General features: G+C 33.6%; 4 protein-coding genes across 6 annotated transcripts in view; 3 read left to right on the top strand and 1 right to left on the bottom strand.

The window, feature by feature from the left end:
- LOC129810427 (UNC93-like protein) overlaps positions 1–2,109 on the bottom strand; it is a 5,082-nt gene extending 2,973 nt beyond the window's left edge. Inside the window, exon 1 of the mRNA XM_055860898.1 lies at positions 749–2,109. Coding sequence (XP_055716873.1) covers positions 749–1,456 — 708 coding nt within the window. The 5' untranslated portion in view covers positions 1,457–2,109. The remainder of the gene's footprint in view (positions 1–748) is intronic.
- A 7,438-nt stretch (positions 2,110–9,547) lies between these two features.
- On the top strand, positions 9,548–11,614 carry LOC129810418 (uncharacterized). Its single transcript, XM_055860886.1, has 2 exons — positions 9,548–9,796; positions 9,945–11,614. Exon 2 carries the CDS (start codon positions 10,596–10,598, stop codon positions 11,232–11,234), a length of 639 nt encoding a protein of 212 aa, XP_055716861.1. The 5' UTR covers positions 9,548–9,796; positions 9,945–10,595; the 3' UTR covers positions 11,235–11,614.
- Positions 11,615–69,569: 57,955 nt separating this feature from the next.
- On the top strand, positions 69,570–75,179 carry LOC129803502 (luciferin sulfotransferase-like). The gene is made up of 4 exons (XM_055850149.1): positions 69,570–69,901; positions 70,344–70,720; positions 74,656–74,820; positions 75,145–75,179. Exons 1-4 carry the CDS (start codon positions 69,570–69,572, stop codon positions 75,177–75,179), a joined length of 909 nt encoding a protein of 302 aa, XP_055706124.1.
- Positions 75,180–86,488: 11,309 nt separating this feature from the next.
- Positions 86,489–140,905, top strand: LOC129810402 (neurogenic locus protein delta). 3 transcript variants are annotated; one of them, XM_055860872.1, is made up of 7 exons: positions 86,489–87,137; positions 100,422–100,727; positions 107,426–107,489; positions 116,045–116,293; positions 129,476–129,536; positions 137,251–138,938; positions 139,923–140,905. In XM_055860872.1, exons 1-6 carry the CDS (start codon positions 87,078–87,080, stop codon positions 138,914–138,916), a joined length of 2,406 nt encoding a protein of 801 aa, XP_055716847.1. In that variant the 5' UTR covers positions 86,489–87,077; the 3' UTR covers positions 138,917–138,938; positions 139,923–140,905. The 3 variants fall into 3 exon arrangements, with proteins under 3 accessions (XP_055716847.1, XP_055716840.1, XP_055716834.1); XM_055860865.1 differs by having other exon boundaries at positions 139,920–140,905; XM_055860859.1 differs by lacking the exon at positions 139,923–140,905 and having other exon boundaries at positions 137,251–139,404.
- Positions 140,906–144,179: the final 3,274 nt, after the last annotated feature.

Here is a 144,179-nt window from a genome sequence, read left to right as displayed (position 1 = left end):
TAGTAAGGACTTTAAGTGTTTAATTTATTCTCGACATGCAAGAAATAAAGATTGGGATCATATTTTTGAGATAAACAAAGCTTTGGTGTTATCACACTTAAACCATAAAAATTGATAGGATTTACATTAATTGTCGCTAAATAACCACCCAAATGTGTAATTTGTGTTTATGAATCATTTAAATTTTAGAATTTTGTTTATTGACAAGTTGGTTCAAATCTTAAATTGGTTTATAGATTTTATACGAAAATTTAACACGATTTTCACATTACTTTTTTGAGGCCTAATAAAATTTTTAACTTTAAAATAAAAAGCCTTTATCAAAAAATGCGAACCAACTTTTATTAAAGTTATTGCGTAAGTTAGGTTTATTTACTCAAACATCTAGTTTTTTACCTGATAATTTTTTGTATTTTTTACGAATTGTTTTATTCATTTTACTTATCAAAAATATGTTTTTTCGAAAAGCTTTTATATCATAATATGACGAATATGACTAGTTAAGCTTTACACTGCATCTGACGTAATTTGGCTGTCTCTTTTTAGTCTCTCTAAACATTAAATTAGTTAAGTATATAATTATTCTAGTTTTCTGGAAAGGTTAATTAAAAGTATATTTCCATTTTTCTCGTTCGATACTAATTTTAATAAAAATAATTTGTCTGCGTGAAATTTAATTATAATAGATCGATTAGATTTTCCTTTTTAATTTCATCTTTAAAAAATAAGTCTTTTGAATAGTCCTTACTTGAGTTAGGTCTGCAGCAAAGTTAGCCTGTTCCATCCCTATGAACATTGTTAGAGGAACCAGAAGCAGTTGATTGAACTTTTTGAGTTGTCTGAAAGTGGCCATAACTAGCTGTCCAACGTTTGTTTCCTCGCCCTTTTGCTCCCCATACATGGTCAGGGGGTCAAGGAATAAACTGGTGATGGCAATAGCCAGGAAGATGCAAGATAAGTAGATTCCCATTATGGTGAAGATTTCCTTATCTGGAGGTCTCTGAAGATTGGCAATATCTTTGGATGTTGAGGCACAGAAATTGGCTCCACAGAGGGAGTAGTCGAGGGTTGAGTTGGGCAGGATTTCTGGTGGTGAAAGGACCAGGCCAGAAATGAGATTGCCCCAGAGTTCAGCTGATTGCCAGCAGAGGTAGAAGATCCCGAAGAAGCGTACGATGATGGCTTCGATAGACTGTTGGGTGATGTTGGCATAAATGTAGGCTACTTGAGTGAGATAGGTGGATTGAGCAGCCCACAGAGGAGCTGCTCCGAGGCCCAGAAGACATCCAGCAGGGATTAGGGTGTAAAATCTCGGGTAGAATTGAGCCAGGATGAAGGGAACGTAGCAGAACATGCTGAGGCAGAGTGTCCATTTAGCGGTTAGTTTTCTTATTGCAAGGGTTGGAATAAATGCACAGGAAACGATAATTGCCCCAAATACTGAACTAAGGGCCATTGTGCCCAATCAATCTTCAGCATTAACTGAGGACTGAAGGCTTCCGGTTCCCTGAAATGCTGTAAATTGCAGCAGAAATGCAATGGAAATGATGGCAATATTCTTGAGAATTCGCCACTTTCCCACATCATTCCCAACGGAATGATCCAAAAGGGGATTTTCAACCACATTTCCGGCACTCGTCATTTTGTTCCCGCAGCTCTCTGATCGCGTCCCTCTGTTGCACACAATTCAAGCGACACGAAAAACACTTTCGAATCACCTATCGCCGAATGATTTATGATCGGTCAGGTGCAAAAGGTGTTGAAATGCAAATGCGACGTTTGTAGATCACTTGGTTAATTTTTCTTCGTTTTTTTTTACCTCAGCTTTTACGACCTTGTTGGAATTGCATTTAGATTCCCATCAAATACTGTGGCTCAGCATCTAAGTATAAGGGATCTCCTGAAGTTCACTCTAGGGCTCAATGATCATGAAATATTTGCTCGATCTTGCACAAAAGTATCTGTCCTCAGGAAAAGCCTTTCGCGATCACAATTACGTAAGAACCGCAAGAACTCCATCAGCAGCTAAAAGACGCCAGTTGCGACGAAAATCTCTCGGGAAAAATTAAAACTGAAACACTCTCGACAATCGCACAAGTCGGAATGATGGTAAAACGTGTTGCATTTGGAGAATATATAGCACAAACTGAGGCGACAAATCTTGTGAATTGATACAAATTGACTTGATAAATAATTACTGATTTTTTGTCGCTCTTCCCCATTGAGTGTCTGTCTCTAGGGAACAATGGGTTATATCTTTCATGAATATAATTTATAACACGATAGTGTTAGTTACAACAACAAATAAGAACGATTTGCGATGAAATCTTCCAGAATTTTATAATTTTTCTTTTCATTTCTATTAGTGAAGGTTTGATAATAAATTAACTAAATTTTGGTAAAGCTTAGGGGGAGGTGAGGCTACTTTGAGATGTGGGGTTGGATTGTTATACGCCTTTTTCGCCTATTTCTAAATAAGCTGGTTCTTACGATTATTTTATTTAAATCCATAATTGTTTTGTCCATCCAAATTACATCATGTTAAAACCCAGTTTTCATTATAAATATGCGAAAAAATCGTATAACAATGTAGCCCCACAGCTCAAAGTAGCCCCACCTCCCCCTACAGTTGCTGTGAGTTACGGAGCTATTACATTAAAACAAAATTCTTGAAAAATGTTGGTATGACCGTTCTTAGTATGAATTGGAACTTCCCATAAGAACAAGGGTTTTGTTGAGAAAATCCAAGATCTATGACAACGCTAGTCCATTGAATATTCTACTTAGGTCAAGAGAGAACATAATCTAAAAACCACAAAGCTATCTAAATCATTCTTGAAATATCAAAATGGCTATTAAGTTCTCATTTTTTTTTTCAAACAAAATCCTTTACAAAGTTTTGCACAATAAACATATGATATCTCTTTTACTAAATTTACTAAAATACCGACTAAAATTGTGTACAAAGAAAAACAACTGTTTCGTAGAATTATTCGTAAATGTTTGTAAATTCTCACTCGGGATCGGGACTTCCGAAATGCTCGTAAATCGTATATCACACTAAAGTTCGTAAAAATTTGTAAGGCGAAGTGGGCCACTTTGATAGTAGAGCACCATTGAAATTAGGATTTTTGTCCAAGTTTTAAGTGGAACTGAACCATATCATATTGTAATTTAGCTTCTGAGTTTCTTTTGTGCAGCTAAAAGCTAAAATCTAAAAACTAAAAACTAAAACTTTCAAAGGTGCTCCACTTCCTTCTACTTTTTTGACAAATATTGTTCGTAACAGGGACAGTAAAACACGATAATGACCTCTAACTCTGAATTATTAAATAAAATCTAATTATTAACAATAAATTATTATTTTCTAAATTGTTTGTAATATTATCTTTTGACGAGTATATTCTGTTCTTTTACAAACATTTGTCTGTAAATAATCGTACACACGGAGAAATATGCGTAAGATTTCGTCATTTGTTTGTAAAGTTTTGGTAGAATAGCAAAAAAGTATGAACTATTTGTAAAAACATGAAAAGTGCTCGTCAAAATATCATGTTTCTAACAATGCACAAACTCTTACGAAGTTTTTAGTGCGTTATACGAATCCCGAGCAATTCGTAAATCCCTAGTGGGATTCACAAACATTTACAAACAATAAAACAATTTTCAATTGAAAATTTGGTTATAGAAAAATTATAATTTTAGCAGTAAAATACTCAGTAAAAGTAAGTTGATCAATAAATATCAATAAATAAGATTATCAAAATAGCAAAATTTTGATCAAAAACAAAAATATTAGGGTAAATGGTAGAAAGCGAGACACTTAAGAAAAAATTCAGTTTCAAATGCATTTTTTACTGAATAAATAATTATTTTTTACCATTTTTTTTGTATCATGGGATTCTTTGACAAATATTTTAACAGAATCTTAACAGTTGTTATTAAATATTGCAACCAAATAATCGGAAAATTCACGGAAATTAAAAAATAACACATTTTGAAAAGATGGACAAAATTTTGGAAAGTTGGACAAAAACTTTTGGAAAGTTGGACATAGTGATATTAATGAGAAAATATCATACGAAATATGTAGAAAATCAAATATTGAGGATTTTCTGTGTATACTTGCACATTTGATGGTTATGCTAATCCCTCCTTTATGTCCGGGTAACAGTTGAGGAACGCTAATTACCAAGAACTTCCTGGACGTCCAACCAAAAAGAAGTTCTGTAAATTTCACAGACGCCTCGCGCTGTCCAGCAGTTATAGTTTTAAAGCGGATGCAATTTTTAGCACATTTCAATTCCCCATTCGCCCAAATCCTTTTCCACTTGCTTTGGGAGTTCTGCAGAGGCTCTTATTTGTCTCTTTCCAGGAGTTTTTGCAATATTTACTATCCATTCTGTCAGAAAAAGTGGTCTTCAGAATCTGGAAATCTTTGCAGCCTTTTTCAGAAGATTTTCTCCTTATCAGCTGCTAACTGCTTTTGCAACTATTTATCCGGGTACTTAAGGATCTTTGCCTTCCTTGTGAACATGATTTCACTGCACAAAACCACCAAATTCATTCACAAAATCAACTTGTCCAAGATTCAAAAAAACTTGTTTTGAAAGCAATGCGAAATTAAATCACTTTTCTATCCTTTTTAAATGTAATATTTCACAAATAATTTTTATTCACCTTTTAAATGGATGTATGTGCTTCGATTTTCACTGCGGACTTAACCATATTTCGCAAATTATGCCGAAAAATCAAAAAAAAAACATTGATATTTTCCTAGCTACTTCCATAAGAAACAGAGACAATGACAACTACCGTGTCAAGATTATGAATATCACGCATGCAATACATTTTTTAAATTCTTCCTGCAAATCACCCTTTGATTGTTTAATGACGATTTTTGTATTTTTAACTTTTAAAATAATCATAAAATTAGGTTTAAAAATCTTTTTATCGAAAATTAAAATATTTAATTGATTTATTATAAAGTTTTTAAGGAGGTGTCTCACATTCCACACTGCTTTGTCCAACTTTCCAAATTGTCTCGCTTTAGGCAAATGACCCTATAAATAAAATTTTAAATGTTATCTCTGTATTTGTGCTTTAGGTTGGGTATCTGAAGGATTTATTTTGAATACTGATCGGCCATGTTCCTCAATCACAGCTTCTCTTACTGCTCGAAGTTCACAGAGAGAGAAGTATTTATAAATATAATTTCTTAAAAAAATGAGAAAAATATTCTGGAACACCTGAAGATCTGATTGTATTTGGTTTTTTATTTAATTCAATTATATTTCCTACTGATGAATAATTCCCAACGCACGATAACTTTTGTTTGTAAATGTGTTTTCAAAATTTACTGTGAGAGAGAGCGAGATGATTAGATTCTTTTTCATTCACTTTCCTTTAAATGTCAAAAACAAGTTTACAAAACAAAGATTATTGTGCGTTGGGCATAATAAGAGAAGTTCCTAATAGTAATAAGAGAAGCATATTTCGATGTTTTTACAGGGATATCTCTGGTGATTGCCAGTGAAAAGGTAGTCACCATAAGATGAAAACACTTTTATAGTTTTGCCCAGAGGTTTTGATCCAGATGGGGGTCTTCTTCAGTGGCTAGAAGGGCATTAAAGTAAATTATTTCTAGCCACTGAAGAAGATATCCATCAGGATCGAAAGCTCTGGGCGAGACCAAAAAAGTGTTTTTATCTTAAGAGTGGCTACCCTACCTTTTCACTGGCAATCACCGAAAATATCCCTCTAATCAATTGCTCCAGTAGCGTATTACATAGATGGTGCAGCTCGGATCGTCTTGTTTGTGAAACAGAGTGTCCGCCAGTGATGAAATGATTGTTCTTAATCATTCCATATTACCAATTATCTTGAGCAAAATATTGCATATGTTCATATTCAATCAGAATAAATTATCTTGTCGACATTTTACAAAAATTATAACTATTCATGTCATTTATTGAACTACCATATTCATTATCGGACGATACTTCGCATATTTTATATGGACGATGGTATATTCACGGTAAATGGTTGCAATCGTTGCAATTATACATGTTCTTTTTATTAATTTCTCTAATCAAAGAGAAATAAAATGTTTATAAATAAATGGAACACTAAAGTTTCAATTGGAATAAACAAAAATACGAAAAATTGGTTTATAATCTGTATTTTAAGCAAGATATGGAGTAGTTTTCTTAACTAGAGAGATCCTTAGATCCCTACTGCCCTTACCTTATTTTTTTATCCCTTTACTGATTTTCCTGATAACAGTATTACTCCAATAGTTCCAATTCTTTTTGAATCATTTGATTCTTGTATTCATGCAATTTACTGAGTTATTAGTTTTTATTTTTTCGTATGCTTCTTGCTCTTGCTAAAATAGTTTAAAATCTACTTTTCTTATTTCGTAATGTTTTTTTTTTTGAATTTATGAATCAATTTAATTGGTGATAAAGCGGGATGTATCCGAAGACCATCTAAAAATATAATACAGGGATAGCACTATCTCGTGAGTTCGAGCACTCAGCAAGTTAATGCGCTTTACCATCTTTTTTTCAATAGTTTGTAGATTAAAATTTTTATGGGTTGACAAGTGTCGAATTATAACGAAGTAAGTTTAATTAGAAGTTTTCTTTTCTCTTACACACTAACTAAACGAGATAATTTTATTTCAAATAAAGAATTCGAAGCTCAGAAACATCTTTTCTGAGAGATTTTTTTTATTAAGAAATCCAAAATCATATTCGATTGAAAAAACTTCTTAACTATAAGAAGATGCCTCTGTCATCCCAAAAAGGTAAAAAATAGAAAAAGAAAAAAAACTTTACGATGGCAGATTGCTTAAAAAAGTATGTGCAGCTCTTGGTAGTTGCTTTAGAAATATACACCTACAAAGAGAAAATGTTTTTTTGGGAAGAACAGAAAAATCGGTCGGACGCTGGAAATTGGAAGAAACATCTGCTAGAGATTCTCATGCTCTAAAAACACATTCGTGTCCTTCAGGCAAAGCCATCCTCCGGAGTATCGAACAGACAAGAATTCCCACAGGGTCCTTTTTGCCTGAGAAACTCCAGGGAGTTGTTGGTGGCAGAAGGAGAGAAGGGCAGAACTCAATAATCAGCCGTTTTTTTTTTTGCTCTTCATCTCCTAATTTTTATGAAACCTCTGACAAAAGTGCTGGGCACAAAAGTCTAAGACGCATAAAAATGGACTAAATGGGAGCCCCGAGGATTTCTGAGCATGATCATAGTCTCGCCAACTACTTAAAAAAAGTCACTTAAGATCTCTCTTTGCAGACTTTTGAGACAATTAGCCATAAACGAGCATTTTGGAGTTTCAATTTGCATTTGATGAAAGCTCTCAGACGTCAATAAAAGTGAATTGTTGGCAAAGAAGTGAAGAATTACGATCATTGAAGGTTCTTGAGATCATAACTCTTTCCTATTTCATTCATTTTAATGTTACTTAGCTGTGATGATTTGTTACAGCAAAAGCGTATTTATACATGAATAAATATACTTGATTAAAATAAAAGAGATACAAAATAAATAACTAAAGATAAATATCTAAAAGAAACTAATAATGTTGATAATAAAGTTTAAGGTAATTTTCACAATGTTTCTGCGATTCCAGCGCCACTACTGTAATTTTGAAGTATCTTCCATGTTCTGCAAACTATAATTTATTTAATAAAATTCATCATAAGTGATCTCATAACTTTCATTTTTGTGTTTTAACCAAAGTTTGTTAACAAATTACATGTTATTGTAATTTTTCAGATACAATAGAACGTATGAGTTAAAATTCGCGTAATTTATCATCATTCAGCTATAGTGATACAGAATTTGATTGAGGAGACTTCATAGCTTCTCTGAAATTATACTGCCTTCTCAGGCCATTAAAAGTGACGAAAAGGAGGATTAATAAATCTAATGCCGTGTATCTTTTTTTCTTTATTTGAGTTTGAGAGTCCATGGAGAATTTCTCACTGAGTCACGAGTTTTTTTTCCTCAGTGTCTGGATGACAGAAATAGCCACAATATATTTGCCAACCAAATGAATCGAATTGTTGTCGAGAGCAGAAACTCTTTTTCTTCTTCCCAAAATCTCGTGCTAAGATCGTCGGATTTGATTAAATTTGTCCTTCAAATTGTTGATGAGATTCACATGAGACTCATCATCGATATTTTATCGTGAGGCCTGGTGGATTTATGAACAAGATGATTCCAACATCCGTTTCACGTGTTTCAAGTGGATTAGTGAACGAGGGCGATAGAGTACTTGAGGATGCTGCATGTTTCATTTTTTAGTCACATCCACCCTCTGCTCTTTTTCAGCCACTTTGGATGGTTAATAAATTGAAAATGATAGTTTTGAAAAGGGTGGAGGAGAAAATGTTTCAAAGTCAAGAAAAAACAAGCATTTAAATTCATGTTTTTAAATGCTAAAGTCTGTTATGCAGTCTCCTAAACTAAATGAAACAATAAATATTTAGATTCTATTGAGGATATCAGGTGTACAAAATTAAAGGATTTGAAATATTATATTTGTAACAATACAATTACTTATTCTTTTTTTTCCTGATTGAGTAGGGGTAAGTAGTCTCCCTTCGAACGTTCATGCCTTCGAATAATGTGAATTTTCTTTTGCTTTTACTAAGAGACTTACACATTTCTATTAAATAATTAGTTAGATTATCATCAATTATTGATAAATTACAAAATAATTATGTGTAAGTTTTTTAGGAAAATAAAAGAAAATTTATTTTATTCGAAGGCATGAACGTTCGAAGGGAGAGTACTTTCCCCTAATAAAATGGCATAATCCAGATTAAAGTAATTTGCTTGAAAATTTTTGCGAAAACTCTAAACTCCAGGAAAAATTAGGGCTTTGCAAAATATTTCTTAATATTTATTCAACTTGGTTTAGTTGAAAGCTTGAGAATTAAAAGAATTAATAAAACGGATATTTGACGGTGCACATTTTTAAAATGTTCTAAAAATGTATCTTTAAATGCAGAATTATTGGAATTGATTCAGTTGAAATCCAAAAACCAAATATTTCCTGATGGCTGATTAGTTAAACTAGTCCTAGAATGAAGTATTTTCGAAAAAAAAATGAAATTTTGGGAGAATTTAGTTGATGAAATACCAATTTTGATGTATTTTACTCCACGTTTCGTCTTGTAGAATAAGTTGTGATCTAGTCTTTCCGTATAGAAGTAGATCTTCAAAAATTCGAGAATCTATTTGAAGATCCAAAAAAGAGACTTTCTTACTTCTTAATACTTTCGCAAGGTGGCGGAAGTTACATCCTGTTCGAATTTCGAAGTGCTCAAGTGTCAAAATGTGACGGTCTTCACATTGTTGTGAGGAAAAAAACTGAACAATGACGTTTACTGTTTTCGCCCCAGTATTTATAGTAAGGCCATGTAACTCCGACGATTGCAAAACTCGGATGCCGCGACCGATTTAACTCCGATACATCCACTTAAAATATAATTTATATTTTTATTTCTGTAATTAATTACTGAAGTATCATATTATAACTATTCTACTTTAAGAAAAACCAAAAATTATATTTTTATCGGTTTAATAAGTGGGTAAAAGAAATATTTTTTAAGCTCGGGTCAGCTGGGTTGTGTACTAAAAATTTAATTTCTGAGAAAATTTTGCTGTTGACAGCTCGTCGCTGGAAAAAGTTTAGTGTTTTTTCTATATAATAAAACATTATTTGCAATCAAAATTATTAATAAAAGTTAGTGTAGTTATTGATCTACAAGGTGAGTAAGAGTTTATTGATAATATAAATAATTCATACAGAAATAAGTGATTTTTGTGAATGTTTACATTTCGATGCATGTCGGATGCGGTGAAAGTCAATGTTTTGGTTCAGAATTTGCATTGTTCAGGACTCTTTTTCTGTTTCAGATGCCAAAGGGAACAAAAGAAAAGACCTATAAGGACAAGCCCGACTCTAAGGAAGGTATTAGGAATGCCTTGCAGTGTGTACGAGATGGTTCTACCATAGCATATGCATCCAAAACATTTAATGTCCCAAGAACAACACTGCACAACAAATTGACTGGCAGATACCCGGAAGAGTGCCCCAATGGCAGGCCAACAATTCTTTCAAAAGAACAGGAAAAAGAACTTGTCAAATGGATCCTGGGATGTGCGGATGGCTGGCATCCCATCGGGAAGGAACAAGTTCTGGACAGCGTTAAACTCATCTGTGAGGTCTACAAAATTCCAAACCATTTTACAGCTGGAAGACCCGGAGACGTTTAGTTCAGGAATTTTCTTAAGCGTCATCCAGAACTCAGCAAACGCAAACCAAAATCCTTCTCATTGGAAAGAGCTACTGTTACTGCTGAAGACCTCACGGAATGGTTTCAGAATTGTCTTGGATATTTCACAGAACACAACCTTCTGAGCATTTCACCAGACCGTGTTTTTAATTGCGACGAAAGTGCCTTCTTTTTGACACCGGAAGATGGAAATGTCCTGTCCAGGAGAGGTTCACGTGTAGTTCCATCTCTTAAAAATTCAGGACCGAAGCAATGTATCACAGTACTCTTCATGGTGTCAGCTACTGGCGAACTTGCTCCTCCAATGGCTGTTCATAAAACTGACATTACTCCAAAAATTGCCATTCACAACGCAGAAGGATGGAAAATGGGAACGTCACCACAGAGTGGCTGGATGGATGGGCCACTTTTCTATGCTGGTCTTTATTTCCCGAAAAATGTTTTCCAACATTCAGAGGAGTCCATTATCAATAACCAGCACGATCAGGCCACCGACAATAATCCTTCAAATGATCCAGTCATCCCTGGAAACCAACTCTCTGCAACTTTTGAGATTCAACCGATCTTCGACACACTAAAACAATGCTATTTCTGTCCAGGAGAAATTCCAAAACGTCGTCAGAAGAAGAGGGTCAAAGCCAGCAATGTCAAACACCAGTATATTGTATCTTCCGAGGAAATTATCGCGGAACAGGAGGAAAAATTGAGGCAGGATTTACAAAAAAAGAAAGAAATTGCTGAACGGAAGTTGACCAGAGAGAGGAACAAAAATATAAGGGCAGAAGAAAAGGAGATAAAACTAAAGGAGAAACACATGGTAAAGGAAAAGGCTCAAATGCCAATTGAAGCTGAAAAGAAAAAACGTGGAAGGAAGTCAGCCAAGAAAACCGAGGAAAAATCAAAGAATTGAGTGCAATCTTAAAATAAATAAAAATATATATAATTAAATAATAAATTAATGAAATGAATTGATGGAATAAAACTCTAAAAAATGTTTTTGAAATAATATCTTCTCATTTTTATGCATTAAACTTTTCCTTAAAATGAGCATCCGAGTTTCATCGAATTCAACGGAGTTACAAAAAAGCATCGCAGTAACATTCTTGCGCATATATTAATATTATCGTAATTTTATTAATTTTCATCAATATTATTGCTAAAATTCTATTTCTATTATGATTCTAAATTAAACAAAGAATAATTCTATTGATTTGGAATGGCGAAAAAAATATTTCATCAGTCCAAAAACAAGCATTAAAGTCGCACTCAATGAAAAGTATCCGGATTACCTCTCTTTACTATAATCACTCCATAATCACTGAGTAACTCTTTTGCGAGCTTTTTAGTGTGATATTTGATAAATTTTCCCCAACTTGTTCGAAATTGAATTTGAATTCTTCGAACTTCAACGACATTTTGTGCAAATAGAGTTCCATTTACCTTTCATCCAAGACACTATTGGAGGATCAAAATCTACTTGTGATCGGGAGTAAATACAAAATCCTTCGTTAAAGAGCTAGGTTAACACTCATCAGCCAACAGGAAATATTTGTATTTTGGATTTTAGATGAACCAATTTTTTTTTTTAAAAATATGCATGTAATATATTTTTCAGTGTTTAAATTTTAATTTTTTGCTCTTTTACAAGACAATTTTTGGAGTATCATACCCCACCACGGTTTGTCATTTGACCGAAAAACGCTCAACAACGGTCGGTAGGTTTAGTGTTAATTTAATTAATAATAATTAATTTAATATTGCAACTTTAAAATAGAGGAGACTCGGCCAAATTAGCCAGCGAATGAAATTTTTCGTTACGTACAATTTGCAAAAAAGCGTTAGTATCAGGTTTATAAATATTTTAAAGAATAGGAAGAGAGGTGTTTACTTCAATAAAATTATGGTTTCCTCAATATTCCTTGTAAAGCAAACTATAACATACCAATATCCAAAACCATGCCCCACGCCCCTGGCAAGTTGCCTTAAATTTGAAGCCGCTTTCGCATATTTCGATTTAAATTTGTATGAGAATTTTTTTGCACTCGCGACCGTTACGCTAAATATCTAAAAAGTGAGAAGTTTTTCCGTATTATAAGATACCTTAACGTAAGGAGGGATAAATATACTAAATTTTTGTTTAAATACATTTTTTCCTCGGAGCACTGTGAGCTGAGTCCGAGATCAATGTAGGAAATTGGCTTCAAATAGCTCCATATAAAAAAAATTAACTTGCCACATGCTTGCCATGCCCCTGTCTCCCCTATGGTACAATTTTTCAATATTTTTTTCTTATGTCGCCCTCACTTTTTCTTTATCTAAAGACTTTTAATTTTGACTTGATAAAATATGTTTGTCAATAGATGAATTTCAATTTCTTTCCAAAATTTATCGCACCATTTAAAACTAGCCTAAACCGTCCATATAATTAAAGAGAATAATTTAATCAAAATTTACTTCTATTCCACTTGAATTTAATTTTTAATCTTGGTTTTCGTTTCATAACTTTCGAAGCGTATTTCATCGATTAGAGTTGCCTGAAAATATCGTCAGGATTTGTCAGATTTCAATATTCCGTGATAAAATTAAATTTCAATTTAGATTTGACACAGGAAAGAAAATGCAGCGTTTGGATAAAAAGAAACACAAAAGGCCATATTTTAAGTGATTAAATTTAACTAGATGTCGAAAGTGAGTACGAGTAACTTTAGAATTATTCATAATTGCTGTTTCAACCTTGCAGAAGTTACTCTAAATTTTTAATTTATATTTAAATTTATGAAAGAGGAACAATTATATAAATTCTTAAAAATGCAACTTTTTCAAAAAAATGTATGCAAAACATTCCTGTACTAAGGTTAATAAATTAGAAACATTACAAAATTATTTTTTTACGATATTTCTTTGAAATGTTTAACAATAAAGGGCCATGCCTTTTTGTACTTAATATGAGTGTTTAAATATCAAACAATCCCCCAGATCGTAAAATGATTGACCATCTAATAAATCTTCATGTTAAATAAATGTTCTCATTAATTATCTTTACAAGGAACACAATTAAAAATGCAAATGTATTCTGGTCAGAGAAATATTCACTTTCACAAGACCATTCCACTTACCCTTAAATCCCCTAAAAGATGTGCATAACATTTTAAATAAATTACCCCAAATATTTTGTTAAAACAATATTTAATATTGTAATTACGCTCATAAGCATTTAGGTCAATTCGTCATTTAAATTCTTAGTTAATTAAATCACAATTAATTACTGGGATACCTCGATAAAAAAGGGGGAGAAACCCCAACTTGTTCCACCCTCTGACTCTCAAAATTGCAGTTGAATTTAATTGCCTGTGAAAGAAAGGAAATTTCCTGGAGGAATGAATTAATTTTGTTGGCTGTGTCATTTCGCTTTCTGAATAATTTCTCTGATGCTTCTGGCAATCCTCAGGGTGGAAGGTGAATTTCCAAGAAGAATTGGGTCAATGCTGCGTAATTCTCACCAGTGGCTGGGCTAATGTTATGCCACTGGCTTCTTGAAGTGAAAGAAATGGTAGCTGAAGAGTGGAACAATGTGCCACTAATTCTGCAGCTTTTCCGGCCATTCGGATGCAAAACAGTGGCAAACAAAAAGACCCATTCAGACATATGTTTTCTCACGTTCCTCCAACTTCACTCAAGACATTCCAATTTATTTCTGCACGGGTGTTTTAGCTGGCCAGAAAAATTGGGTCGCCCTACCTTCCGGAAATTGAGTCTGAGACACTCTCAGAGATTTTTTTCCTAAAATTTTTTATTCCACTCCGGATGCCAAAAATTGCTTCTGGAGAACCCCTTTTTCTTCCAACTGATTTTTTTTCTCCTCCAGACTTTCTCCCATTTATCCGAAAAAATGAAATTCCTATTTATAGACTCCTTCACCAACTGCTGGACTTAATTTTCTGCCCTCCCTTCTTGGAAAAAATGACGGATTAAATGTAACTGAAGCTCTACTATTTCAATAAGGCATATTTTTGACGATTAGTGGCATTTAATTTTAGACAGGCAACAAGATAGAGACGTTGAATTATTCCAATAAATTTTAATCATGAATTATGCTGTCTTTCAGGGAAATTCCTCAGCGATGATGGAAGGGAAAGGGTTAGTCACATTTTTCCAGTTACACGCTATTTTTAAATGTCTATAATGACTTCATTAGCATCCCAGGGGATACTTTTTTTTCTGTGTCCAAAATAGGGGACAGCTGAATTTAATGATCTGCATTGGAAATTGCGTCCCTGTTTGTTGGACCCATAAAACCAAATTTCAACGAACAAGGCACCTCCAAATTGCACTCATTCAGCCCTTCTGGCCTGCAATTCATACAATGTGCTGTGCATGAAAAGCGGATATTTTAAAAAAAGAATCAAATTGGTGCTAAGATTGCACTTTAATCGCTCATTGAAGGTGCTTTACAGTCAAGTGTGCTAATCCGGGCGTTTCGCTATCTGGATCGTTTATGACTAGGGTAAAGTGGTACAAGTTGGACAATGGTACAATTTGGACAGGGCTTTTTGTCTTGATAAATTTAGTACTTCATTTTTATTTGTATATTTTTAATGCTTTAGTTTTATAATTTGTTCCTTGTGCTTAAAAACAAATTTTGTACTGTATTTATCAAGAAAAAGCCATCTCCAACTTGTACCGGCGAATTGTCCAACTTGTAGCATTAATTCCAAATTACATCACTTTACCCTAATCCACTTAAAATAATATTTTTATTTTTATTTCCGTAACATAATATAACTATTCATGTTTGAGAAAAAGCAAAAATAATATTTTTATCCATTAAATAAGTGAGTGTAATCGTCTCATTTCAATCTTGTGCCAGCTGGGTTCTTCACTAAAAATTTTCTAGCAGTGATATTTTCGCTAATGACATCTGGTTGATTGAAAACATTTATTATTTTTTCCTTGTGAAAAAGTATTTCAAATCCAAAGGTTTAATTAAAAGGGAATTAGCGAAAAGGCGACCCAGTTAGTGCATGCTGATTTATTACAGTATTATCAATATTTTATAAATTTTCTTTAATATTTTTGATATTTTTTTAATATTATGTTTCTGAATGAAACAGTGAATAATTTTATGGATTTAGAAGAAGTAAAAAAGAATATCATAATTCCAAAAACAAGCGTTTAAGTAGCACTCTTCGGAAAACTATCCAGTTACCCCACTTTACTATATTTATTTTACAAAAAAAAAAACACTGAAATCATTATTTAAATAAATAGTCACTTCACAATTTGAGCAGTAAAAATTAAATTAATTAATTTTATTTATTATTGCATTTATTAATGAATTATTAATTTATTTGTTAAATATTTATTAATTTATTTTTTTTGAAATTATCGTATTGAGCAGCTGGTTTTGGTAATACTTATGATTAGATCTAGTACTTTATTAGACAGTATATTAAATTTACTAGGAGATGATGGTCAGCCTTTGAATTCTATTCCATTAACACAATAAAATAGAATTGGATTAACAGTAAAGAAAAGAATTATTAGAAAAGATTTTTTGCTTTAGAAAAAAGAAAAATAAAGAAATATTTAAGGCTGGCCACGCTGGCCACCCTCCCCTAAACTTAGTATTTTCATTAAATATATTAAGTTCATTGCAATATATTGTTTTTTTTTTTCAATCTTAGGAAATGGTTTTTTAAAGAAAAGTATTTTATATTTTATTGTGCTAATTCTAAAATATTTAATTTTATATTTATATCGGATTTAGTTATTTTGATAGTAACTAATATTTTCACTAAAATATATCAAAAAACTACAAGTTTTTTTATTTTCTAAAAAATCTATTAAAATTACAATTGCTTTCACTATCAATTTTATAAATATTTTTCAATACTTTAAATTAGATAAAATTATATAAAATAATTAAAATAATACGTAGAAGTATTTAACTAACATTATATTTCTTTAATTTTTTGAATAAATTTTAGAAGGATATGTAGATTTGTAATGTAAAATTTTGAATTCCGGACAACTGGAAATTCTTGACAAATATATGTTCTTAAACATTTTAACTATGATGATCTAGTATAATAAAATTTAAGGAGCATGCATTTCTGGAGTTTAAAGATAATATAATTTTTTTTTTAAATAAATTTTTGAGAGTAGATTAAAACTTTTGTGTTGTACAAAATCCTAAAGTTTATTCTTAATTTATTTAATAAGTTTATTTTATTAGATTTCAGAAAGTATACCTGCGTTCATGTTCATTTACATGATTTGTTAAATTTACTAAATACAATATAAAACCAATCAACCGTAGTACAATTGTTTTGGGTATTATCCTAATATTTCACTAACTATTAACATATCTAATTCAAATCACAAGGTTAATTAAATATACTAAGATTAGTATTTGAGCTTCAAAGCTGATAAATTATGTATTTTAATTATGTAGGATTAAAACTTGTACTACACAGTAAAAAATCGTGTAAAAAAAATAACGTGTAATTTCCAAATTACCACTAAAAGAATTGTAAATTTTAATTTTTACCACTATAAAAATGGTAAATTTTGTGTAAAAAAATAATTTGTGTAAAAATTTTCAGCGTGTAATTCAAAAATGTAATTTTACCACTATTCAAGTGGAACTGTGTCACTAAAAAAGTGGTAAAAATTCCACTGCGTGTAAAATTTGATGCGTGTAATTCAAAACGTGTAAATTCACCATTACAGTTTGACAGCTGCAGGAAGCATCCATATCGGTGAGTATTTTCTCCTGTTTTTTGAGTTTTTATGCCCTAATTTTGATTAAAGAAGATCAAATCCTTTAAGAAAACAGTGAAATACATCATCTCAGTGCGGATTTCAACGTTTTATTGCGAGAAATTGTGGAAAAAAACCAATGTGAAATTATACCGTGGTGCTTGGCGTCACTTTGAGTGTTTCTGTCCGTATTTTGTCCAATTTTTCTGTCTCAAAGGGCATATTTTGGTCAGTGGTGGCCCCCAAAGTAGCCCCAAGTGTGATCATCATTCCTATAATAGTGAAATCCTTTAAAAATACGGTGCGAAAACTTGCATTTATTTCAATGGATTTTGAACATGTTTCAACTTGTCACAACTCCACATATTTTCTCCGAAATAGATGATTTCCCTTAGTGTTTTGTACTGTGGAGCACTCCTGTGATCTTTTAGTGGATCCATAATGCATCCCACAGTGATCCGCACATATTTAAGTGGTTTATCTTGAACTTATTTTTCCATTGTGGAATCTGGAATCCTTCCCGCGCTTCTGTCATTCCGGGAACAATTTCCCTTAGAGCCTTAATTGTGGGGCACACCACTGACAATCTGTGACTTCCACGGTTTCTACGGCAATACCCTTTTATACAATTGAGTTTATTTTATATTTACAGAGCAAAGTGGATCATGGGGATGGACCACAAGACGAGAAGAGGGTCTGAAGGTTGAATAAACAGCAGAAGACGAAATGCAACAATGATTAAGGAGGTGAAGGAGGAATAGTTGGTGGAGCAGTGAAGACAGCCAACAGCCCCCTAAGGTTATAGTTTTTTTCTTTAATGTTCGTCTTGTCTCAATCTTTTCACGATCGTTTAAATATTGTTCCCGGAATAACAAATTTTCCTTTTCAATCTCTTATATTTTGTAACATATTTTTTTTACAGATTTGCCCCCAAAGTCACATCTTCTTCGGGACATCAGCTGTTTAAAATGAAGGAATCTGAAGGGAATGGAAAATGGAGGAGCAAGGAATAGAGCGGTAGTATCAAAATTGTTATTTTGTAAATGAAATTAATATTTTGTATAAGAAAAATTACAAGGCAATAAAATTACACGTTTGAAATTACAAGTTTTTATATTTTACACGCAGCACTTTACACAAAATTCAAGGTTACATTCTACATATTACACGGAAAAAATTACACGCAAAAGATTACTCGCTGAAAATTACACGCTAAAGAAATTACACGTTTCCCAAAATTACCACTAAAATAGTGATGCAAAAAATTACCCACTATTTTAGTTGTAATATTTTTTTACTGTGTAGATATAGCAAAATTTCTAAATATAAGAAATGTCCTAAATCTACTATCTATATTATCTAATAATGGATATATAGATATGAAGATTTTGTAACTACAGAATTTGAAACAAAGTAAAATTCAACTCATAACTTTTAGTAAACCATTCACTACTAAGGTATTGAAATCCAGCTATTTTACTTATTAAGCAATATTAGCAAAAAATATAATAACCTACACTAATTCAAGTGATTTATATGATAAAAATTCTAAGAACACCTCTTTATCTATTAAAATTTTTATAAAATTACTATAAACATTACTGTAAAATTGCTAATTCTACGGTTAACATAGAAGTAGTAATCATTTGAGTTTCTTTCCAAAACTTTGATAATTTTTTTTTCAATTTTTTTACTGCTCGACCTCAAAGAGAAGTCCTGGACTCGGAATCATTTTTATTCAAGTTACTAATAAATCTGAGATAATGTTACCAGTCTTTAGTACAATAAAAGACCATCCAGTTGAGGAATTCTGTAGCGATATGACAATGTCATATGGCAAATTTTCACGATAAATTCGTGAGCAGGTCAACATTAAAGTCCAGTGAGCATCGAATGGTCATTGCAAGAAGCTTTATAAAGCTCTTAGTAATTGATATGAATTTTATCTGCGATTTATTTTTCCGTATATGCCACATAAACATTATTAAATTTGTCATATGGCATTGTCATACTGGTACAGAATTCCCCTACAGATTAGACTTATTAGAACCCTATGGAAAATTGTCTTTTATATGGAACTATTTGAAGCCAGCTCACGAGCTCAACTAAAGCTTGCAGATCAAAATTATTGCATCAGAAATTTAGTATATTTAATCCTCCACAGGCTTCAGCATGTTACAACAGGAGCCCAGTCCTAACTTGTAATACATTTCGCTTAACGATCGTGAATGCAAAAGAAAGCCCATATGAATCTGTATGTGAATGTGAGATTTGGTTTGGTTTGGTTTGAACTCCACAGACTACATACCAAGGGGTGGTGATAGCCATTGCGAACGGCTGTTTTCAGTTCCGAAAATATGCATAATCTCGGGACCCCCTGCAAACTGATAGGTACTATAATCGTGGTTTCTAAAACGAAACTTAAAATAGCTATTTCATAGGTTCTAATTGCTAGAATGTGATCTACTATAGGGCAAATAAAAGGCCTTATATCTTGCAAACATTCCAATTTCACATAGCTGAATCCTTTTGGCAAGAAATTTCGTTGTAATTTTAGTCAAACTCACATTTGATGTGTAATTTTGAATGCTCTTTTTTATGAACAATCGGATGAACTAAGTTTATAAACTTGCAAAACTCACTCAAAAGTCAGTGAATGATTCAATTCGAGTGACACTTCGTCAATAGTCCCTTCTCTCTGGGTATTGTATATTATTTTGCATTTTGTCCAATTTTGTCGAGTGAGCAACTGGCAATAGCCAGAGAAGGAATCGCATGCAAATTTCATTGATTCTCCTTCGAATTTTTGGTCTGATTGGCGTGACTCGACATGAATAAATTCCTTTAACATCTCTTGCTGAATAATGAGACAGTGACTTTGATGCCTTCGATGGCAGCTTTTTGTGAGAAAAACGCACCGAAAGTGTTGCACAAGAAGCTCCATCATAAATCATCCCCGAAGTGTCCAGGTGCTTGAGGAGGATTAGAGACCAAAGGGTTGGTTTTTTTTTTTTAAACTTCATTAGAGCCTTTTTCTAACCCTTTTTTCATTGTCTGAAATAGTCTAAAAGATGATTTTTTTCTGGGTAGACACAAAAAGTCCATTTCATCTTTTTTTGTATTCTTTAGTCCTTTTAGGACAAAACGACCTTAAGGAGATCTACAAAATGAGAAAAAAATTCCCTAATTATTAACGATAACATTTGGAGGATTTTATCTATCGCCTGCCCTATATTTGGAAAGCAAAAAACCATGTTTATTTTGATCATGTCTGTCATCTTCATCTCACTTTATTTTTTCCTCCAAAACATCCCTGGATGTTTTTTTTCGCTCGAAAGCCCAAGAAAATACGTCTTGAGGTAACTGTGGAAAAAAAACGAAGAAGCAGATGATGCGACTCCCTCTTGAATCTTCGCAACATTCAAAGATCATCACTCATCATCGTCAATTTTGTCAGAGTTTTTTCCTCCAACTCGGAAGATCCTCTTGAGGACACTCTTGTTTCCAATTTCATGCATTCATTGAAAACAGAAATCTTCTTCAGGAGTAAAATGGGAAGCACATTTTTTACTTGGGAAGATGTCTCAAATTCGGAAGATTTTGCCATCAGGAGTGTTCCTTCTTCCTCCCACGGAATGCCTTTGCCAGATGATGTGAAGTGCGAAAAAAGACCCTCCAGACTCCCTTTCTTATCTCGCCTTGAGTGCAGGGTGAGAAAAAATCCATCTCGATGTTACAGAAATGCAAATGAGTTTCTGGTATCTCCTTTGCTTACTCAGGGATGATGTCGTGGGAAGATTGAGGAAATGTTTACGCTTGATTTGTGTAATCTGAGGAATTTCGGAAAGTAATTGGAAAAATTTAACAAACCATCGAAGTAATTAAATACATTGAAGAGACACTACTAGGATAAAATTGGATAAAGATGTTTGAAATATTTTTGAAAAATCAATCCCAAAATATTTAATCTAATCATAAATTGTTTTTGCAGCCATTTTAATAGATTCAAATTGTAAAATGAGACACTATCCATCATAATATTTTCGAAAAATCTGGAACCTTGTACATCAAAAGTACAAATTTTATCTTAAAAACTTTTTTAGAATGTTCAATTTTTCTTTTTTAGAAACTATGAAATCAAAAAATTTGAACCAGAAGCTTTTTTTATTTCTTCTATGTTTTAATAATGAAGTAAGTGAACATCTAAAAACATATTGGATACAGATCTTCCGGTGTCTCAACTAAAAACTCAAATTTTTCTCCAAAGCTTTCGACCCTTGGTATGGGTGTTCCACAGTGAGCTGGAAAATGTTTTGTTTTGTTTTCAGAATCTTTCTTTAGAATTTTCAATCTTTTTCTCCTCCCTGAATTTAGAATTTTTTAATTATCTATGAAACTTTTAATGTCTGCTTACATCTACTTTGGAAAGCTTTGGAGAAAAATTTGAGTTTTTAATTCAGAAAGAGATGTGAATGTTACGAATACTTGGAGATCTGGGGCGGGATGATAATTTTTCGACACTATCGACTCGATCGACTCGATAGTATCGATAAATCTATATCTGTTGGATTAAGTGAATGTAGACTTTTTACGGATTATTGGTCCATTCATTGAGACATTCTTAAAAGAATGAGACTGTTGATAAACATCTATATTAGTTACAGAAAGTGCAGCTATCGTTTAAAGTTTTCAGAATCGACAGTCGATAGTATCGAAAATATGTTATCATGTCACCTCTGAATGCAATATAATCCGTCAGATACTTCACCTAAATCTAAAAGCATGAAATATTTAACAAGATTAGCTGATTTTTTTATATATATTTCAAATCTTTCTTAAAGATAAATTGTGTCCCAAATCACACTTGATATCGCAACATGATAACCTAAATTGGAAGCCTAAAATGGAGGATTTAATCATTAATAAATTAAGCTATTTTATGTACTTTATTTAAGTTAAATCTTGCGTAATTTATGAGACACCCGATATCAGAACTAAAATAAAATAAAATTTAATATTTCATGTGTTTTGGTAATCAATTTTGTTATGACTTAACAATTTTAATACCTTAAAGAAACTTTTAAGTAATACATCCTCTGTCTCAAAAAATTTGCACGATTAAGAAATTATTTGTAGGAATTCTTTTATTATTGTTAAAAAACTTAAATAAATGACCATACGTGAGGTATTTTAAAAACAATTAATATTTACCTTAAAAGATCCATTATTCTTTATAATTTTGCTCTATAAAAAGATTTTTCTTGGGATAAAACTTTTTCCCAAATATACGACTTTTTCTAGGACATAGAGAGTTTAAAATAATAATAAAAATAATCTATTATGTCTGTTATTGTTATTTACTGATTATTTATTTTTGAAGTTATTAATATCAATAGCATGTTCGTTTTAATTATTTGATTTAACAGGATGTCGGCCAAAATAGGCCTGAGGCCTAGAACCTGGGCAATGAGGCTTTATGTGTTGAACAAAAAGAAAAAAAAGAAAACAAAAATAATAATTTTAGAGGGATGTCTCTGGTGATTTCCCGTGAAAATGTTAGTCACCCTAAGATGAAAACACTTTTTTGGTTTTACCCAGAGCTTTCGATCCTGATGGGGATCTTCTTCAATGGCTGGGCATTAAAATTATTTATTTGCAACGAATTTCTTTTTAACATTTCATAAAGGTCATTCTTTGGACAATTTTCAACTAAATTGTGTTTCCAGAGTCTTTCTTAGGGATCGTGTGGTTCATGGGGTTCCAGGTTCTGCATCTAAACTGGCAATCACCGGAGACATCCCTCTAAAATCAATTGCGCCAGTTCATCGTTAAATAATAATAAGTTTAGAATAACAAAAATAATAAGTTTAGAATAAAATAAAATAATAATTTCATAATGGATAACTTTTTAGTTTTCTTTTTACTTTTCGAGATCTTGAGGTTCTCCGATGGTCTTTTATTGAATTAAAATTCTACGACATTGAAACAAATCTAGGAAAATTGAATTCAGTTCCATTTTTAAATTTTCGATATTTTCGTACTGTAACCATTAAACGCTGATCACCATAGAAAATTTACAAAAATGCTAATACGACGCACTATTTATTAAATTCGAGACACTTTCCCCCTTTTAATTGGGAACAATATATTTGTCAAAGAGTCATTTCATAATATGGCTAAAATGTTATCGTTTCACGCTTTTGAATTGAACCTGTGATACTGAGGGATTAACGATTTTGATAAATAATTTTTCCAACAAAAATCCAGTACAAAACAAATTGACTGTTGTTTGAGAAGTTCTCAACGGTAGAAAATGAGCCCAACTCTTGCGACATGCTGCTCATTCTTTCGTCGAGAACACAACTTCTCACCAATAGTTGGAAACTTCCTCCTGAATTGAGATAAGAGAGTGTGACAGGAAGGAGAACACTTTTTACCATACAATGTTATGTTCTTTTTTTTCCTTCAGCTGTAATTAATGGCGTCACGATGCTACACAATCGATTTGTTGACTGATACGTCTCGAGAGGGAGTCTCCTCTATTCTTTAGCCCCAAAGAATGTCTTGAATACATAACAGATTTTTTTTGCGTGTCTTGTATAATATGGTTAATTAATCGGAAATTGTGAGATTTCTTAAGATTGATCTCTGCGGTGCAAAAAAATCGAGAGTATTGGAGGGAAAACAATGAAAGGAAGCTGCAGAGCTTTATGAATGAAAAGCATGACAACAAAAGGAAATTATTTGTGTATTTATGCATTTCTGCCAAGCTATTATTTCACTCAATTTGCATTTTATAAAGCTGTGATATTGTTGTCCATTCAAGGTCACTTACTTCTAATACTTCGTGTCCGGTATTTCCATTCATATAAATTGTTGAGAGTTTCGCTGAAAGAAATACTGAATTGGCGGGCTTTCGTTGACTTCCGTTTGCAGTTTCGATTTTTGAGGGGTTCTTCTTCCCTCGATATTTTAGTTATAAGGGATCGGCTTGAAGGTCAGGAAAATCCTTGAACCATTTCTTATGGGATTACGCAAAATGTCAGCGAAGCGAAGAGTATCACTTTAATCGGCTTTCCAGACCCTGCTAAAAAACACAAACACCTTTTGCTAAAAAAAAACCGCCATGGAAAATCTCTTGGGACTAAAGGAAGGGAGACATGCAGTGATATTGATGGATTAAAGGTTGATGGAGTTTCTTGCTGTTTGGTGAATAACCAAAAAAAAGCATTAAGCTGCAACACTGCATTCAATTGATAAGGTCGCATAGGCATAAAACACTTCTTTATATGCTTTCATTCCCCATCATTCACTCTAAAAATTAATTCAATTGGCAATTGTCGTGAAAGAAGAGCCCAAAGAAACTCTGGAAACAATACAAGAGGTGGATAGGCGAGTAGAAAAAAAAAGAACAGAGGAAGCTCGTTTACCTCATTTCAGACACTAAAGTCATAAATTCTGAAGTAAATAGTCCAAGAAGTCACTTTAAATTTATTAATTGAGCTTCTTCATGAACTTACTCCCTCGACTTCTACCGGACAACCGTGAATTGTTCCACGAATTTTATATACAGATTTTTTTTACCGAAGCGTCCTCCTAATTTGGCTCTTCGGTGGGTTCTTGGTCATCAGAATCTGGAAGAAAAACCTGAAGCACTTGTGTCCAAAAGACCGCAATGGTCTGTTGATGTTTGTGCTCCAGTGACGTACGCCATTCGCTGATATAATGATGTTATATATGGCTCGATGTTTTTTTTTTCATCTTCAGCCGAAGGTGGGGAGCTTTTATGTAAGTTGGACTCACTGTAGTATGACGCTCAACAGGGAGTTGGCAGTAGTGCCCCTCTGAAATTGCTACAAAAACCAAATAAAGATTCTCTTTCGGACGCTACTTTGCCAAGTGCCATCGAGATTCTTTGCCATTCGTTCTATTAATGCAAACAGAGTTGAAATTCGGAAAGATTAGAAATAGGTAAAAATTTTAACACAGCTACAACATCGTTTGAAGGAACTAGGGTCGAAGGAACACCTGTTTGGCAGGGAATAGTTGTTGGTTTTTTCATTAATCAACCTTTATAAGGATGGATGTTGAAATTTCATATCTCAAATGGCGCAGAAAGAATCTAAATAGGTTATCATACACGAATTCTTAAAGTGTTAATAGATGTTCCTTCACTGAGAGAAATCCGAAAAAGTTAAAATAACATTTCGGAAATGTTAATTTTACCCTGCAGTATTGATCCGAAATCGGTGTAAATATTACCCTTTTTTAGGTGTACTGGGGGTTAAAGTTACCTTTTTTCATGTTAATTTTACCTTTAAAAAGGTGTAAAATTAACATTAAAAAATTTTGATATATTTTTACACCTAAAGAGTTAAAGTTATGAGGAAAAAAAGTTAATCGCATCCTTTTTTTCTCAGTGTTAGACCCTAGGGTAAATGTGCCAAATTTCGGTATAGTTGCATGCAAGCGCAAAAGTTCCAAGATTAAAAATTAATATTTGTATATTAATTGATTTTTTATTACTTCTTTTTAAGAAGTGTTGCTTGGAACCTTGTAGATAGTTATTTGTTTTTATTTTCTCTAAAATTATTCTTAAAGCACTTTTAAAATGAATAAAACAGTAGAGTTTTGGTGGGCTATATCGACCACCCTCATTCTCATAGTTCCTTTTGCCATTCCGGAATTCTTCCAATGTCTTTTTCACATCATCTCGTTAGTTGAATTGACATTTTTTGTTATTTTTTACATTGTATAATCTCTAGAGTATGCAAAAACTAAAAATTCATGGAAATTCGAGGAACAAAAAATGGCCGGAATTGCAAGCTGGCCGAAATTTAATACACTTACCCTATGCCTTTTTAAAAGCGAGGTTTATATTCATGCTTTCTTGTATGAGGACAATGTTTAAAATTCTTATTCAAGGAGAATTAAGTGCACTGATCTAACTGGAATCAAATCAAATACTTTTCGCACTAGAAAATTTCTGGTGACCTAGAAGGGATTAGAACTTCAGATATTATTTATGAATTTATTTAATGTTATACAAATCTTTGTTTAAAGGGGAAACCTGAATTACAAAAGGCCAAAAGAAATTGCTATTTTTTTATTACTGAAATCCATTAATAAATTATCTAAAAATATATGTACAAAAGTAATTTCAAAAATTAATTCGAAGTTTTTTCGAAGATACAGAGACTGATAATTTTTTGGCATCCTAATTCAGGCTACCATCTTAAGAGCGTTTTTTATTTCTGTTTTAAGGAATACTCTTTTTAAATATCCCTCATTTTTAATAAAAATAAATAAATGCTTAATAAAATTATCTAAGTTTTGTTTAACAAATACCATAATAAATTCCATTTTGTAAATTATTGTCTTACTCAGGAAATAAATTTTTATATTCACACTCCCTTTATACTGAAAAAAAAAGAGGCTACGATTAACTTTTTTCGTCATAACTTTAACACTTTTCGGGTGTAAAAATATATCAAAATGTTTTAATGTTAATTTTCCACCTTTTGAGGGTAAAATCAACATGAAAAAAGGGTAACTTTAACCCATAATGCACCTAAAAAGGGTAATATTTACACCGATTTCGGATCAATACTGCAGGGTAAAATTAACATTTCCGGAATGTTATTTTGACTTTTTCGGATTTCTTCAGTGTAAGAATATAAAAGAAACCTTTTTATTTAAAATCTTTTGAGCCTTTAGCTGCACAAAAATTACGAAATTTTGAAGATCTTTGAAAAAGAGCTAAACTTTGTTAAAATAACTAAGTTAATTTATGAAATATACTCAAATTTGTAGTTCAAAAGTTTATGGCGCAGATAGTTGCTAATAAAGCTATTTTACAAACAACAATTTTATCTATGAGCTTTATAAAGATTTTCATTTTCAATGAAAAAGAAGCTGACTTAAAGGATATGTTAAATTCGAAGCTAACTGACAGTCTTTTTAAACAGATTTCAATCTTTTATTGAAAATAGAGAAAATTTAAAAGAGATTGAAAAACTGTAAAGTATTTAGAATTGAAAATTACATTCAATCGTAATCACAAGGGAATGAGTACGATATTGTATATTTCACATATTTCTCATACAGTCATTAAACTTGAGCGTTTATTCTATGAATTACTAAAATTTATTATTAGAAATTTAAAAGATAAAGTATTAAGGAATAAGAACAAACTTTAGTAGAACTATTATTAGTTGATCAGTTTGATAAAATTGATAATATTTATTCCATGAAAAAACAATTAAATATATCACGAAAGGCAAGAGAATCTATTTATATACGTTGTTTGAACGCCTGAAATTTAAAATTTTATTACAACTAGTTTCTTTTAATTTATCATCCCAAAATACTATATTTTTGAAAATAATTCTCACTGTTAACTGCCCCATCTTTCTCTATTGTAAAAAATATTAAAAATGGATGGTTAATAAAATGACTGTCTTGCGAATTGCAAAACAATCTTAAAATTTGTGAAAGAAAATGTTTCACTCTTTATGCTTCGCTTTTTACAGAATTTTTGAAGGATAGTAACTTTAAATATCTACTTTGAGAACTTGAAAAATTCAAACAATATTTTTTTTTCAAATTTTTTTAAAAATTTGTTTTAAAGCTCTAAAGTTTTACCATAGATCTACATTCTTATCCATACATAAAAAAAAAATTTATGGTTTCAAAAAGTATTTAATTACTTCCTGATATTCAACTTTGAATGAAAGTCTTTCACGGAAGCAAAAATACTTTTTCTTTAAAGCGCCTTCTAATTGCCTTTAAGAACTCAGAACCAATCACGTTGATTTTGGCTGCAGAAGGCCCATGAAATTCCCAAAATTATGTATAATTAGACGATTTTGCGTAAAAAAAAACGCAATGGAGTTTCCAAAAAGCCACAAAAGAGCCTCAGTATTGCCCACAATATTCAATTACGTTGCATTTGGCTAAATACTTAATTGCACTTTCATCGGGAGGGAACTGTGATAGCACTGATCTAGATAAAAATTTCGCCATGGCCCTAACTCTGGCTTATGCAGCACGCTATATTTCGTCGAAGAGTTTGTGCTGTTTTCTTTTACGCTTTGGTGACTTACGGCAAAAAGCGAGATCACCCCAAATGGTGAATGAACTGGCTTCTTCCTCGTGCTCAAAAGCAAAGAAATAAGGTAATAAAAGAAGGTAAAATAAAAGAAAAGAGTCAGACATATGAGGAATAACAAATAAAACAACTTCCATTAATTTTCATTTTTTTTTTGTTGTTGTGGAAGGAAATTATTTTAATAGACTGTATACGCACATTTCCCGACACACTGGCTTTTAATTTAAAAATTATGCAAAATGGGAAATATTCAGCGTGATCATTCATAAACATTTTTTTTCGGAGAATTCTTTTTTTATCGCACTTGGCATGAATGATGAACAGAGTTTTTTAATTAGTTGTGCAGCATAATTTTTAGGTGTTTCCCTGACTTGAGCTGTTTCTTTTATTCGGTAATGATGCCTCGCAAGAAATAAACTGTCAACATGTTGAAGGAGTTTACGGACAATTTTTATACCACGAAAAAGAGTCAAGGTTTAGGGACAGGCTTTTGTGAAAAAAAAATGTTTTAAAAAACATAGAGGTGGAAGTGTAACAAGAAGTTCCAGTGCACTTGACCGTGTCCAACTTCAATGTCTTTTGCATTTCCGGTTGAGGATCTCTCCTAATAAGGGTTGCACACATTCAAGTTAAAATACATTACAACTGTATTTACATGAAATTTACAGGTATGTTATGTAAAGTGAAAATTAAAAAGCAATAAAGAATTTAAAGCAGTTATTGAGACCTTTCGTTTGCGCTCGAAATTGAGAGAAACAACAGCTACAACCAATTGCATATTACACATTATTATCTGAAGTTATGCTCAAGAAGTACTTCAATTTTTAATGCCACTAGTGACAAACTCTTGAAGTACTGAAGTACTTAAAATTTTAAATGTTTACATTACTGATTTAATCCTTTAACGACGAGACACTTTTTACGAACCGAAAATCAACAATAAAAAAGAAACTAATAAACAAAATCAATAAAACGTCCTACATCTCACCTTAGAAAGTTCAACAGAGGCTAATTCGGTGTATTTTTGCCTCTATGAACGATAGGGACAAAAACAACCCAAAAATTAAAATAATTTTTCTGACAATACCAATGAAGGACAATTTTCACTCTAATGAAAAATATTAAGTATAAGTATTATAGTTTTTATTTTAGAGTATTTTAAAATAATTAAAATTAATTTTCAAAATGAGAATTTAATAATTCGTCATTTTTTAGCTTAAATATTTTTTATTATTTAGCAAATAGCTGGAGAATTGCAAAAAATATCCTAGATTCCTTTAACTATCTACTTTGCAATTACGTAAAAACATAAGAAAAAATAACTTTAGGTAGTCACCCAAGCAGCAATTTTTTCTTAAAATAGTCTTGTTGAAATCCCTGAGAAAGGCACTATAGAACCAAAAATCTATTTATTTACTTATAACGCTCTTGCTTCCATCACTGAGATTACTATGAGTAAAGTGACGCACTCTTTTAAGGATCTTAAGAGACGCTCTGGGAATTTCAACAGAAAATTTTCACTTTAAGTCTTTTAAAAGTGCACTAAAAGACTTGTCTAATACTTGGTTCTATAAGGCAGCTATTTTGCTTCTTGGGTAGGAAAAATTATTTTCTTTATGGGACACCGCGGTGTTTCTGTATTTAGCTATAACATTGATTAGAAAATTTTAAATTTTACTAAAAATAACCAATGATATGATATTCAATGTCTATGTAGATATAGCAATTTAAAAACACAAATTTGTTAATATAAAAAATAAATAAATCTGTAAAATAAATAATTTAGCTTATTTTGAAATGTTTGAACAATATTCCAAAAGATAACGCATTTAACCTTAAAGTGTTTTATATTTTTTATTTAGTATAGTATAGTATAATTCCAGTTATATTATATTTGGTTTATATGAATTTTTTAAGGTTATGTTAAGAAAGTTTTTTAGGTTTGCTGCACTCCTGTTTGAACTCTATAAAAGTTTTTTGGATTTAAGATTTTTTTTAAATACTGATAATAGCTTAGAAATGGTGATCAAATTTTGTGTTTAAATAGATCGACTTTTTTTATGAGGCATCTATCTACAAGATCATTGCTCGGTTACTTAAAAATTGCTTGTTCTTGAATTGTAAAGTTATGTTAAGAATATTAAAAAAAAAATAGAGCTGTTACAACCACTGCGGTTAAAGTTTATTAATTTTCAAATGTCCAACATAATATTAAACTCTTTACCAAGCTTTTTACTTAAGATCCATCTGTTCTGAACTTAACAATTAATTTCAGTTTTATTTTTGTAATAACACTATCATATCGAGTCCCGTAATTTAACACTACCGTTTGCTTGAGTCTCAAAACCAAAATTGAAGCTCAGAAGACCCCATAAGAGCACGATTTTATATGATCTTCAAATGATGGCGTATGATCTTTGGTGTACGATCGCGCAGGAAATGATCTCCATTGTCTAAAACTGTCTTACAATCAATAATTTAGCGTCATGAAGAATCGCCCCTAATTTTGAGACACAAACACATATTTGTGGAGTGAAAAAGTGCCTCGAATTAGTAATCAGTGATCTTGACTGCGCGATCACTGATCTTGAAGGCTTGATCTTGCAGAGATTTTTTCACAGCTTGAACCACTCAATGTATCATTAAGTTAACACTAATCACACACCATTTGATTGTTTCTCTATTCACCCAAACAATACACCCGTGCTTTTTTCCGTTTTATCTTAGCCCGTCTATTTTGATTGCTGTTTATTGTATTAAATTACACACAGACACGCATCCGATCATAGCCCAAAACCGAATTGAAGAGTCGTTTTGGGAGGTGATTTAATGATGCTCCACCTGAAATTATTCCTTCTCTGTGCGTCTCCTTCATAATTTTTCATACCGATTGTACCATATCCAATGTGATTTCTGAAAAATTGATTTTCTCCACTTAATTCACCATCATGGGGGGTGGTGGGGCCATTTATGCTGTAATTCAATAATTTATTGTTCATCCACAATTGCTCCACTTTTTTCTAACATGCTCACCTTCATCAATTTTGTTGTATGAACTCGGACATAGTTTTATTAGGGAGGCCAATAATGTAATTAATTATAAACTAAAGGAACTTTTGAAATGAAAATGTAACTGACGAAAATGAATACTATAGAGTAGAGGCGTGCAAGAACCGTTGAAACCGACTAAACGTCAAATGAAACATGTACGTCAATGGTCAAAACGCTACTACAGTAGAGTCTCTCAAATCTGAATCTCTCAAATCTGAATCTCTCAAATCTGAATCTCTCAAATTCGAACGCCGTTTGGATTCAAAATGTTAATTGTGGGGTTATGTTAAAAAATTCGTATTCTGGATGAATGAAAATCATATTTATGTGCTTCTTCCTGAATGTTTACATACATTATGATCGTATAAAATGAAAAGGAAGTATGATAACATTAAGACTTGTGAGAAAGTACAGGAATTTTATTCAAAGTACAATTTAATCTCACATAAATTTCGTTAGTTTTGAAAAAATCGTTCGAATTTGGGAGGTGAGAAATGTCAAAAATACCCCCCGAGCGTTCGAATTTGGAAGACTCTACTGTATAACAAACTTATTTTGACGTTAATTCGGTTTCAACGATTTTTGCACACCTCTGCTATAGAGGAAAGTGCCCATGCTTTACACGGTCCTAAGCTTCATAATTAATAAATTTTTCCTATGTTATTCAACAAATGTGACTCATCTCATCCATATTTTAAAAATTAAGGGAAAATGTCTTATTTTTAAAATATATTGTGGAGTCCATTTATTCAGAAACATAGGAACAATTTAGTCATTATGAAGCTTAGGACCGTGCAAAACAAGGGCACTTTCTGACTTTTATTTTGGTTAAAATACAGTAGTTAAGACACCAACCTTCTTACTGTATTATTTTTGTTTTCTTTTATTCTTTGTATATTCAAAAAAGTATGTTAATCTCAGTAAAGCACATATAAGTATTTCAATAATTAGGAACCTTCAGTTTAGGCTTAAATACATTGTCGGTTATAGAAAGGAAAATGAGCCGAGATGCAAACCACATAGCTATAGAAAAGATCACAATATTTTCAGTTGGCAATTCTGCCTTACCTAGAACTAGGTTTCTATTTAACAAACAAATCAAAAAATCAAACTAATTTTACCAATCAGTCTAAAAACAGACATAATAACCATTGGCTTATCTTTCGTGGTTGTGTCTTGGATTATTGTTAAAGTTTTACTACAGAATTTTCTTCTTCTGGAATTTGATTTAGTTTAAAAGTATTTGTGGAAAAAAAATTTTTATTGCATCGTAAAGTTTTAATGGATGTTGCACATTATTTTCCATTCTCTAAGAAACATTACTTAATATTATATATTTGATTTTATCAGTGACACCAACCCATTACGACGGTGTGATTGAGTGCATCGAGTGCATTCAGTGGATTCAGTGTAATAAGTTGGTATCTTTATTTGTTTCATTTCAAAATCTAATTCAATTTTAATTCAATGCATTAAGTGGTGCGAGAAATCTTCTCGCGGAATATTGCATTTTTCTCATTTTCAAAGAAATTTCTTTGCTGGTTTTTTTTTTAAATCTATAATTTTTATTGGGAAAACTCTGTATTTTTTGTGTCAATTTTGCAAAACTCTTCCGGAAATTTCTCAAAAATCTTTGCATTCACTTTTCAAAAATATATATTGATAATATTCAGTTTAAGGGCCTCTTTTAGTAGGAGCATTTTGTCAAAAATGGTATTTTTGAAGAAAATCGTAATTGATAATTTTTGTACATAAAAAAATTCTATACAATTATGTAGAGGTCTTAATCTAGACAGAGGTCTAGTCGCACGTAAAACTATTGTAATTATACCTAAAAAAGTAAATAAATTATATTACGTACAGCCCAAAAATATATCATTTATGTACAGGGCCATAATTTAAATAAATAAATAAACATATTGTAGGGTAAGAGCTCATAATTTTGGACAGTTTCTAAATTTGGACACTTTGAGGATAAAATTGGACATTATAAATAAATTGATTAAAATCATAGATTTTTATTCCAATATTTGATGAATAATAAATTCTGTCTTAATATTTGTTTTTTTTGGAAGATTTTAACACTAAATACGTTAATTTTTGAATATAATTTGAGTTAAAATTCCTTTGTTGAAAATTCAATGTGAGCAATTGCTTACAAGATAGATGACAGATCTTCGTGTTTACGTCAGTCTTATTTAGCTGTAGTGAAGTACTAACAATTTTTCCTCTATACTTTTAAGTGATATATATTCATTTAATATGGTGTTGATTCACATTAATGATGATTTGTAAATTTGACCTGAAATGAGATTTGCCTTGTGAATTATGTTTTTCGTGTCAAAAATGGGAAATTTTCTATGAGGTTCACCAGTGAGGTGATGCTCCTTATTTTGGACAGGTGTGTTTTTTCGAAATTTCGTGAAGTTTCAGCTTTTGTGATGAAATTTTCCGGACTTCTTGTAACATTCTACTGTTCCCTTACGTGAACAGAAAGAGGACTTTGTAAAATTTGTTCTTGAAATGGAGAACAGTGGGCATCTTATTAAGGCGGATTAGCTGTCCAAATTTACAGCCAAGTTGTCCAAATTAATAACCAAGTTGTCCAAAATTCGATTCAAATTCACCTCTACATATCAATTCATTTTTAAACGTATTAAAACTAATTTTAGTAAAAACAAAGACAGTAAACCCTTTCCAAGTTATCAAACAACCCTTCTGAAAGGAAAGTAATAAAAGAAGTCAATTAGTATTGAAAATATCGCACTTCAAACTCAGTACATTGATGCTTATAATCACGCTGTCCAAAATTGTGAGCCCTTACCCTATATTGATTCAGAAAAATTGTGCTTGCAAATATTATAGTATTAAGGATCTGCCAATGTTGAAACTCGTTTAAAAAAACAGTTTTAAGCGGTCTTCAGATTAAAAGGCTTTGCCCAGTTATTGAAGATCTTCGAATTCTGAACAGCAACTAATAATATTGATTTTTCAGAATTTAATAGATCACTTTCCCTTAAGAATTGATTTAGATTAATATAATTGTAAATAAAAATTTTCCAAAAAATTTTGACTTACAAGAAAATAAAAAAAAATAAATCATATGGCTAAGCCTTAAGTCTGAAGAGCATATTAAAAGTACATATGTTTTTTATCATTTTAAATATTGTTTTAAATATCGTTTTAAATATTTAATTTTCAATGAAATACCAGAGGTTTATGAATTAATAAATAAATAAATTTCACTTAGTTTGAAGAGCAAAATTATGATATTATAGTAGTACTATTCCGACTATTCCAATTAAAAATTTAAAGGAGGTCTCTTTCTACTGAATCTTTTTTTAGTATGACTGTTTTCAGGTGCTTTTGCGTCATCGACTTTTACTTGTGTTGGTTCTTGTCACGACTATTTGGTAGTTTTGGAACTCGATAAGAACTGAACAAAACAGTCGTGACGGGAACCAATATAAAGAAAGTTGATTATGTAAAAGCACATGAGAATACTAAAAAATGTTTAGAAAAAAAGATTTTCACAGTTTATTTTCCATTGGAATAGCACCATAATTTCTTTTATAACACTATTCATGTGTTTCTGCTCAGCATTTTAGATTTTTCAATTCAGCATTGCTTTTCTTTTATACTATAAGATTGTCCAAATAACGAATCTAAAATATTTTTCCTTGTAAATTATCTTTAAATATTTAAAATCAGTGACTTAACAAAAACGGTATCCTTATCTTTAATCATATTACTCTAACTCAAGGAAAAAGCAGTAATAGATTTTTACAATTTATGTACAATTTAGAAAAAAAAAGATTGTTTAGTGGAATATTTTCATTCAGGCTGCATTTAGAGGTTGTTAATTTAATTTTTAAAAATTGCGCTATATCTTTATCAGATATTTAGTACTGAAATGAAACAGACAGGTTATAATTATAGTGAATTATTTAAATTTTCTTTAAGATTAAAGTTTTCAAAAAAATAGAGTGACACGAAACTACCTAATTTTCCCCTAGATCCTTGAATTCGTAGAAACATTTTTTCTACGTTTAAAATATTCATATTTTTTATACTGTTTTTTAGTTTTCAAGGACTACAAATCTGATGTGAAAGATTTCTTATTTTAAAAACGCTACTTCATGGAAACTTTTATAGTGGGAGGTGGGACTATATTGAAAACATTATTTTTTTCACATAGTTTTGTAAGGAAGCTGAACATAGCCACAATATAATATAATTTAGATTCATTATTTTATTGTTTTGTCTCTCTAAATTACTACATTGAGTTAAACCCTAATTTCCTTCAGAAATATGCGAAAAAATAGCGTTTTCAATGTAGTTCCAGGTCAATGTAGCCCCGTTGCTCCCTATTTTTCATATTTTCGTATTTATCATATTTATTATCATATTTTATCATATTTTTAATCTACAATTAAGACTAATGTTTAGCCTATAGTCAATCGAGCATCCAGCTACCACCCAGAGCCTCTGAGCAATACAAATGATCTCACATTGTAGCGTGATTTGGGGCACAAAATGCTCTTTTCTTCAGCAAAATCATCCACAATCTCCTTGTGATGTTTTGATAATTGCAAAAATGTGGATTAATTGTGAAAAAAGATGTTAAACATCGATAAAACAGCAATTTTCAATCAGCGACATGGATGTTAATTAATTTTTATTTCACTTTTGAGTGAGAGTCGAATGAAAAATCGCATTATTGCTTTTTACTGCCAATGAAATTTTAACCACTTGGTTTTTTTTACCGTGGAATCTCTCTCTTGTTTCTGCTCATCAAAGAAAATTATCGTGAAATATTGAAGAATCCAAACTATGACATTAGTTCCGGAACATTAAAATATTTTTCTCTATTGAAGAAGTTACTTTTGTGTAACTTTTTTTTGTGGCGACATTAGGGCCCGTATAAGTCTTAAGGCTTTTTTATTCTATGGTGCAGTTTCAATTAAATTGAAATTTAAGTGGTGTAAATTTACTTTTAAAACTCGTGAACAAATTGACAAAATTCCCAGAAATTGCCTCATTTTCTCGTATGAGATAATTTTAATTTAATTTGGGACATCACTTTAGTGTCTCTTGCCATGCCCGAAAATACCATCAGTTGAGACTTCTTATAGGTTTTGTCCGGTGTTTTTTAATCTTATGTGTCACGAAGAGAAAGGGTTAAGCTCGTTTGAGTCAAATGGAATGAAATTTATTTGTTTATGGAGTGAAAAATGAAGGGGTCAGTGTTGATTTGTGGTGATGCCTCTCTTCTCTTGGCCAAAAACAGACGCATGATGGTCCCCAAAAGAAGTTGATGCTCATGAGATGTTGCACCTGAAGCATTGTGTCGGTCATTAACCCATTCATATCCCAGTTTGTTCACAAAACAAAACTCCGACGAGTCGTCTTCATCATAATCGCCTTTGGTCTGTCTTCTTCAACATCTTCCTTCGGCATCCCAACAAGTTCATCATCCAAAAGGCATTGGGAGACAACAACTAAGAACAACAGAGACATTAATTAAAAGGGCACTTTTTCCATTCTTCCTTTTCTTCCATTCCAGACAGCACCGAAAATTTGCAAAACGTGCCTCTTCTTGCCTAATTAAAATCCATGATTAAATTGAGCGCATTTTTTCTTCAAGGCGCCTATTGAAAAATTGCACCTTTGCAATTGTATATTTTGAATAAATTTTAATATCATCAGTTCCTATAAGTCTCACCAAAGATAGTACAGATTTTTATCAAAATCTGTACTGTCTAAATTCCATCACATTTTCCTTATGGTCTAGGCTAAGACGTTGCATAAAAGTAAAACAGGTTTTATATGGGTTCTTTAGAAAAGGTAATATGGCAGTTCAAAGTTTTCAAGCTTCAAAACGACTAAACTAATTCTTTAAGCGTAAGGGCCTCGACAGACCTGAGGATTAGCCGAGAGACGGCTTAGCATAATTATATTCGAAATAATGATTAAACTACATTTCCATAAATTTCCATTGAGTCGTCTCTCGGCTTAAGTCGTAAGTGTGTCTAGGCCATAAGTTTATTATCTGGAGTTGAACTTTATAACATAGATTAACTATAGCTGCACTAAGGTTTATCTTAATATAGAAAATAGAATAAAAAGTGGAATAGAATTTTGCCATTAGTTTCTTGTATTCGTATTGCAAACGTCTGGAAAGCCAAAAAATGATAATACTCATCAACAGGGGAAAGCACTCACCTTTCGAACGTTCATGCCTTCGAATAATGTGAATTTCTTTCGTTTTTCCTAAGAGACTTATGGCCTCTACACACTGGAGAAATTTATGTCCATATTGAAAAGTTTTTCCCAAACGACCGTAAGAAATTTGCTTCAATTTGGACATAAATTTCTCTAGTGTGTAGAAGCCATTACACATAATTATCACGTAATTATCAATAATTGATGATAAACTAACTAATATTTAATAGAAACGTGTAAGTCTTTTAGGTAAAATAAAAGAAAATTCACATCATTTGAAGGCAGAGTAGTTTCCCCTATTCTATGACTTGTTCCAAATTCCAAATTGAGGAGGGCCGAGAATATTAAATTTTTTAATTATAATGTAAATATTGAAAATGTGCTGTATATTTTAAAGTAGAAAACCTAAGAGAAACATGCTAAATTTAATTAGCTTGTTCACAGTCCATAAATATCTGCAAAATGAGTCTTAAAGAAACTTTAACTACCTGAAACTGCCCCTCCGTCTTCCTTTTGGTAGAAATCCAAAAATTCCATTTAATTAGGAATGTGACTGAAGATTTCCCTAGAATCCATCTTCCCAGTTTCAAAATCAAATTTGCAGGCATTCCAATATAACTCACCTTGAGAATCTCATTTACAACAGGCTCATGTAGGCTTATCTCCAGCTTTATTTAATTACACCCTATCCCCAAAATTCTCAATTCATGAACCCGAGCACGAAAATCTAATCAGACACCTAGAATCGAAAAAAGGAAATTCCAATGAGAATTCCAGAGCAAAGAATTAAATTTATAATGATTACATAGCACGTTGCGCTCGAATTAGTACATCTAATGGAATAATATTAGTGTTTGATGTTACAACAAATAAATTAGAGCCACTTGTTGGCTGCCATAACAGCCTTATTATGTGCAAAAGAAGAAAACGGTCGAAAATTTTTCAACATTAATTGTCTAACTCATTTTCAACTCTTTCACCATCAATGCGATTTTATGGGACCTGTACAACGCTCTCAATGGTAATTTCTTCGACAAATTTATACAGTGAAAATTAATGATGATGCTTAATAAAAAACAACACCCTGAATTACATTTTTTAAAAATAAAATCGAATGGGGATCTTATATTTTTAATTCAGAGGTGGGAGAAACTGTTCCAAAATGATCCATTGAATTCAGTGATCTGCTTGAAGAAATTCTTGGTAGAAATTTTCATGATATTTGTTGGTTTTTCTCACACGAAGATCACCAGAGGATCATGAGAAAAATGACAGAGATCACTGGTTAAGTGATTCAGATTTTTTTTAAAACAATCGTTTTTAAGAATTTTAAGTAGATGATTATGCTCACTTGCAGATCATGAGAGGTAAATTAATAATTTTAATGAATTTTAGGAAAACATATAGGATTTTGGATAAATACGTGATGTATTGTTGTAATGTTGTTGGATTGAAAAAAAAAACACTTAAAATTTAATCAAGATCAAGAAATCTTTATTCTTTGCAATTGTCTTTTGAATTTTTTAACAGATCTGTATTTATTTAGTACACGCAGTACTAAAATCGCACTTCCGTGATTTTAGTGACATTTAAGAATTTATCAATAGGATTATTACATAATTAGTAAAGAATTTTGTGTACTTTGAGATTTCGATTTGATATCAAAAAGTTTGTACAGAAGATGATCTATATTTATAGATTTTCCAAATACTTATTTGCTTCTTAAGGTGTCTACACATTGGAGCTGATTTCATCAAGAATTATTTCAAGAATTTTTTAAAGAAAAATTCATATTTTTGAAGGAATTTTTGAAGAAAAATGCCTCCACACTGGGTTTTTTATTTTCCATCAAAAAATTTTTTGACAGATTCCAAGTATCTTGCTCTTCTGACTGTTTTTCACGAAAATTTGTTGTTTCACTGCTGGAAAAAGTGAGAAAGGCGTTTGGTGAAGTTCCTTGGGATAGTATTTAGTGAATTTCTGAAGAAAATCTTCTAAATATGCAAGGGAATAGTGTTTTTCTGGAGATATCGTTCCTGGTGGAATCCAACCCAGCCTTTGAAGGAACATTTCCTGTGATTTTCCTCCAGAAATTGCCGGAAGTTAATCCATCTGTGTATTCTTGAGGTGTTCCACAGTACAGTGGCCTCGTAAGATTGCAAGATGGATGAAAAGGAGAAAATTTACGGGCACTTTCCAATCTCTATATGCCTTGGTTACCAATTAAAACAAGAGCTAACCAGAGCCACCGAGGAGATCTCAATGCAAACGAGAACTGTCCGGAGCTACCAGAAGCCATCACTTGAACTCCCAGAAGAACATCAGAATGATCTTTTATATCATTCACTTTCTCAACCACTAGGAACTATGTGGGATTGCTTCCTTTCGGGAACACCAGAACTGGATAGCCACGCCACAGGCCTTCGATTCCTCCGTGGGACTCCCAGTTTGAGTAGTAGTGCATGAAAAGGTGGTGAGAAATAAAAAAAAATCTAAAGTAAAATCCTCAAACCTTAAAACCTTGGTAATCAAGGCATATAGAGATTCCAAAGTGCCCGTAAATTTTCTCCTTTCCATCCGTCTTGCAATCCATGGAGTACGAGGCCACTGTACTGTGGAACACCTCAAGAATACACAGATGGATTAACTTCCGGCAATTTCTGGAGGAAAATCACAGGAAATGTTCCTTCAAAGGCTGGGTTGGATTCCACCAGAACGACATCTCCAGAAAAACACTATTCCCTTGCATATTTAGAAGATTTTCTTTAGAAATTCACTAAATACTATCCCAAAGAACTTCACCAAACGTTTTTCTCACTTTTTCCAGCAGAAAATAACAAATTTTCGTGAAAAACAATCTTGAATCGTGATGGTTTCCGTCAAGAATTCTGTCAAGAATGACTTTGATGAATTTTATTCCAATGTGTAGCGGGTAATTTCTTTCAAAAATTCTTGATGGAAATTACCTTCAATTGGATATGATTTTTGAAGAAATTTGTCTACACATTAGACAAATTTTCTTCAAAAATCCATCTTTTTGTCAAAAATTCTCACCAATGTGTAGGCAATTTTCTTGAAGAACACTTCTTGAAGCTCATTTTTGATAGAAATTTCTTATAATGTGTAGACACCTTTAAGTGACGTTTCCAAGACTTTTCTGAAAAGGTTAATAAAAGTGTGGCATTTTTTTTCAATTATTGGAAAGTCAGGCAACTTTACAAGGGGTACTTTTGAAATTGTGCTTTTTCTTCTTATTTTGATAAGAAATTAAGGCTTATTGTAATGTAATTTAGCTTAATAATTTGTTTATGAAACTAAATTACATCACAGTAAGGTCCAGTTCTATTTAAAAATAGGAGAAAAAATCTTTAACATGTATCCCATTTCAAAGACCCCACTGCGCCTTACACTGCACACAAATCAAATTAATTAAATTAAGATGACTATTAAGCACAATTTTTTTTATAATAATAATTTAATAAAAATAGTCTTGAAGTAATCTATTTACTGTGTCGTGTTTGCGAAAAATCTGAGTCAACTTCCTAAATATTTTAATTGGAATAATGGTTTTTTTTTTATGTTTTTCAAAGTATACACTAAAACAACGTTGGGACAGTAGGAAAATAAGTTTATTAAGTGAAATTTCCATACCTCTGTGTGTGATTGAAATTCCGTGTAATAGTAAACACTTGGGAAACAAAAACAGAAAAATTAAGATAAAAAAATGGTCTTAAATGTGAATATTTGAAGTTTCATTCAATATTACAGATCACTTTTAAAAGTTCAACCTGAAATCATTATATAATATAATAATATGAAAAACTATAACTAATTGTTTATGAGTTTCTATCTTAAAATACTTAGATTCTAAAAGTGCCATTTAAATCACAGAAGTGCGATATGGTGGTTCAAGCATTATTTGACTCTAACTGCAGTTGGTGATTCTTAATTCATCAAGTTGGCGTGGCTTAAAATTAGTCATTAAAATTAGGGCGGAGCAAGAAAATCATTTTTAGGATACCTAAAAAGACAATCGAAAATGCCTAGGTATATGTAAAAATTTAGAGGTATTGCACAAGAAAAAGGGTAATAGAAAATTAATTCTGGGTTATTAATACAAAGTAAACCATACAAAATGAACTGATAATTTTAAATAAAAGCCAAGAAAATAAAATAGAATTATAGACAACTATGTAAAAGCTTGCAGTTCATGAACAGTGTTTAACTAAAAATTCTTGGCAAAAGTATAGTAAGAAGTAGAAACTACTTAAAAATGCAAAAAAGAAATCGGAAATATATATGTGAATACCATAATATTGCTATAAAATATAAAATAAATATTTTTCTCGCTGAAAACGAGGAATTATGTAAATTGTAAGTTTACATTAAAAGAACGTATATTGTGAACCTTGTATTAACACATATTCTAATAAGACTTTTAAAATTTTCAATAATAAAAAAATGTATTACTTTGTCATATTCTATCAATTTAAAAAAAAGAAGATATTATTTATAAAAATCAAAGAAACAAACATTACGAATTCAATAGGATCTAGGTCCTCGTGCGCAATTGACCAATTTAGTCAACGGCATAAGAATAGTAAACTTGCTTACGATCACTCGCGATCATTCACCTATAGATCACTATTTTGCAGAAGATACCCACAAAACCCCCCAGAAGTGTCTCTGTGTAATTTTTTTTCCTCAACAATTGCCTCAATAGTACGTCTTCCATTATGCATGAGGTATTTTATTGACTAATTCCTGTGGAATTTCGCCTTTTTCGGATTCCCCAATAATGCGCGATCGTAAAATTGTGCCCTGAATATCATCCAATTGCTCAAAATGCCCATCAAATTCCATCCAAATCGCACAATTTCACCAAAAATGGGGGACGAGAAATCTGAATTTGATTTCCCAATTTTGAAGTTTGTATGAGTTTGTCTGAGGTGATTGTGGCATGATCATCAAGAGAAGGTAATGCGGTGTTATCAATGCGCATTATCATCGGCACCAGGCGGCCGGCGGCGCTCACGTGTAAATATCTTCGCGTACTTGATGGCTACGTGGACAGCGCGTTATCCAATGCCCAAGTGACTTCCTGTAGTTTGGCGACAACTTTTTTTACCCGATCACTGGCGCTTACAAGAGTCGCGATCGCGATCACGGAGGGTTGACAATCTCTCTCTGTCTTCTCCTGATGGAAGATGCCAGGGAATGGGAGCAAGTGAAGAAGAAGGGATCCAACACAAATCATCCAACGATGGCAAAAGTGTGTGTCTATGGACTTGGATGCCAGTTGACAAACTGGATTCTGCAATTGGCTGGTAATGAAAAAGCATCAATAATTCATTAAAAACAGTTTGCGAATTGTTTTGTTGGGTTGGTGGCTTGTTTCGCATTTTCTCTTGTGTTTTGCCAACACTATTCAATGAATGGAGCTTGTCTCCCCGACTTTATGTCACCACAGAGCTCGCGCCTGATCTTCCCAGGATGGAAGTTTAATGTCCTTCACCGAAAAAAGAATCTTAGTATTATTGACTAAATACATTTGTTAGATGTTGAACGCAAAGAAGTTTTCTAACAAATTTTCCCTTAAATTACAGGGTTAGAATGGTTACAATGTTTTGCTTGATTATGATTCTTTACAATTTATGTTGTTCTTGTAAATATAACTTTTTTATAGAGGGAGTGGTTTATTTTAATGGGACTAATCTTTATTATTCTTCAATTTTGTCTTTAAAGTCTTAACTTAAATTGGCTTCCTAATCTATAAAGAGCTTAAAGTGAAATTATTTTAAAGACAAAGAGAGTGTAAAGAATTTAAGATAAGACCTAGGGTCGAGTGAACACCTTTTGGACAGGGAACCTCTATTGACACTTTTGTCAAAATGTTGAAATTTATTTAGTGTATCTAATAAAATGTAAGTAATATGGAATTTTTTCATTAATTTACATTTTTCGATAAGGATAAATGTTCAAATTTCGTATTCCAAATGGTACAGAGTAGGGTGTTAATAGGTCCTGACACGAGTTCTTAAAGTGTCAATAGGTGTTCCTTTCACCCTATGCGTAAATAATTTTAGGCCACGCCTATTTTAGATTTTGTGGCCAGCAGATGTTGATAAATTTGATTATTCTGGGGATATTTTAGAGAGCCACTCCCTTAAATCAAACATAGCTTTGATCATGAAAGAATTTTCGCTTGAAAAATTTGTTCACTCCCTTTAGAAAAATTCTAATGGAGAAAGGCAATTTGTATAAATTTTCAAGAAATACTGATTGGCAATCGTTTATAAAACTCGTTTATTATTTTGACCAAAGAATTTTACCAAAATATTTATTGTTGTAACTAATTTTCGACAATATAAACTAACACAGTTCAGTTTATTCCCATCTCTATTTTAAATTCATCTTAATAACTAAAAGAAGCCTTACCATCTTTACTTAAGAGGAATATTGATATTTTAGTTGATTCAATTAACTTTTTCTTTGACTTTTTATCCACTCAATGTCCCTTTACCCATCTCCACCAAATGTCGCCTCGGAAAATCATGAGAAATACCAGAATTGCTCCTCAATGAGCTTCGCTGCCATCCAATGGTTCCAGACTGACCAGAAATTGTGGAATAATGGGGCAAAAATTGAAGCAAAAACGAAAGATTTCAGGCGACGAACCCGAATGATGATTTAGGGCGACAAAATGATGGAAATTTATGTCACCCCATTGTTAGGCTGTGTAAACATTCAATTCGGAAGATTCACGCGGGAATATTTATCGATTGTTCACGAATTTTACACACGGTGTTAATGGATATCTTGCACGATAGATTGATTGTCTTGAGCAGTAAATCTTTCCAAGGGAGCATCTTGTAACAATGCCGCTGACACGCTCAAACACTCGAAAATGTCACAATACAACTCCACCATTTTTCATCGAAACATTTCTCCCCCGAGGTCAAAGAGGAGAAGCATATCGCGTCCCTTTCATGGTCAGAAAAAATATTTCCCTTCGACTTTCACGGATTACAGGCAGCGAAAGGTGTTTAGGTACAAGGGAATTGTTCTCCAAGAAGTGAATTTTAGATATGATAAACTATAAGTCCTATAAATAATTTCGTTAGATATATCACATCAATGTGTCTATTAGTATTATTAAAAATTAATATGCTATATTACTTCAATATTTTTTTAAAGTACTTTATAAAGATTAGTTTCCTGTTTGACTAAATAATGTGATCTAATCATTATTTTAATTCTAATTACGTTAAATCGTCACTCGGCTTAACCCTTTAACGACGAGAGAGTTTTCGCTGACCGAAAATGGGCAATAAAAATGAAACTGATAAACAAAATTTATGAAACGTCTTTCATCGAACCTTCGAAAAGCCAACAGAGTCTTTCTGATAGAGACAAAAATAGCCCAAAAATTTAAGTAATTTTTCTGACAATACCAATGAAGGATCATTTTCACTCTAATGGAAAATATTTTGTTTGAGTAGTAGTTTCTTTTCGAAAACGGTTTCTTTTTAAATTGTAGGTATAAAAAATAATTAAAATTAATTTTCAATATGGGAGTTTAAAAATTTGTCTTTTTTTTAGCTTAAAAAACTACTACAGTAGACTCTCGCTAATTCGATTCTTTTAAGATCCGGCTCCTTTTTAATTCGGGAGGCAGCTAAATTCGAAAATAGTTTGTTGGCATTTTTCAAGTTTGATTGTGATTATCAAATGAAGCAAATATGCTTAAATTTTCCATGATTTGACTTAGTTTTGATATGATTTTGCATTATTAATTTATTTATTAATTTATGGAACACCGGTGTTCCAATCGTCCTTAAAGGGTTAAATCATAAGTGTTTTCAGAATATAACGTCCATAAGTTATGATTATATCATACCTTCTATCTGAAATTATAGCAGTTTAACATCGATCGACAATAAAAGATGCAGTAAAATCCGAGTTTTGATCTGGTTAGAATTTATTTCTTTTCACTTTTTTAACAATTCCGTTAAGAAATATTATAAAGAATTGTTAAATATAGAATTGTTAAATAATGTTAAGAAGACAAACGACTCTCATTCAAAAACTATAGTACATATAAAAATACCATTTATATTTCTTGAAAGAGTATTTCATTGTGATTCAAATCCACTTTATGGTTTTTTTATTCAAGCGGTTTCTCCGCGAAATCTCGCACCATCTTCTTTACTCCTCCCCCTCATAAGGCTCTGGACAAGGTCGTCCCCACGATCTCTGACGACTTTTTTCCACTTTCGTGCGAAGTCCTGCAAATCTTTGGCTGGATTAGCCTTCTTCTTCAAGTCCCCTTTCAAAATCCCCCAGTATTTCCCAATCGGGCGGACTTCTGGAGTGCAGGACGGGTTGACCTTCTTATCTACATATTTGACATTGTTGTTGGCAAACCATTCCAGGGTGGCTTTCGCATAATGACCTGATGCGAAATCAGGCCAAAATAGAGGAGGGATGTCGTGGCTTTGATACAGTGGCAAAAGTCGTTTTTGGAGGTACTCTTTAAGGTATATATCCGCGTTCATCGTCCCTGTCATGAAAAATTCTTCGCTGCGACATCCACAAGAGCAGATTGCCATCCAAACCACATATTTCTTCGGGAACTTGTCGTACTCTTTGAACCTGTACTTGCTGGCTACACCCGTACAAGTCTTCGCCGTGTAAAACTGTTGGCCGGGCAACTGTGTAAATTCACCTTTTACGACAGTTTCGTCGTCCATCAAAATGCATCCTTGAAAGCCTTTCAAAACTCGATTACTCAGATTTCTCGACCTCGTTTTGGCACTTTGCCTTTGCTTGTCCGTGCAATGGGGAGCAGCTTGAGCTTTGTACATTATCAATCCGTTATTCTCTTTGATTCCTTGTACTAAGCTCTTGGAGATACCCAGCTTTTTGCCCACATCTCTGACTGAAAGGCAAGGTTGCTTCTGGAAAAGCGCCAACACTCTCTTCTCCATCCTCTTGTCTACAGCTCTAGGTTTTCTGCTACATCCTGGCTTTCGAACAACAGTCTTGAGTTCCTTGAAGCGTAATATAACCCTTCGCACCGTGGATGGACACTTTCCGGTGATCCTTCCGATTTCAAAATAGCTCTCTTTTGAATTCTTTAGGTACGTGTCCATGATCAATTTGCGCAGGTTCTCCATTTTTATCACTTTTCTCAGCCAAAACACAACCTTTTTCAATATTTTTTTCAGAAATGAAAAGCTGGCGAAATTTTCTTGAAATGTCCAAAAAAATCAAAACAAAACTCAATTCCTATTGTGACTAACTTCATGTCGAAAACTTAACATTTACATCCGGGACACGCTTTAGAACTTGCAGTGTATCTTTAATCATTCTTACAATAAAGCTACGAAAACACAATACTAAATTGGATATCTTACTGAATTTTATACAAAATTTCTATTTCAGAAAGTTAATATTTAAAATACTAAGTATTTCTAATTTTAGTAGTTTCGCATTAAATCTTAATTAATTTGTAATAATATTAACTTTCCCAATCTGGGTTTAAAATTCCGCCGAAAATACTAAATCTTGTACAAGTTTTCTTATTCTAATATGTAGGGGAAAGCACTCTCCCTTCGAACGTTCATGCCTTCGAATAATGTGAATTTTCTTTTATTTTTCCTATGAGACTTACACATTTCTATTAAATATTAGTTAGCTTGTTATCAATTATTGATAATTACGTAATCATTGTGTGTAAGTCTCTTAGGAAAATAAAAAGAAATTTCACATTATTCGAAAGCATGAACATCCGAAGGGAGAGTACTTTCCCCTAGATTCACATTTAAAATTAATAATAGAAAATTGGTTTTATTTTCCTGATTTAGTGACAATAAGAGTGGAAATTTTGAATTTGTACTAAAACTTCTGTACATTAAGAAGAAGCTATATTTGGTTTTTGTTTTTCAAGAACAGCTAGAACTTGAACTTCTACCAGTTGTCTATAAAAACAAAGAACCATGAGGGCAAAGTCTGATTTTTCTGATTAAATAAAAGTAACAAAAGTCAAAGCTGCTAGAATTCTGTATCTCAGATTGACCGTCCATCACTGAATTGAATAATCAATAACCGTAAATTGTTTGATTGGGATCATGAATTTGACTTTAGCTTCTAATGACTAAAAAAGATAAAACTGCAAGAATTTGAGTTCCTCAGTTCCTCGATCTAAATCAGAAGTGTGCAAGAAACTGTTGAAACCGAATTAACGTCAAAATAAGTTTGTTATAGTAGCGTTTTGACCATTGACGTACATGTTTCATTTGACGTTAATTCGGTTTCAACGGTTTCTTGCACACCTCTGATCTAAATGATTCTATATTTCAACCTTGTATTAACTGTAACTAATTTATGCCCTGTATCTTTTCGGAAAATTCGAATTATCTGTTCATAGACCTTTGGCCCTTAGTGTATAAGTTTCTGGTTCACAAACAGCTGAGTGCGTCTTGCACACACTTGAGAAGGTTCCATCCATCCTTTGTTCCATTCACAAAAGTGCCATCTTCTTTTCAATTCACGATGCAATCGCAACAATGGATTTTTTCTTGCATGGACCTTCCTTTCCTTTCCATTTTTCACCTCTCCGGAGCATTATTTTGTTCAACAATTGCGGTTAACGTATTGCATTTCGGGAGTTTTTCTACCGTAAAATTCTTCACAGTAGCTCCGTTGAGGTGCATTTATAACTGCCCTTTTCCCTCCAATCTGCCCTCCAATGGTACACTTTTATCCCATTTGGTGGCAGAAGACAGATAATCAGCATATGCAATTTTCAAATTCATTGCCAGTTCTTGGTGCATTTGGCAAAAAGGAGCCAAAGAAAAATTGTATGAGGGATTCGATGCAGAAAAAAATGTTAATTGCAATTAGAGACTGAATTATTCATTGCACGGTAGATCCGATGACCAGCACTTTTAACGAAGAGCACACGCCAACAACTTCTAAAACACTCATCATTACATTTAATAACAATGTTGGGAGTTGCTTCATTTGCGCGCCAATTTTTCAACTAAACCAAACTCTGAAGCTATGTGTCCTCAGTGGAAAGAAAGAACTTTTTGTTTTACTAAAGTCTACAATTGAATTTTAAATATTTTACAATTGCCATTTTTTTAATAAGATTTTTTTATGCATTTTTTTAAATAAATGATTTTAGTGATCATACATTTTGTTGTGATTAAATTTTAAGTACTATTGTTTTTCATTCTTATTAATATAGTATAAAATATTTTTTAAATTTCAAAATTTCTTAAAGATTACTTTTCGAAATTAACAGAAAACCAATGCCGCGTTAATTTGTTAGTACCTTCCAACCTTAAAGTTGATTTGAATAACCCTTCCTTTCGGTGTTGAGTTTTTGGGGTGCCACAAAAGAGCAGATGCAGCTGAGAGTCCTGTTCCTCATGTTACCAGCACTCCCTTGAATCCCCAGGGAAAGGGTTGTGCTTAGATCAAGCTAGTTTGAGGCACGAATATCTCTTTTTTCTGTTGTCTTTTGTGAGCAAAAGGGGGAAAATGTCGGAGATATTGCTGTGTAAGAAAAACCAGTCGAGCATTTCGTCTTAAGTAGATTCACTGAAGCGACCTAATTTCAACCAATCCACCGTCAATTTTCCATCAAATATTTTTCAAAGCAATCCTCATGTGGCATCAGCTGCTGCACAACCCAAAACCTATCTCCTCCAATTTCGTAGCTAATGGAAAACATTGCTGTGTTTCACTTCCAATTCACATAAAAATGTTAAAAAACAAAAGTGAATAATAAGAAAATGTAACCATCATGAAGGAGTGTTTGTGTCTGTTCCACCAAAATGATTTTCTCCCCTCGTTATGATGCTTTTTGAAAAAAGAAAAAAATTGTAATTATGTAATTATTATTCAAATTGGACTTTTCTGGACTGTTGGGGTCTCTCTTGGGAGTTTGTTGTTTATGGTTTGGCGGAAGAAATGATGGAATATGCTGCTGACCACGTGGCTTGGGTGTTTTATTGAGTTGCGCGCGAAAAAGCAGCACCAAGCACGCGTCCGGGGAGAGTTTGCCTGACCAGATGGCCAGGTGTTGGACCTGTTGATCAGAATTCTCTTGCACAACAAACCAATCTCACCACGCAAATTTTCGTGCAACCCTTTTGCACCTATTCAATAGCCTTTCTCTTCAAAATCCTTTCTATTGATCAACAATGTTGGAGGGTGATTATTTACTGGTGCAGAGGAATAATTGGCTCTGAATGTTATAGTTAGGATTGAAATTTTTCTGTGGCCTTGAAAATTTCGAAATTTTAACCAAAATGTTATTAGAATTAATAACTTCTGAATATCAATTTTCAAAAGTGATTCAATAATATAAAAAAAAACATACCTTTGATATTATCAGAATTTTCAATGATATGGAAATTAAAAGCTTGTCTAATTATAAATTTTTATTAAAGTATAAATGAAAATAGTCACAGTTTTTTTTTGGTTTTCAATTCAAAAATATTTTTTTACATTTATTTTTACATTTTAAAAGACTAAAATTAAGTCGTTAAAATGAATAAATAGAGGGTTTTCTTTAATTTATTTTCACAGAAAATAATCCAAAAAATAAAATATTTTAAAATATTGTAACATTCTGTCATAATTTTATTTTTCAATATTCTATTTTTTAGCAATTTAACAAAATAATAACATTTTTATAAAAAAAAAATTAATAGTTTAGGAGAAAAAGAAGAGTGAAATAATTATCCTTTCTAAAAGATTTAAATAAAGTTGTTAAATAAAAAAACAGAAGATTTTTCCTCGACTTCCTATGCCAGAATTACATCCATATATTTAATTTACTATTTAATATTTTTAATAATATTTTTTAATATTTTAAAATTTCGTCTTTTTTCTGAGAAATTAAGCCAAATATTGATATTTTTAGGTCTATTTTTTTCTACATGTTTGAAATAACCTGAAGATTGATAATTTAATTTAAAAAGACGTAAAATGACTAAAATTCAGTCGTTAAAAGGAATATATGAACTTCTTCGGCTACTTTTAACATAAATTTTACTGTCGCAAATTTGGTAACATCACGAATAAATTCATAATTTGGATTAAGTTTTACTCTTATCAGAGCAAAAAATTTACATACTTTTTTAAGTATTAAAGGAAATAGTAAATATGGAAAAAGTCAATATTTTCCTATTCTAATTGCATTCAATTTATTTTCAAATATCTCTCTATTAGTATTATATTTAATTTTCAACACAGTTAGGGTAAGTGTGCCAAATTCCGGCCAGCTTGTAATTCCGGCCACCTTTTTTGTTCCTCGAATTTCCATGAATATTTAGTTTTTGCATACTCTAAACATTATACAATGCAAAAAGTATCAAAAATGTATCTTCGACAAACGAGATAATGTGAAAAAGACATTGGAAGAATTCCCGAAAGGCAAATAACTATGAAAATGAAGGTGGCCGAAATAGCCCATCAAGACTATGTCTACATTTTTATTAATTTAAATGCATTAAGAAGGATTTTAGAGAAAATAAAGACGATAAACTCTGTACGAGGTTCCAAGCAACATTCCTTAAGAAGAAGGATTAAAAAATTTAATTTACATTAAAAATATTACATTTCAAATTTGAGACTGTGGCGCTTGTATACAACTATGCCGAAATTTGGTACATTTACCCTATATTCTTTTTCAGCATTTTTTTTTTAAATTTCTCTATATTCAGGAATATATTTCAAATCGATAAACAAAATCAAAATCTTAACTTCTGAATATTTCTTTTCAATATTCTTTATTCATTTTTATTCCAAATTTCCTAAACAAATTTCCCAGAAAATTCCCGACCACAGTGTTGATTTGCCTCATCAGAAATCTGTCGGGTGTCAACCACAATCATTTTGTTTACCAAATATCGACATTGAGGAGCCACAGAGAGTCGCGTGGCAGATGCAACTTCTGGCCAGGCCACTATCGCCAGATGTTTTTCCTTGGGTACAGAGATATTGGGGGGAATCGTGAAATCAAGAGCCCAACTTACCGCCGAGTGGCACAGGAAATGGATCATTTTCAGCTGAATGTCTTATCACCTTAACTGATACTATGACCCTAACCTATCCTGAACTCCTGCAGGGTATTTGCTTTTCGGAAGATTATTAAAAACACTTCTGGAAGAGATGAAGCAGCTGCAATTGTATGATCTCAATTTTTGGCGAACGACAGAGTCTTTTAAAACTTGTTCTGCACAATTTTCACGCGACTCCAAAAACTCATCAAGTTCACAAATTCACCTTTTAAGGAAGCCACAAAAAATGCAACATAAAAAATCCACTCTGCAGACAAATCGAAGTTGAACGTGATGAGAATTCTAAATGATTTTTTTTTTGAATTTTAACAAAAAGCCCAGGCACTTGAGGAGCGTGGGAGTTTCTGTAGACTCTTCTTTCATTATGGCAAAAATGTCTTTCCATGTGAGAAAAATGATCTCTTCAGCAGCTGCAACTCGATGGAGGACCATCAATTGTTAACCATTTGAGATACTCATGTTCCTTCACAAGAGCCACGTGCGAGGGTCAAAATTCGACAATTTTTCCACCGGACCAACAAAAGCACATCTCAATCGTAGCTCAATAAAATGGCCATAAAGTGCTCTCCATGGAAATTAACATGAATTTGAGAAATTCTTCGCGTCATCCTCAATAAAAATTTCTACCAAAAAAGACGGGTGACTAGCTCAACAATTTATGCTGGCCAAGTGACTAAAGCAAATGGAAATTTTTAGGGGTGATTCAGTCGAGCTAAACATGAATAGAATTGGAAATTCCAAATTGTTTCAATTGGGGCAATAAAAAAATTTACAAAGATAATCGTAATGGATTAATTTTGAAATTTTAGGCGAACTAAAAATTTCTACATTTGCTTGAAAATTTGTGCGATCTTAAAAAAAATGAAATTTTTAATTACTTTTTATTCAATTTGACTGAACTTTGCCATTATAGAAGTTGAATCAAAAATTGAAAACAAATGAAACAAATTTTAATTTTCTGTTTTCTGCAATTTTCCTCTGAAAACTTTTATACTTCATTATAAAAATTATAATCATGTTATTCTCGATTTATTCATTTTATTTATGGTTTTCAGCAGTCTGCGGAAAACTAGAAATTGGTTAGAACGTACCTAGCATTGGTTTAGAACGTAACTGTGCTAAATGTCATTTCATTTCAGTATTTTGCAACATATTTTGTTTATTAATCAATTTTTTTGAAGCTTGTACAATATTTGTAATTTCTATTATCTTATTTGAATTCCAAATAATATTCAAATATTCAAACAAAATCTATTTCATTTTTTTCTAAATTTCAGTTTGTCAATGTGAAAGCTAATCTAAAGACAAGTACATACAATTTGTGTAAAGTATTTGTCCGGGAATACTAAAAATTTTAGAGACTAAAAATATCAAAGGGACAGATAATCCTAACCGGCTTATGTAGGTGAGATTCTTAACGTGAGCTAACTCGGAGTGCATGCAAATTCGATTTGGAGCTGAAGTAGGGAGACGCCATTCAGTTATGTTGAACCAAATTCGTGAAATTATACAAGTTTTGTATTTGAACCAAAATGTCAAGGATTTGGATGAACTGACAGAAAAGTGTTATATGGGTGAAATGTAGACCAGAATGTTCTCTATAATTTTTCTATAGAACATGATCTCATCGATTACTCAGAAGCCAAGATAAGCGAGGTTTTTTGTTTCTTAACTCGTTTTTTCATCCAGAGTGCCCCAAGTAGTCATTTGTTGAACTTCAACTATATCAAAGAATTGTTGTCTTTTGTGGGACTTTCCATTTAAAACCCTATTTTAAGTGTCTTGGTGGAGTAGAGGCAGTCAAATTGGCATCTGAGTGATTTCAAAGCGTTATTATGGGAAAAATCAATTTTTTCACACTTAAACGGCAAAATCGGAGTGATAGCGTAGTCTGAGTGGAAAATGATGTATGGAAGAAATGTAGAGACAAATGTGCTCTACAATTATGTCGAAGTAATCATCAAAATCGGTTCAGCGACAGTCGAGATAATTGAGGTTATGTGATATTGAAATTGGTTTTTCGACTGTGGCGCCCCTGGTGTTGGTCCCACGAAGTTCAAATATTCCAGAAAGTTGTAGAATTTGGTGAGATCTTTCGTTTAAGCCCTCATTCATCAAAATCGGTCACATAGAACCGGAGATATGATTTTTTGAATTTCGTGAACTTTGACCCCTCATATCTCCGGTTCTATTGAAACCACAGCGCGCATACGCACCATTTTGGAAACGTCCTAGACTGGACTACAACATACTAAAATTTCATTAACTTGCACAATGCCGTTTTTGAGAAAAGTGACTTTGAATTTCGATGAATTTTGACTCTATCACAGCGCCACCTGTGGTGACTTTTTGAACTTCCATCTGAAAGTGCTCATCGAGACGAAACCAAAAAGGTAAAATTTAGGTCGCTATGTTAATTAGAACCGGAGATAGAGGCCGGTCAATGTTCGAACTTTGACCCCTTATAGCTCGGGTCAGGGGTTATGGATCGACTTAAGGTTTTTTTTGTTTGATAGGTATAATCAACGGCTACAGCATACTAAATTTTCAGCCCGATGCACAATGGAATTTTTGAGTTATTTAACTTTTAAGATTTAAAAATTTTCTTTTTAAAAAAAGCGCCCCTAGCGGTGGTTTTATGAACTTGCGATGTTAGAAGGGGAAGTGGCATTTCACGAGAGCTTTCCAAAAAGCCCTCACTTTTTAAATTCTGACAATTAGAACCGGAGTTATGGCCATTTTAAGAAATTTTTTTTGGACCCTTATAGCTCGGGTCAGGGGGGTCGGGGGACCTTAAGTTTGGTATTGATGGAAAGCTCTAAGGCCCAGCTATAACATACTAAAATTTGAGTCCGCTCGATGCCATAGGGGCGGAGCTATTGAGAAAACAAAAAAAGGGGGGTCTTCAAAATGGCGGAAGGAGGGGTGGGGGGTGGGGGGTCTATGCACCAAGTTGCAATTTTCACCCGATATATAACCTTTGCCGAAAACCACAAGTCGATATCTTTTTTAGTTTAGGAGCTATTAAGCTCCAAAGAGCGGCCGGCCGGCCGGCCGGGAACGTAAATTAGCCACATATATATTCGTGATCAGGAAGTGCTGAAACACATTTTGGCCAAATTTGAGGTCGATCGGACGACATGAAATTTTGTTAGGATTATAGTAGGTGAGATTGTTAAGAATCTCACCTAATAGGGATAAGCGGTTGAAAATGAATGAATGAAAAAAATATCAGGGGGATGACATTAGCTCTGAAAAATGCGACCAGTTTTAGTGTAAATTTTTTCCTGTTTTCGTACACATTTCACGAGGTATCTTCAAAATTACTTAGATTGCCAATTTGGAGTTTTCGGTTGCCTCTTCGTTATTAAATTGGCTTTTATATTGTATTAGTATTTTTTGCTAATTAATTCTACAATGACAGAAAACAGCTAATAAACTCGAAAGTTTTTTCGGCTCGGTAGAAACATATGGGAAACATAGGAAATGTCATACCCCTGAAAAATATGATATAACATATTTTTCAATAATATTTTTAAATTATTTTACAACATTCCTGTTTCCTAAATATATAATTTTTTTATTTTAGTTTTTCAAAAATTTCTGAATATTGTTTATAATATACTCAATCTCATTTATTATACTTTATTTAACTGTTGTTAAAAACTTTTTTTTTAAAAACTATTAAAGGGAACATAGAATCTTAGATGACTCTAAAAAATCATTTTAAAAACACCTCCACCAATATTTTCCTTTAATAATTTTAAAAATTAGACTCGTTATATTGTAGTTAAGCACAATCGATTTTTATATTTGTTTAAGATTGTAGTAATTCAGTTTTAATTTGATATATTTTAATTGATTTTACCATAATGGTTGAATTACTATTTTGTAATATCCCTGAAAAGCAAGGGTCCACCCATAAATTTAATTATTTATTGTGTGAAAATTTATCAAAATATTTCTTTTTCCGAGACTAATAAATCTTTAATGACAATTCCATCGAAATCGAAAGCTATATTCCTTAATTAATCACCCCCTAAAAATTAAAACCATGGCGTGAATTTCCTGCAATTGATAGAAAATCATGCTCTCGACTATCTCACCCTTAGCGTCACACAAAAACGTGTTTGTAGGCGTTTGACGACTTAATGCGGGTGTTTTTATCCACTTTCCACTATTTGCCTAAGAAAGAAATAGTTGCTGATCATTTTGAGCGATCTAGCGATGGCCTGAAAAAGCCAAGCGATATGGGAGGAAGGGCAGAAGAGTCCAGCACCTGCTTGTCGAACGATTAAAACATGCATCTTGTTGGGATTTTGTACCCCCAAATTTTCAATGTTCCTCAGAATGAGTGTTAAAAAAAAGAAGAGAGGATGGTTGGCGCAAGGTGAGACCATGGTAGAATATCACAGAAGACGTAAGGAAAGTCTCACTGAGTTTTTCGAATTGGCCCAGGGAGCAGATGTAAATTTTTGAAAAAGGGGCCTCGTGTATAAGATTTCTCTCTCTCTCGTCATATAAGTACAAAGTAGCATCAAAACACAAGCTGAAGAATATTTTTCAGTAATTTCTGCCTGTGCATTTTTATGAGGAGCTGCACCAGTGGCATGCAGAATTGTTTAAAAGGGGAAAATTTTATAGGGAAAAGTCGGGTAAGATTTGTATACAGAAATATTAGACAAAAGTGTTGGCTTACAAATTTTAAGCAAGGAATCAAAAAATAATTATTGAATAATTAAATATACTAATAAATATCAGGATAAAAAAATGCAAATAAAATTTGAGTAAAATAAGTATAGACCGATTGGACAATTAAACTTAGTTAATGGAGTTGTTCTGTTATACGAAATATAACTCTGTTTCGGTCCTAAAAGCGACAAGGTGTGTTTAAAATAAACCAAATTGACTTTCATTTTGTCTTTTAAGTTCTTTACAAATTGGAAGCATTCTTTCTAAAAAATCGTTTTTTTTTTAATAGTGAAGTTCAATTGAAACAAGTAGAGAACTTCAAGTATCTGGGGGTGTTATTTACGAATGATGGTAAGATGGAGGCAGAACTCTCGTTGCGAATCGGTCAAGCTTCTGGAATTATAAGGCAGCTTGGCAGAAGCGTGATGAGGAAAGCCGAGCTTAGTCGTTCAGCCAAATTATCGGTTCTCAAAGTTGTGTTCATTCCTATTCTCACCCATGGTCATGACTCATGAGATTTGGGTAATGACCGAAAAAGTAAGTTCGAGAGTACAAGCTGCCGAAATGAGATAATCTCTGTGCGGTTGAGGGAATCACTTGCCGAGATCGAGTGAGAAACGTAATCGTTCGTGAGGAGCTAGTACGGCCTTAGACCAAAGACTTAGCCATCTGGCTTAATTCCTCTAATTCCTTACCAGGCATGATTTGTTACGGAATTGTTGTTTAAGATTGGATATTAAAGGCAATTGATCCGTTACATTTTGAAAAATCAATAAAATTGCTTGTTATCTAAATTTGTAAGGCCTACAACTTCGATGTTATGGTCTTGTTAAACGCATGAATGAAGAAAGATTCTCCAGAAAAGCTATGCAAGATATTGTGAGGAGACTTCGAGCTCAGGGCAGACGTAGGACAAGGTAGCTGAATCAAATTCAGGATCTTGCCTTGGAGTGCTTTGGGATCGAACCCGAATATCTTCCTGAAGTGGCGGAGGGTCAACAGGCATGGGCTGTTAACCTTGATGTCATGGGCCCGCGACCTTAATAGGGGTAATGAGTTGAAAATTATGATGATGATGAATGCTTTTGAAAGAAGATTGAACGGAAATGTCAAATGAAAAAAAATCTAATTTTGGCGAAAATTGTTTCCAACACTGAGTGAGAGAAATCCGAAAAAGTTAAAATAACATTCCGGAAATGTTAATTTTACCCTGCAGTATTGATCCAAAATCGGTATAAATATTATGCTTTTTAGGTGTATTAGGGGTAAGTTACCCTTACTCATGTTAATTTTACCCTTAAAAAGGTGTAAAATTAACATTAAAAATGTTGATATATTTTTACACCTAAAAAGTGTTAAAGTTATGAGGAAAAAAAGTTAATCGCACACTCTTTTTTTTTCTTAGTGAATAAATAGACTTTTAAAGACAATACTTACCCAAGACATTACTAACTAGTCGCAAAAGCCAAAATAGTTTCTTCTTTCTAAAATCTCTTATAAATTTAATTAAAATAACTAGCTACGCCTTTCCATTTTTTCATAATTTCAAAAATCAATGAAAGGATTAATTTTGTTTATAACATTTGAAAACTCTGATTTCATGAAATTTTCCTGATTTAAAAGGCTTTAGTATTTCATTAAAAATTACACTGAGAGAAATCCGAAAAAGTTAAAATAACCTTCCGGAAATGTTTATTTTACCTTACAGTATTAATCCGAAATCATTAATCATACATTATTAATCCGAAATTATGCTTTTTAGGTGTATTAGAGGTAAAAGTTGTCCTTCTTCATGTTATTTTTACCATTAAAGAGGTGTAAAATTAACATTAAAAAATGTTGATATATTTTTAAAACTAAAAAGTGTTAAAGTTATGAGGGAAAAAAAAGTTAATCGCCCCTCCCCCCCGTTTTTTCTCAGTGTACTAACATAATTCAATTAAACTTGCATATTCTTCGATTTGACAAAACATTTGCAATTTATTTTTAAGTATTACTTATCCTGAGTATTTTCCGACGAATAATTTAAATAATAGAAAACCGTTGAGCGTCGGGGGATGGGGTAGCTTAGAAAAAGACGGTTCTTCCCAAAGCTTTCTGCACGGACTCCAAGCCACTGAGAAAGACTTCGAGTCCGAGTCGAAAGCTTTGGGAAGAATCGTCTTTTTCTAAGATACTCCATCCCCCGACGCTCACCGGTTTTCTATTATTTAGTATTACTTATCGTTATGTGTAGCCTGTGTCCATTCTATATATAAGCTGATTATACTTTGTGTTTTCTTACAAAATTATTAATTTCCCAGTAACTAAAAAAAAAGAAATATTGAATTTTCGTCTCAAATATTTAATATTCGATACATAGCCTTGGAAAATATGAATAGTCGTAACTTGCTCATCACCTAATCAAGTATTTTAAAAGCTCTGATTTGGGTGACAAGTAAGTTATAGCATTTGCTGATCTAAGTGATGATATGTCGTTATCATATTAGCGAACTAATAAATTTATGACAGATGAAAACTTTGGGAACTATAAAAATGCTGATCGTGAGCTGAAAGCATTTAGCAAGACACCTTATCTTCTGTTTCTCGCTTCTTTCAGGGTGAATAGCTCTAGTTGTAAACTTGCCTAGCCTTCCCCTAAATGTACATACACCTCGCGTGGACTTTCCACGGTGATTGTGAAAATGAGGGTCACAATTGCGATGTGCAAATGCGGGTTTTGATTGCACAATTACACACTTCAATCTCGAGGCGACTTCTGTGCGTAATTCCATCTTCCATGCAAAGAAATGTGCCCTCATATGGCGACAGGTGGTGTCGATGATATTCCAACTTCTTGAATATTAAAAGTGGTTGACATTCAATTAAATCCATCTCGGGCATTTGGACACCTCTTCCTGTCTTCTGACGATGACGAGTCAATAGAGGAAGCTCCAGCTTGATCAGCTAAGCAAATGACAGGCAGCCAATCATAGAAAAATCGATCCCAAATTCGGCAGGTGAATGAAAAGGTGAGGTCCATAGTGTGAGAAAGAAGGTGCTCAAGATGTTTTCTTATGGGACCGGATGATCAGGTGCATTTCAATATTAATAGACACTTCTCTGGATTTCTCATAAATTGACTTGTATTGTTCCGATATTTTTTTCTCCAACTCCTCGGATCCCATTCAATTCTCAAAATACTCTGGAAACTTTTGTCCCTGCCAAAAGGATTCTTCAGCCCAAAGAAGTGACCATTCTCATTTTTTTCTTCCATCGACAGACACACGATAGAAATAAAATTTCTTGCACTAAAGGTGCTCTCTGAAAGTTTCAAGGAGTTTACCTAAGAAAACCCCTCTTCTTTGCGGAAAAAAGAAATTATAGTAAATTTATTATTATTAAATTTTCGATGTTTTATCGACCGTCACTGAAATAATTCACTTAATTGTGCCATGAAAATTATTTCAGCTCAACAAATACCTCTGCAAACATCTTCGAACATGAAGAAGTTCTTTTTGGGAAACAGCTGGCGAAATTTATGTGCTCTACAAAGTCTCGATTTATTGGCAATCTTGCATGTGTTTTCTTTACATGCCTTCAAAGGACTCTCTGCAGGCTTTTTCCATTCCAATACATGGGATGCAGATATTAAATCGATATTTTAGGCACAATAGGCTCCTTTCTCTTCCTTCATCTTCCTATTTCTGTGCCAAAGCATTGAAAAACGAGGAAGTTGCAACTAAGACCAAATTACGCTGCAGAACCTGTGATTGGCAAAAGATTCCGGTTGTGGCACAACTTATACTTTCAAATGCAGAAATCTCACGGAAAAGACAATAAAGAAACCGAGAGTAATAAATGAAAAGACGTTATTTTAATAAGAAATTTCTCACTGTGAAATTAGAAAACATAAAATAGTGATAAAATGAATGATCATGACATAATTATGAAATCACTGTTAAAATTTTTAAATTGGGTAGTAAATTAAATTTTATTCAAATATTTCAGAAATGTACTGAAAGAGTTGCATTGCTTAAAAATGTCTTAAAATAATAGTACCATTTTACTAATATTATTGCACTAGTTTATATTTATAATAGTGATTTTTACCTTCAATTTTTAAAACATTGGATTTGTTACTTTATTACATGTTAATTTAGAACATGGATTTACTATAAATTTATAAAAATCACCCAAGAAAAAAGGGATCTCAGTAGAGCAATAAGTCCCGCATGGTGTAAGGCGCTGAATGTCCAGAAAAAGGACATTTTCACTGTGATGAACGTAATAAAGTGGCGGCAAAGTTTGTCATGCCTTGTGAAATACTCGAACTCGTGATTTACATACGACGATACATCTCAAAATTACTGTCGCATCATTTACCGTTTCCCGGTTTAAAACCAATTTACACCAATTCATAAATCACTCAACATATCGCCTAAAATGGTTTAGGATCAATACAATTGATTTTAGGATAAAAATTACTTATCGGTTCATAATCGGTTCATTAACGTTTCAGAACCAATTAATACGCTCTCTAGTCGTATCTCTTACCGTTTACCTATTCTCAACCGATTTTAACCGATTCATAAATCGTTCAAAAGATTGCCCAAAATAGCTTAAAAACATAAATTGATTTTCAGACAAAAATTACTTATCGGCTCTTATCCGGTGGTTCACACTCAATTTGAACCGTTTTATAAATCACTCAAAACATTTTAGAAGATGCCTCAGGAGTAATATAATTGAATTTCGGATAAAAATTTATTATAGGTTATAAATCGGTTCCGGTTCAGAACCAGTTCAGAAGGTTTTTCAGGAATTCGAAGACCTTTCCAACAAGCCCAAACATGATACCATTCGGTTGAGAGAGCCTTTTCAACCTTTGACCTTTAAAAACCGTTTAGGAATGATTCAACGGTATTTTCGTATATTCGTATATTTCGTATTTTCGTATCACATGGATAATTTATAAAATATCCAAAAATTAAAAAATAAATCGAACAACGTCTATTGTCTCTCTAACTATTTGTCCTTTAACTGTGGTAACGACCGGACAGATAGATAGACGAACGGATGGACGGACGGACAGATGGACGGACAGACGGATGGACGGACAAAAGGATGGACGGACGGACGAACGGACTGACGGACGAACGTACGAACAGACGGACAAACGGACGGATGGACGGACGGACAGACTGATGCACGGACGGACGGATGGACAGACGGACGGACGGACGGACGGATGGACGGACGGATGGACAGACGGACGGACGGACGGACGGACGGACGGACGGATGGACGGACGGACGGACGGACGGATGGACGGACGGACGGATGGACGGACGGACGGACGGATGGACGGACGGACGGACGGACGGATGGACGGACGGATAGAAGGACGGACGGATAGAAGGACGGACGGACGGACGGACGGACGGACGGACGGACGGACGGACGGACGTACGGACGGACGGACGGGCGGACGTACGGACGGACGGACGGACGAACGGACGGACAGAAGGACGGACGGACGTACGGACGGACGGACGAACGAACGGACGGATGGACGGACGGACGGACGGATGGACGGACGTACGGACGGACGGAGAGACAGATGGACGGACGGATGGATGGATGGATGGATGGATACACGGATGGAAGGTAAAATAGTGTAACATCATTTCTCAGAAATCCTCTGAAACGTGGAGATATGTTGAAAAAAGTGATCTCCGGGGAGTGGAAGGTGGAAGTTTTGAGTAATGAAAAAATCAAAGACACTGCTCTTTCTTTGGAATTCGAGCAGTAAAATTATATTTATGTCAATGATGTCAATTAACAGGATAATATACTTGCAAAAATTTGTTTTTAATTATTGAATATTATGGTATTCGGTCAATCACCATAGCTAGACATGCAAACCAACTTAATGCAAGGAAGAAAAATCCCTAAGGATCTGAGAGAGTATTTTGGCGTGTGCCAAATGTTTCTATCTCATTTCCTTTGATTTCCAAGAAGCACGAGAAAAAAAATCATCCTTCGAGGGCCTCTTGAGGACATATGGATGAAATATTGAAGAAAAGTGCTTGAGATTGCATAAAGATGCGCTCTCGATGCAACAATAAATGCAACAATGGACAGAAAAGTAATTATTTAGTGCTTGAGGGGGTGTCAATTCAAGTGAAAGACGCTGCAGCTGTTGAAGATTCCTCAATTGCCAATCTTTCAAAAATTTTGCACATGTTCTCACCCTGAATTTCCCACCCCTCTGTATTTTTTGACAGGAAATTCCAGCACAGCATCCAGTGAAATCCAAACACCTAGCTCTTCAATTTCCGGAGGTATTTATCTAGAGAAATTCTGCTGCATCCGAAAACGTGGAACACCTTCCCATCGAAGGTATGCAAAAAATGCGAACACAAACACCAGCAAAAACAGATCAACAGGCTTTCCGGAAATAGGCCGGATGGTTGCTGTGCGTGGATTTTTTTTTGGGGTGTACAACAAATGTTCCTTCGAGTCCATCGTTCAGCTGGCGCAAAAGACTCAGAGGTTCATGTGAGAGATTTTTGATGCATAATGAGCATGTTGAAGAAGTTGGGGGAAGATTTATTCAACAGATTGTTCGGCATTTGTTCGCTTTGTCTTCAGTCTGAAATCCTCACTAAACTTCAGCCAAGGAAAAGCTTTGGCATTCCCTGTGCATCTCACGGAAAAATACCTCTCTTCCTTCCAGGAGCGTCCTGGACTGTACAGAGTCTCAGAAGGAGGAAGGCGAAGAAGTAGCAAAATACGAGGAAATGTTGCAGCTTGCATGAAGAATATCAGTGCGTTTAATGTGCATATGCCCAAGAGGGAAAAAGTGGCCCACGAAAGCGACTTCTGCGGATTCGGAGCAGGTGAAGTGGTCACCTCTTGAAATATGGACAGAGGTGCCTCATTGCCAAAAAAAAAGATATGGGAGCACTCGGCAATCTCTCACCCAGCAGAAATATTGATACTCTCAGGGTTTCTTCATTTTTCAACTATTCTGATGGTAGTTTTTTTTCCTGGGCGTCCTTTCTCCTCCAACGCCATCATCTGCTGCAGTTGGCATAGAAGATCATCAGGAGTCTCTCTTTCTCTTTTTTACCCATCTTCCAAATCAATGTTTGCCGAAAAAATACGTGCGCTCATGCCAGAGTTGATGATCCTGTAGATTAAAAATAAAACGGTGTATTAAATGGGAGTATTTATTGAGCAATAAATACTCCAGTTGTAAATTTTGTGAATCAAAATTGAAAATGTATATGAGTACGAAAATATTATCAATTTTTTCGTGCAATACACAGAACTTATTCCGAGATATTTAATTAGGGGGTAAACAGATCTGACACTCACGCTTTACTTTGGGTACCGATCAGCGCGATCATGGAGTTTGATAGGTATAATCAGCGCGACATAGAGTAATTGCGCATTCGGTGATCTTGGAGACTGATAGGCGCGATCTAATGACCTACTACTCACGGTTCACTAGTTAGCCATACTTATTCACTTCCTAAACTTATTACAAAATCATAAAGATGTAGTCACATATAAAAACCATTCTATTCGTCTCTTTCAAATGTTGTCAAAAGGAAGTTACGGATTATACGGGAAAGCGCGCTATTTTCGGACGACTCAAGCTTCGGACAATTCACTTTTCCTCCTATCTTTCTAAAGCATTTGACCCATGGGTCTTTTTAGGATATTCTATTGATTTGACTGACAATAAGATAATTAAATTGCCTCTAAATTGTCCTTAGCTTATGTTATTTATTTATTTTTGTATGTTTCGTATGATATAAAGATTTCAATTCTGATATCAAAATCGTTTAACCCTTTAGGGACGATTGGGTCACCCGTGAGCCAAAAATGAAATTTTTCCTACGGCCTTCTAAAGCTGTATTTTGCTCTAAAAAGTTAGAAAAAATTATTTTTTCTGACCCTCGATTTTTGACCTTCTCGTCCTTAAAGGGTTAAAGCATTCGCTCTAAAATCTCTAAAATCTCAGTAAAAATCCTGCTCAAAAGTTTAGGTAATTCCCAAAGCTTTTTTCGCAGAATAATATTTTTTTTAGGTTTATCGATTCTCAATCGATAGACAGATTTTAACGACCTGCAGTTCATTTTTTGAAGGAATGCACATCCATAAAGTGTAATAGGAATAGTCCAACTGAATTATTAAACACAAATAAATTTATCAGTTTATATCCAGTTAATTCACATACAATCAATTGCAATCCATTCAGAATTCATACGAGCTACAAGACCTTTCCAGCAGTTAAATAAAAATAGATTTTAAAAATTTTAAGGTTATTCTATTGAAATTAAATTCACTGGTATGTAAACGATACCCCTATGGCCCCTTTCCGTGATCTTGATCTAGAAGATCATGGAAAATGTTTAACTCTGCTGAAGCTAAGAGTAAGCTAATGCATTCCCTGACGTCCCTACTTACCCTCAGCCCAAAATGTGATTCAATGAATAGAAAAAGGGAGCTTGGGCTGTGAGTTTTTGGTGGAATGGCATAAAAAAGTCGAGCAGATGTCTTTTTTTTCTTCCACTGACGCTATTTGGCACGTGCTGAGCGTCTATTGAACAGAGCCCAGCATTGTCCTAAGATTTTTCCCAAACTTCTCTAGTAGGGAATTTTGTTTGGGAAATGCTTTTTACAAAAATATCATTGAAAATTTTTCGTGGAATTCGCGCATATTGCTGGAATATTTAGGATATGAGTTTGTTTGCGTTTCTGGTGGATAGGAGAGCAACTGCAATGGAAAGGATCAAATGACACGTTGTCTCTGGGTAGCACGTGCCATTTGTCAGAGGATGAAATTCATCAGAAAAATCCTCGAGCCAGGTGGTTCCTAGGAAAATGCTGCAGTAGCACATCTTGAAGCCAAGTGGCAAAAAAGATCTTATACGATTGCCTGTTGCTGGGGGATGATCGAATGTCTCGTCTTTTCTCAATTTCCGTCAGATGGGGAAATGAGAGGCTGGCCAAGATTATCGGAAATGGAATCTGGGATCGATCTTCCGAAAGGCGAGAAAGATGCGGAAAGAATTGAGGCGACTGGAAAGGTTTTTTTTTTGGGACCATCATCCACGGATCAACAGATGCAGAAACATTCATCCCAAAAATGGGACTTGGTTCATCTGTTGAACTGTTGACGAGGGTGGGAGGTGCATCCTGTTGCATTTTGTGAGCAGCCTGCCAGATTTTGCAGCCTGCTGGTGGATGGAAAGGTGGATTTTCTGGCAATTTGTTAAACAGATGTCTGCATAATGAGAAACCTCTCATCCCTGGGCATAGAAATTCAATCAAACTGCGCGAGACATTTCCATACAATCTTAACACCTACACCATCTGTCCCTTCTGCTTCGACTGATAACAATATTTACCGTATCACACCTCTTGACACCTGGATTTCTCAAAACCATTCCTACAGAACTTCTTCCTCATGCTCAGACAAACAAAATTGAACAAACAGCCATCCGGGTCTTCTAGCTGCGCAAACATCGTTTTGTCCAAAATAGTACGAAGAGCACATGGTGGAGGTTTTTGGCGCGTAATCTTGCGTGTCTCAATGAAATTTATCGCAAAAGAAGTGCCTTTAATTGCCGAACGGCAGATGGTTTTGTTTACTACCAACGAGACGTGGCCACGAGAATAAAAAACATACACCCTGCATCAGCGGAAGACCATTGAGAAAGACGCTGGTCGAGACATTCGCAGCTCAAGAATCATTTGGGGGATTAAAGAGTTCATCTCTTGGGTGATTCTTATTGAAGGCGACATCTGCCCATAATACAGAAGTTCTCCATTGAGCACCAGCAGATTAACAAGCGGCCTTTGGGTGAGATTTTCTCAAGGTGCTTCCCATTGGTGGATATTGCAATGTCTTTAAGTGTCTTTTGCTGTGCAATAATGTCTTAATTGCCTGAAATATGCATCGAATGTCAGTGATTTTAGTGAACTAATAAAAGGATTTTAAAGTGAGAAGATCGAATTCTTGTTTGGAAGTCTGAGTTTAAATTCAAGATATTTATATAGAATATAACAATTGAAGAGCTCCCAAGACGTCAAAAATAAAAAAAAATAAGTAAAATAATTTCTTTAACTTCACTTTTTCCCTAGACATTCGACTTTGGCACATTTTTACTTACATAAAGTTTTTAGTTTTTTTTTCTTACTTAAATCATAATATAACTTTTAACACTATTAAGTATAAACAAAAAAATAATAATGTCCACTAAAAGTTATAAATGAAACTAGAAAAGCATCCTTTTTCCGGCCAAAGTTATAATAAAATTGCTCGAACTAAAAGAGTGATATACTGTAATGTAAACCATATTAAACAAAATTCCTATATAAATATTTCAACACTTTACTTAAATAATCATATTTTAATAAAATTTCATTAACAGAAAAATCTTTTAATAGAAAAATTATGTCTCACCAATTGTTTACAAATTCATACGTATGTCTATTAGTATGTGCTAAACGGTAAGAAATTACGACTTGAGGTCTTCGAAAAGTACTCCTTAAGTTGATTTTATAGAGTGAAGGAAAACATATTCCTAAACTTTCTATTTTTTTTGGAATATCTGAAATATTAGAGTTTTAAACTATTAAGATTTGAGAAATACTCGAAAAATTATGATATAGGGGAAAGCACGGAGTCTTCCCATACGGCTACAGGGGAAGACTTTCAGGCCACGTACATATTCCGGCTTCTAACACTTTACATTTTTCCGATAGTCCTTTAATGAATCTGGCCTATATATAAATAGCAATGCACAAATACTAGGTTTTAGGTTGATCAAACGTACAGACCACTCACACCAACCCCCTGGCAAGTTAGCCTTTTTATATGGAGCTATTTGAAGCCAATTCCTAAATTGATCTCGGACTCAGCTCACAGTGCTCCGAGGAAAAAATTTATTTAAACAAAAATTTAGTATTTTTATCGCTCCATACGGAAATGTATCTTATAATACGGAAAAACTTCTCACTTTTTAGATATTTAGTGTAACGGTCGCGAGTGCAAAAAAAAATCCCATATAAATTTAAATCGAAGTATGAGAAAGTGACTTCAAATTTCAGGCAACTTACTAGGGGGTTGACTCACACTATCCACTTATTAGGTTAGTCCCTATTTGAATTTCGCTCATTGTATTTGAGCATTTTAAAATCGCAGTAGGGTAAGTTGCATAAATTGGAACAATTTCCAGAGGCTCGAACTTTGATACAAGATTAAAGACATTATAAATACATTTTTCCCTGATGACATACATAAATTTGCTCCTTGATCCTTCTAGAATATTACCGTTTCATGGAAATTCTTGAAAAATAGTTTGAAAAGTTCTTAAATACAAGAAAAATACGTGAGTGCAAAACAATATAATTTGGACAGGGTGGGACAAGTTGGACGTGGGAATTTGGACAATGCGTAGGGGAAGGTTGTGCAAGTTTCAAGATTTTTTACTGAATGCCATACACACTGAATCAATTGTACCACTAGGGTAAAGTGTATAATTAAAAAGTAAAAAACATTAAGGCTTAGATATATATTATTTATTAAATCTTTTTCTTGGATATTTTAATTTTCTTGCTTTGCTCCTTTTCTTCTTTTATTTTGAACCTTTCTTCCTGTTTCTGAAGTCTAATTCTTTTTTTTTTTCTTGCATAGCCTCTTCTTTTAGTTTTCTTTAATCATACGAATTGTCGCAAAGAACTTCAAACATGAATTTAAAAACTCCATAGAATAATAATAGATACCTGTCCACCTTTGGGCGAAAGCATTACACCCGTTTCGTCAAGATTAAAGACGCGATCAGGAGGAAGTTCCAGAAGATCTTTGGATTTTAAATATTCATGAGTTTTCTCAAACCACTCAGTGATGCCCTCAGTGGTAATACCAGCTCTTTGGGTTGTGTATGCTTCTGGTGTACGAAGTCTCAATTCTGGGTATCTGTTCAAAAAGCTCTTGAACCAAGTGTATCCTGGCCTTCCATCGGTGAACTCGTTGACAATCTTGAACTTCTTACAAATAATTTGCACAGTGTTGAGGACTTGATCTTTTGTTATAGGATGCCACTTGTCACTGCATCCTAAAATCCATTCAACGAGCTCATCTTCTATATCTTTTGGCAGCGTAGGAGGCCTTCCCCCAGAGCATTCTTCCGGACATTTCCCGGTCAGCTTATTAAAAAGTGTTGTCCTTGGCACCCCAAATAATACTGATACCTGACTTAGTGACTTTCCTTGACGAAAAGCTTCCAGTGCTTTGTTCACTTGGTCTTGAGTATAGGATTTGTACTTTTTCAATTTATTTGCCTTTTTACCCATCTGAAATAAAAAGAAAACCCCTGCAATACAATCGTATCTCCGGATGTCCAACTTGTCACTTTTGCTCACGCTTCAAATAAGCACTATTTCTTCATACAGTTAGTAATTATATCAAATAAAACCATTACGTATTGTTAACTATCGAGATTAAACACTTTATTCCACTAAAATTTGCCAGAAATATTGAGAAATGTCAACAGAACCGAAAAACCAAAGTCACTCTTCTTGTGTTTTTATTAGGAAAAAATGGCCGATCGATGTATTTTTTCGACGGTGAAAAGTTAATCTGTCAATTGAGGTGAGAATTTTATACGTTAAATCTTATTCATATGAATGGATTTTCACTTTATTTGCAGCACAAGGAACCAAATAATTAAACTATAACATAGAAAAATATACTAATTAAAATTTAGTACTGTATTTATCAAGAAAAAATTGCCTGTCCAACTTGTCCCAGCGAAATTTTCCAACTTTTGCCATTGTTCAACTTGTACCAATTTACCCTATATTTCTGACTACATTTGAGTACAAATCAGGCAAAGAAAGATTTCATTTCCTGACTAATTCTGTTCCGGTGTTTCCTATCGAATTCTGAAATTTTAAATTTACAACACTTATTTTAAATTATTTTAATCTGAACAGATTTTCAAGATTGGTTTAACTATCCTTATAGATTAAAAGAATGATGAATTATTTCAAAATCTTAATTTGTAATTGATGATCACATTGATGTAACGTTTTCCAACCATAGAATCGAAGTTTCAGTATTCCGCGAAGTACTTTTTCATTTTAACTTGGCACTATTTATTTTCTTTATTAAGTTTATTACTCACACATCACAGCCCATCCAGTTAATGAATACGTCTCTGACTAGTGAAACCAAACATTTAAAGTGAACAACAATTAGTAGAAGATAGTTAGTTTAACTTTAGTCGTTGCTTCAAAAATGCCAATTGTTTGGGAGAAATTTTCTGGCACGGAGGAAGAGGTTGAGAAAGTGAAATATGCTGGAATGGAGGAGTTTATAATTGCGAAAAATACGGATATTCCGCATAAATGCCTATGGTCGATAGATCAGTCGTGCTTTCTCCCTGGTTTCTTCCGGGACTCCATTGAGACCTTCTACAATTTTGAAGTACGTCCTGATGATGTTTGGTTGGTGACTTTTCCAAAATCTGGATCTACATGGACCCAGGAAATGATTTGGCAGATTTGCAATAATTTAGATTATGAACGAACTAATAACGAATATGAGTCGGAGACATTTATTTATCTTGAGTAAGTTCAATTGGTAATCAATTTATATACAAGTGCATTAGTATAATTTTACTACAGTGTATTATAATACCCCTTTCGGGAATTTCGCCTAAGAGTTAAAATAGACTCAAGAAGCTGATCATCGGGAATATTTAGTATCTCATTCTTTCGCACCCCCCCCCCCAAGTTCGATTGAGCTAAATTGAATTTTTTGTGATGTTTATTAGAAATAGAAGTGTACGAAAGAATGTGATAGACATATGCAAAACGTGTGAGAAAGAAAAGAATTCCAATTTCAACTTCATGAAATTTTCCTGATCCAAAAAATGTGGCAGAACCGTTAAGAAACATTTATTTCATATTAATAATATTTTTTCAGAACGAACTACGTCTTATCTAAGCAAGTAACATTACCCAATATACTGAATATATTGAGAGAAACAAAATCTCGTCGATTTATCAGGAGTCATCTGCAAGCTCCTCTGCTTCCCAAACAGCTCTGGACAGTCAAACCAAGAATAATCTATGTGGCCAGACATATTAAAGATGTAGCCATTTCCTTCTACCATCATTACAGAAATATACACCACTTTTCTGGAAATTGGCAAGACTTTTTCGATATCTTTATGAAGGATCGGGTTATGTTTGCTCCATATCACACTCATGTCTATAACTTCTGGCAGATGAGAAATGAGGAGAACATCCTTTTTCTAACATATGAAGAGATGAAGAGAGATCATCCCAGTGTGATTAGGAAAACTGCGCACTTTTTGGGAAAATCTTTGAACGATGAACAAATCTCTGAGCTTGCAGACTATCTTTCTTTTTCAAAGTTTTCCAGTAAGTTAATCCAAAAAGCTTATTATATTTGGCAATTTTTTATTCATTGTTACGACTAAGATCGCTAAGTTAATAGCATCCTGAATTTAGCTTGAAGAGATGGAAAATTAATGCAATATTTTTTTTATATAGAAAATCCTAGGGTAAATCTCGATTTTTATGTTGATAAATTTCAAAAGGACCTTCAAACGACATTACCTGATGCTGACTTTCGTTTTGTGAGGAAGGGAGTGATAGGATCCTACAAGGAAGAAATGCCAAAAGAAATTATTGAGGCCTTTGATAGATGGACTCGGAAGCAAATCGAAAAAACAAAAATGGACCCAGATATTTATCGTGTTTTCTGTGACGTCTAACTCTAGATTCTAGAATATCTGCAAAAAGTGTTTCAATTTAGAAGTTGTCATCAACATTGAGCCGGCGGTGGACAAAAAAAATACAAATTTTAAACATTAACGAAGTATTTTAATAAATTTAATAAAAATTATAAGTAGGGGAGACCGGGGTACCTTTAGCCAGGGGTAAAAGTAGACAGTGGATTTTTCTCGTTTTTCTTAAAATGTACATCGAGCAAAGTATTTTTTAATGAAAGTAGGAACACATCCCCATATTACCAGAAATATTTATAACTCTGAACCTGTTATCCTACAATTTAGAAGCATTTTTATAAAATGGGTATAAAATTGTAGATTTGATGTTACAGTTTTTGGACCAGCATTTGGTTTTCTGAGTTTCTAGTCAAGATTTCATAGTTTTATCTCATTTATGATTTAATAAACTTAATTAAAAAATATTTTTCACTTGGATAATTATTATCCACTTTTTTATATAAGATGATAAGCACTGAAACAGCCCTCGGGGCAGTTGTAGTCACTCTTCCGTGGCGGTCTAAAACTATCAATGATTTTTCACTAATCCATGGATAATTGTTAGATGAAAAAGTACTATTGATATTCCAAGCAATATTGCCATTTGTATGAGGAACTTGAGAAATAGATTTTTTCAGAATGTTTGCTTCATTTTGCCTCAATTACAAAAATGTCATAAAAAAGTTGGCTAAAGCCATTTTCTTTAGGTTTAAGTAACATATTTAGAATCAGTGGGCTTCAGTGTATCAAGTGAAACAATATTTGGTATCTCCAGTTTAAAATTTAATCTGGGAAACTAGTGGCAATTAGTACCCCAAAAGTGGCTATTTCTACCCAGGCCGGGGCAAGTGTAACCAATGTGTCATACTTTTTTCATTATCCTCTCCAGAAAAAGTCAAGGATTTTAGAGCTTTGAACTACACTGTTTCATATAGCCAATATCCTAATGCTACTTATGAAACATAAAAATATTAGACAAACCTTATCATTTTTTCACAAGTCACTCGCGAAAAAAAAGCTTCATTTACTGGCTAATTCTAACCCTGTCTCCCCTAATTATTGCTTTGCCTTCTTAAATTAGTTTTTCTATTTTTGTTGCATTTCTGAGATATTTTAATTTTTCAGTCTCTATCTTCATTATGTTTCGCAAATAATTTATGATAATAAGCACAGCAAAAAAAATTTCTTTGATTCAAGTGTATGTATGATATATAAATTGGTTCCGCTCATAATCCCGAAAGCCAAAATCCAGAAAGCCAAAATCCCGAACGCCAAAATCCCGAATTCTTAAAAGGGTCATAGTTATACTCCTATGATTGCACCCACACTTGCTGGAGGTAAAGGGTAATTTTCTGTGTATTGGGAAATTATTCTACACACTATCCTCCGTATAATTTCATTCATTTCAGAATTTTAAACATTCGTGAATTTGGCTTTCGGGATTTTGGCCGTTTCCGATATAAATACGTAGGACAAGTATTTCGTTTTTCATTGACATTATTGCTCGTAATACTGAAAGAAACCAGTGAAAATCAGTTTAAATTTTATCCACAAAGTTTTTTTTTTAACAAAGATCATTAAAAAAAATTGCGGTAGTTATTTTAATCTTTTCTATAAGTATTTTTGACCTGCTTTTTATCTGATACAGTAACCAATTAGGATTTATGAATATAATTCAAATGGTTAATTAGTCATTCAGGTAATTTGTGAAACAATTTGTCTTAAAAATAAAAATATTTTAATTAGCAAAAAGAATTATCAGCACAAAAATAGAATCGAGTAGGGGAAAGCATGCTACCTTCGAACGACTCAAGCTTCGGACAACTCATTTTTTTCTATGTACTTTATGGATTTCACCTATAACTCTTTTCTGAAAATTTGAGGCATCAGATTAGCTATTAAAATATAATATTATAATAAGGCCAAATTTATTTAAAGTACATTAGCCGTACTCACTATGGCGCTGTTATCTTGTAATATCGTTATCTCGTTATCTCGTTATGTTCTCGTAATAGCCGTACTCACTATGGCGCTGTTATCTTGTAATATCGTTATCTCGTTATCTCGTTATGTTCTCGTAATGTATTTTATAAATGAAAAATTATAACAAGATAACAGATTACGGAGATTACGAGATAACAACGCCATAGTGAGTACGGCTTTTATAAATGAAAAATTATAACAAGATAACAGATTACGGAGATTACGAGATAACAACGCCATAGTGAGTACGGCTATTGAAAAAATGAAGTGTTTGAAGCAGGTAACGGGCTTTCCCCTCTAGAACTTTAATTTGGGTCCGTAACGTCCTAGACACACTTACGCCTCATGCCGAGAAATAGTTTAACGTAATTATAACAAAATAAAATGATTTGACTAAATTCCCATCAGCTTCCCACTAACTAAGCCGCTTCTCGTCTTAAACCGAAAGATGTATTAGTCAGAAACTCATGGAAATGCAATCTGATCATTGTTTTGATTATAATTACGTTAAACCGTCTCTTGGCTTAAGTCATAAGTCTGTCCAGGGCATAATAGAAGTTAAATATCTTTTACAGGAATACAACTACTTTATAAAACAAATCATCTAAATTTAAACTTAAGAAAACATTCCAATTAATTTCGAATTAGACAAACTTTAAAGAAAAGCTTTGATTAATTCTGTTTTTGTGTTATTTTTTTTCTGGTTTAAGAATAATGAAATGTCATGTGACTTTCACTTAAAGTAATTTAAATAAAAGAAAATAGAAAATGTTTTTGTGGGTAAGGGAGCGAGGAACAAAATTCAAAAAGACAAAACTTTGAAAAATTGGTAATGATCAAAATAAAATAGATTTGGGATTCTTTTTTTAAAGACAGAAACATCTTTTTTTTTTAATTTAGAATTTTTTAAATATAGAAATACCTATGTTTCTTACTTATGAAGATAATATATACAGCTATCTTATCAAAAGCTTCCTCTGACGGGAGTTTATCATTTAAAAATTTATAATTTAAGATTTACTGATTACGAATTTAATTTTAGTTTTAGAATTATTTTCTGAGGAATTTTCTCAGCATGAATTCTTATTAATCAAATTTGATTATTTGGAATTGTTAAGAGCCTCTGCTGACTTATCAAAAGATATATTTATCGCAAATAGATTTGATCTGATATATTCCGTTTGTGAAAAAGTTTAACACTACAAAGATTATTCTATCTTCCATTAAGATGATTTTCTTAACAAATTGTCCAAGAGCTGTATTAGACATGTAACTAGAAATATTCTCTGCCTAATTAATTACTAAGTTACGTAGGGGGCCTTGAACATTTATCTCAAAATGGACTGATTATGAACATTGCACTCTTCCCTTTCAATAGTTACAATAGTTCCCTTTCAGTGTTAGGAGTTCTTACCACAAACAAAATTATTTAAACTTTAAAATTTGTTAACGCATTAGGCACAGTTTAAGATTTTTCCTTCATCAAGATGATACTTTAGCATTCGTCTCTCTTTATAACATTTCTCTAGAATCTATTGCACAAAAACAAATTCAATTCTCAGAATTCTGCAGATATTCTTCTAGGAATCTTCGAGGAAGTTACTGAGGCGCTCCTAAAGTCTATCAATATCCCAGGATTTCTCACAGAAATTCACGCATATGGTCCAGTGATTATCTGTAGAAGCTTACCTCTAGTCGCTCTCGACACAAATCGTCACTTTTTTGCTGACAAAGAAGCACCTCTTGAAGGTAGAATGGGTGCAAAAATACTTTTCTTGACACTCTCCACGAAGGACTTCTCCAGAGATTTACAGCGTGGGGCTATTAAGTCGAGGAAATTCCATGGCGCTCATTCCAGATGTTGTTCCAAAAAAAAAAAGAAAAGAATTGTTATATAGGTTTTGTGAGCTTATGCAAATATTCAGGTAGTTTGCTTTTGAAGATGCCAGTTCCGCTTTTTCTAAACACTTTCGGGGCGCGCAAGAAATTGGATATTTACACAATTTCTTAGATTTCCATCTCCTTAGTGACGCTTCTTCCCTTCGTTTTCTGGGTTTCTTGTACCTCTGACAGCTCAACAACAATCGATCATTCATTTGGCAACATGAAGAAACTGACTACGAAATGTCCACATTATTGCATTTTAGGGTTCAAACAATCACGCTCCTATTCCTGGGATATTTGTAAAATGATCCCCCGAGTTCACGGTTCAAGATCACCCTGTCGATCATTGATTGAGGATTTGTGGGGATTGATTGGGTGAGGGTAAGAAGAGACTTTTTGGCATTTTTGAGGTTTAACTTCTTCCCTTTTCTCTGCTTTCTTTCACTTTCTTGCTTTGATCCATCAATTGCACAATTAGGATGACTCTATTTTGAGATATCGCGGAGGATTAAAATGTTATCCCATTAGGATCTTCTGACGTCTTTTTATGCCCATGTGAATGATATTAGATTATATTTTTTTTTTCATACGGATTTGTCTTATTGTAAGCCAAAATGTATCTAACATAGTGAATATCTTTATTAGCTTTGATTAAATCAGAAATTTATGAGAGATACTAGTAAGCACGATTTTGCTGTCCAGTTTTTAAATAAGTACGAAGTTTCAGGACTTGTGTTCCTTTTCAGGTCTACAAATTAAATAACAAAATCATATATGTATACAAGTTGGAATTTTTGAAATTCAATTTTAGTGCTGACCCTATTTATTTTTTAAATACGACAATACTTAAGATTATGTATCTAAACTTCATTATATGATCACTAGTGGTGCAAGAATGGCAAAAGATTTAAATTTATTTCTGAACTTTAAATATTTATGTCTCTGGCACTTCTTTTAGATAAAGAAAATTACATAAAACCAAAATTTTCATTCCTGTCTTTCTAAAAGGTTTTGCAAATGGTTATTTCATTCTATTCCACTCTTCTAAATTGCATCAAACTAAATTGAATTTGATGCGATGCTCAAACCAAATAAAGAGATAGAATGGGATTGATATTAGGAAAATATTTGAGAAAGAAAGGGGTGTAAATTTTGATTTCATAATTTTTTTCTGTTGCCAAAAATTGTACCAAAACCATTAAAATCTATGTTTCAAATTCAAATCGATTTTTATTATCGGAACCTTATAACAAAATCGCTAGTGTAGCTTCTATGGTGATGTAGAGTCCTGCATTCTCAGTACTCTTTACATGTAACTCAATGTACATTATGTTATGTACCACATTGATGCTTTTAAGCACATTAGCCTTAACGCCACCAATGCCATTTTATGAGTTGTTTCTTTTGCATTAGTTTTGGTAAAATTTACTGCGGGGTTTTCCAAAATTTTTTCCTCTGGCTGGCAAATGTTTACTCTCCGAAGGGATGTCCTTCCACATTTCTTCTTGAGATTTTATCGTCCATATGGCGCCAATATGCAGAGTCACACTCTCCCGTAACTTACAGGAAGAAATTCCTGGAAGAGCCAACAAAGTACTGAGAAGTCCCTAAGACGTTATTTACATGCAAACATATCACAAATCCGGGAATTCAGAAGCTGAGGACAATATCAACCCCTTTCTCTAACGATTGAAAAGCCATTGAAGAAGCCATTGAGAGGACTGAAACATTCAGTAGATCCCTGTGGAATTCTCATGAAATATTATCTAATCTCTCGATGGAAGTTTTTCTTCAGCACAATTCAACTTTAATCCTTTTTTGAGAAGGAGATGAGGAAAAAATTAATTGAATCCTTCGGGAGGATTTTTTTTTCTCAATTCAATAGCGTGGGACTTTTTTTTTCTGGGTGCTCAAATGCAGCAAAATTGAATGTTCCTTTGTATTCTTCAGTAACGGTCTTTTTTCCTCCTTTTTCTCCTCCTTCTTTGTGTCCTTTTTTCTTCCTTCAGCACATAAAATTCCATGACAATTTCTTCTACTATCGCAAAGTCACTTTTATATCATATCCTCTGGAGACAATTTTTACGAGGCCACTAACCATCTTTTCATGGATGTTTTAAGTTCGACTTTACAGGAATGATAAATTACATATGAGCTCTTAATTTAATGTTAAATGAATCACTAGAATATTGGATACTTAAATTGTGATGAATGTTTGAAATTTTATAGCGTGATGTAATAAAATTTGTAGAGATTGTAAGGCTTTTAGTATAGTTTGAATTCTTTAGGATAACACTCCACTTTCCTGGAAAAATTTATAAATTACTGAAGCACTACTCATATATCTTAGACAAAACGAAGAATCTCCAGCATAGGAATCGAATTTATTAAAAAAAAAAACCAAATTACCTTTTTAAAGTAAAATTTTATTTTTCTTTGCTTTAATCCAACGACTTTTTTTAATTTTAAAATATTGTAGTACATTTTAAGTTTGAGTATAAGGATCACTTAAGACGTTATTGTCACTTGAATAATTATTATTATGAACGTACCGTTAAAAATTCAAATTTCAAAGGGTTACCGTAACATCCCAGCGAGCACACTTAGCTGAAAAAAGTAGCGTTTTCAGCATATTTTTGCTGAATCGACTAGCAAAAATTTGCTGACTGATCAGCAGTTGTCGAACAAAAAGTGCTAACCAAATATATGGAAATGGCACTGAATCGCCAATTTTGTTTCAAGGTTAGCAGAATTCAGCTGAAAATACATATGTTTTCAGCTGAATTGCATTCGGTTAGCATTTGGTGCTCGCTGGGATCTCCCAGCATTTCTATAGATTAAAATTATTCTTACAATAAATTAGAATTTTTTTTAAACATTGCAGATTTCAAAATAATTCTGTTAATCTCTTTATTTCAATACTACTTTACATAAGTTACATGTATTAAACCTTTTCTAAACCTCAACTTCAATCCATATGGCCATATATGGTGCCCGAAACACATCTCTGGAGGTGTTTTTGAGGATCCACCACAGACTTTTCAAGAGGGAATCAGTTAATGAGGGTGAGATTGGCGTCAATCTGCAAGCTGTTGCACCCTCGAGTTGATTTCTGGACAAAATGTTCAGTTCTTGCCTGCTGTTTCATTCCAATCGCTGTTTCTTCCATTCCTATGGACTCTGGAGGTATCTAATGCGCGCAGATTTTCCCTTTCCGTAAAAGATTAATCCTACAACATATGCTCAAGAGAGGTTCCACCAAAGTGATTGCTTATATTCCCTTTGAGACTAAATTGCCCTACATTGTTTGTAATTTATTAACACCAGAGATATATCAGGCCACCTTGCTCACCGAGTGACTTGGAGACTTTTGGCACCAGATGATAAAAATTTTTGGAAAGAAAAATGGAGTGTTTATCGGCTGACGCCTAAGAAATCATACTGCCGAAAACCTCAGAAAAGATGGGCGGATCATAAACTTGGATTCTCCATCGAAGCCTCGTTAGTTGGGAGAACATCTCAATGGGCCAAAAGCCATAATTTTGTGGTCACCAAACTCCCCGAATCTCGATCTGAAATCAAAAGATAGCCATCCTGAGAGTCACTCCAATTTATGCAAAAGGTGTTTTCTAAGCAGCACAAAGAGAAATCCTCCATGGAAGACCAACTGTTCTTTCCGTAAAAATTCAATACTAGACTAGAGAATGGCTCCAGAAAAACCTTTCCGGAGAGTTTTTCTATTGAAATCTAACATCTGACTGTTTTTGAGGCTCAACCCAAAAAAAAATCTTATCACTCTTCAGCTTTTATTGGGCAAAGAGGTGGAACAATAAATACAGAAAAGAGACTCCAGAGGAGCATAAAAAGTCCGGGCCGCAAAAAAAAGAATAAATTATTTCAAAGGGTTTTTCCAGCTGATGCCTGACAAACGGACAAAATGGATCTCAAAAATCCCTCAGGATGGACGAAAAAACCATGCCTCATTTGGGGAAGTTCTTTAAGCCTCTTGCACGAATCGTTGCAACTGCTCGACTGAAAAAACACAATTTCTGTAGAAACCACAAAAGTTTCAGGGATGGAAATATATAGGTAATGCTTTGTAAATGGCATCTTTCATTTTAGCTCAGGAAATTAGCTTCCTCCGTGGTTGTTTTCATTTCAAGTAGAGAATCGCATCCGCGACTTTGACCCATTTCTCTTTGTCAGCTCCTATTCAAATAATCTTCAAAGGAGTATGGCAGGAAATACGTTAAGATGAGTGGATGGTGGTGGATGTTGAAAATCTGTGATGAACTCTTATTAGTTTAAGGTAGATGTGATTATTATTTTAAACTGACTTAATATGCTAAAATAATCGAATGAGAAATAAACTTAAGGAGCCTAAAAAAGCTCATACTAAAACCTTTTCACGCTTTCTATTTTTCTAGACTATCTGAATCGGGGGCCCATCAAGCCTAATAAAAAGTGAAGCTGGTTTTCAATTTTCCTTGTAAAAGCTATTGCACCGCGACTTAAACAAATTTACTCGTAGTTCTTGTATTATTTCGGCGAGCATAATGATATATGTATTTTTAGATAGCTTTTAATGTACGATTTCGAAATATATCAGACTGATAAGTCAATTCTCCTTAGGAAAAAACTTGCCAATAGTCTTCAGTGCATCTATGCAAAAACGTATGGAAAAATGAAATGTTGATAGGCCCCTGATCTGAATACACTCCGTATATTGATGAATACGTTAGGCTATATTCAGGTATTACTATACACTGTATCTGTTGGTCTTCTGTGTTTAGTAGGGATATGTTTAGTAAAGGTTGGAGTCAATTCGTCTCACCACTATGATCTGAGGAAAAAAGACATACAAAATGTCTTATAAAAATATGCCACACCCCTTTTAGGACTTACAAGTGAAGTTAGACTTATGAATTCGCAAAAAATTGTCTTCTTAAAAAATATTAACGTTTCTTCCTGCATTTTTTGTTAAATTGCTTCTAGTGTGTAGAGATCTTAAGGAGATACAATATATAGGGGGGGGGGGGAGGAGGTCCCAGTCAAAATCCCGAAAGCCAAAATTCCAAATTCTTAAAAATGTCATAGCTACTCCCACGATTCCACTCGCGCTTGTTGAAGGCAAAGGGAAATCTTCTGTGTCTTGGGAAATTATTCTAAATATTTTCCTTCTTTTAATTTCATCCCTTTCAGGATTTTGAACATTCGGGATTTTGGCGTACGGGATTTTAGCTTTTGGAATTTTGGCTGCCACCAATACAGGGGAACTCTTTAAATAAACTTAATAAAATTTAAGCCCTATCCATTCAAAAGAGATTTAATACAAAATAAGAAAGAAATAAAATATTGCGAGGGTCTAAAAAATAACTAGGCGACCCTTAGACCGTCTTCAGACTAGAGGTTTAGCCCAGTTTCCGAGGGTCTCAAAACCTTAAACAGCAACCGATTTAATTGATTTTTCAAAATGTAATGGGTCATTTGCCCTTAATAATCCAATCCTAAATCAAAATTTTCCAAAAAATCTAAACTAATAAGATATTAGAGAAGTTAAGCCATATAACTAAGCCTTAGGTCTGAAGCCCGTATTACAGGAAGGTCTAATTGGGTAACTTTTACCATTTTCTTTTCTGAAGCAGTTGGATTCAGTGTTAGTATTTTGGCAGTTCTTTCGTGATTTTAGCAAGAATGAGGACTTATGGACACGCGAAGGGATAAGTGGTAGACCGTGTACACCGCTCATTTTATTCATTGAAAATATACTTGTGGTTTGAAACTCTTTAAGATTGCCGTAATTTTGTTTATCCCAAAGATATTAGATTCGCATCCAGTGAACGATAATACTGGAATTTTTATAAGGCTTAGGAATATCAATATCAATACATTTCCAGAAATTTAGCTTGCGATGAGGCCTAGTTTTTATATAGATTGCGTGCCACATTTAAATTTTGTGATTGAGGGAACCCAATCAGTGCTCCTTCCCTACTTTGAGCTCCTTCTAGGGTTTTCATTCATCTTAGCGATCACGCTTCAGTAAAATATAACATACATAACAAATATAACATAAACTAAGGAAAAGATGAAGAGTTTCACCCCTCAATGTTCTCTATTCTGATTTTGAGGATCGACAGATGATCAACAGTGATCGAGGATGTTCACAATCCACCTACTTCCTCACTCAACAAGTCCTGCGAAATTTGGCGCAATTTTCAGGTTGATCTATTTAAGTATATGTATACGAAAGTGATGAGATCCATCCCTGTGAGAAGATCAAACAGACCTATCTCGCAGTATCCGGATCTTTGGGTCCCGCCTCAATCATGAAATATGATCTCTAATTTATTTCCGGTGTGTTGCTCCTTTATTGACTCTTCTGCATCAAATTTTGTCTCCCTTTAGAAGTGGTTCAAGGTGTTTTTTCTCGATGATTTTGCATAAGAAACGATCATTTTTTTTTTGTACAATCGCGCATCTCGAATGTCAAGGAGAATATTTTGAAGGAAGGGAAGTGCAGGAAAAAGTCCGGGTGTTTTTCTTCCAAGTTTGGTTTTGCTACCAAGAGCGAGATAGAGAGAAGGAGAATAAGGAAACATAATAGATGCTTTCTTTTATGGTTGTGATCGCAGGTATAGAAGATCAGTGATCCTCAAAAAGAACGCCCAAAAATCTTGCAGAAGGCACATGTGACTTTTGATTTGGGCTGTGGACGCATTTTGAGAACCATTTCTTAATTTTTACGTCCACTCTCTTTCTGGGACATCTGCTTTAGGGCCCCGTAGCTATATTGCGAATGACGAAAAGAGAGAAGAAGATCGGTCTTGAGATCCCCATTGAAGATCTTAGAAAATACACACGATCATCTACGCACGATCCGATTTCATTCTCGGCCAATTTTCGGACGCGTGGCTCAAACAATTGGCGATTGAATTAATTGTATCTCGCGATGGCTTAAGAATTGAGGTGATCTTGCGTGATCGTGACACCGGCAATCGTACTGAAAAAAAAAATCCAATAGCCCCTCTCATTTTTTGATTTAAAACTTTTGAGGCATCAGCTGAAGAAATCACATCTGCCAGTGCTGTAATTTTCATAAATTTGTGCAGCCATCGAATGGTGATCAATTTATATAGCATGACGATCACTGTGACATTCCTGCGTTGTCGCGAGCGCCGCAGTCGATAAGACCAATTTACCAAATTACATACACTCGTCCAAAATTTCCTCCGCCCCATGCCACCGCATTGATACATTTTCGCTGATGGTGATCACTCTGAAGATCGCCAGTATAATCGATACGACGTGAGACACGGGGATCGCGGACGCTTTCCGTGAAAGTGACACATGCAGATGTCACAACATACCAAACAACTCACCCGGCAGATTTTCCACTTGATTTCCCGACACAAAAATTCACCTGCTTTCCAAAAATCTCACCACGTTACTTCGACCGATCATGTAAGACCAAACAGCCAATTAAGAACATAAGATCATTAAGTTTGCGATCGGAATGTGAATAATATTTAAATATTTTGGTATGAAAAGTCTTTTGTAAGTTCGTTTTTGAACTTCATTAAGAATTAACTACAAAATTAATTGTAAGATTTTATATTTTAAAAATTTGTGTATTTTTATTTCTTTGTAGATCTTTAAATCTATTGTTCAACTATTAGATTCAATTTATCTAATTTCTCTGAATGTAAAAATATTTAGGAAAAAATTGACTTATTTTTTTTATTATTATGAGATTTTGCAAAAAACGTCACAATAGTTTCTTGTTTCAAAATATGAAACTTTCAGAACGTGTAGGGGAATTCTGTAAGAGTAGGGGAGACTGGGGCAAAAAGTCACAAATCGAAAATTTTAAAATTCAATATCTTCCAAGATAAATAAGATAGCGGCTTAAAATTTTGTTTCATAGATAGCCGCCATAAATCTTCTTCAATGTCGTAAGTTTGTTAGAATTTGAACAAGGAATTTAGAAAATAAAAAATATCGAAATTTTTAGCCCTATATTTGAAATATTTTCCGTGCAGAAGATATCAATTATTAGCTACTTATATTAAATTTGATGCTCTGGTGAATAATTCCCAAATTATCTGAATATTCTTTGAATACGAATCCGCTATCTATTTTAGAATTTTACAAAGATTCTTTTCTACAGAAATCCTTTTATTAAAACGACAACTTGGGTAAAAAGTAACAAAAGCTATGGAGCAAAAAGTAACAGAAACTGAAACAATTTCTGATGTCCCACGGTGAAAAGAAACGTCAATGCTATGTGTCGCCGCTTGTTGTTTGCATTGGTCAAATGATTTGCAGTTTTTCGTGTGTTTTTTGTAAAATAGCTTAAAATGCGCTTTTCTCGCTCAGATAGAGAAAACGGTGTTTTACAAAGGTGTAGAAGAATAAATTTCCTATGAAAATATGTAATCTAGGTATTTTACTTAAATTTACGGAATCCCGTAATAAAGCGAATCAAAATGTGATAGTATTTTATGCTTGATACTATTTTCCCCAGCATTTTTGAGAATGATCACAAAATTACGTTTTAGAAAATGGTTCGATTAATATATTTCCTTACGAAATAGAGGAAAATGACTTTCACAGAGTTGTAGAGCGGTAAATGTCCTATAAAGCTGTGCTAATTAAAAATTCTAGAGGTGCACGGGTAGTTTGTAAAAAAAAATAATATCCGTTTGGTGACTTTTTGCCCCAGTCTCCCCTATAATTAGAAATGTTTGTATGGAAAATACGGAAAAATTGATTGGAAACAGGTTCATGTCAGTTACTAAAGTTACGAAAGTTTTATAGAGTTCCTTGTAATGCTTACTCGATGTTCACTAGCCTTTAATGTTGCCCAGTCCCTAAATTTATCAAGAAAATTTGTCATATGACATTGTCATTTCGTTACAGAATTCCCCTACTGATAAATACTTCTAGTATGAAAACTGCTTTAGGGAAATTTAAAATTAGATTTCAGTAATTAGTGTGACTTATTTATCTGAACTTTAAATTAAATAATCTAGGCCAGTCAGCATAATAATTGTAATAGCAAAATGCTTTAATTCTTTTTTAATAGAATGCAAGAGTAATATTATTTTTTATCAAAAAAAAAAAGTGTTTTTTTTATTTTTTAACATAAACCAAGCAGAGTAGCTAAATCATTTCAAAGGATTAGGATAATCCTAATAAACTCAATATTATTTATATGCTTTTGATATTCATCTACAAACATTTTTTAGTCATTTTTTTCTATTGTTTTTTTTAATAATCTAACAAACTATATCAGCTAGTTCGAATATTTTGATATATAAAAAAATTGTATCTTATAATATATTCAATTAAATAAAGAACTTTTATTTAATTGGATTTTTATTACTAGAAACTATAAAACTATTTTTCAAGATGTAATATATTAAAATAAAAGCATTTTCATTTTATTTTTTATCTAAAAAATTGTATTTTCATTTAAAACCATTTACTGATTTGTAAATATTCAAATAGCCGTCTCCTAATGAATTTGCTAATTATATTATTCTTTGGATGAAAGATTTTAATAATTAATTTCAATTATTTTTAATTTAATAATTTTAATAATTTATTAATGGCAAAAAACAAACGATCAGTAAAAAATTCTAAATGGGCAGTAAAATATTAAAAATGAGCAGTAAAATATCTAATTATGGTCAGTAAAAAACTTAAATCTTTACAAAAATGGGCCTTATTTACATATTTAACATTTAAAATTGTTCCATATAGAGTGAAAAGTCTTTTATTTTCCCTTTGCCAAAATGTCGACGATAATATCACTGTTTCAAATTTTTTTGATACTGATCAATTTTAACCTTTTACTGCTCATTTATTCAATGCCTTTATTAATTTTCAGTTATTTTTGAAAGATTTTTTGACTGTTCAACAATTGTGTTTCTATTAAATTTAAAATACATATATTTTTTACTTTCTATCTTCATACAAAATTAATTTATGTATACCAAATTTGATTATTTGAGTTTTTTCTGTTTGTTCAGATTTTATTTTATTTTTTTTTATTCTTCTTGTTAAATTTTTAAATATTTTTCGTACCTCTTTGTGATGATTACAACATTTTTAGAAAATATTATACATGCTTTTTTTTAAATATTTTTTAAAGGAGAGTGGATTAGTTCAAGGCATGTGTAGCTGTATAAGATGTATATAATATATTTAAGATGTATATAATATATTTAGATGTATATAATACATTTTATTTTAAAATCTAAACCCAAGATTTTTTGTTCCATTATGTTTGTATATTTTTTAAGAAATAATTTCTAATCATTTGAAAAACGCATGTAAAATAATAATGTTAATATTCGTTGACTGCCCCAACTTCCCATAATTTATTTTGATCAAACCAACTGCATGTCTTTAACATTATAAGATATTAATCATTTTTAAACATTTTTTTCAATATTTTTTACTGTTTTTACACAGTTTCATTTAATGTTGCGTTTTTATTTGTTTTATTGTTTCTGTAATTTTTATTGACTTTTCAATATAATCAACCTTCTTCAAACACCAGTAATACCATCAATTGGCACTTTCAACATGGCATTTTATCCATATTTTCTCAACCAATTTCCTCCCTGAATGATCAAGTTTTGGCTCCTGATCACTCGAAAGATCGCACTTTGGCGGCATGTCTCGAACTTAAGAGTGACACACTGAATGACCGAGGATGGCAAATTGCTATAACAATTTGTGAACTCCGAAACGCGGGTCGTAACACGAAAGGAACGCAGGCGATCAAACCGGAAATGGAATTATAGTGGCATTTATCTTCGCAATTAAAAGGTAAAATAACGAAGAAATAAAAACAGAAAAGTATAATTGCGGGTCGTAATGACAATTGAAATATTTTTCTCAGTTCAACGGGCCTGTCGAAAATATTTTTGGTTGAGTTTTCTTGGGCCAGCAAAAAGCCACGCGACCGGTTACTCGATCATGATCGTTCTCGATCTCTGGAACGGCCCTTTCTTCTCCCAAAAGGAACACAAAGTCGAGGAGTTAATTAATAAAACCATCAATTTGAGGTGCTCTTTTGGGTGAGTAATTAGATTTTTTTTTCTGGGAAATAATATAATCCCCGAAGTAGAAAGTACTGTGGGCCACATGATATCTTATGTCTGGCTGGGCTGGCTGGTATTGAGGCGCGGGATGGTAAGTATTTTCGTGGTTCTTAACCATTAGGTGATGATTCCGGGGTGCATTTTAGTACATCATTTACTCAATTGCATACCCGATCGATTTGGTAATTGGGAAGGTGAGTAATTGGGCAGGAAGTTGAAGAAGAGAAGATGGTTCAATTTCTAGGAACTTCTTTTGCAGAGGGGACCGCGAATATTACCATCTGCGCAGCGCCGTCCCGTGGTCGAGACCGGCAGCACAACTTTCCCCTCCATGCTTTGTGGTGCGCATGTGTTGTGTGGAGGGGGACAGATGTGCTCGAAGCAGGCCGTGGCTTCTCCTTCTTGGCCGAAGACTCGTCAGTTGCTAAATGTCTGTTCAGTGCGTTACACTGTATGACAGAGAGACGGTCTTTTGCCCACAACAGTTACTCCCTCAAGAGATTTGAAAGAAAAAAACGCAAAGAAATTTTGTGATTTTTTGCACACAAAAAAAATCCGCATCCGGAATTTAGTTCGGAAAAATCCGCCTTTAGGAAAATCCTAACCTAAAACATTGAGTGATCCTTAGTGACTATCGTGCGTGCACTGGATAATACTGAAAGTGTGTGGCTTTTTTTTTTAAAGTGGAGTACTTCGTGAGAGGATTTATCTTTTAAAGGATTACGCGTGAAGTGACCCCACCCCTTACCCCAACTTACAAAAAAAAAATGGTGATCCTCACCCAAAGTGGCCTCAAGTGATCTTCCTCGATCGTGATCCTAGCGGATGCCCCAAAGATGCATCCCCGTGAGTGCCCAATTGATGGATTCTGAAATAAAGCAAAAGGATATAAATTTTCTCTGTGAAAAAAGGATATAATCTAGTGTTGAGAAAAACCCACCCTAAACACCGTTCAAAGTTTTTCATTTGTGGATTAACCCTCCCCGACAACGACATCCATCTGCAACTATGAATTGGATTAATATCACTTTAGCCCTCTGGATCCTAACCATATCGTTGGTTGTTCAGGTAAGATCGCGGTATTCGTCCTAGATGACATAATTCCGTAAAAGTCTCATTTGTTGCTGATCTCGTGATCCTCATTCTATATGTGTGATCTTGTGGTTCAATTTAAGCACTATTTTTAGTAAATTTTCACTCCATCCACATTTCGGGACTTCGACACTTTAACTTCTTTTATGCTGAAATCATGTGCCCTGAGGGCTCGGCGATCTTATTTTCTTGCAATCTGAACTTTGTGATCGAGCGATCATGTGCTAAAGTTTTAAAAGAAATTGTTATTGTTCATTAGTAAATATCAATTCGTTTTTTTTACGATTTAATTCTATCAGTTATGGGATCATAATTTAAGGCAGCGCGATCTTGTGTTAAAGTTCCAAATAAGAATGTTTACAACAAAACTATTCTATATTTTTTCTAAATTTAGACTTTTTCAGTGTTAGTAATCTGTCTTTAGTTACTATGATCTTCACTTTGCGACCAAGCGATCTGGTGTTAAAGTTTTAAGAAGAATAATTATTTTTTGTTATATTATCAAGATCCCCATTTTTGTATATATTTCGGATCTAAAATACCCAATCTCTTAGAATTAATTTGATCTTCTGGCGATCTTCACTTTGTGATCGTGCGACATTGAAGTATAAAAATATTTTATCATTGATCAGGAAATATGATAGTCTTTCTTTTCGGCTCAATTTAGTGTCATGGTTTTGGGAATTTAACTTTTGTGTCTTTTGTACTAAAATGTCTCATCCGACCTTAGGGATTAGTGTTACTTTCTCGTAATCTTTGGTGTAGTGCGAACTTTTGCTTAATTTTCTAAAATGTATCATCGTTATCCGGCAAATATAACCTCTTTAGTCCTTTTCAATTATGTAACGTTGTTAAAATTCTAATTGCTAAAGACAGTTAACACAAAAATGTTACATTAAGCCTCATGGTTTCTTCAAACTTGAGGAGTACACAACTAGTTGACCTTTTATCAAGTTAGGAAGATACATAATAAATTTAAATTCTTTCAATTTTCTTAAATTATTAAATCAATTGCATTTGTTAATTTTTAAAATAATTATGATATAAAGAAACGACGGGTGAATCTCCATTCTGAATAATTAAAGATCAGTTCTACTTTTGTTCTCAAGATTTTTATCGTGGAATATTCCATCTAGTTAAAAAAAATGATTTATCATTCTTGGAAATATAAAATTCTTTCTCTTTATTAATTTATCTTAGAATCTCTGATAAGGTCTTAAGGATCAGTTATAACTTTATTCGATATTTACTCACGATCTTGCGATCATGTATTCGTTTTTGCGATCTTTAATTTTTTTTTTAAAATCCTTTTCATTAAAGTCTTTAATTTTTCTCAGAAAAATAAATTCACGATCTTTTCAATTATTTTTTGCTCACTTTTAATCACATTAGAAGATCTTAAGCAGGTCTCATTTAGCCTTCGAAAATTGATGATCTTCAATTCGTGATCGTACTATTAACATTTGTAAAACAAAAACTAGATATAGTTATTGCTGATATTAATGTAATCGGGATTTATGCTGAAGTACCTCATATGATCTTTCTGTGATCTTATTTTCATGCGATCTTCATTTTGCAATTGCGCGATCATAGATGAGAACGAACAATTCATAGTTTTCTGTTTTATTCTACTGACTATTTTTTAGTCAAATCGGGACGAAAAGTTTTCTCTCTTATAACATTTTTGCTAAGTGATCTTCACTTCAGTCCTAAGACTTAGTCACGTGGTTTACTTTTAATATAATTTAAATTCTAAACTTTAGAGAAGCTTCTTTTTAAATCAGGGTTCTAAAAGTACTATTAACTAGGAAACTGCCTAGTGGAGTAAATACGGACGTATACATAATTAACCTTTACACTATTGAACTGAACTGTTATCTGTAATAGGCAATTAGAATATTAACTAGGAAGCAATTAAACGTGAAGAATCTTAAAATTCAGTTATTCTGCTTTTTGATTAGAAATTTAGAACCCTTGGGAACAAGGTTAAATCTTGAGTCTCTAAAACCTGTGTTACGTTCGATATTCAACTTGCAATCTTATTCTGCAATTTCCAATGAAGTACGATTCTTTATTGAAAATTGGAAATTCGCACTTTTCTGCTGAATAAGTGTCTCATATTCACGATCCTCTTTCTGCGATCGTGGGATTATCACGATCATATGAGGGTTATCACTCAGATGACATGTCCCAGTAAATGTCCAGCACTTAATGCCACATCGATCGATACACCTTAAGATTAATAACGTGTCATTTGCCACTAAAATGCAATTAATGTGGTTCGGCTTGTCAATGTTGTCTGCCCAACGTGATTTTGAAGCAAATTGAAATGAGCAAAACCGCTAGGATTATCTCCAATCGAAGTTGTAGGCACCGTAAATAGAATTTGATGGGCAGAGCAATAAAAAAAAGATTCGTGTTAAGCCATCAATATTGCACAAATTGGATGGCACTTTGGATCACTTCCTCTCGTTTTGTTAGGTTGACAAATGGTAGATCATTGTGGTGTCTTAGGAAAAAACGTGATCTACTAGTGATCTTCATGTTCAAATAGGCTATTCTTCACAGTCTAATGAGTTGAGAGATGAAAAGAAGGTGCAGCGTTCAACCTTTTGACGATTATTGGATTTATTTGAAAAAGAACTGGAAAAAAAAGAAACATTAAATGCAATCAATTAATGAGCTGGTTTTTTAGCCAAAGTGCAAGAACAGGAAAAAAATCTCTATAGTCCATCGTTGTTCTTTCTCTGAATTTTGCTCATTAAATGCACAAGATGCCTCTCTTGTGGTTAAATCATTTTTTTTTGTGTATTCCAACTCTCAATACCTTGCACCAACTCTAAATCACAACTGGAAATGAGAAGTTGAGGGAATATTATCGAGTCTATGCAACATCTCGTACAAACGTCTTGTGAATCCCGGCAAATAAAACATGCCTCCAATGGTACAAAAAATTCCTATATTATGCCCCATGCACACATACAGTCCATGGGCTTAGGCACAAGAAGATGCGGCTAAAGAGGATGGATGAATAAAGTTGGAACCAGAAAATTTTTCCTCCCGGTCTCCGGTTTTCCTCTTGTAGTTGTGTGACCGTTTTCTGTCTCAACCCAGATGCTGGCATCTGCGGTAGTGCGATCGAGACAAGATGATCCACTCCAGTGCAGAGGCTAAACATCTCTCGATCTTCTTGAGCTCCAACACAAAGTACCTTTGATTGTGTTGGGGACACCCATACAACCGTACCACAAACGGTGATCGAAGTTTCTTCTTTTAAAAAGAACGAATTGGAATTGTTTCCCACGGCATGCGATTCGCCGGTCAAATCAGGGTTGTCCTCGTGAATTTTTGCTGTCAAAACTTTTTTTGACAAGAATTTTCACTGTCAATTTTTTTTTTGGCGGGAAATTCAACGAATTCAAAATTCCGCTATTCGAATATTCTCCCATGTTCTTATATAAATTCTCAATTGAGTGGGAGGTTTTCCAACTCTTCTGCCACGTGCTCCGGTCACGTGTCCCCGTTTCCGTCAATTTTTCGCCCCCATGACCGGAATTTCTCATGTGAAAATCCATTCCCCATATGGACAAAATGCAGAAAATGTCCAACCCTGGACTCTAATCACAGCTCATCGAATGCTTTTACCATTTTATTGTGTGTTCAGAAAAACGGATGAGTATGAAGGCAGGAAAGAAAGAGAGAAAACCAGTCTGATGCACAAGTTGATGAAGGAGACAAAAATTGTGCTATATAAATAGCCCACCCGAAAAAAAAAGAAGTATAAAATAAAAGAAGTCTATTTGTATAATAAAATGTAAATGTAGTTCCATGATAAAAAATTGATTTTAAAAGTATAATTAATTGCAAGCGATTAATTTTATTCAATAGAGAGATGGGGTTTTTGGCTAAGTTTTTCGAGGCACATGTGTGAGGCAGAAAAACGACTAACATCAATTTGTGTGTCAATATTTCCTCATTTTAGCTAATTAAGATCGCAATGATCATTCTCACTCTCGAATTTAGAAGCCATGTGATCGAATTAAATTTCCATGCTGATGTTGCCCTTGTAGAATGGTAATTGATCACAAGTGATATTCCTCTTTTGCGGCAAATGGCTTTTGCACGATGCTCGATCGTGGTGATCATGGTCGGTAAAATGGACAAAAAATAATTTATGCCACCTACTTTATCACTTATTTCTCTCTTTCTTTGCTCAATTGTGATCCACGGGAGCCATAAATATTACGGGTGTCATCGATAAATCACAAGTTAGTGGCTTGGATTTTTTTTTACAATGCTCTTCACCCAAGAATTTCATACACCATCTGAAAAATATGCGCAAAAAAGTCTCCATGAAAAATGGACGGGGAATACAATGAAAATGATATCCTCCTTTTCACGCTTCTGACCCCCGCAAGAAGATTTTTCCACCTTAAGCCACCTTTTGACAAAGCCCGCGAGATCGTGCCGGAGGATCTTTCTTATTACCCCCCAAAAGTACCTACTCAAGAAACGCCTGGAATTTGTCGAAGAGTGTGAGATTTTCAATGGCATAAGTCAACAGTCTCAAGATCTTATGCTAACTTATTTGTTTTAAAAAGTTTCTCTATTTATAGACTCTCTCGCTCTGTCCCACGAAAATTTCTTTTAACTCCAAGGCGCTCCTCTTTCTGTCTTCCCCCCTGTCTGCCCCCCGCCTTTCCCTAAACCCAGAAATAGCTTAAAATTGGCGTTTGCGCCGCGACGTGTCTGCAAATCTCTGCAACATTTGCAAAATCCATCCCAAAAATGCTCCATTGTCGTTTCTCAAATTTTTTTTAATCGCGCCAAATTCACTCAGAGAAATTTCATTCTCAAAATCATGGGATTAGCGTGTGTTTATGAATTAAATCCGATTTGATTAAATTACAAGTAACGCCCCATTAGGTTCCTTAACAGATTTTAATCCGCCAAAAGATTTTCATGCTTGATTTTTGCGTAATACGAGACGCTTTGTGAAAAGTGACACATGTCAATTTGAAAACATAATTCTTTTTGATTTGTAAATTGTGACAAATTTTTGCCTTGTTTCTGTATTTTAGGGCTTTTACATTTTAATAAAGTGAAAGAGTTGAATTGCGCTTACAGTGTTAAGATAAAATAAAAATTAAGCTATTTTCGAATTGGGATTCAGAAGAAATTGAAGTGTAATAAGTCTTAAAATTGAAATAAAAGACTATGATTTTTATGGTTTCGTAACTTTCCCTTCACAATTATTTTTTAATTAAACATTCATGAAGACATAACATCGTAAAAGTTTATATTGAAGTTTTATTCCAAAGATGGAATTTTGATAGAGTGAAATAAAGCTGTTAGTCAGATTTATAAAGATATATCTATTTATTAATTTATTCATTTTGTAATTAGACAATTACTTTAAATTTAATTTCCAAAGAGAAAATTAATCGTTATGGCTCCGGCACACCTTTTAGATCAGGAAAATTGCATGAAGTCGAAATTCGAATTCCTTTCTTTCTCACATGCTTTGAATATGTCTATCTCATTCTCTTGTACTCTTCTTCTTCTTTTAAACATCACTCCAAATTCAATTTAGCTCAATAGAATTTGGTATGCGAAAGAATGAGATAGTAATGTGCAAAACATGTGAGAAAGAAAGGAATACCAATTTCGACTTCATGAAATTTTCTTGATCGAAAAGGTGTACCGGAGCCATTATCTTCTAATTTAGTAAATTAAAATCTTTATTATAAAATGTATTTGACTTAATACGAATTTAAGAACTGTAGTGTAGAAGGTTTTTCTTTGGGAATTTGAATTCGGACACCTTTGAAAAAGAGTTTTTTCTCCTTTTTTAAATTCAATTAAAAATTAAACCTTCTATATTAAGCAATTTAGCTTTATAATTGGTTTATTCCAATTAATTATATCACGGTAAGATCCAGTTCAACTAAAAAATAAGAAAAAAGTTTTATTTAAAAAGTGCTCCGCTTCGTTCTAGTTTCATGAACACATTCTTCAAAAATCTTTAAGAATTTACATGATAATTTTTGTGGAAACTTCTTGAAACACCAAGAAAAGGTTATCTAAGACCGTTTTAATCTGAAATTTAAGGCTCCACCAACTTCATTAAACGGTCAAAACCCTAAAATACCTTATTTTCTATTAAAAATTTCGAAATGTCAAAGAGAATTTAGTAGAATCTGCAATTTCTAGAATTATTAAGAGAATAATCCAGTTCTAATTAAATGTTTTATCTCACTCATATTTTTTTCTCTTCATTTTCTTTGATTGACAAAGCTCAATTAATCAAATCAAAAATCATACGTAGCTAAAAAAATATGATATGAAATATTTCACTTCATGTGAATTATGCTTAAGTCCTAAAAATATTTTTCAAGCTCTCATTAGTCATCAAGACATTTTTAACAACAAAAAAAAACTGCCATCACTAGTCACATTCCAATTCCAAGAATCTCATTTTCTCTCAGTGTTTTTCCTCCTTGTGGAAAAAGTCATCTTAAAAAAAAAAGAGTCCGATCAGGGAATTTGTGGAAAAAGTAATCTAAATTTAGCTACTGAGAGTGGCACAACTCTATAAAGGCATGAAGGTTTCCTCGAGCGAAAAGTAACGTATTTGTGGTCGTCGAGACATCTCTCGAAGGACTCCCCCTCTTGAGAGTGCAAAAGACTTCTGGGGCTGTTGAACATGATATTGTTGATCTTTCTCTGACATGTCAGAGAGGAAGGAAAAAAAGAGTTGACGACAGAAATTGCAGTGGAAATAAGAACACTGTGTAAACATCTATGGAGTGGTATGATGTATCGGAAATGATAACCACTTTTTTTCCAATGGCCCTTTTTCTTGCACCAATCGGTAACATGAGATTCTCAGCATTCTCACTCTTGAGACTTTCATAATCATCGGTGTTTTACTGATCAATATAAATTGCCGTTGATGCGAGAGGGAGATAGTCAGGGAGGGCAATAAACAACACTCTAATCGCTCAACTTGTCTTTAAGTCATGCCAGGGGAGATCTCTTTGGTCTGTAAGAAGCCCCAGCTCCCATCGAGGAATTTTGCTACGGCCTGGGTCTGGGATGCAAGGGAAAGTTTCCATGCAGAAGCATACTGGCAAGGAGAAAAAAAAACATAGAGAAAACATACTTTCAAATAAGACCAAAATCAAAAGTGCATAAATTGCAAAAGTCTATAAACATGCTCGAGTCTTCTCAAATACAATCATTTTATCTCTCTTACCGTCCTTTTTTTTGCGTGTTACCTCCATGGCTCTATTTCCTCCTGGTGATCCACTCTTTGGAGCAAGAATCTCACCAAGATACCAATTGCCATGTAATGCCTTTCTTCTCCTTCAATCCAAACCTCGTGCTTTTTGCTCTCAAGACTCTTGTTCGTGGTTCGAGCAAAAAACTAAAAAGAAACAAGACCCCAATGCTCCACATGTTGGTCTTTTTGCCAATTTACCATCCACATCCTTCACCCTTTTCTTTAGGACTGTTGGCTCTCAAGATGAGAGACTTATGCTGGATTGCGTGTGTACACTTAATACAAAAGCAATCTTTAAGTCCGAACGAAGATGGGGCTGAGAGAAAGAACTCGTGAATACACAAAGAGGTGGAATATGATGATCTCGATGCACCTACTTTATATTAATTTGAGAGATTGGCGAGAGAAACCATTTGACTTTGTTTCTCAATGAAAACACTCTTGGATGCCAAAAGGAAGACACCAAAGAAATCTCCACAGGCAAAAAAAACACTCAAACACTTTAAAAATAATTTAGTTAATTCAAAAGAATCGGTAGTTACTAAGAGATAAGATTAATTTGGGTCACACCAGAGATAGATTTGTAAATCATGCAAAATATTGTTGTTTTTATAATTAATTTTACAAAATTGAATTAGTTGAAATTACTATTTATTAGTTAATTTAGTCAATTAATACAAGAAGTTAATCATGTTGATTAAAGTTTGATTCTAACCATTAAACATTGCTTCCAAAGAACAACCGTATTATGTAAACGTAATTAATTTATTTGTTATCAGTATTATTTACACTAAGTTAACTTCGTTGGAATTATTAAACATTTCTTGTTAAAAAAAACATTCAAAGGAAGAATCTGCTTTTGGGAAACATAACAAAATAGTTGATAAAATACTAAATTGGTTTGGTTGAAATTACTAATCGTTAATTACCTCAGAAGAGAATGGCAATAATTTATCCATAATTACTGACAATTAATCTTGAACAGAAGAGAACTCCAGAAAGAATATTTGATTTTTTAAATACTACCATATTATGAACAATTTTAAAAAGTTATAATATTTCTTGAAGGTAGAAATCTACTTTACAAAACTTTTTGAGCCTGTTGCTTATACTATAGCTTAATTGTGATTACAAATCATTAGTTCACTGAAAAGATATTATTATTAATATTTAAGTTTAGTTATTTTGGTAAAAAAAATAATAAGAAATAAGTTTCGTTTTTTAAAATGAACTAAAATCATTGTTGTTAGTACAAATTTTACATGTTGGGTTAGTTAAAACTACTAATTGTCAGATAACCGGCTTAAGAAACCGTATTAGGAACAGCTTTTGAAATGATTGATTAGTTGTTAATCAAAGATTTGTTAAATTTCTAAAGGCTAGTAAATTTGATTAAGATAAAGAAACAATCAAAATAATTTTCAATAAATAATTTAAAAAGAAAACTTTTAAGAATCAGTCTTGATTTTACTTATTTTTATTCATATTTTTTAAATACGTTAATTGTTCTCAACGGTCTCAACTAATGTTTTTAGTCAATAGTACCAAGAGTTGTATTTCTGTGAGTGTGTGCATAAATCTCCAGCCTCCTATTCCACTGTGGCTACTTCACTGATGATGATGAAGGTGCTTTGGATTATTCGACGATCATGGGAACAACTAACACATGGGGGGCTCTTCAGAGATGTGCAAAAAATAAGATTTGCACGAATCTTTCTCTCTGGATACTGAACATTCAACTTTTTTTCTCAGTATTTCGCCAGAAAAATCCGGAGTAGCGATTGCAAGGTTAAAATTACGATAAAAGGTTTAACGTAGAAATTATGAAGTGTCGGGTGAGGAAGAGCTCCAGCAAAAGAAAGAAGCTCCCAAAAAAGATAATTTTCATAAGTGCCTAAATCACACGCACATCAGTATCCTGTCGCTGTTCCTTGACGTTTTTCAATCTCTAAGTTCTTTTTGAGATTTAAAATTTTGTGAATGAAGCCATCACGACACGCGCTCACGTGAATCACTCCTGAGGATGGTGCTATGAGGGAAATTTTATTGTAAATAAGTTCAAATATTTATTTTGGCACATTTACAATTGAGGAGAAAGAGAAGAGGCGATGATGAAGACAATGATGATCCACAAAAACAAACATATTTAAACAAGCATCTCAAAAGAAATTTTTATTTATGTGATTTTCACAAGAATACGCGCATGGGCTTTCATTTGTCATGCCGCCGTTCAACTAATATTCCTCCACCTCTCTCTGACCAGGTTTTTTTTCCTATGGATTATCTTCTCGGGTGCTTATTGAGAATTTCTTCTAATTAACTCCATCTCTCATCTGCGAGGAGTTTTTTTCGGGTGAGAACTCATGTATCTCTCTATTTTGAGTGTTATGCTTCACCAGTCGCACTTATGCACACACTCAGAGAAATCTATACAATTGATATGTTTGGGAAGGCTCAAAATGTGCTTCAAAATTAACACCTGCTTGAAGACTGTTAATAAGTTTGGTAATAATCATGAGGAAGTGCGATAAAGAGATATTTTTAGCAATATACTCGCTTATTATTTTAATCCCGAAACAATGTGACAGAAATCGGGTGATGCAATCATATAACTTTTTTTGTGCTTTATACAGAGATCCCAAAGAAATTTACTGCTAAAATTGGACTAAATGGAGCCCATGTGGTGGAATTTATATTGCAATTGTTCTCAACACGTGATAATTTTATATTCCACAAGAGTTTTGGTTAAGACCATTTAGCCATTTATTCTGAAATTATTGATATTATTAAACTCTCATTTTACACAAAAATGTGATTATTACTGTTAATTTTCAAAAATTAGTACTGAAAATTAATCAAATAAAATCAACAAATGAATATTATTGTAGTTAATGCGTTATTCTAAGTGAATCAAAGGAAAATAAATTTTTCTTTGACTTCTTTCCTAATAAGAAAAAATGAAAGAAAAATTGTTATAGAAAAATTATACCTTAGAATTGTTAAGTAATGCGGGTTACAAACTGGAAATTGAACTTCTTTTACCGAATATCTCTTTCAATAAAAACCGAACATAGAGAAAAATGAGAGAGAAACAAATTAAAGAGTTCAAACCGTGTTAAAAAAATATATATTTTACAGAAAAATAGATATATGAATAAATTTGATTCTCGAAATTCTTATCACCTTTGGGTTTTAATTTTGCTAGAACTAGAGATATTATTAGGGGATACTGGGGCACCACCAAACACGGGGTAGCACCAAACACTATGTTTTATTTCTAAACTACTTGAACTTCCTCTACCATTAATTCAGTGGACAAGCATCCCTATAATGCCTGTAAATTTCTATAAGTCTTGTCCTCTGAAGTCGAATATCTGATTTAAAAAAATCGCAGTGTTTGGTGCTACCTCGTGTTTGGTGGTGCCCCAGTTTCCCCTAAATGATTTTGTACCTATATGAGACTAATTTAGCCGTATAAATTGGCATCTTTGCTTTAGTAAGATGTAGGGTAGGCCCAGTTACTTAATATTCATGATATAGAAATATTTACTTTGTGATTTGAGAATTAAAGACAATCTTGAGCTATATTAAATTTATATTCAGGTAGATTAATTTGTACTTTTTTTAAAAATTTATTCCTAATTTTACCTATCTTATCTATATTTATTCACGTTAACTCTCAGTGCTTCAATATTAGCCCTTCTATAGCCAAGTTCGTTACATAGTTTTCAAGATAAATGCTTTATTTTACATTTTTCTGCAATTCTTCCACTTCTTGTAAGGTGAAATTTTAGTTTTCATACGAAAAAAAATATTTATATCGTTCTCTACGCTTTTCGCGAAAAAAATTCTTACTTCAGAATCATTAACGGTTTGAAAGCAAAAATTTAATCAATCTTCTACATTTTACCATATCTATCTTTAATTTTCACCCGTTTTAATTTTAACTTAAGTCAGTAAAAACATAAGATCTAACACAGAACTTTCAGAAGGCTGAAAGTTTAACCTTATTTAGGAAAATCTTCAACTGCATTTTAAGAATTCTGAAGATTAATTGCCATTGAGTCTTCTAATTTTTATTACAAGCCGAAAGACGGCTTAATGTGATTATAATCAAAATTGAATTGTATTCTCGGTCTTTTGTGGAATAATTTTTTACTCCATATAATCAAAATAATGATTAGGTTACATTCCCGTTAGTTTCTCACTAAGTCGTCTCTAGACTTAAGCCGTAAGTTTGTCTAGTGCATAAGAACCCAACACATAATTTCCTAGAGCTTTCAATATCTTGTTTATTGGATTCTTAAGATTTAATCAACAAATTATAATACTCGGTTTAAGGACAAAGCCTCAGTCAGATCAACCGTTGGTTATCAGTTTTTTAAAAGTATCCTATGTTTAAATTTTACCATAATTTCGCTTGGTATCAAAATTGAAGTTAAACCGTATGGCTAAGCCTCCAGTCTGAAAAGGCCATTACAGCTTTATTAAACTCTTAGATTTTTTTAAATTTCATAATTTAGGATTATGTGAGGCCAATTGTTCTATTCAATTTTAAACAATCACTGCAAAACTTTCTGGAATTGAAGTTCAAGACTAAAGACCCTAATACACACAATAATTAATATAAAATATAAATTATTTTAAGCGGAACTTTTATGAAAATCCTTTGCAACAGTTTTGAGTAAAGCCGTGTTTTGACTGATTTTTGAATCTGTGAGAGCTATTAGGCAAGAATAGGTTTTCTCTCTTCATTTTTACCAAATTCGCCCCTGATTTCTCCGAGTACAGCTGGGAGGAATCTTTTGGCGGATTGGACAGCAGCCAAAGAGGAGCGGGAAAACTCACGAGGAGCCTGTCCATTGCGATGGAAAGTAGGTTATCAGAGAGTCAAATACAATTGCGCGATTTACAAGAATGTCCCGTGTGTCAGCTGAGGCTCATTTGTGGCTGTTCTGGTGAGCAAAATGCGATCTGAAGGAGATGGGCATCGACTTTTCAATGGGTATCACTCTTGGCGAATGCCAACTGAGGGACGTCACATGAGATGCACAAGTATAGTTGGACAATGTTACCTGGGTAGATTACGCGGGAATTGTGTGTGACATTTGACATTTTGTCACGATTTGCAAGATCGCTGTTGTTCCAGGCTGATTGAGGTTCTGGTCACTGGTTAATTGCCTGAAAATTCTGACCTCCCTGTGAGATCCGCGCTGAATTATATATAGTCTTGGTCTTTTTTTTCCCAAGAAATCAATTATATGAGAATACTCGCATACACAAGCCATTAATTGATGTTGAATCACGCTTCTGTCTGCGGCACTTTTTACATTAATAGGAATTAGCGCGCGAGTGAAGAGACTTTGTTTGACCATAGAGAATCTACATATTCAATTAATTATAATTATAGCAATTACGACGTATAAGAAAAATTTATTTAGATACATGTAAAATTGGAAGACGAGAGTCTGCCTATATATTGAAAGATTTTTTTAAATCATTGATGCACGATTATCCAGTGGTTTTGAAGCGCTTCTTTGGCCACAGACTTCTTCTAGTTTTTTTTCTGGGTCTCTCTAATCCCGTCTCTAACCATAAAGTTGTGGAAGTGATGATTTCACTGATGCCATGAGAATTCTATAGAGATGGGAAGAGAATATTAGAAAATTTATGCATTAATCATGTCGAAATGTGGATGGCTAATATGAGATTTTAATGGATTTTTGTGTCAAGTCATTTTTGGGAAAAAGTCTCCCAACGGATACTGAAGTCCGTAGCCAGCTCTGTGCCTAATTGAATTAGTGGTGGATTAGAATTAAACCCCGAAAAATCAATTGAGTGCGTAATTTTCTGTAATCAAACAGTGCTTATTAACACAATTTCTATAACTCTCCAAAAAAGATCCATTCACTAAAGTATCTTTTTTTTTTCTCATTCTTACACTTCTTTTTCTCTTTCCATTCTCCCTTTTGCAGGTGGAAAGTTCTGGTCTCTTTGAACTTAGGTTAAAGTATTTTAGAAATGACAACGGAAGGGACAACACTGGAGCTTGCTGCAGTGGACGATCGGATTCGGTGACTGGGAAGTGCATTGGAACGTGCAAGACACGATTTCGTGTCTGCCTTAAGCACTACCAAGCCAAAATTGACACTACGTCCCAGTGCACCTTTGGTGATGTCATGACCCCGGTCCTGGGCGAAAATACCATCAACATGACGTCACAGAGCCAGCAAATTGGCTTCGTGAATCCAATTCAGTTTCCCTTCGATTTCGCCTGGCCGGTAAGTTATACTTTATTATATTTATTTTCTTATTTACAATGTTTTGACACGTAAAATATTTAAATTAGATTGAACTGCTATCAATTCTGCCATTATCGGTTTTTTTTTTAATAAAAGTTGACTATTCATGTTAAAACGACGGTGGACGCAAAATCACATTAGGGGAAAGTGCCCATGCTTGATACCATTGGAAGCTTCGTAATGACTAAGTTTTTCCTAAGTTTCTCAATAAACGTGACTTTGCAATATATTTTAAAAACTGGCCATTTTCCCATAGTTTTTAAAATATGGTTGCGATGAGTCAAATATATATTGTGAAACATAGAAAATTTAGTCATTACGAAGCTTCCCATGGTATCAAGCATGGGCACTTTCCCCTGCTGTTGAAAAAATAAAATATTTCTCAAATTATATGGAAGTTTAAGATCCTTCCAACGATTCTAGCGCTTCAAATATTATTTTCGAAAAATTTTAATATTTTACAAATACTTTTAATATTTTATAAATCCAATAAATTCTTCAATTTTTGAAGAATTTTGTTAAAAACAATAGACTTCAACAGAATGTTGTAAACAGCCATCGTTCAATGAAACTTTTAATTAATGTAAAAGAAGTATAAAATAAATTAACTTTAAGTTGCATAAGAATATTTTAAGCATACTGTATAAGAGTTGATGTTCTTGGTAGAGATTGAAGCGATTTGGAGATACTAGGCGCCACTAAATGTTCTAAGCTTTTAGTGAACTGTTACTATCCTTTGAACAGAAATACGTTACAAACAAAAACTGTTTGATTGGAGTAATTCTGGTTATTGTCTCAAGTTCAAGTTGATTAGCCACTGCCAGTGCTATTAGTGACAGTATTACTAAATTCTTATGTCCTTTGAACTCTTTCTATAAAATAAAACTTTAAATTTATCAAAATTTATCTTTTGATATTCTAATTAAAAGCAGCTATACTGAATTAATTGAGTTAAAGTACAAATTTCCATTGATAAATTCAGTATTTAGGATTTCCAGCATTGCGCATTTGCCACCAAAAGTGGTTTTTAGTATGAAAAATGTCAGGCAAATTTAGCGCACCTTTTAAAAAGCCAAATGAAACTGAAATTGAGGCGAATGTAATGTTGGGTTCTTAGTTGCTGAATGTGGTTGGTGCTTGGGTGAAAAACGACAAGAAACATCTGCCGTTCAGGTTGTGCACCGTGTTACTTTAGGGCAGGGTCGAATTGAGGGGGTCTCACTTGAGTTGCGCGCGCGTGTTTTTTGCATCCCGAAGGGTCGCTGCTATATAGGGATTTTCTCTCTTTCACCAACTAACAACAATAGCGCAAAAAATGCTATATTGCAAGAACTAAACTCAAGCACTATTGCAACACAGAGACATTTAAATAGCCTGGGTACAAGGGGTGAATAACGAACTTTTCAGCATACTGACTTTAATGGTGGTGATCAACCCTCATCGATCAATCGAATATACGCACAATCACTATGACAAGTGATTCAAACCGTTAGTGCTTTTTTTCTCAAAATGCTCTTTCTTGTATATTTTTGGGGTCAAAAATATCTCTCACTCTCTATTTACCAAATAGATACATTGGAAGACACTAAAAATCATTTTGAGTGATGGAAAAATATTTGGTGTGGCTCACTGGAATGATTGAGAGATGAAGAGTTAGTGTTGTTACTTTAATATTTGACATATGTGCTCATATTCATTGGCACAATTCATGGCAACAGTTGAGAGTGTCGTGAAAGGAGGGAATCAACACTGATGATGAGGAATTGGCAAGCAAGACAAGAGCCACAAATGCTAATGATGTTGACTTTTGCAGAAGGTTCATTCTTTGGGAGAGTGAGAAACTATCAAAATTGTCAAGTCTATCATTTTAGGGAAGGTAAGGGGTGATTGAGAACTGTCGCGATATGTAGATTGAAAGAACATAAATCTAATACATATGGACTAAGGGTTGAGCAAATTAAGTTAAAAATGTTTTAACACAAAATCATTTAGACAAAACCGAAGTTTTGTGAAAAATATCCCCTTAGATTTGAAGACAATATCCCAATCAATTAAGCCTATAAGTTTATGACATCACAACTGAAAACTCTTTTTAGAAATAATAATACAAAAAAAAATAACAAAGTTTAAAGTTAACGTTTAAAGAATATTAAAAATAAATTGATTATACGAATCCCAAATTTTACGAAAAGAATTACTGAAGATTTAAAATCGATATCTCAGTCCGTTTAGCCTATGAGTTTACGACGTTACAAACAACCGCATAATCCCGCCATTTTAGATCAAAATAAATAAAAGAAATTATTTAAAAATTGTCATATTCGCAATTATTCGTATGGTCTTTTGAAAACTTAATTTTCTTCTTTTCTAGAGGTCCGTCTTATTAAATATTTTCCTTATAAAGGCTTTACGTAGTTTAAATAAAAATGACCTAATAGACACATCAAACTATTTGGTTGAAATTTAACAATTAAGAAGTCTCATAGACTTATAGGCCATATTTCATATCGTTTTATCTGTTATGACATCATTATGCACTATTTTTTTAGAATATTTTTGGACTCAAACTTCCAGTAATTAAAATTTTAGTGTTTCTAAACCAGAAAACCGAAGGGTAATCATATCCTCCTTTAAAAGCTATCATCAGTTGAATCAGATTTTGGAATTTCGGTCTAAAAACTTTCTTTTTCTTCTTTATGTTTTTATTGGCCGACGTTTCGATCCTTGGTTGGGACCTTCTTCAAGGCCTACATACAATTTTAAACATGAATATGACAGTTCAGAAATGCATTTTAAATAGATTTTCTGAACTGTCATATTCATCTTTAAAATTGTATGTAGGCCCTGAAGAAGGTCCCAACCAAGGATCGAAACGTCGGCCAATAAAAACATAAAGAAGAACAAGAAAGTTTTTAGATCGAAATCCCAAAATGTGATTCATATCATCGTAATGGTCGATTCTCAACATTAAATTCTCATATGTTATTATCCACCTTTAAAAGTTGGTTTAAAGTAGAACTACCCTTATTTGCAACTATTTACCTATAGTTCCTTTCAATATTTCAATTTCTAGTTCTTATTGTATTTGAATCTATAAAATAAAATATTTATTTATTTTTAGAATCAAAACAAAATTCCTACTAGGGAATGTCTTAGAACAAGCCGATCCCTAGTATGATCTTCTTTTTTCTATATTTTATCCTTAGACATACTAGTCAAGTATTTCAGTAGCCTTATACGGGCTTCAGACCTGAGACTTAGCCATATGGCTTAACTGTTCTAATTTTTCAACAATCAGGATTTTTTAGAAAAATGTGACTTAGTATTGGATTATTAAGGACAAATGACCTATTACATTCTGAAAGAGCAATAAAATTGGTTTCTATTTAGGATTTTGAGGCCGTCAGAAACTGGGCTAAACCTCTAGTCTAAATACCGCTTTACTTTATAAAGTAAATTTTATCAGCTGAAAAATTGCAAACCAGACAATCCAATAAACATCCCAACTAACAACCCAACTGAAAGACTCGTTACTATCTGCATTTTAGCTTAAGGACCCTCCTGCATTTATAATCCTATTCTATTCAGACAAACAGACGAGTTAGGACAAATTGACGAAGAATCATTTGCAAATGCCCAAGAGTGCTTCAACACAGACGCTCAACCAGTTTTCTTTGAAGAATCTCTCAATGAAAGCTCCATTGAGGTGCCATTGAGGACACAATTTAAGACCTCCGCATACAAAGCTCTCTCAAGCTAGTTGAGAATGTGATTTAAAACGTGGCTATAAGAGTGAAATTAGTTGGTAGGGGCTCCAGGTGGAGGAGACATGGTGGGCAAAAAATGGCAACAATTGCTAAACTATTTAACCTAGCCATTGAACATAATTCACGTATTAAGCTCATAAATCACCGTCACGATTGCAGTTATAATATTGTTACATCCAATTGTCCATATTCAAACATCTCTTGGAGTTATTTTCTTATGCTATGGAATTCTTGTGCCATGTCGCACCATCTCGCTCCATCTAAACTCCCTCTCATACCAATTGGTCTCTTGTGCATCGCGAAAAAGAACACAATGTGCGGTGTTTTCGAAGGCATTATTGTTACATACTTGTGCCGGATTGTACATAGACGTTGGGGCATCTTGGGTTGCTGAAAAGAGAGGGTATGATGGAGAAAAAAAAAGACGTCATTATATATTGAAACGATGCGTGACAAAAAAGCCAGACATTGTGTTCTTCTTTAACGCTTTGGTGAGAATTTGCCGTGCAATTGAATCCTCCTGAGCCAAGAAGATGCCTCCGTGTGGAGTCAAAACCATATACCAACCTCTGAATCGAAAAAAAAACAGTGGTTAAGGAACATTCGCAGAGTGCTCAAAGAAACTGAGATTTAGAGCAATTTGAGAATTTTCTATACCCATTGATCGATTGGAACTCAGTCAAATTTATTTGGAATTTAAAGGCCTTGCAAATGCATCCAGTCATGTCTAAATCGGTTGAGAAGTATGCTGCCTAGAGCTTACTAATCGTAAAAACTGTTTAGGAGATAAGGTTGTATCAATCGATTTATACCCCAAAAAAACAGTTCACGTTAACCAGAATTCTGGCTAAATTCAAATCTTTGAGCCTATTTACACCGCCGCATTAGATTAAGATTGAACTGCCTCAAAATCGGATTTTGGAAGAATTCGGTCTCAATCTAATGCGGCAGTGTAAATGGCATAAATGAAATCGTTTAGATTGCTGGCCTAGATTGAGACTAAATTGTCCCAAAGCCCGACTTTGGGACAATTTAATCTCAATCCAATGCTGCGGTGTAACTGGCCTCTTTACTTGAAGACTTCTAATCTCGCTACAGTTCTATGATCCTGCGTTTTATCTAAGAGGTAATAAATTGAGAGTAAGTTGAACCTAGTGTGTCAGAGAAGAAAAACCTTAAAACTGAGATCCATTAGGTATTAGGGCTGGATGCTCTGAGGTATATCAACTAGCGAGCTTATAGAGACCTATTCCTGTCTAATCGTTTAAAATCTGGATCTTCACTCCTTATCACATTTGTAGGATCCATTTAGGCTAGGCTATCTCAAAAACTTGTCCAAAAGCGATAGAGATCCTGGGTTTTATTTATATTGAAAAAAAAAACAATAATCCCGAGATAGTTTTCAGTCGGTAATACGGACTTCAGACCTAAGACTTAGCCATGTGGCTTAACTGCTCTAATTTCTTATCAATCACGATTTTTTGTAAAAATTTAACTTAGGATTGGATTATTAAATATAATAGACCTATTCTCAAAAAGCCATAAAATTGTTCGCTATTCAAGATTTTGAGGCCTTTGGGAACTGGGCTAAACCTCTAGTCTGAAGACCGCTTAAGGATAAACAGTTTGCAAAAATGAAAACACTCTTTTCTAAGTAATCTCAAATAACTAAGGGTACATCAAACACTCGAAATCTATATCCCAAACCATTTAGCTCCTAAATAGATATGGACCAAAATTTAAAATGGTAGAATTCACTGATTCGTGTCTATAAAGCCCCTAAATCCGCCTATTTAACCGCCTGAACATTAAGCAGATAACACCCAGTTAGAAAGATCAGCGAAATAAGAATCACTTGCCGTAATATATATCGAATATCAAGGGATTGTGTATATAGTTGTGTTTTTGAATTCGAGCAATGAAGAGCATAAAGAAGCATAAGAGATATGCTCCAGCATTAGTCAGACAAATGGCGGGTGGGAGATTGGTGTTGGAGGCCTTCATACTCTATGTACAAGAGGTTCGCGAAGAAAGAAAAGCAGTGTTCGTCAAAATGAATGAAATCGAAATCAATTGGAACATTGTCCAGACAGACAATAAAGTTCTCAGGAAGTTAAATTTGTGGGTTTGGGTTCAGGAAGCAAAACCACGAAATTTATTTTAAGGGAGGCCCAAAATCGCAATCAGTCCAGAGGTATTCGACCCTAACTCATTTAGCTAATTGCCGGCTGAAGTGTCCCCATGCTATCAAATGGAAGGGATCTTGCCAAGGCAAATCCGACGAGATGGTTTTAAAATTCCAAGAAGATGTTTTCTTCGGACACAAAGTGCGTGCAGAATTTTTATCTGTCCCACTTTATCACCATATACCAACTCCTTAATTGGTTTTCTTTCTTCAATATCAACATAAAGCATAATTTTCAACCACTTTTTTCTCACTCTTTGTACAAAGTTCTCTTGAGGTCTCTTGTCTTCATGTTGCAAAGACACCTTTAGCGAAAGAAAGGCACCTCTTGTGAACACCTTGATAATTAAGCAAAGTTATTCTCTTTTTTTTTGGGACTCTCACCCACACTATGGGATTTCCAGAAGATTGACAAATATTGAGGGGCAGAAGATGCTTCAAAAGTGGCATTTCTTGTCTCACAAGACAATGCGCCAGATTCTCCATCCATAAGCCGATGTTTCATTTGCTTATTGACGTAGCTCGAAATTACTATTGACACATGACCAACATGACCAAAAAGACACAAGTACAAACTTCTCAATTTGAAGCCCACATTCAATTTACGGTTACATTTTTTTTCTCTTTGCCCACCGAAGCTCCAAATATTGGGGCCTTTGGAGGTGTATATATAAGTTGATCGAAAGCCCAAACAACTAAAAGGTACTATCTTTCTCCTGTTTCAGGGTACATTCACATTAATTGTGGAAGCATGGCATGACACTAATGAGACGATAACAAGATCACCTGGTAAGTTGAATTAATTCCATTCTTTCTCTTCTAGCACTGAATTTCTTCCCTCGTGTTCTTGCTCTCTCTCCATCTGCATTTATCCCACCGGCTTTTTTTTTAGAGAGAGATAAAATACCGTGGAATTTTCCGGTCTTGAGGAACATTTCTTGGGCAGGGAGAATCGTGGTTGTCACCGGTGTTTCCGGTTCTTCAGACACGACAATGACTACCATTGTTGGTCCTTCAAAGGAATCTTATTCTTGAAGAAGAATTGAGGAGCAAATGAAGTCTTTATGTTAAGATCTTGAAAATAATTATTTCTTTTCGTTATTGCTGGAAATTTCAATGATTTTCTTAAAACAGGACGGGTTTTCGAATAAGGAAACTACCCCTACTTGGAACCGACTACCTCTTGTCCATATAAAATCTATCGATTTCTAGGGATTTAATGTATTCGAATCTAAAAAATTATGAGTTTATTTTAGTATTTATAATAACGGAAATTACTAAAACTATTCTGAAATATTAGAAATATTTCAGAACAAACTAAACCTTATTCGGAACTAACTACCTTTAGTCCATTTTGTCTAGTTCTAGGGCTGTATTATATCCGGATCTACCAAATAATTCATTTAATTCATTATTTTTAAAATTGTAGATAAGTTTTCCCAAAAGACAATATTTTAGAATGAGCGAACTACCTTTATTTGCAATCCACCACCCCCTGTTCGTTTCAGTTTCTTTTCATTTTTAAAAATTTTATAAATTCGACATTTTAATCAATTTTCTGAAATAGAAAATAATTTCAGTCAGGAAACTTACAGCTGCCCCTACATAAATCTAATTTCTTGTCCGTTCTTAATCTTTCAACCCTTTTTTTTAAATTTATCGCATTTAGATATTGAAAATGATTAATTCTATTTACGATTCCTGAGATATTTAATTTTTTTTTAAAGATAGGCTTGTGTAACAACAAGCGTTTATGCCTCCTTCTTAAAAACAACCACCGCTTACTCCTTACTCCATTTACGCTACAATATTTTGAAAATTGATATCCAACTCCAAGAAAAAAAATGAATCCACAAAACTGAAAGAAAGATGCTGAGTCCCAGATTAATTCCACAAAATTGAGCAAAACATTCAAAAAGGCAAAAAGTGTCTCTTTGGTGGGATAAAAAGGAACATATATATGTATATTGTGTGATTTTTTGTTCGCTTCCTCGCACTTCCGGTCGCCTTGTGTTCCTTCACATTTGTCGCCCGATGTGCAACGATGATTTTCTTCCACCAACACACAAAAGAGATTCCACCATATATCAAATGTTCGAGTATACCACCGACCGGAAGCGGTAAACAACTTGAATCCCAATTTTTTTTTGTCCAACTTCTTCCATCTTCCTCGCACTTGGCAAAGAGGTTTTTATTCACTTCTTCCTCCGGCACATGATCAAATGTCGATGTTGCTGAGTGACGAACATGATGTGATTTTTCTGTGCTGTCAAGCTATAATATTGCTCATATTGTTTGTGGTTTTTCTGAAACATTTGCCCCTCGAGACACCCTCGCCAGTTCCAGAAGATTTTTAAAGAAAGGGGGTTGCCATGATGAAGCTGTAATGGGTTTTGAAACTGAAATGGTTACCTTAGATAAGGGGATTTATGTATGGCTTATAGGTAATCCTGAAATATTGATTTTATCTTAGGTATATGCAAATTGAAATAATGTTTGATTGAGGACTTTCAAGCCTATGCTTCTGCTAAGATCATAAAGTGTTTAGGAATCTAATCCTAAACCCTAAATTTTCGATTTCCATATTTTATAATTCAGTTCAATTATCCCGAATTTCAACATCAGGATATATCAGCTAGTAGTGTTTTCGTTATAAAATCTTAAACTTTCGATTTTGATTCAGGATTCTACTATCTGAACATATTAGACCATTGGGGTTATAATTAGTCACTTTTGTAAACATTCAAATTAATAATGTTTCAGTGCTAAGATTCAAAATTGAAAATTATGAATTTTAAAATGAAAGTAAATTTAAGCAAGTTGTTGATACTTAATCCTGAACTTTCGATTTTCGGATATCGTTTGGATAAACGGTTTCTTTCGTAAATTACAATTCCGACTCAAAACCTTAAATTTCCGATTTACCATTTTCTACGGTTTCTCACCCAAATTGACTAACCCTTTTCCTAAATTCATGGACAATATCCTTAGCAGTTTACATTGAGTCTCTCGCCCACCCAATAAGGGAGGTCTACACAAGTTAATTATTGGAATTGTGTCTCAGAATGGGTGAGACCCAATTAAGTCACACTCTCGCTTCCACGCGTGATGACTGGAGAGGATGGTAAATAAACAATCTTGTGGTATAAACAAAGCATTGAAATTCATGTGAATTTGTGGTAGGTTCTCCAAATAAACAAATTAGTCCGAATGATATGGAGATTCAGTTTTTTATCCAATGAAAAATTGTGCCACGAGAATGGAAGATGAGCAAGGGCCTTAGGGCTATTTTGGAAGATCCCGAGACTTTCATATGGGTACCAATGACCTCTTTTGCAGAAACAAATCCTTCGGGCATCTTTTGCTCACCCAATAAATATTGCAGAAATTGAGAAGGCCCCCTGGTTTGAGCTATAAGACTAGTAACAAATTGAGGTGGATGATATATATATTGAGAGAGAAGGGTGAGGTTGAGAATCGGTTTACGATTTGTAATGTAAATTCTATGCTCTCCGGGATGAATGCCATGCAGAAGTGAACAAACAGCATTTTTTTTGTTAGGATAGTATGGAGGGAAGTTGGTAAGAATGAGAGAGAAACTTAAGACTTCTTGTACATAACCTTGGGGTCCCCCCTGATGGGTGTTTTTGGTGTTCTCAATGCTCGTCCAGGCGTTTCTTTCGCGTTTTGTATGTTCAATTTGACCTTTGAGGTCTCTCCCGTGCGTCCCGCAGAAGAAATCTCTTGTACATGGAGGCATGCTTAAAAGAAAAAATAGCAGAACTTACAAAGACTCGACATCTATAAGGAACATCACAATCGATTGAGATGAATGTGCAGGATGGCAATTTCTTTGTGTCAACTTTTCCCTTCCTTGGTCCACATCTTCTCAGGGTGATGATACTTTTACCATCCCAAGCAGATGTCTTCTGGTGTCCCTCCAACTCTGGCGCAAAAATATTAATCAGAACGAATTCCTCAGGTTTTTTTTGTAGCCAAAACTGGTGTGCAAGATGGATGAAAAAGAAGTTTTGCAGCAAAAATTCAGTGAATATGTCACCGATGATCACTGAAATTTTGCCATCTCTTCGAAAGTTGAACATGGAAATGATCGGAAGGAATTTTTTAAATACACCCTACATTTGTCATCTTACGGCGGCATGGAATGCTGATAATGTTTATGTACAAGGGGGCACTTGCAAGTGAAAGAAAGCGAGAAGAAATTGATCAAAATTGAGGTAACATTTCCAACAACAAAAAAATAACAACACTGATGATATGGTTCGGAGCGGAAATTTTCAATGATGACCACTTTAACCATAAAGTCGACCGGTTGGCAGATGTTTTTTTGAAGCACTCCAAAAACCCAAAATGATCCTTTCTTGGCTCCATGTCTAGGAACCTAAATCACCCAAGAAAATAAATTTCTCAGATGAAGAAAATGAAACAGTCCAATTTTGATAATTTTCACCACGAAGTTTGAAGTTCTTTGAGAAATGAAACACCCAATGGACGAATGGCATTCCAGAGAATCGTGAATATAAGAGAGATTGTTTGGCGTGTTAAACAACATCTTCTCTTTAAATATAAGAGATTCCACCTTCAATTTATCCACATCGCGGATTTTAGCTGCGGGAAGTGAGAAGGAGAGTGAATTGTGACCAATGTGTGAAGATGTATGGTTGAAGTTAGTGCATTCCACAAATTGGATTTCCAATTCCTTCACCCCCGCTCTCTGACCATCGTTTTGGATCCCATTCGCAATCTCATCTTTATCCATTCCTTTGGAACTTCTTTCCTCTTCTGCCAGCTTCAGTGTCTGCGGTGGTTCTTGCCCAGGGGCTATTCATTAAGCTTTTGAGGACGTCTACCGGCTTCTGAATGAATCCATTGATAGTTCTTTCTGTTGCGTTTAAACTTACAACCCGTTAGGTTCAACTAAGTTATTTCCTGCTTTGAGAAATCTATTTTGAAAAAATAATCCGGAAGGCTATAGAGTATAATGGGGCAACTTAAAACAGAATCCAAATTTCAATTTTGACATTTTCTTACTATTTCAACTGGGCAAATGGAAAAGGAAAATTACCAAGACAAACCCTACAAGAGTAAGGGGTAAGTAGGTTCAAAATAGGAGTATTAAGGCAAAACAAGGTGGGAGTTCGGTCTATTTTTCTATTCTTTAATTTATTTTTTTCAGCAAACGTTTCGATCCTGTAGGGGAATTCTGTTACAATACGACAATGTCATATGACAAATTTAAAAATTCTAATGGGGTAAATTCGAGAAAATTAATCAGAATAAGATTTATATCGATTACTAAGAGATTCATAGAGCTCCTTGGAATGGCCTTTCGATACTCACTGGGTTTCACTGTTTTCGTGTTCCCGAATTTACCACGAAAATTTATCATACGACATTGCCATATTTTTACAGAATTCCCCTATTGGATGGGATCTTCCTCAGGGCCTAATTACAATTAACAAATCCGGGTCCCGGTCAAAATCCCGAAAACCACAATCCCGAAAGCCAAAATCCCAAACGCCAAAATCCCGAAAGCCAAAATCCCGAACGCCAAAATCCCGAATTCTTATAAGTATCATAGCTACTCCCACGATTGCACCTGCGCTTTCTGGAAGCAAAAGGAAATCTTCTGTGTCTTGGAAAATTATTCTAAACATTTTCATCCATATAATTTCATCCTTTTCAGGATTTTGAACATTCGGGAATTTGGCTTTCGGGATTTTGGCTGCCACCGAACAAATCCATATTTTACTTTATAAATTATTTACACCTTGGAGACTAGGTGCACAACCAGAAGTGGGCAATAGGGATATCTTTAAACTGAGCCTTATCGTTATATGGTATAGGCCCTATTTCAAAGGTTCTCTATTTCAAAAGTACCCCACCTCTCCCTGCAGCCTTTATTCAAAATAACCTTATTCTAACCTATACCTGTAATTAGAATAAATATTGAGGAAAAATTATTACCTTATACTTAATAAAATTTGGAATCCTAGTTTACGTATTAGGATTGAATTACTTAGTCTTTTCTACACCTAATTTTAGCCTTTTCAATACTCTAGTGTTAAATTAAACCTCGAAATCTCTTAGCGTTACCGATGTCTATAATATCAAATTTTGAAATTCAATATTTAATTAATAAGATGTTCTAAGTCACAATTAAACCCTAAACCATCTCAGTGTAAGCCCTTAAATGATCTAACCAAGACCTTTACCGGCTACAGTGAATGTTGAAAATTACTTGATGAAAAATGACTTAATTCGTTGCAACTCTACAAATTGCCACATTTCAGCCTTAATGCTCCATGAAGAGGCAAAAGTTCAAGACATGGCTGAAGCAATTAGCCCCTTATATTGTCTGCACTACATATACCTAAAAATTCTTCGATACCAAAGAGGTACTCTCGGGGTCCATCTCACGAGTCCCAGAGCCTATAGCAGTTTGCCCAGAAGGTGGCTAAAAAGTGAAAAAAAAATATATATATATAAGAAGTTCAATCTCTCTCCTCAATTTCTCTCTCTCTCTGTTGAGGAATTTGCCTGGTGCGGTTGTTATGTTGCCAGTCGACAAGGATTTATTGCATGAAGAGCCAGCACAGCATCAGTTTCGGTAGGTTTTTATCATATGGTGCAAAAAAAGATTTTTACAAGTTCTTGAGAGGTCCAAGTCTCTAAAATACAAGAAATGTGGTGCAAAAAAAGGCAGTGGATAAAAATCGCTCTCTTGCACAACACTTATGGACTCCGAACTTCTGGTGATATGTGACTTCTTCAACAAAAATGTTGAGATTCACCATGTCTTTTTACCACACTGGAAATAACTTTGGCTGGGATTCTGGATTGATGCACAAAAAGCATCCCGAGAAATGCAAGAATGCGATTTTAGAAGAATTACACAATGATTGAGGAGAAATCTCTACAGTCTATACCTGGGCAAAGGATCATTGGATGGGATTCTGGGAAAGGACGAAAATAGAGAAACTCAATTCAATAGAGTTATATGGTAGAATTTGCTTCAGTTTCTAACAATAAAACATAAGCCAAGGGGGAGATAGCTAACTCGGAACATTTACAAATATTAAATGAAGCAAGAGTTCTAAATTTTTAATGAATTAAAGGTTTTAGGAAAACAAAATTTAGTGTGTTTTATAGATCAGGGATCAAGAACTGTGATACGCAAAATCTAAAATTTATTGAAATACCGTTCCAAACCTTTATTAGAGTGGTGAATTTCTAAACTTCTAAACATTACTAATAACTTTCGATTCAAGAATCTTGGATTCATTTTATGACAATAATTAGGACCAAACTTCATAATATACATATTTTTTTATTTAAATTTCATTGGATATTATGTACCGTAAGGTAAAGTACCCTCTAGTCGGCCGGTTTCTCAACTCGGCCAGTGCGACTATTTATTCAATTTACTTAAATTTGTTATAATATGGTCTTACCGATTTAACATTAGAAGGTGTATTATATTATATATAATATAACGTAAATAAGTGAAAATTTCATAGAAATTGACTATAAAACGTTAAAAAATTGGTTAAATAATTCAACTGGCCGAGTTGAGAAACCGGCCGACTAGAGGGTACTTTACCTTATAAGAGGATGACTTTGGACCCTTGGGGTAACTTTGCCCCCTGCTATAAGTTATGCTTTTCTTTAATTCTAGCACTGTAAAATGATTTTTACGGATCTTATCTGCCATATCTAATCCGATCCGAATTAAATACGATCAGAATTAAATTTTAAAAAGGCCTTGTAATGTTATTCTCATGATAAGAAGTAATACCATTATATTTTGAATTAGTGAGCCCTGTATTTTGGTAATAAGAACCAAACTTCAGAATTTTTTTCAATAAACCTCTATAATGAAATCTTTTAGCCTTCTAGTTTACCAATAGTTCGTTAATCAAGAATCCAAGAATCAAGATCCTAGAATCTTCGATCAGTATTTTAATAATTAGGATCAAACCTAAGATTGCTGTCTGACTTAATTTCAACTCCAATAAAATTTTGAATCTTAACAAAACCAGTCAATTTTTTGAAGAACATAACAAGTCCTTAATATAAGGCTTTGTATCAACATCTCTATCATTGAGACCACATTGTAGGATGTTCTCAAACTTCACTTCTATTGGCAAATAAAATAGATTTAGGAGACGACCTAACTCTGTTTTAAATCTCAAGAATTCTTAGTAGAAACCCTCAAGACTTGCTAGATATCGTTCCCTTGATTGAGACTTTTGGTCGAGGCGGTTCTGCTTCTTGATTGCGTTCATCTCTGTGTTGATTCTTTAGCCATTTCTTCGTGGTTCATGGGTTTTTTTCAGTCTACCAATGCTCTCTGCTGTGTGAAGGCATATTGTTTCTCTTCAGCGTTAATTACATCTCCCCAAAAGACTCTCCGCAAAATGCTCCATCGTTGGGGAATCGTTAAGGGAACGCCTGATTTTATGAACTTTAATAGTTTTCCACAATACAGATGATGATGAACCATTAAGCATTGTGCTGGTGGAGAAGAAGTTATAACTCTAAATTCAAGGTGAAGTTTTTATCTCTTGACCGAAAAAATTTAATTAATTTCAAGACGATCATTAATGATTCCCGGAGCTTCCATCATGGATCAAGATCATGATCTCTTTGGATTTTCTGGCTCTTGTTTTTGTTTGATGTGTTATGCCTTCATTTTGAAAGAAGAAATCTTAGAAGATGTCAAATCGTGGCACAATCATCAATTGATGCTCCACCAAACTTGAAGTTTTGATGTCGACTATAAGGAAATTATACATAAAATGAAATATGTTTTTGGCATTAAAAATTTCGTGCAAAGAGTACCTGTCTTGTGGTATTAAATACACATATATAAACATTTTTTGAGAGATAGAAACCTGTCCTGGAAACACCTGCAGTTCATGCTTCATCGATAAAAGAAGCTCCATTGGGTGTTTGTCTTTAAAACGCGCATCCAAAAACGTTCTTTGCCCTCCTCTTTTACTCATCTTTCTTTAGCCAGCGAATATTGTGCGAATTTTCACTCAAAAAATACAACTCTGACCATTTCTTGCAATTCCATTTCGTGCCATTTTTTCTGCTCATTCAACTTCTCAAGAGATCATTTTAGCAGTGATTTTTTTTTCCTTCCAGTCTCAATTAATTAGCGCTTCCTCTTCCATCTCACTCCTTCTTCTGTGGGGGATTTTCTCTCCATATCGGCTCAAATTAGAAATTCAAATGGACCCCCGAACCAATGATTTTCTGGCGCGAAATTTTGATGAATTCAAAATTAATTGCAACTTTCCAACTTCTTTTTTCAGGTATTTTAATATCGCGACTGTCGATTCAGCGAGTCCTGGATGTGTCGTCCAATTGGACAGAGGACAAGCATGAGTCCGTCTATACGACCATCCAGTACGATTTTCGGGTGACCTGTGATGCTCACTACTATGGATCGGGATGCGCAAATCTCTGCAGGCCAAGAGATGATCAATTCGGACACTACACCTGCTCCGCCACGGGCGGCATTGTTTGCTTGTCCGGATGGCAAGGGGACTACTGCACCAAAGGTAAGTTCACTCATAAAAGTAAATCATAAAAATTAAAAATAAGTTCATAAAAATTTTAGTTCCTTAAATCGTATTACCATTACCAATTATCGTATAAGCAATTTGATAATTTTATGTTTCTTGTAAATTATTTTCAAGCAAGTGCATGGGAAAATCAGTGCTTTTTATGATATTTTCAATTTTATTCTTTAAAAAAATAATGAGTAAAGCAAAAAAATCAGAAAAATAAAAATACATTCAAAACGAATTCCTTAAGTAATTGCTTTTTTAACATATTAAAATTTACTTAAGTAGTATTGTAAAATAAATAAATAATTAAACCTATTAAAAAATGAGATTCAACCGCTTCAACTCTCCATAAATTATATCTAAATATTATTACTTTGTTAGCAAAAGAAAAAACAACATTTTCATAAAGTTTCATAAAATTATTAGACGAATTTCAGAATTTTAACTAGAATATTACAATTTAATGAAGAGTAATAGATGAATCAACAATAAAGATATCAAATTTTGTAAAAAAAAAATTATAAAATAAATAAAAATATATTCGGTTTAGATTCTAAAGTGTTTTTAAATATAGTTTCTGTTCAGTGTTATACTGGTACTAGATTAAAAAAAAACTTATTAAACTATACTTTATTTAATTTATATGCATTTTTTAACATATCTATTTATCAAATTAAACTATCATCCCAGTTAATATATCAAATTGCATGAAAACTATTAAAAGTTTATTTGATAAGAAAGGTCCTAAATTTCCTAAATATGAAACTTATCGTTTTTTTTTATTTTGTCAAAATGCTTTTACGATATTTCTTAATGGATGAAACGAGACAGGAACATTAACAACAAGATTTAAATTTAGAAAATTGTTTAGTAAGTTTTTTAATGTAAAATATAAAAGGACCAAGAGTGATAAAATTCTTGGAAATCGAAATTGATGAAAGAAACAAACCTTCGAGTTACGTAGTTAAAAATAAATCCACTTCCTCATGTTTTTCATTATTCCAAATTAGAAACATAGATAGGGTCATCAGCCGAGTTTTAAAATAAATTATAGTACAATTCCGAAATTAATTTTAGAATAAAATTAACCTCAAAAGATTTTTGATACTAAAATTTCATTGAAAAAATAGTTTAATTAAATACTTTGAAATGGAAATTGTTCGAAAAGTAAGAGAAAAATAAAATTTTAAAAATAACTGTCACTAAAATATAATCCGCTGTATCAAAACAACTGTTTTAAAATTGGCTTTATAGGCTGTATGCTTCACTTCCTCATCTTTTAGAAATCCAGTTGATTTTGGCAGCATAATTTGGTGACTATGAGAACTCACGCTCAATCAGTTTAATTTCCCTGAGTGGGTCCCGAGGATGTCCTCATTAAGCCAAATATAATCTCATAAGACAAGAAGAAGAAGTTAAAAAAAAGAGTCATGCTCCAATTGGAAAGAACCGTAAATTTCATTACAATTCTGCCCCTCGATCCCATTGCTTCTTCATAACTCACAACTACGCATCTTAAGTCTATAATTTTTCCTCCATTTGCCATCAAATAGCCCCAATCATTTGACGAGCTTTGCTCACAGAAGTGCGCAGAGATGATCTGAAAATGATTTGCCGGCCGAAAATCTGGGTGTCCAAATTGGGCTTATAATGTATTAAAGAAGCTGTGAGAGAGATTTAGTGATTAATGAAGCAACTATTTGCCATAAAAAATTCACGCACGCTCAATTGAGGCTCAATCTGTGCAAGATTAAGTGCAATAAATCAGTTACACTTTTAATCGGAGCACTGTTACGTGGGCAAACAGTGGCTCTTTTTTGTGTCTGACCAGACTGTAGCACGTCTTCGCGAACCAGGGGAAAAACTACTGGCCCATGGCGCTGGCAGAAGTCCATAGCAAAAGAAAGGTAATGACGATGGAGCGTATCATTAAAATTATCCATATACTTTCTGTGTTTTCTGCCCAAGTGGCGATTTCTGCCAGTAGGAAAATTCAAAAGCATCGTTATTTGGTGTTTTAAGTGTCTCTCTCTCGTTTTTTCCTCATCTTCTTCTTCGTCTCGGTGACGGTATCTAAACTGTATCATTGATTCACGTGTTAAATGGCCGATCAGCGATGCTTAAATACATTACATGATGTACTTATACAAGCATACATGCACGTAATTCATGTAAAATATCAAAATATTGTAAGAAACTATTTCTTTTAAAAAGCTACTTCTTAATCCGAAAATTGCAAGGTCCTTTGATAAATCCTAAATATTTTGAGATAAAAATTTTAAATGATTATAACGCTCTCAAAAGTATCCGATTTCATTAGTTTTGAACTTTAATAACTGCAAACTATTAAATGCTTAATAAAACTTGGTATCTAAGAGTTAGACAGCTCTCAGACCGAAGCTTTAAACTCGTTCTTAAACGTCTTCAGTTGCTGAATAATAAGCATGATCATTGGGTTTTAAATTTAAGGGATTTAGTGTTCTCAGTCTATCATTTTTAATCCAAATTTCAATTTACAAGATCTCTTACTCTGCATTTATAAGAGTTAACTCTTTCGCGTCTTTAGGGTAATGTCATGACTCGGGGAAAAAAGTTTTTTTTGGGTATTTACATTAATTGAAATCTATCTGTTCGTGCACGACATCATAATAGAAGGATGTAAGATTCTTGGCTCATTTTCTCAAGACTCCAGTTAGATTTCAATTAATGTAAATAGCCAAAAAGAAACTTTTTTCCCCGGGTCATATATGACCCTAAAGACGCGAAAGAGTTAAGCCATGTAAGCTAAACTTCAAGTTTAAAGCCCCAAATAGACTTAGATTGATTTTTGAAAATATTTAACTCGTAAGATCTAAGAGCTTTCTCAATTCATTGTGGGGAATCAGTGGCGCAATAGGCAAGGCCGTTGGCTCTTGGGCGGATCGATTCTCCGGCTCGACTTACTGTTGTGAGTTCGAGTCACGCCCGGTGCAAAGATCTGAATGTCTAATTTAGGCAATTTTTATTATGTTAATAACGTAATATAATGCACCGCCTACGCCCAACAACTCCGGGAGCATGGAAGAAGCATCCACAATGCGGGGAAGGCGCTCCTGGGCGTGTCTACAAACGGACTAGCAAATTCTTCTAACACTGAATATGGACATTGTAAAAGTGATTACCTTTGTAATGAATATATCTCGATACGATTAATAATAATAATTCATTGTGCTAAGTTCTTAGGGTATGATAGTTTAGGTTGATCCTTAACCGCTAAATTTTACAGTCCAAATATTTTCGAGATTCGGTCTTAGTCTATTTGGGGCTAAACGAACTAGCAAATTTAAAATTTTATTAATATTGACTTACATGATTGTTCCTTCCTGACCAAATCACAATAGCATGATCAAGATTTCTTAACCTATTAAGAATAACTTTCATTTAAATATAAAGTAATTACTAGGTTATAGCTAAGGTAAAGACGTAGTACTTGCTATTTTCACTACGTTATTTCTCGTCTTTATTTGAAAACTAAACCTACAAAACGATTAGTTGAAATTTGAAATTGAAAAGAATAAAACAAAAATATTTATGATCATATATATTTTTCTACATAGCGCCATCTCGCGCCATTCCGTCAAAGCTGCAATGTTTTGAAAACATTGAGTACTTACTTTTATTCACAAATTCAAAATTGTATTGCAAGTATTTTTACATCCCTAATTTATTTAAGTATTTTTTGAAATAAGAATTCATGTAATTTAATGTTCATTATGTGATTGCCTATAGACGGAGCAAAAGCTGTGCTAGAACATAAAGTCATGAGTTTTATTTCCAAAGAAACACGCTAGAGATTTACATGTCTCCTTGAGAAACAAAAAATTGCTCTACCAAGACATTCTGGGGCAGCTGTGATGCTTAAAAATGTTTAATTATTCTCAAGAGATGCACGGTTAAAGCTCAATGGTCCAATGTGTGATCTTGTTAAGGGCAGGAATTGGTGATTCTTAGTCAAATGGACTTGTGGGAAAGAGGAAAATTAAGACAGAAATTCCATAATTGTTGCAAAGTGTTCATTATAGAGCATCTCCGAAGACTCCGGAGATTGGATCATTTGGATGCCTGAAAGAGGGAATATTTATGAGATTACCGCGAGATCGTTAAATAAATTTCCAACACACTGTCAAAAGTCTCCTTTCCATCTCGAGATTCTTGCTGCGTATAGTGGCTTTTCTGTCTCCGGAGATCAAAGGCAAAAAGATGATGTTGGAGGCCTCCCATTGATATTCATTCACAAAATGGATCCCCCGGGAAAAGTTGGCACAAATGGAAATTATTCCACAATTGAATTTATAATGAAAAGAAGAGACACACAAGTCAATTTTTCCTGTTGAGAAGAATGGGAAGCAAAAGAAGGCCCAATTGGAGCAATTTATAGAATTTTGCACACATAAGAATCTCAGCACAAAAAAAAGCGTGTGCATGATGCGTGTTTTGGCCAAAAGAGGAAGAAGATGATGATGGCTAAAAGAAGAACCAAGTGTTTTGTTGGTAGGAAAAATTATAAATATCCTACCAAACACAGGTTTCCGTCCATCCGCTGTTTTTGATCTTCATCTTCATCTCCATCTTCTCAAGATATTGGGCCCTTTTTTGTGTCCAAAACCTTTTGGTAGAGATTTGTGGTGTTTCTTCCCACGCCAGGAGCTGCTGCACCACTACTACAGTAGGTAGCTCAATATACCAGACTTTTACGCCTCCAAGGGAAACAGATATGAATGAGAAAACGCTTCACTAAGATAAGGGTTCGTCAGAGCAACAAAAAAAACGTGCCCAAAATCCAGTGGAAAAAATATCAGTAAAGCTGAGAATATCCATGTCAGAGATTTGGATAGACTCTCACAGATATCAGAGAGAGAGGTCTAAGTCTGGGAAGCTAAAAAACCCCTTAGGACACTTCTTGCATCTTTCTGGCATATCAATAGGGGACACTTTTATCCGACAAGAGAGACAAATCTCTTGATACGGATCACTGATTTCCATATGAAATTACAAGGTGTCTCCGTGTTGTGTGCTGAATTGTTAATTCACGCGTGAGATTAAGGACAGGAAAGTCCTGCCAATCATTACTATAAATAGTTTCTCTTTTTTAATGCAGCCACCAAATGTGCTATCGAACAGTCTTTCACCTGATCGAATTATTGCATTTCTCGGTCATTATGAATTTCTTTCTCATTTCACTCAAGCTTAATTTTGCTTAATTTTGATGTATTTTGATCTTTTGTGAAATTTCAAAGTAATTCGGTTGAGGAAAAGATTATGTCTATCAGATTTAGAGCCACTTTTCAGTAAGGGTTGAAGATAACCCTGCCCAGGGGTTAGAATGGAACTTGAAAGGATTTAACTAAGATTCAAGTCCTCAACTAATAACTCCGGAAATATTGAATAGATCTGAGAGACTAGTATAGACCTGCACTGGGAAAAAAGAGAGTGCGATCAACTTTTTTTCCTCATAACTTTAACACTTTTTAGGTGTAAAAATATATCAACATTTTTTAATGTTAATTTTACACCGATTTTGGATCAATACAGCAGGGTAAAATTAACATTTCCGGAATGTTATTTTAACTTTTTCGGATTTCTCTCAGTGTACTGGTATTTTGATAGATGTCATTAATTGAAATGATTTAATCTGATACTAATTTTAGGACCCAACTAGTGTCAGACGTGTGTTGCATCAACCCCTAGTGCTCAAAATTATCCTTAAAGTTAATGTTTTACCTCAAATCATGCATCAAACTCGATCTAAAATTTATCATATGCATACAATAGTGTTTGTCTTGAAGTTTACTAACAAATACGATCCATTAGGAGATATTGATACCACCTTGCGATAATTTATGAATTCAATCAATTATGTGGAAGTTGTCGAACTGAGGCTGAATTGTGAGCATTCCACAGCCCAATAGCCGGGTATTTTGCATTGTATTTTCGGGCTTTCGATGGAATTTTCATGGGGGTTTTCTCAAAGGCATCGCGCACACATTTCTCAATGCAATGTTCGCAAAAATAGTGAAGAATTAGTTGGAACGCACTGCTGGTGTGCGATGCCGTCTAAATATGGATAGTGGCCGCCATTTGTGGTGTTTGATGGCTTGTTTTGTTGCGGTGTGATTCGGTGCAATTACTTAAGAGAGGCACAACATGTGACCCAGAGAGTGGAATTCGAGTCCGCTGAATGGGTCGGGTGACAGGTGCCCAGAGTGCCTTGTGCAGAACTTTCTGAAATTTTAACATTTTTTCAATGGCGGGGGCAGCGGGGTGGCTGGATGAAATAGAAAACCATCGTCTAGCTAAGCAATTGGAATGTAGCCTCTGTGAGTTGACTACATAGGAGTCTTTTTTTTTCCTCTACACTTTGAGGTTTTATTATGCAGTGTTGGAGTCATCCATGGACACTGTTTTTCAGGGAAGATGAAGAAGTTTTTATGTGAGAATGAAAGAGATATTTGACTAATGCCACTATCATTTTCTGAAGTTAAAGTACGTATTACAAGCGCACTATTATGTTGATTTATTTACATGCAATTATGTAAAGTATCAAAATATTTTATTACTGTATAAAATTCAGAGATATTATATTAGGGGTTACGTGCAAAATGTCTAAATGAGACAAAATTTATTAAATATCTAGCATAACATTAATAGTGCCTTTACGTAGGGTAAGTGTGCCAAATTTCGGCATAGTTGCATATAAGCACTGAAGTCCTAAGTTTGAAATGCAATATTTTTAATTCATATTGATATTTTTTGTTACTTCCTTTTCAGGAGGGTTGTGTGGAACCTTAAAAACTAGTTTATCATCTTTGTTGTCTTTAAATCACTTGCTAAAATATTAAAAAAAAAAAGTTAATGAAAATATGGACATTGCTTTGGGTAGTATTCCGGCCACTTTAAGTGAAATACCGGCCACCTTTTTTCTGACCACCTTTTGTGACGCAACGGATAGAAAATTTCAAAACGTCAAACGGAACGAGTTTAATATTTAGTTTAATACGTTTATATAACCCACAAGCCCCGAGATCTTCCGTGTAATTTGTCCTGAAGACCTGAAGAGTTGCATCTCAAATTTACATGCAGATTCCCCTAGCAATTTGCTCTTCTTGAACTCTTTCAAGGCCTTTTCCACTTCGTCATTTTCATAGAAGCGATGGTTTTTTTCTCTGGAACTCAGAAATTGAAAAAAAATGAATAAGAAATTTAGAAAAGCAAAAGATGTTGTCGGAATAGGCAACAGTACCTCACCGGAGAGACGTTCACAAAATACATACTTTTTAACACGAAATACAGTATCCAGCTGGGAAATTTTACCCGAAATTTAAAGATTGATTCACTATTAAAATAAACAGAAACAATCTTTAATGAAAACTAATCAATTTTCACGAAAAACTCCGAAGGAAACCCTACTGCACTTCACTACAAATCACAAGACTGCTAGAAACACAATCGATCTGTCACATTTTTTGTAAGGCTCTTTCCACACTGAGTTTTTACACAGCAATTAAAATTCAAATTATACCTAAAATTTAACGGTCTTTGTGTTAATAAATCCAAAAATGAATAAATATTCTAAAGGAAAATGAATTCATTGACTATTCGAAGATTACATACATAATTTTAATTAATTTATTTGCATGGCCGAAATTACACTCAAAGTGGCCGAAATTAGAAGCTGGCCGAAATTTGGCACACTTCCCCTATTCATTGTATTTTTCGAAAGAAAAATTTTATGAAATACAACAAACAAAATATAAAATGAGATAAAATTGAGGTTATGTTGATATTGTCATAGTAGATTGGATTCTTTTGAGGTTATGTTCCAAATATTTCATTGAATTCAACCATTTCAGCACTTTTAACGTTGTTTAAAGAAATTTGTAATGTTCTTCAATTTCCCTCAACTTACAATTTTTCTACAGTATTTATCTAAAATTTACATATTTTAATAAGATAACCTCAGATTTATGTTATAAAAATATTTCTTTTACTCCAGCACTATCGGTGATTAGAGAAAGTTTTAATAGTTCGCAAACTTTGACCAATTCATGAAATCTGTTAATAGGCACAAAATATTTTAAAAATCTTTTAAGTAATTAATTACTTATTTTCCTACATTGTCAATTAATTACTCGGCGTAATTTAACATCATGAGGCTCTGTGATAAATGTCGAATTATCTCTCTCGAATTTCACATGGGAATCATCAACAAAGAGACTCCTTTTTATGGTGGTTTCCTGCCACAGTCATAATTCAAATCCTCGAAATTAATCCTTTTTCTCCTCAAATTCCATCGTTGGTATTTCTTTAGTCTATCTTTCTTTGGTACATGTCTCCATCGCAGCAGAAAATGCTAAGTTGGCACCCAAATAAAACTTAAAAAAAAAGACAGAAAGACATAGAATCCAAGAGAGAAATACCTCCAGAGGTGTACATAAACTCTTCAGTGTATTGACGAAGATGATGAGAGGAGTAAAAAAAAGCAAAGCGCCCAAAACCGCGCACACAAATGGTGGGAACAATCAATTTGAATGTTGGAAACAATTTCATTAATTTCTTACGTTTTTTTCTTTCTCTCTCAGCATCTTCTCCTATCTCAATATTTGTGGTAGCTTCTTAATGCTTCAAAATCCTCCCGAAAAAATCTCTTTGGACCTGGGATGGAATTTCTCAATGTCTTGAGATTCCAATCTGGTGGGATATTTGTGTGCAACTTTGTATGCCAAATCCCAGGGGTGTTTAGTACTTAATTTATTTCATGCGATTTGATATGCTTTGCATTAATTGCTATGCCAAATTGGATCGAAGGTCCTCCCATGTACCAAACTCTGCAGATGCTTCCACTGGGTTTCCGAATTTCAGCTCTTTTTTTGTTAGATTTCTGTGCAAAAATTTTAGCTATAGGGGACAAAAAATTCCTTCTACTCCACGTGAATTTGCATAAACCACAGTAATTTTGGATTAAGCTGAAAGAAATTCGCCAAAAATCTCCCATCAAAGATTTGACGTCGATAAATAAGAAAAAACTGCCAATAGATTTTTTTCCTTAGCTATCCATCCGCGCCTTCCTGTGTCGATTTTTATTGAAGACGAGATGTTGAGGGAAATTTAAACATCAAATCGATTACTGATTCTTAGTTGTGATAAGACCCTCTCGAAACATGAATGTTAATTTTTTCCCGCCACTTTTAGCAGTCAGAGCGTGACAAGAGAGAAGAAAAAAATATCTTCTTTCTGCCCCATCAATGGTTCTCTAATTTGTGCACGATATTGTCAGTCTTCTTGTGGTGATCCCATAGGGCACCTTAAGGGCCATTAAAGTGATATTTATGGGTGCAGGGGCCACAAGAAGGTGGTGCACAGTGACGGAAGTAATTCCTTCCAAACGACTCAACTTGCGTGATGAATATTTAAAGGGGGGCCCAGTAATGGGCACTTACGTGCTCCTCTTAATTGTTTACACGGGTTTTCTGTCGGAAATAAAGATCATTTTGGACACTCTCTTATTTCTCCTGATGAAGTTGTGCAGACAAGAAATTTGGCTGAATTTTAAGAAGCTCTCATAAAAGGAAAAATAAGATTTACGACGTAGAAAATTGAATTTCATATTCGTAAATTGGAATGCGAAACCTTTTCAAAAGTGCAACGAACGTGTATCAATTACACATTCGCAAAATAATTTTAATGGTTTGTGAAGTATTAGAATTTGAGCAGAGTCTATATATCTCACAGTAAATTTTAATTGTACAAAACACATTTTATGCTATTTTAAATTTAGAAAGCTTAGAAAACTTAGAATAAGATTTTAATGCGACTTCTCGGTGTCTACTTTAAATTCATACTTAAATTAGACAAGAGAAGTACTACTCCACCTTCGTTTTGAATATTCAAAATGAACTTGTATACTTGAAAACCACAGAAGATTTCTATCCATTTTCGTTAATCGTTTGTATTGTTATGCTTAAAGTCCAAAGTTCAGTAAAATCCAAAAATTTTTCTAAAATTATTTTAAATCAAATAAGAAATGTGTTCCTATCCTTTATAGATATAAAATTTCTATTGATGTTTAAAATTTAAAGAATCATTCATACAAAACAAAAGAAAATGTATTACTACTATTTTTTCATTATTTTAAATTTATTTTTATATTCAAATTTGAATAATCTACTTAGTAATTCTTCTGTTATTTTTGTAAATAGTTTTTATTAGGGTAAAATGAGGTAATTTGGAACCATTTACAATTCGGGACACTTGAGATTTTCTCAGTGTTTCAGATGAGCAAAGAGAAAACAAAGACCGCAAAATCGAAGAAAACGAGGTTTAAGAAGAAAAGGAACAGATTTCTTCCTTTTGAATCTCTAAAACAGTGAAAAAATCTCAAATATCCCAAATTTGGAAATGGTTCCAAATTACCCCATTTTACCTTAATTAAATTTTGCAAAATAGAGAATTTCGGGAATTTGAATTTTTTCGAATTATTTAAAATTGAAATTGATCCAGGCCGGCTTTAAAATTTGTGAATTGGATTTTATTTTTGAAAGATATAAATGCTAATTTAACTAAAAATATTATAAAACTCTATTTTTGAATATACAACTTCCATATTAGTGATGTATGATACAACCGATACAACCCTCAAAGAGCTTTAAAAGCGTTTTTATTAAATAGTTATGATCGTTATGACGAATGCAATTTCAAAACCTTGAAGACAATTGTTTTAAAAATATTTATAAATATTGAGAAATATGTTTTCAAATAATTTACAAGTTTTTTAAAGTTTCAAAGTGAACTTCTACCATTTCTATATATAAAAATTACGTTTTGGAAGTTTTCATATTGCAGTTTTAAAATAATTTACTTTAGAGTTTTTGTGACATATTTCTAAGTAAGACGGTTTTCGATAACTATAATCTTGGTTCATATTCGAAACATAAACAAGATTTTTACTCTAATTTTGTCTAGGCACCAAGAGCTTTTTTTTAATTTTTTTTAACTATTCCCTTAGTTTATTTTGTCATCCTATAGGGTCTGAGGAACGTCTGTTCGACAGGGAACCCCTATTGACACTTTTGTCAAAATGTTGAAAATTATTTAATGTATCTAGTAAAAAATAAGTAATATAACGTTTTTTATGTAATATTTTTACTATAAACAGCGATGTTCAAATTTCATATCCCAAATAGTACAGAGTAGGGTGTCAATAGGTGCTTACACGAGTTCTTAAAATGTCAATAGACGTTCCTTTCACCCTATTAATCATATTCAAAAATATTCTTTTTTCAATTTTTCATGTATATTTGTCTTTTCGAAATTACAGAATCTAGAAACAATTCACAATTAATGCGTCAAATATTCTTGTTTAAGTTGAAGTCTTATCAATATTACGTTTTTGAATTGCGAACTTCTATTTTCGGTTTTAAACTTAAGTTCACTAATCTTCTTTCAAAGTTCCATTCTACAAAATACATTGCCATTCCCCATAGATTAACTGTTCTCTGCATTTTAACTTTTCAAAATTCTTGTCCATTCATTTCTGCAAATTTCCCCAACAACTCCATAAAATATACTTTCTTCTTCTCTCCACATTCTTCTCATCCATCTTCCTTGGCAGATCAACAAGTCTGCATGAGAAGCTATACTCTCAACTATGCAAATTTCCAAGCCCAGAGTAGTAATAAAAAGTGACCCATCTCTGGAAGCAGATGCTTCGAGAATCTTGCATTTTTGAGGTGCGATCGGGAAATTTGGCGACCTGTTCAATTTAGTACAAAGTCGAAGAAGTCACTGAATGCTCATTAATTAATTATTGTCCATGATGGAAGTTCATCGATGCAAAAAGGCGCGCATGTTTGGGGATGGTACGTGCTTCTTAATCGGCGTGCGTCGTCAATGAGGGACAGCTGGAGCGATCAATGTTCGATGGACTTTCCAAGCAAAATAACTTTCAAGAGACGTTTTTTTTTCGTATACGAGACTGAAGATGATGGGTCTTCTGAGAGGAACAGGAAAAGAGAAATAAACACAAGATGTGCACAAAAACAACTCCCAGAGGGAATACAAAACAATATCCTGGGCTTTTTTGGGGAGAAAACTGGGGAGTTTAAAAATATTTATTATTTCGTGGGCCATTCTTCCTTGTTTTTCTTGTTGTGCCAATTCAATTTCTGGCACCAGCTCTCTCGTGATGGAAAAATTGGTGTTTTGGGTGAAAAATGTGACTGAGTTGGAATATATTTTGATGGTTGGTACGCGAATTGCAGCTGCTGCACGTGGCAGACACATTCCAATTAATTACTCTTCTTGTTGTAACAAACTCGTAAACACTCCATTTTTTCTGGTTTTGAGACCTTTAAACAGTATCCCTATAAAAAAAATTCTGCTGAGAATCTGCGGAAAAGAATTGAAGATTAAACTAAATCCCTTGAATTGCGGTGTACTAATGGGATCCCAAATTGATAAAGAAATTTTCCTAAGTAATATGGGAAGTTTTCTTTATCATCCCTTATGGATCTCCACAGAAATGTTCAGATCTACAATAGGACATTTCCATGGCATATTCTTACATAGAAGTGATTTTAAATGGGATAGGAAATTTGTACGTTTGAAATTTAAAAAAAAACTTAGGATATAGAAAATAAATCCCAAGGAAATCCATTAGATTTTGTGAAAAATGTTCAAAATTTCCTTGTCATACTGCGATACTATACCAAACTCTTTTTGTATAAGGATTCTTGGATATTATGTCAGGTTCACAAATCTATCAACGAATCCATTGATCTTCCGGTGTTTCGCAGTTCATTGCCATTCCTGGAGAAATTCTGTTTCTTTTTTCTCTGGGAGTGTGATCGTACCAATGTGCGAAAAATGTTGATATTTTAATCTTCTCCGCCAAAAAGCACCTGACTGGTGATCTCACTGGTCAAATCGCCAATGTAATAAACTGCGAAAGCCTGTGTCCAATGGAGAAGAAACACGATTGCGATTAATTTGATCCAGAAACAAGCCGCATTTGGGAGTGGATTAATCTCCGTAACTCATAGGAAATTGATTGAGATCTCACTTAAATCAAATTTATCGATCTGCTTCTAATGCATGTAGATCGCCAGTTATACTAAAAACATTCCATTCCCATTTCAGCTCGATGCCTGCCTGGCTGTGATGAACAACATGGACACTGCAATGTGCCAAATCAATGCGTGTAAGTATTGAAAAAAAAAATTAATTGTTCTATATCCCCAACTGATGCCCTCCGCAATCTCTCTGGCCTCCTGACCCCGAAAGTGCCCCTCGAAAATTAATAATCCGGCCTCAGCCGAAAGTTCTCTCCAAGAAAGTTCACTTTAGTACAATCCGGCAATTGGATTTTTGATCACCTTTCAAATTTAATTAAAACCATCTCTGAACATCTTGGGAAGGCGATAATTCTGTTTGGAGAAATGCTGAAGAAGCTGTGAAATCAATATGAGATGCGAAATTTCTTTTATCTCAATTTTGACCGGTCAAAAAGGCATTCCAATTAAGAGATGGAAATTTCTTTTTCAATAAACACAACTGTGATACTGTGATTATCCCAAGTATTTATTTAAATAATTTTCAATTAAGTTTCTTCAGTCATTTATTTGTAACTTCTCAATCAATAGACTTTTAAATTTGGATAATGCAGATTTATCAAATTTAAAACTATAACTCGGTTAGAGATAAAAACTGTGACAAAATTATTGTCTAATAAATTTTGTTCAGGATTTTTAACACGATTCGCAAATTGTAACAAAAAGTTTTTCTCAATTTAATTTTGTTTTCAATACTTAGCACTTTATCCAGACTATTATCAAAACAAGAAAAAAATAATTTTGGATAAAATTTTTGACATATTTTATGAATATTTAATAAATAAAAGTATCAATTTATTTAATTCAAAATAGAAGAAACTGTCTTCTGTACAAAAATGGCCTCATGCAATAAGGAAAATTTTTTAAAAATAATAAATTAAAAGCAGATTAGATTAAGAAACTGCTTCAAAATAGAGAAATCTTACTTTTATTATATAAATCTTACATTGTAACGGTGTTTTGTCCAGTGGCAGCCAAAATCCCGAAAGCCAAAATCCCGAACGCCAAAATCCCGAAAAAGCCAAAATCCCGAAATCCAAAATCCGGAAACCCAAAATCCCGAATGTTCAAAATCCTGAATCAAGTTTATCTAAAGAGTTCCCCTGTATCGGTGGCAACTAAAATCCTGAAAGCTAAAATCCCAAGTGTACAAAATCCTGAAAGAAATGAAATTAAATAGAGGAAAATTTTTAGAATAATTTCCCAAGACACAGAAGATTTCCCTTTGCCTCCAGCAAGCGCGGGTGCAATCGTAGGAGTAGCTATGACACTTTTAAGAATTCGGGATTTTGGCTTTCGGGAATTTGACCGGGATCCGTTTTGTCTACCTTGAAAAACATAACTTTGCTTTAAAAATGTTATCCTGTTTACCCTTCTATGATATTGATCTTGATTGAAATATTGAATTAGTAAAATAATAAAAGATTTTTTATTAGTTCTTAAAATCAAAAAATTTTATCCAAATGAAATGTTATTTAAAAAAAAAATGGATAAACTCTTTGTTTGATAGTAAACTCCAAAAGTTTATTGTTTATCTCGATCATGCTGAAGATCACATCCGAAAACAATCTGTTAAGCAATGTCTTCATTTTATCAATCAGTTTATCCAAAATGTTAAACAAACTATCATAAATAAATCCTAGAGAAAATAATTATTACATATTATTTTCTCACTTGAGGTCCTTGAGTTCTTGTCCATCCAGTCCTTTATCAAATCAAAGTGTTCTTTACAAATTTTTTATCAAATACCTTGGATAAAATATTCCTTGATAAAAAACATCAACTAGGATAATTTTTTCCCTAATTTTGAACAAAAAACAAAACAAGATCTAACAGTTACTCACGAGATTTGTATTGCATTAATTACTGAAATTGAATCCTCAATCAAGACATGCATCAAATATTTAAGAACATTTTTAGATAAAGCTCATAATTACATGTTAATTGCCATTTCAGTGAAAGCTTTTAGAGCGCATACATAACAATCTCTTGTTCAACCTGTCGCTGAATTTTGTCAACGTACTTAAAAGTTAAAATGATTAATCCTTACACAGTGTGTTAACTTTCACGCATTCCCGTTTAAGTGCATTTGATAAGAAGGTGGGGGAGAGAATAGGTGTTTTTATTTAAAAGTTAAAGAGTATTTGTGGAGAGAAGAAGGAAAATATGAGGAATAAATTGTGGCGTGTAGGTTTCCCAATAAAATCAGAGCTTATTAAATTGCGCGGCGCGATACGAAACGATCGACACGCCTCTTCTCAAAGTCTTTCCCACGAAAGTCTTAAGCTACAACAAACTCCCTTATACAGCATTTTTCACGTGTTATATTATCCACGGAAATTTTAAAGTATCTCTCTCTCTCTTTTTTTAATCCATGGTTTATACAGAGTTTTTCTTTTTCCAACGGATATCATAGTGGAAATAATGTCTGGGTGTACTTGAGAAATAAGTTTGGATATGTTTTATTGTCCAAAAAATAGTTTCGTGAGCGTGGCCAAAGGAGACACACGAGAGCAATTGTTAAATATTTTGACGGCAATTAGTGATCTTCACTCGATCTTGGATCATGTCCCCCCTTTAACTCGATCGTGATGGAATCTCTGTTGGAAGTTTGAGCCCAGAGATCACTCAAACTATCTTACCTCGGCGCCTTATCGCGACAGATCAAATTCAGCATTCTATTAAATAAATCCGAGACGGTTGGTGTTTGATTGAGGAGGAGACACAAAGAATTTCGGATTTCTTTCAGCCTTGGCTCAAGATAACTTTCTTCTCACACATGATCACCATGCTCTTGATGAGAGTCAATCATCATCAGACATCATGGTTTTGTCACAACAATAACACAACACCAAACCATTGTCACTATTGTAATTCAAGCCCATGTATCATAAGAAATATGAGTTTGCTCTTTTTTTTCTCTTCTGGCTCCACATTTCTCCCCCCTTGGAGCTTTAATACAAGATACCAACAATAAATATTATGCAAAAGATCGCAAGATGAAAGGAAGCAATGCGTGCGTCGTGGCGAAAAGTGAAGACACTTACAATATAAGTTATGATGCAACAATTGCCATACATTCATTTGATGATCATGATGACAAAACGCCGTATGATCATGATTAAATCGATCGCGGGTGTTGCTGAATACCGATGAGCAACAAAAGAAGTCGGTGGGAGCATAAAAAATATCTTCCAAGTTATGCATACAAATACCTGAAAGGAAGACATTCGATTAACAATTGCCAATTTTTTAAGCTGTGAACTCCTTCTCGGAGACACGCCAATGACCCTAATACGTGATTTTGTGGGGTTGCTGGGATAATTTGTGAGTTGTGTCGTTAATTTGAGACTAATTTAAATTGAAAGCAACACCACATTAGTGCTCCATCCGTTTCTAATATTTTTTTTACCAAGCTCACACTCCCTTCCTCTTGTTCCAGCATCGAAATATTTTTATAGTTGATCGAAAAGTTCGGTCAGCTTTTTAGAAAATTTGGATTTGGTTTATTTCAGAGTGCTAGGCTCCTATTTGGATCTTTGAAAACATTCTTTGTTAATCAAGAATAGGTATATTGTTTAAAAAGCTTTGATAGCGAATAAACAATATTTCCAAGTACAAGCTCAAGCTTAAACTTACTTTGTGCTTAATAGAAGAAATTACCTGATACTGTCCTCGGTGCTTACGTATAGTTGCACTGAGAAAAAAACGGGGGTGCGATTAACTTTTTTTGCTCATAACTTTAACACTTTTTAGGTGTAAAAATATATCAACATTTTTTAATGTTACTTTTACACCTTTTCAAGGGTAAAATTAACATGAAAAAGGGTAACTTTAACCCCTAATACACCTAAAAAGCATAATATTTACACTGATTTCGGATCAATATTGCAGGATAAAATAAACATTTCCGGAATGTTATTTTAACTTTTTCGGATTTCTCTCAGTGTGCTCAAAATAGAGTTTGCTGCTTTTTCTTAATCTTATTTATTATTGTTTTTAAACAAATGAAAAACTACGCCCGTAAATTTTTCAACTATGCCCGTGAAGACCTCAAATGCTCCGGCTTAAGCTCTTATAAGATGCTATGTACTGCAACAAAATACGAAGAACTGTTTTGAATAATTTTAATACTCAGTAAATAGTTTTTGGAATTTAATCAGAACTGCATATCAAGTATCTGCAATTTTATTTTGTTCTGCTTGATATAAGTCTCAAAGACTTATAGATAAAAGTTTCAAACTTAGCTTGATATTCTTTACCGAAGCTTTGGTTTATCTTTTAACATTTTGGAAAGCATCACCAAAAATTAAGATCTAAAACTTTGAGTTCACAATAAACTTTAAATTTTGGTTTCATTGCTATATTTAAAATTTTAGAGACTTTCTAAAATATTAAGAAATATTTTTCAAATTTACTCTGACTAGTACCATAAGTATTACTTCTCCAGCTTGTGCTTAATTCTAAATAATCAAAGAATCATAGATAAATAATTACAAATTTTGACTAAAATATAGAAAACGAAATATTTTCATTGGATCAGACTTTAATTTAGTTCTAATAGATTTATTTAAATTTAAAAATCTTCTCAAATTTCAAAGCCTGGGTTTGTATTCTAGGTGATGTTGCTTGAAGAGATTCAAGCGTAATGCAATTCTGGAAAATTGAATGTATTATTTTATTTATTAACTTTATACTTGAAACCATCTTTTCATTAAAACTTAATGTTTTTTGAGAGCTTCTTTATGTTGTATGGGTTTTAGTTTTACACATTTGGTAAAATCAAATTTAGTTTTTCAATGCATAACGGTTTAGAGCAATGCAGGGCACTTTATACTCAAAATGGCATTCCAATTATATCTCATACGTACTTAAACATTGACATAAGCTTGTAACTTTTAGTAATCAAATTGCATTTTTAACTTCATATGAGAAACTAGACCTTTACGGTAAATGTCAATTTATATTTAAGTCCAAGTGCCGATCTTTGTCTGACTTAGAGGACCTACCACTACACGGGTTAAGTACACGAAAAGTGTTTTCTAATTCCGCACCCCTAAAGATCTGGTATTCGGCTTCACACCGACAATTCATTAGGAACTGTGTCGGTTTCGTCTACTAGAAGCATGTAATACGCCCATTAAAATTTTCCCTGCCATGTTATTCTCTTCCTTCAGTTCAAGCTTAAGGTTTTTTCTTTTGGAATCAAGAAACACGGTATAGACCTTTTTAAAACTTCTCTATTTCCTCCTCTTGCGTCGTTTTGGAGATTGGTTATCTCATTCCTCAGGTATGGGTACACTGAGAGAAATCCGAAAAAGTTAAAATAACATTCCGAAAATGTTTATTTTATCCTGCACTATTGATCCGAAATCGGTGTATATATTATGCTCTTTAGGTGTAATTGGCGTTAAAGTAACACTTTTTCATGTTGATTTTACTCTTAAAAAGGTGTAAGATTAACATTAAAAAATATTAATATATTTTTACACCTAAAAAGTGTTAAAGTTATGAGGAAAAAAGGTTAATCGCACCCTCTTTTTTTCTCAGTGTAGGTATGGGCAAGTTCTTATTAGGTTTTTCAGGAATCATTTGGACAATTACATACACTTGGACTTCGTAAATCACTTTCTGGGACGATGTCACCATTTGGACGGTTTGATTCTATGTAAAACCGCCTTGACTCTATACTTGACTATTAAAAAATTCTTGACTCCAAATTATCCACAAAAGACCGAGAACACAATTCTTGAGATTTTTTATCTATCTTCCGAGATTAGCTTGTTACCTTTGAGCTGAACATATCCGTTTTTGATACAAGACGGACTTCATACGGTGATCTTTTCAAAGAATTGAAAAACATTAAGAAAGCTCAGTCTGAGTTTAAACAAGCTTTTCATTTATGTCGCAGTCAGACTTGAGTTTAACTTGCAGAAATGTCCGCGAACTTCTAATGCAACCTACGTAAGTTTTCGCCTTAGCACGGCCGCGATGGATAGAGGAGGAAAATTACAACAATCAGCTGCACAAGAGTTCTTGAGTGAGTCTTCCACGTTGAAATTCCATGAATGAATATGAGATATTCGTGTGGATTATTGGGAGTGCGACTCACATGTGGTGTTCATGAATTTAATAGAATAAAAGGATGGAGAAAAAAATTGCCTCTTCAATGAACTGTGGGAATGCATTGTAAATTCAGAAGTCATAGTGTCCCGTACGCCAGATTGTGGTCTTGAATAGAAAAAGATATTTTTCCTCCACCAATTATTCAACAGGTGTTTGTATGTGTTGAAGCAACTGTACTTCCACGAATTGGTGATAAATAATAATTAAAGGTAGGAGAAAAAAAAAGAGTGGCAAAGCACCACCTTCCACAATATGCCATATTTGGCTCAAACTTAATTCTATTGCTATCTTTCACTTGGCAAGAGATGGTTCCTCCAAAAAAACCACTCATTCAACCATTCCCAAACATCAAAATAAAAATCCCATGAAATCTTTCACTTGATACCTTGCAGAAAGGTGAAATTCACAATTTGCAGGTGGAGATTACAACTAAAGAAGAAAAAAAAACGAAACATGAAGCTCAACAAGAGACAGTTGACGATTAAATATTCAAATGGATCCTCGTAAAATGTCACCAAAATGTCTTGATCTGCTTTTTTATAAATTTATGGGTCTCACTTTATGACTCCACCTATCTCCCGCAAATTTATTTACTTTATGCGCAATTTTTCCTCAACATTCACAATTGAAAGCAAGTTGCTATTTTTATTAATTTGAGAGAGAAAATTGGAGCGGAAATTGTCTCCGTGTTTGGTCGGTTTTTTTTCTTTATTGCCGTTCAATTCAAATTTGAAGGACAGATTGGAAAAGTTTTCTTGCGAAAGTGATCCACAAATAGCTTCCCGACAAAACCGAAAAACAACACTCGCGTTTTCACGGGGAATTCCAGGTCAGAGATCGTGCTGATATGCCAATTTTCTGGCGGTATTTGCTAATGATGAAAGTTCCCTGCGGGACCTCGCTAAAGCTTCCTCACCGTCAACGGATAATAGATACAAAACGAGGAAAAGTTGAGAGCTTGTTTTTGTTTTGAGATTGCTTGGAAAAATTCACCCTGGAATGCTCGAATGCTCAAGAGGAAATCGTGCTTAGGGAATGCATTGAATTGTCTTTGGGATCCTAGAAAGTGTCATTCAACCTTTGCATTGTTGCCCTGACATCTTGAGTACATATGTCTATTGAAAAGACAACAAGAGCAGTGAATAATTTGAAAACATGATGTCGAAATCACTTTGATATTATCGCTTAAAACCTTCAGATTGAGTGTTTTTGCTTTTAAAATACTTTTGAATTTTTGATGAGGCCCTAAACCTATAACTGAAATTTTTCTATGAAATTTGATATGCTTATTGCATCCGTAAGATTTTCCTCTGATCCTTATAAATTAAATCTAATCTGAATTAGAATTTACAAATATCTTGCTTGGATCTTGATAAATCAACACCTGATCCTTTCATAAAATAACCTATGATTACTTATTAAATTAGTCAGAATTTTCAATTCAATCAAAATCAGTTCAGGTATTTAGCCCTTAACAATACTTAAGAATACTTGGTATAGTCCTCTATCTTATATTCTACTGCAAATCATCGTACTTATACTTAAAATGTAGACTTTCAGATATATCTATACCCTAAACATACTGCCAGACCATTACTCCTTTTTATGAGTTGACCCTACCATTGGATTTTATACCAACAATACCCAATGTTCCGCATCTTTATCTCCTCATTTCAGATGCCAGTCGGGCTGGAAGGGTGAGCTGTGTGATGAGTGTGAGCCCTACCCAGGCTGCATGCACGGAACGTGCAAAAAGCCCTGGGAATGCCGCTGCAACGAAGGCTGGGGTGGTTTATTCTGTAACCAAGATCTCAATTACTGCACCAACCACCGCCCATGTCAAAATGGCGGAACCTGCTTCAATACTGGTCAGGGTTCCTACACCTGCCAATGTGCGCCCGGTTACACGGGAACTGACTGTGACATTGTGATCAGCAGCTGCGAAAACTCTCCCTGCCTCAATGGGGCAACGTGTCGCGATGAGACTCCGCGTGGCTATAGATGTGAGTGTCGGAAAGGGTGGACAGGAAAGCATTGCGACCGCGAAACCGTAACCTGCGCCGACAAACCCTGCCTGCATGGAAAGTGTCGTGACACGAATCAGGGGTTTAAGTGTGAATGTCCGCTAGGATACAGTGGTCTGAAGTGTGATACGCAAGTGGATGAGTGTAGTCCCAATCCCTGTATGAACGGAGCCACGTGCCTGAACAACGGCAACAGCTTTCACTGTCAGTGTCCATCTGGATTCGCAGGGAAGCGATGTGAACGGAATATCGATGATTGCCAAGGAAATCCATGCTTACACGGTGGAACCTGCATTGATATGGTTAATCAGTTTCGTTGCCAATGTGTTCCCGGCTACATAGGCTCGTTGTGCGAAAACAAGGTTGATTTGTGTTTAACGAAACCCTGTGCGAACGGCGGGACCTGCACAAATCTGAAAAACGACTACCGATGCACGTGCCGAGCTGGATTTAGTGGGAAGGACTGTAGTATTGACATTGATGAATGTGCCTCGTCACCTTGCAGAAATGGCGGAACTTGCGTAAACCGTGTGAATAGTTTCCACTGCGTCTGCACAAGCGGTTTTACGGGGAATCAATGTGAACAGGAGTTCAATGCTTCAGCATGGGATTCGGCTAATATATCTCGACATGTTTCGTCGGTTAGTGGCAGTCCGGAAGCTCATAGCGGGAGGAGTGATGAACTGAATACTGCACAAATTACGCTGATAGTTGTATTCTCAGTGGCCATGCCCTTGATCGTAATCAGTGCAGCTGCGATCGTGATGTGCATGAAGAGGAAGCGAAAACGTGCCCAGGAGAAGGATGATGCCGAAGCGAGAATGCAAAATGAACAGAACGCCTCCCATGGAGGCCTAGCCCACCATCACAATTCTATGTCCTCTAAGAGGTCAAGTGGCAGCGGCCTAGGTTTAGATGCTACATCACACAATATGATCAAAAACACGTGGGACAAGAGCGTCAACATGTCCAGCTCTGTGAGCGTGGATGATTGCCTACTCAATGCCAGCCTATACTCTAGCGGCGTGGGGCCGAATTTCAATACAGCGAGTGGAGGTGGCGCTGATGTATCCGAGTGCTATGGCAGTGGGCAAATGTCACCACTGCAGCGAGCTAGATCGCAAAAGCAGCTTAATACGGATCCCCTGGTGATGCACCGGGCGTCCCAGATCATCAGCACCTCACCATCCGCCAAAGATTTCCATGTGCCGCCGCCAGAGAAGCGGATATCGGTGCTGTCCGACGCGACACTGTGCAACACACGGTGGATGCCGCCGGTCACCCGCCAAATGGGACCCTGCAGTCCACCCCATATGTAGTGCTGTGCCTCCAAATGCCCAGGTGAGCCTGCGCCTAATTCCTAATCCATGACCCCAAAGTGATTGATGCTAAATGAACTTTAACCAATTTTTTTTTGTTGAATGAAAAGTGGTAACTTTAATTTTCTACTCCTATCCAAAACACCTCAAGTGACCCATGCTTTCCTTTGTTTTCACAAGTTGAGCTTTCACGAAAGCCCAAGGACTGACTCCCCTTCCCTGAATTTGTACAAAAAACTAACTGAGCAGCTCGAAGAACAAAGAAAAATTGACAAGTGACAGTTAGACATTAGAGTCTGACTGATGTAAGATGGCGGATGATAGAGTGAAGTGAAGTTAGCAAAAATAAATTTAAATGATAACTGAAAGAGTTACAATGGCCAGTTTGCTGCTCAATTGTATTTTTTGTGCATTTTCAGTTAATTTCTCTCTTAAGAATCGTTAGAATCTCACCTGAAAAATCAATAAAGTGATTTTTAGTTAATCTAGTTTCGCAATTTTTTTTTGAAAGATTTAAAGTGGTTGAGAGAGAAAGAGGTTAAAAAATAATAAGGAATCTCATAGTGTCCTTAAGAATTTTATACAGCACTGAGAACTTTTTTTAAGAGGTTGATGGTAGTGAGAGAAAATTAAGAGGTCAATAAAATAGAAGAAGAAAAAAAATAAGAAAATCGAGCGTAAGGTGAAGTAAAAATCACAAGTATTACGTCGTGTGTTTGTGTTTTGTGTGCTTAAAAATTTACGTAGATTGCGTATAATTTCCTCTATACTGTTAGCTTATTTAAAATAATAAATCATTAGTATTTCTATTGTTTAATTGTGTTGAAGCAGTTCGTCTGTCTTTTTTTTCGTGATTTATTCTCATCACTTTGACGATACGTCAAAAATACTTTTTCCAAGCCATAAAATTGCGAACTCGCGAACAATGAAAATACCACCAATTACCTGCAATTTTTTTTGAGTGAAAAAAAAGAGAAAATTAAAAGTTACACCTCAATTCCAGAAGATGACAATTCCAAAACCTTCGACAGTCTTCATTTTTTTACAATGAGTGAGAACATTTATTTCAATAGGAGAGACGAACTAATGCAATTCAACATGTGAAATATCATTAAGAGAAGAGAAAAAATGAGAAAAAATTGAAAAAAAATGAGAAAGAAAAAATATTTAGAGATAGAAAGTGAGAGAATGGGTTGATTTTTTGAATGAACTGAAGTCACAAATGAAAGTTCTGCTGTGCAGAATTTGACCTCTGATGTCCCTGATAGCCTATCCCAAGGTCATATTGAGTTGGATTAGGTTGACAAGTTTCTCTCAAATCAGCAGCAATTGATGCTGGGGCCATTTGGTTCTTGTATGACCTTCTTTTTGCCCACCAAAAAGGAGATCAACAAGATTCTGGTCAGCTTGAGAGAATTGCATGGGAATTTTCTGTTTGTTGTAATTTGAAACAGAGAGAAAAAATGCCAGAAAATAAGATGAAAAAAATATCAGTGGAAAAAAGATTTATATAAAATTATACAATCCCAGTAATATATTTGTAGAAAAGCGAGATATTAGCATAAATAAATGTAATAGTGCGTAACGAATACATTTAGACTAGATTTATCCACATTTTTCAATTTTTGTCGACATAAGTAAAAACATAAACTATATATATAAAAAATTGTAATATTGTGATCAAACGATTTAATTTATAGTAGATGTAATGTTGTAGGTATAAATAATAAAAACTAAGTCAAGACATTGAACGAGAGAAAAGAAACAACACGAATCACAATCCAATTTTCTCACTAAACTAGAATTTTTTTAAAAAAAGAAAAGTAAAATATAATGATTACTTTATATTTCAAAATGGACTGAACAAATTGTATTCTTAATGATCTATAATAGTTATTTAAATAAAAAAAAATTTAGATGAAAAAAAACTTTTGAAAATGACCAATCTTTTGACGAAAAATTAAATTGTACCAAAACTAAAAAAAAAAACCGCAAACCCCACAAAAATTTACAACACAGAATATATGCAAAAAAACAAGAAATTTTAATATTAAAATATTGCAATTTTGTACTTAATTCCTCAATATTCAGAAAATTAGAAAAAAAATAGCACACAAGATCAAGCGTAGAAACAGAAATTTGAAGAGTTCTCATCAAAATAAAATACACATTTGAATAAAAATAGAAATTTATTTAAATTTTTGTAATATAATTTGTATCATATTTATATATATTTAGCAAACCTTTTTTTGTGTATAATTAAATAGTGAGAAAGATTTAAAAAGAAAAAAGGCAAAAAAATGATCAGCATTATGTACATACATTGCATAAAAAATCCATTTTAAAATACACGAGAGACAAAAAAATCAATAAAAACTGATATTTGATGAAAAAATAAATACAGCTTGTTTGTTTCTTTGGGCATTCTCGCGCTCCACTCATATTTTCTCTGCTGGAAAGATGATGGACTCTGGGTGATCTTGGGAGATCACACTGAAGCTGATGATCATCAATTAGTGAGACACTGAGGTTTGTATGACGTGGATGGTTAATTGTTATTTAAACATACAAATTAACTCTCAATGGATGAAACACGTCGCAACAATCGTAAAATACACATTTTTATAGCGTGAACGTGCGTGACGATCGCGCGATGTTGGATCTTCTTGAATTTCTCCCAGGTGGATCATTGATCGTACTGGGAGTCAACTGATTTGTCGCTGCGAGAATCGAAATATTGGTTTTTCTCTGGGATTACATCAAAAGACACGGCTCTTGCAATCACATGAATTAGGGAAGGTTTCAGATCACTCTGAACAACTACACGTTCATCCAGCTTATAGAAAATAAACATTTTGAATAAGGTGAACAATTAATGCAAGACCATTTCTGAATTCTTTTTCATAAAAGAATGTTTCTTTTTTAAATAATTAGTGCATAAAAGTGATAAAATAAACACGGTAAGTTGCCTCATAATTTTTAGTTGATACCAAATTTATTTAAAAGTGCAACAAAAATTGCAAATCTATCCCTGAAACATGACAAAGTTGTAGAATAAATCTTTTGTTATCGTATCCCTGTATCTTCTTGATTGAAGATTAAAATTGAAATAATATAAAGATCAGGCAAATGAAAAACTACAGTGATACTTAAATATTTTATGGGATAAAATAATTAAATTCTTGTCAATTAATGGAGTAAACAATTGATTTACTTGACTAAGAATTCGCAGCAAAATTGGGAACTATTCCAAAGATATGGGGTAGGGTAAAGTGATATAATTTGGAATTAGTGTTACAAGTTGGACAATTCGCCGGTACAAGTTGGACATGGCTTTTTTCTTGATAAATGCAGTACAAAATTTGTTTCTAAGCACAGGGAACCAAATTATAAAACTAAAGCATTGAAAATATACAAATAAAAATGAAATACTAAATTTATCAAGACAAAAAGCACTGTCCAAATTATACCATTATTGTCCAACTTGTACCACTGACTGTCCAACTTGTACCACTGACTGTCCATGTACCACTTTTAAATTTGCTACTTTTGCAAATTTTTTTCTTTTGAAATTTATGCTTAAATTTAAGTTAATCTGAGATAAATATTTTCAGAATTAAATCCATCAAAACGCCAAAAATTACCAAGTTTTTTGTGAACTTCTTGTGATTTTGCTAGCGAAGCGATTAATATTAAATTTTCAAGACTTATTATTTAGAGGAATACAAAATTATTTTTTTATTTTAATTTTGAATGCAAAATTGTGGCGCAGCAGTGCGTGGACTGAGAGTAATTTTTTTTGAGGCGCTCCGCAGCAAGTAGAACTCAAGTAATTTTTATCCGATTAACTTGAAATTCTCAGGATAACTTCCGTGTTTGACTATCTAAATCTAGAGAAATACACACGATTATTAAGACTGATAAACGATTACATTTATAAACAAATAAATATAATTTTTAAGACCGAATATTATTATTATTTTTCTTTAAGTTGCAGCACTACAAAATTGCAAAACTTAATATTTGTTCATAATCGTGAGTATTTCTCTACAAAATCTGTTTAAGCAGTTACCCTGAAAATTACAAGTCAATTTAATAAAAAATCATCGAGTTCTACTACTGATCGCGGAGCTCCTCTAAAGAAATCGTTCTTCATTCCGCGAGAGCACGTTGTTGCGCTACTATTTTCTGCTCAAAATTGAAATAAAAATTATTTTTATGTTCCTCAAGATATATGTGATAATCCCTGAAGGTTTTATATTGATCGATTAATTTTAGTTGTTCTGGTAGGTATAACCCTTAGAGTCTTTATTACAAGAAAATTTATAAGTAGAAATAGTTAATTTTGAATGGTACCATGAGTTCTACAACTATTTTGGTAGATTTCTTGAGTAGAATAAAATTTGGTAGGAGAAAGTACTCTCCCCTCGAACGTTCATGCTTTCGAATAATGTGAATTTTCCTTTAGTTTTCCTAAGAAACTTACACATTTCTATTAAATATTAGTTGGCTTATCATCAATTGTTGATAATTCCATGATAATTTAGAGCAAATCTTTTACGAAAAACAAAAGAAATTCACATTTTTCGAAGGCATGAACATTCGAAGGGAGAGCACTTTCCCCTAAGTATATAATTAAAAATAGGAGTATATGATAAGACTTTTGGCATTCTTACACTTCACCAATTTTGAATTAATTTACTAATGCAAAACATAATATTTCGGCTGTAATAGACAAATCAGTATTTTAGCAAAATGATCAGTAAAAATTAAACTTGCTCTAAAATAGTAAACTATTACTTTTGGCATGTAATAAGAAATTAAAAAAAATAAAGATCGCCTTAACATTAGGGGAAAGTACTCTCCCTTCGAACGTTTATGTCTTCGAATAATGTGAATGTTCTTTTAATTTTCCTAAGAGACTTACACATTTCTATTAAATATTAGTTAGCTTATTGTCAATTATAGATAATTACGTGGTAATTATATGTAAGTCTCTTAGGAAAATATAAGAAAAGTTACATTATTCGAAGGCATGAACATTCGAAGGGAGAGTACTTTCCCCTATCTGTATAATTTATAGAAATTTACGATTTACGATTATTATTTGAGTTTTTCACTCATTAAAATAAATCGAAATGGATATTTTTATTTTAACTGAGCAAAATGGACTATTACAGTTTTAATTTCCAAACCTTATTTTTAAATATTAACCATAAAAAGGTTTCAAGAAATTTAATTCTCCAAGTTTTACTTAAGCCAA

The sequence above is a fragment of the Phlebotomus papatasi genome, chromosome 1, assembly GCF_024763615.1.
Source record: "Phlebotomus papatasi isolate M1 chromosome 1, Ppap_2.1, whole genome shotgun sequence".
Classification (NCBI taxonomy): Eukaryota; Metazoa; Arthropoda; class Insecta; order Diptera; family Psychodidae; genus Phlebotomus; species Phlebotomus papatasi.
This window is presented reverse-complemented; position numbering and strand designations above follow the sequence as displayed.

What these genes read in the sequence shown, in the direction of transcription:
- LOC129810418 (XM_055860886.1), top strand. Translation starts at nt 10,596, where the DNA reads ATGGTGTCAGCTACTGGCGAACTTGCTCCTCCAATGGCTGTTCATAAA.
- LOC129803502 (XM_055850149.1), top strand. Translation starts at nt 69,570, where the DNA reads ATGCCAATTGTTTGGGAGAAATTTTCTGGCACGGAGGAAGAGGTTGAG. An exon ending in GAGACATTTATTTATCTTGA is followed by an intron (nt 69,902 to 70,343) that starts GTAAGTTCAATT and finishes TCGATTTATCAG; the next exon opens with GAGTCATCTGCAAGCTCCTC. An exon ending in CAAAGAAGCACCTCTTGAAG is followed by an intron (nt 74,821 to 75,144) that starts GTAGAATGGGTG and finishes TACCTCTGACAG; the next exon opens with CTCAACAACAATCGATCATT.
- LOC129810402 (XM_055860872.1), top strand. Translation starts at nt 87,078, where the DNA reads ATGAATTGGATTAATATCACTTTAGCCCTCTGGATCCTAACCATATCG. An exon ending in GACGATAACAAGATCACCTG is followed by an intron (nt 107,490 to 116,044) that starts GTAAGTTGAATT and finishes TTCTTTTTTCAG; the next exon opens with GTATTTTAATATCGCGACTG. An exon ending in AATGTGCCAAATCAATGCGT is followed by an intron (nt 129,537 to 137,250) that starts GTAAGTATTGAA and finishes TCCTCATTTCAG; the next exon opens with ATGCCAGTCGGGCTGGAAGG.